Genomic DNA, 142,967 nt, shown 5'->3' with positions numbered 1-142,967 from the left:
CCGGGAGCTAGGTCCGGGGGCTGAGAAGAACTGACCATTGTCCGAACGGGTGAAACCACAAAAGGCGAGGAAAGGCAAATGACAGAAGGAAGAAGATGACAAACAATACAACGACCAGAAAGTGAGAACTCGACAAAAAACATGAGGATAACAGAGAAGGGGTAAGGACCTTACAAAGAAGCTGAGGATCGAAAGGAGAAGGCTGGAGATCGCCGGAAACGGAAAAGCGGGATCGCCGGAAGTCTGAAACGCCAGAGGAAGTTGTGGAGCACGAGAAAGCACAGACGCGGCGGAGGGGGAGAAGGCGAAGGCTTTATAGGGTTGGGCCCGAGCGGCCTCCACCGTCGGATGCAGGTCACGGGAACCGAAGCACGCATCGGCCCGTCCATTTTAGACCGCCTTAGTCTCGTCGTACACCACGCCACCGTCGTACGATGACGGCAGCAGCGCCATGTGGCATTCGGCAACTGGATTGCATTTAATGAGCGTGTGCTCGACCTTAATGACGGAGATTGGCGCAAATTCCGAGGAGATCCGAGGGAGGGTGGCGTTGACTGAGGCCGTAGCTACCCCCACACGGGCCGAGCGGAGGATGGTTTCTTGGATGCGCCGCTCGGCGCTACGGGCGTCCAGTCAGTCGGACTATGCGCCTCCTTCGACTAGACTTAAAGGGGAGACAAGTGATCCGGCAGTAAGGTCGGGGGACCCCCTCTGGAGGGGAGTCAACGCCACGTGGAGGTCAAAAGGTAAAATGGTCAACCTAAGGTCGGGACGATCGGATAGGAGTAGGGTTAACAGGCGTACCGGCCGAGCGAGTCCGAGCCGAAATCAATAACCCCCCTGACAAGAGTCTGGTTTCCGACGCTCAAGGTGAAAAGGGTAGTCGGGCCGAGCGGGTAGTCTGCTCGGCCAAGGCATAAAGCAGCATGGGCGGGAATAAGCTCGTCCGAGCACACGACTGGGAATCTTCCCGGTCGGACCAATACCTACGCCCAGTCGGGAGTAATGTGCTGGCCGAACAACTGGACGCTTGACGTGGAGAAAGGAGACCAGACGACAAAGGGAACAATGGGAGCATCATTCTCAGAAACACCTGTCACTGACAACAGGTATGTTCAACGACCAGGCCATAACGCAGAAGCCTAAGACAGAATGGTCTGCCGTCCCATCAAAGAGATGCTCGGACTGTAGCAGTATGGTGTTAGGCATGCTCTGCTGGCAAGCCCATACCGAGATAAGGTGAGGTACACGTGTACGCTTCGATGAGAGTGCACAAGCCTCCCCATAGCTCTATATATAAGAGCCCCCCAGACTTCACAAGAGGTATGCAATCTCTGATTCTCAACGCCACTTTTTTGCTTGCCTCTTGCCTGACTTGAGCGTCGGAGGGTCGTCACCGGGAAACTCCTCCCGGCCCGACTTCTTTGCAGGTAGCGGCGAAGATCCACATCACCAGCCGGAGACAGCGGAGAGCGCCACGTTCCCAGCGTCCATCCACTCATCACTCGGACAGGATCAGCTGCAAATCTGATAGCTGATGTGGAGGAGACCTACGACACCCTATGACAGTACGTGTTAAAATTAAATCCCCTAAAATGTTTGTTTGGAGCTAAAGGTGGGAAGTTCTTGGTGTTAGAGTGTATACTAAAAGTCTAGCATTTGTAAACATTTATTTTTGAAATAAAAGAATCACATTGGTCAAATGTCTACATTTATTTGTTAAGTGTAGTTGTTCAATTAATTTATATTGTAGATAACATGGTATGTGGTGTCACACACAGAAGATCGTGTTATCATTTCTTTATAAATTATAAACAGTTGCTCACGACTAAGATGGAAAAGAACAAACCGTTGGAATAGTCGTAGTGTAATTAGGTATTAGTTTATCTTGACTAATAAATTACACAAATACACTCTAAGTGTATCGAGTAGGACCATTTAAGGTAAGTTCTATTTATACTGACTTAATAAAAGAACTAAACCTTAGTTATTATGGAAGTGTGTGCTCTTAATCCTAATATAATAACAAGAACATATATTTAGTATTTATTTCTTTGACTTATCAAATGGTGAGATTTAGCTCGATAAATCAATAGGTCTGATAAGTTGGGAAATGATATTAGTTATAGTGTGTGTTGTTGATTATAGAAGAAAGTTGTGTCCTTGTAATCTAGGTTGAGAATGTCCCCGAGAGGAGCTCATAAGGATTATCATGTTAAACCCTGCCGACATGATAATGAAGTTGAGTGGTACTACTTTTGGACTAAGACATTAATTAAAGTGATTTGTCAATAACTCAATTAAATTAATGGACATTCGATATCTTAAACAAAGGAGACTAACACACTCATGATAAGAAGGAGCCCATAATGTAATTTGGGATTGGTGCGATAGTGTAATAATAACTCTCTAGTGGAATGAATTATTATTGATGAATTTGAGTTGTGTGTTCGGGGTGAACACGGGATACTCAAGCTCGTCGGAAGGCCAAAACCAATTTCTCCTCTAGTTCCCTGTCGTAGCCTCAATGAAGCCTCAAATCCATCCATATAAAGCCCATCTTGGTGTCCAAGAGGGGGGTCAACCCAAGGCTTTGTGGCCAAGCCACGGCCACTATCTTCTCAAAAGGGGTCGGCCACTAGCAAAATTAAGAGGGTCGGCCACATAATTCAAACTAGGAGGGGTGTTTTGAATTTTTAAAATCTTCTCTTTGTAGATATCTATAAGTTTTAAAAGAGAGATTTTAAAATAAAACTTTCCTTATTTGAATTAGGCCATATGGTTTAAAAGAAAGTTTAAAAGTTTTAAAACTTTCCCTTTTTAACCATCCTCATGGTTTTAGAAAAAAGGAAGGGAGTTTTAAATTTGAAACTTTCTATTTTTGTAATCATGTTAAAAAAAGAAAATTTTAGAAGAGAAGTTTTAAATTTTAAAACTTGGTTTTAATTTTTAAAACTTTCCTTTTTTAACATCCACATTAGGAAATTAAAAGAGAGCTTGTAAAATTTTATAAGAGCATTCCTTTTTTGCTTATAAAATTATTTACAAGATTATTTCCTTCCTTTAAAGGGCTGGCCACCCTTGCTTGGTGCCCAAGCAAGGGGCCGACCAATAATCCAATCAATGATTGAGTCAATCAAGGGAAACAATAGGAAAAATAAAAGGGGAAAAGGAAAAATAAGAGAAAGATTTTTAATTTTTGTAAAAATCTTTCCTTATTTGCCTTGGGCAAGTAATATAAAAGAAGGGAAGGGGAGGCCTCATGAGGCATCAATTCTTATTCTCTTGCTTGTGCTCCCTCTTGTGATCAGCCCTCTCTCCCTCTCTTTTCCCCTTGCTCTCTTATTTCTTTGTGGTGGTGGTGGCCGGATTTTAGAGAAGGAGGAAGAAGACTTTGGGTGGTATTCATCTTGGAGGATCGTCGCCCACACGACGTCCAAGAGGAGGCGAGGAATATGGCAGAAGATCTCGAGGTTATTAGCATACAAAGAAGAGGTATAACTAGTAATTATTTTCCGCATCATGCTAGTTCTTCTTTATATGAATTCCAAACAGAAAAGGCATATGATTCTAGAGTTTCAGATTTGTTTCGAAGTTGTGTTTCTTTTGTTTTGTTTTTCGGATTTGTGATTCGATTGTTTTTTTCTGTTAAACCTAATGTTATTTTAGGAAATTAAATATTGAATTTCTATTAAAGGCTTTGTTGAGGCAGTGGTGGATGATCCCATACTCAAGAAGGCTTAGTGCCTCGCTATGTTTGACCTGGGAGCCGATTTTAGAAATAAATATTTAATCAACTTTATAACATCGGTGGATTTGGATCAATAGTGTTAAATTCCGCTTGCGATCCAAATTTAAACTATTAAGAATAGATAAGTTAAATTTGAAATCAATAATGTTAAGTTCTGTTTGCGATTCTTAATTTAATTTCTAAAGAGCACAATAGGTTGTTTAGGAAAGGTTCGACACTTATACAAATTTTTTGTATAGTGGAACCGATACGATCTTCCTAGGACCGACCAACACTTGGGACACTTGGTAACTAAGTGGGAATTGAAGCCAATCCTGAGAAGGTCCAAGCACTCCGGGACATGAAGGCTCCCCAGAACTTGAAGGAGGCTCAGAAGTTGGTAGGCAGGATAACAATCCTGTCTCGGTTTATCTCCAGATCAGCAGACAAAGCAGCACCCTTCTTCAAAGTGCTCTGAAAAGCCTCCAAATTTCAGTGGGATGAAGAATGCACGCGAGCTTTTGAAGAGCTAAAAAAGTATTTGGAGACTTTTCCTTCTTTATTCAAGCCTATTACTGGAGAGCCGCTCTGGGTCTACCTGTCAGCCACCCCTGAGGTCGTGGGGGTGGTATTAGTGAAAAAGCAGGACAATTTACAACGACTGGTGTACTTTTTTAGTCATCTATTGAAGGGGGTTGAGTCTAGATACACAGCTTTGGAAAAGTTAATCTATGGATTGATGCTCATGGCTCGACGCCTAAGGCCTTATTTTCTTGCATATCCCATCACAGTTCTGACTAATAGCTCCATGGGTAAAGCCCTTACCAATGTAGAAGTTGCGGGTATGCTTATCAAGTGGGTGACAGAACTAGGAGAGTATAATATAGCTTATCAACCTCGCACGACTATTAAAGCGCAGGCCTTGGCTGATTTCCTGACCGAGATTCATCAAACTGATTCGGAAGAAACTTGGAAGGTATATGTGGATGGATCGTCCACACAGCAAGGAAGTGGTGTCGAAGTTCTTCTGATATCTCCTCAAGAAGACATCTTGCAGCTAGCCGTGCGATTAAATTTCAGAGCCACTAATAATGAGGCAGAGTATGAAGCTTTATTGGCAGGGCTGCAGGTAGCCCGACATGTGGGAGATACCCGAGTAATCATATACTCAGATTCTCAATTAGTAACCCAGCAAGTAGCAGGCAACTTTGGGATCAATAGTGATAAGCTGCAGGTATAAGGAGCGGCTTATGAGAAAATGAAAGAAGAATTCAAACAGGTCAAGGTGAGCAAGATTCCCAGAACAGATAATGGTCGAGCTGACGAGTTAGCCAAAATGGCCAGTTCTCTAACCACATGGGTTTTGGACAAGTCAATAGCGCAGACCTTCCTCATAGCTCAGATAGATCTTCAGAATAACATGGACGAGCTTATTGATTAGAGAGCACCAATGATCAATTATCTTCAACGAGGTATCCTGCCAACCGACCTTGAAGAAGCACGGCTGGTCAGGAAAAAGGCTCATGCTTACACCATGATAGAAGATCAGTTATATAAGCGAGCATTTTCCAGGCCTTTACTCAAGTGTTTAAACATGGAAGAGGCGGGACATGCCTTACAAGAAATACATCAAAGGTGTTGTGGCAATCAAGCTGGAGGTGGAACATTAGCTCGTTGGGTGCTGCTAGCTGGCTATTTCTGGCCTACCTTACAGAAGGATGCTCTGCAGCAGGTGAACACTTGCTTATCTTGCCAAAAACATCAGAATCTGACACATATGTCCACCTCAATGCTAAAGACGTTCATAGTTTCTTGTCCCTTTGATCAGTGGGGTATGGATATTATGGGACCATTCCTTATGACACTCGGTCAGAAACGATTTCTGCTTGTGGCAGTGGACTACTTTTCTAAATGGGTAGAAGCCGAAGTCCTAGCCAGAATTACAAAAGGAGTGATTATTAAGTTTTTGTGGAAAAATATTTTGTGCAGATTCGGCATACCTCATAAGCTGGTATCGGATAACGGAAGACAATTTCAAGGTCAGAAGATCCAGGCCTGGTGTCAAGGGTTCGACATTACTCAGGCCTTCACATCCGTAGCATACCCACAAAGTAATGGGCAAACAAAAGTTATCAACCGAGAAATTGTGCGGGGATTGAAAGTTAAGCTAGATCACGTTGGAGGAGATTGGGTAGACGAATTGCAAAGTATTATATGGACCCACCGTACAACACCTCGGGAGAGCACAAGCCTCACTCCCTTTCATCTAGTCTACGACAATGAAGCAATGGTGCCTATAGAGATCAGGATGCCTTCCACTAGAAGGATGTTGTACGACGAAGAGAATGTCGAACGGAGACTGGCAGAGCTGGATCTCATTAGTGAAATCCGTGAACGGACGGTGGCCAGGCTAGAAGCCTATCGACAAAGGATGAAGCAGAGTTATGATAGGAGGGTGGTTCCTCATTTATTCGGAGAAGGGGACCTGGTCTGGAAGCGAGTGAAACCTGTGGGGGACGTGGTCAAGTTGGCACCCCAATGGGATGAATCCTATAAAGTTATTAGAAAGTTGGCGTCAGGTGCTTACTACTTGCAGGACAACCGAGGTAGGAATCTAAACCGGCCCTGGAGCGCTAACTATCTGCGGTCTTACCGCACATAACCTTATCTTTTGTAAAACCCGACCCTGATAAGTGTAAGTCTGAGGGAGGTATGATAGATCAGGTCGGGAATACTTACTCGATCGGTCAGTAAGAATGTCCGCCTATTTAGGATTGTTATCTTCTTACTCTTTGAAAATCATCAAACTCATTGCGGACTCATACTCAGAGAGCGGATAACAAAAAGTGAGATAGAACATTAACAAAGTAAGATAGAACATCAAGCATGGAGTAGTTCGGTTTACACAATGCACAAATACAAATTACTGAAAAGCATAAAAGACTTCGTCAGGTATTTTGTTCAAAATACGATGATGATCTACGAAATTTTCGGGAGGAGCAGCGGTAAGATACCCTTGCTCATATAATTGCCGAAGAGCCCCTGCTGCGCCATAAGCTATGGAGATCACGAAGTTGTCTCCGACCTGGACACCAAACTCCCGAGAACGAAGGTAGGCTTCCCGACTCAGCCTGCAGCGTTTATTTTCTCTTGCCCTATATATTTCTAGAGCTGAGGTAACTCCAGCCAGGCCAGAACGGGCTTGCGACAGTTCAGTTTTCATGGTGAGCTGTAATGACCCGGCCTCTTGGCCCATTGGGTGGCCCAACTGGCGGCCCCTTGGCGGTCCCTTGGGCGGCCCACTGGCGACCCCTTATGTCGTCGACCGACGACCCTCGGCCGTGCCGTTACTTACAAGATCCTCCCACCCCTGGCCAATGGATTTTTGCCTTCCCCATGATTCGAACTCTAGACCTTCAGGCTAAGTATTAAAGTTTATGAATCCTGGTAGCCGAGTGAGCGCCATAAAAAAGCGCCTTTTTATTATAACGGCCCGACCCCACGACCCCTTGGGTGGCCCATTTGGCGGCACCTTGGCGGTCCCTTGGGCGGCCCAACTGACGGCCCAACTGGCGAATAAAAGAACATAAAAAATTGGTAAGCTGAAATAAGCAGAGTAACTGAATTCTACTAAGCACAAGTACAACTAGACTAGGAAATGAAAGTGTCTATGTCCAAAATCCAAGGTACAATGCATGAAATGATAGCGTCAAAGAGTAGGATCATCAGCTGGAGGGTCGTCAGCTGGAGGTGGTGCAAGGGGTTGCTCGGGTGCAGGTTGTCCCTGCCGACGTATCTCATCCCGGAGAGAGGCAAATCCGACAGCTATCTCGGATCGAAGGGATCGGAGGGAGCGATGGCTATCTAGAACAACCTGTTGCGTCTGAATGGACTAAACCTCGAGACGAGCGAGTCTATCCTCGATGGAAAGTGATGTCGAAGTCGAAGGCCCGGCTGAAGTGGAAGGCTCGGCGGAGGTGGAAGGTAATGGATCTCCGAAAAATTCCTCGGTTAAGAAGTCGGACCACTCCTCTCCCTCGTCTGGGACAATGTCGGGAGGTGCATCTTCGACCTCTGGATCAATCGGAGCAACGACGGGCTGTGGTCGACCCCTCCAGGCTAGAATCCTCTCATCGGTGATGTGAACACGGGCTAATCTAAGATTGTGCTGCCCAAACTCGTTATATAGGGTAAGAGGGGTCACTGTCCCTCTGGTCGTGTCTATCCTAAGGGTCGAAAAGATGTATGTCAAAACATAATAGTAGAGCATATGGACTACATGGGATACGACTGTACTAGATGCATAAATAATGTTCTAGAACATATGTAATACTATGTCTATGTCTAAACGGTGACTCAAGGCATACAAAAGGAATGAATGCCATGGTCACATCTTCGGGACATCCCGAGATGAGATCGACAAGATACAGGCTATCAGGTCTCTATACATCACATAGTCCTGAACCCTAAGAGAGATTGACTTGAACTCAGTCAAGCCAAGTGGTCTCTCCTCCCCGAAAAAGTACATATAGATGGTATCTAATCTAATATGGGAGTAGAGATTGCCAAATGGCAAATCCCTACTAGGGTAGCATAGAAAGGGACATGTAGATGCCCTAAGCTCTAAACTAGTGCGGATGAGTGAGGGGGTAAACTGGATGTCTGTCCCACCAACTCTGGTAGAATAGGTACTATCATCAATCCTCTCGAGGTTGTGATATAACTGTGCATTGTTTGCTTGGGGAAGAAGTAGAGAAAGGAGGCAATGTTTCCTAGCATCCCTTGAAGCTTGGTTGGTGGTTGAAGTTCTTGAACTCAAGGAGTTTGTTGTTGGCCGAAACTTGCTTGGAGAAGAAGGAGGCTTGGGTGGATTCTCGTCTCGGTAGATCGTCGCCCACATGACGTCCGAGATAAGAAGAGCAATACGACAGAAGATCGTTAGGTCTATAAGCTATAAAAGGTATAACTAGTTATTAGTTTCCGCATCATAACTAGTTCATCCTTTTATTTAGATCTTAAAATACCAAACACAAGAGGCTAATGAATCTAGGTAATCGAATTTATGTTTTCGATTTTGTGTTTCTTTTATTTTTCGAACTTGTAATTCGATTGTTCTTTTTGGTTAAACCTAGGGTTACTATAAGGAAATTAAATATTAAATTTCGTTGAAAGGCTTTGTCTAGGAAGTGGTGGATGCTCACATACCCAAGAAGGCCTAGTGCATCACCATGTTTAACCTGGAAGTCAATCTCTGAAATTAATATTTAATTGAATTTGTAACATGGGTGGATTTGGATCAATAATGTTAAGCATCGTTTGCGATCCAAGTCTAAACCACTAAGAACAGATAAGTTGAATTTGGAATCAATAATGTTAAGTTCTGTTTGTGATTCCAAATTTAATTTCTAAAGAACACAATAGGTTGTTAGGAATGGTTCAAGACTTGTACAAAATTTTTGTACAGGAAAACCGGTACGATATTCCCGGTAGCAACCAACAGCTCTCACGCCCAATGACCTTCCAGGTCGTGTCCCAGACTCTCGCCTCAGTGTGAGTTATAAGTGAGCATGCTCTCACGCCCAACGACCTTCCAGGTCGAATCCCAGACTCTCACCTCAGTGCGAGTTATAAGTGAGCATGCTCTCACGCCCAACGACCTTTCCAGGTCGGTGTCCCAGACTCTCGCCTCAGTGCGAGTTATAAGTGAGCATGCTTTCACGCCCAACGACCTTTGAGGTCGGATCCCAGACTCTCGCCTCAGTGCAAGTTATAAGTGAGCTTGCACTCACGACTAATGACATTCTCGATCAATACTTCCTACTCTCGCCTCAATGTGAAGCCGCAAGGTATACTTTCATGCTCAATAGATCTGCAGTCATACTTCTATCACCAATAGGAGATGCAAACAGGCGGGTTCGTATGAACCACAACTTCCCACCCCTTATGGTAAGAAAAAGGTGTGGTAAGTAAATTATCCTTTCTAAATTATCTTTTCTAGCAAATTCTCTTAGGGACATGTGCATATAGAACATGATAATAGGAGAGACAAGGAAATACAGACCCACGCCCTAATATGCAGATAATGCAGAAACAACGTTTATTTAATAAGAGTTGGGCAACATTTATCAAGGGTTCACACTATTACAAGAACAAGACTCCTGGTTCCTCTTCATTAGATGAGCCTGTGCTTGAGTCAGTTCTTCCTTGATGCGTTGGATGCTGCTTTGCAGATGGGTGATGGTTTCATCCTTGATCAGATTTTCCTCTTGTAGGAGGGTTACAGTATCCTCATGCTTCAGTTTCAGATAGGCAATAAAATGAGTCTGACTCCTCAGATCTGAATGACCCTTATGCTTGAGAGCTACCTCGGTTCGAGTTCTGGATTTAGCTGCCAGCCAGAGTTCTTCCATTTTCCGACAGAGAGAGGACTGAAGATCCCTACTCTGCATCATTTCAAGCAGAGCCTCATCTCTGTGAGTTAGTAACTGGGTCAAATGAGTGAGTTGATGGCGCAGAGAAGATACCTCATCTGATTCCATGAATACAAAAGAAGGTAGCCTGAGGAAAGTGAGGGCAGCAGTATACGCGGCCCCTCTTTAAAGGAGGGGAATGTGAAGAGCTAACTTCGGAACATGTGAAGATATTTGGGAAATAGTGTAGCATTTATGGGAAAATAGCAGGATCGAGGATAGCAGAGTAAACGCGCGGGCAATAAAGACTCACATAGGAAGGGTGATAAATTCTGAGTGGGATATCGGGAAAAGGGCCAACAGCCAAAGAGACACAAAGGCAAGGTCAGGTGAGAACGGGACTTGGGTCTAGTCAGTCGGACTGGAGCCTCCTTCGACTAAACTTGAGGGGGAGACTTGTGTTACGGTGCATGATAGTGGGGTCGGACAACGGACGTGGTCAGAAGTCAAGCCCACGGGGCGGTCAGAAGTCAAGCCCACGAGGCAGTCAAAAGTCAAGCTCACGTGGCGGTCAAAAGTCAAGCCTACGTGGTGGTCAAAAGTCCGGCCTACGTGGAAGTCAAAAGTCCGGCCTACATGAGGTTCAAAGGGCCAGGTTATAAGATGGTCCTGGTCGGACACAAGTGACATTTCGGAGTTATGCCTACATGTCAAGTTAGAACTCGGAAGGTAGGACATACATGTCAGGACTTATAGACTTGTGGCATAGGATACACGGACCAAAGCGTACAGGTCGGAATATGTAAACCAAGGATTACAGGTCAGGACTTATAGACTTGCGGCACAGGATACACGGATTATGACGTACATGTTGGGATATATGGATTAGGATGGACAGGATAGGATAGGCAGCTTAAGGTTTGCAGGTCAGGAACTCACAGGATAAGACAGGCAAAACAGGAGACACAAGTCAAGACGGACAGGACAGGAAACACGGATCAGGACGTAGAGGTTGGGATATGCAAACCAAGGATTACAGGTCAGGATAAGATACAGAACAAGGCCGTGCATACGGGACGAGACTTGAGGAATGATAAACAAAGGGCTCGAATAGCAGGGCGGTAGATGCAGGTCTGGATCTATCGGGATAGACCGAATGACAAATGCAGGGCAGGACGTACAGATCTGGATTTGCGGGACAACAAACAAGTCAGGGAATGCGCCAGGAAAAGGTAGGTCTATGCATACAGGTTAAGACTTGCAGGTATGAGGACCCAGTCGAGGGTTAACAGACCGGGGCGAGCCTACACTATACGACAAGTAAGTCAGGGAATCGTAACAAGTCGTCAGAGAATAATCACTGCATGTCAGGGAATATGCTAACGGTCTAAGGCTCATCGCCCACCGATTCCTCCTTAAACCTATAGGAAGATGCCATATGTCATTCACCGCCAGACAAATCCTGACACCCGACATTCTCTGACACCCGTCAGACTCCAGAAGTACCCATAGTCATATAAAAAGGGGGGCTTTGTCTCTACGCAGGTACGCTCACTCATGTTTTCGCACTTGTCTTTTACTTTTCATCCTTTCACTGTGCTTCTGGGAAAAAAGTATCTGACTTGAGCATCAGAGGGTCTAACCCGGAGACTTTTTCCCTGGTTCTTGGTCTTAAACGTAGAGACGACTTGTCTAAGTGTGCGCAAAACCCTCGCGTCGTCGTCCCCGTCATCACCCCCGTTATCCGCTCGTGAGAACCCTTCCGGTAGGTGCCAGATCAACCAGGTGCTTCCACGACTTTCCGTCAACACCAAGGACAACGCAGTCAGCCTCTGTCCGACTCAGCTTCCGGACGGGATCAAATAATATACAAATACTAATTAATGGACCTAAGTTTGATAGTAAGAATAGCTAATTCACTCAAAATTTGATTATACATGTGACACTTATCTTTTTTTTTTTTTTTTTGGTAAATTAACTATAAGAAAGAAAAAAAAATAAAAAGACTATAACAACAACCAAATCTTATTCCACTGGACGGGATCTGCTGTTAAGAAAAAAAATACATCCTTAAAAAAGCAACCCTAGAAGCACCTGACAATAAGAAAATCGAGATGACTTAGGGGGAGAGTGAAAAATCTTCATCAAATCTATATTTAACGTCGGGATCTGCTGTTTATAGACGGGATCTGACTTACGGGATCTGCTGTTTATAGACGCCGGCTCGTCTCTCGATATTTAACGTCGGAGCTCGACGGTCTTCCGCTCGGACGTTTATAGACGCCGGCTCGTCTCTCGATATTTAACGTCGGAGCTCGACGGTCTTCCGCTCGGACGTTTATAGACGCCGGCTCGTCTCTCGATATTTAACGTCGGAGCTCGACGGTCTTCCGCTCGGACGTTTATAGACACCGGCTCGTCTCTCGATATTTAACGTCGGAGCTCGACGGTCTTCCGCTCGGACGTTTATAGACGCCGGCTCGTCTCTCGATATTTAACGTCGGAGCTCGACGGCCTTTTTTAAGGCTAACTTCAATACAGCCGCTCGGCAAACCCATTGGCCATCCTTTGAATTAATTTTGCTTCCTGCATTACAAGGGTACGGGCGACCAAAATATATGCAAAAATAAGTTACATTAGTGCACCTTTCACCCAGCCCGATAAGGCTGGAGATGATTCGCGCTCCACGGCCGGTCCAGTTGACGCCCGTCTTCATCCTCCAAATAATAAGCGCCCGAGCGGAGCTTTTCAATAACCTTGAAGGGGCCCGCCCACGGTGCCTCTAGCTTGCCAACGTCGCCGACCGGCTTGACTTTCTTCCAGACAAGATCGCCGACCTGGAATGATCTGGGGATTACGCGGTGGTTGTAGTTTTGCTTCATCCGCTGCCGGTACGCCATCAGCCGAACGGACGCCTTGGCTCTTTCTTCTTCGACCAAATCCAGCTCTATGTTCCTCCGCTCGGCGTTGTCCATATCGTAATTTTGGATCCGAGCGGACTCGACGCCGACTTCAACAGGAATGACCGCTTCGCCGCCATACACCAAGTGGAAAGGCATGACGCCCGTCCCTTCCTTTGGAGTCGTTCGGATGGCCCATAAGACGCCCGGCACTTCATCTACCCAACTTCCTCCCAAGTGATCGAGCCGAGCGCGCAAAATGCGAAGAATTTTCCGATTGGCTACCTCGGCTTGACCGTTACTTTGGGGATAGGCCACGGACGTGAAGTGTTGCTTGATGCCATAGCTTTGACACCAATCTTCGAGCAACTTTCCTATGAATTGCCGCCCATTATCGGAGATAAGTCGACGGGGGATGCCGAACCGACAGATGATGTTCTGCCAAATAAATTTCTTGACCATCTGCTCGGTGATCTTGGCTAGCGGCTCGGCCTCCACCCACTTGGAAAAATAATCAACCGCCACTAATAGAAATTTTCGCTGTCCGGTCGCCATAGGAAACGGACCCACAATATCCATTCCCCATTGGTAGAACGGGCAAGACACAGTGGCGGCCTTCATTTCCTCTGCCGGTCGGTGGTAGAAGTTATGGTACTTCTGGCATGAAAGGCACGTCGACACGGTCCGAGCGGCGTCCGCTTGTAAAGTCGGCCAAAAGTATCCAGCTAGCAGGATCTTCTTAGCTAGTGATCGTCCGCCCGGATGCCCTCCGCACGATCCTTGATATACTTCTTGGAGGATGTAAGCCGAGTCCTCCGAGCTCACGTATTTCAACAGCGGGCGTGAGAAAGCCTTTTTGTAAAGCTGATCTCCGATGAGTGTGAACCGACCGACTCTCGTCCTTAGCAGCTGGGCTTCATTCTCATTGGATGGTGTGGCGCCCGAGCGGAGGAACTCTATGATGGGTGTCCGCCAGTCGCTTGGAAACGTGAGGCCTTCCATCCGGTCGACGTGCGCCACCAACAGTACTTTTTCAATTGGCTGCTGAATGGCGACCGGCGTTATTGAGCTCGCGAGTTTGGCTAACTCATCGGCTGCTTGATTTTCTGCTCTGGGTATCTTCTGGACAATAACTTCTCTAAAATCGGCTTTGAGCTTCTCGAAGGCTTCAGCGTAGAGCTTGAGCCGAGCACTATTGATTTCGAAGGTACCAGAGAGCTGCTGAGCAGCCAACTGCGAATCCCACATGTCGGGCTGCCTGCAAGCCGGTTATGAGGGCCTCATACTCTGCTTCATTGTTGGTAGCTTTATAATCCAGCCGGACGGATAAGTGCATCTTTTCTTCTTGAGGGGAGAGCAACAATATTCCAATCCCGCTTCCGAGCCGAGTGGACGACCCATCCACATATATTCTCCACATAGCTTCCGGCTCCGGCCTTTGCACCTCAGTCACAAAATCGGCCAAGGATTGCACTTTGATCGCCGAGCGAGGCTGGTATTGGATGTCAAATTCACTTAACTCCGTCGTCCATTTGATGAGCCGCCTGGACGCTTCTGGGTTCAATAATACACGCCCGAGCGGGCTATTGGTTTTGACAATGATGGTATGCGCCAGGAAGTATGGGCGAAGGCGAGCAAAAGCCAGCTTTTCGAGTCCAGTGTAGCGAGATTCAGCATCTTTTAAAATGTGACTAAGGAAATACACGGGCTCCTCTCCGCTCGCCCTCACTAACGCCAAGCCGATTGCTTGCTCGGTTGAAGACAAGTAAATACAAAGTGGCTCACCCGCAGCCAGCTTGGCCAATACCGGGAGAGAATTCAGATATGCCTTCAAGTGTTCGAACGCCCGATCGCATTCTTCATCCCAGTGAAACCTTGTGGCCTTGCGCAAGATTTTGAAAAAAGGGAGGCTCCGGTCGGCAGTTTTGGAGATGAATCGGGACAGGGCGGTTATCCGACCGGTCAAACGTTGCACTTCCCTTGTATTTCTTGGAGGCGGCATGTCTTGTAGAGCTTTCACCTTGCTGGGATTTGCTTCGATTCCCCGCTCGGTCACTATGTATCCCAGAAAACGCCCTCCTTTTGCTCCGAACAGGCACTTCTGGGGATTTAGCTTGACTCCATATTTGCGCAGCGTTCGAAAGGTTTCCTCCATGTCTTTGAAGAGATCGGCCGCTCGGACGGTCTTGATGAGAATGTCGTCCACATACACTTCCAGATTTCGCCCGATCTGTTCTCTGAATACTTTATTCATCAAGCGCTGATAGGTGGCTCCCGCATTCTTCAATCCGAACGGCATCACATTATAGCAATATGTGCCGTCGGCCGTCACGAAGCTGACTTTTTCTTGATCTTCACGGGCGAGCGGCACTTGATGATAGCCTTGGTAAGCATCGAACATACATATTAATTCGCATCCGGTCGTAGAGTCCACCAGCTGATCTATTCGGGGTAGGGGATAAAAGTCTTTCGGGCAAGCTTTGTTGAGATCCCGAAAATTGACGCACACTCTCCACTTGTTGCTGGGCTTGGAAACTAGCACCACATTCGCCAGCCAGCTCGGGAATTGAACCTCGTGTATATGGCCGGCTTCCAAGAGTTTCTCCACCTTTGCTCGGATGATGGCATTCTGCTCGGTGCTGAAATCTCTTTTTTTCTGCTTGACTAGCCGAGCGTCCGGTCGGACGTGGAGCTCATGCTGCGCAATACTTGGTGAAATTCCGGGCAGCTCATGTGTCGACCAGACGAAGACATCATGGTTTCTTCTGAGGCATTGGATCAGCTCCTCTTTCTGCTTCACCTCCAGATCGGACGCGATGAATGTTGTAGCCTCCAATCGGGTGGGGTGTATCTGTACTTCCTCCTTTTCTTCGTAAACTAAAGAGGGAGGCTTTTCAGTTATAGTATTCACCTCGATCCGTGGCGATTTCCGAGCGGAACTTGCTTCTGCTCGGACCATTTCAATGTAGCATCGCCGCGCTGCCAGTTGGTCTCCCCGTACCTCTCCTACTTTGTCTTCGACGGGGAACTTGATCTTCTGGTGGAAGGTTGAGACGGCTGCCCGGAACTCGCTGAGCGTCGGTCGTCCCAAAATGACGTTGTAGGATGAGGGAGAGTCCACCACCACGAAGTTCGCTGTCCTCGTCCTCCTGAGCGGCTCTTCTCCCAGTGAGATGGCTAGCCGGATTTGCCCGACCGGCAGGACTTCGTTGCCCGTGAACCCGTAGAGTGGGGTTGTCATGGGCAGTAGCTCGGCTCGGTCAATTTGTAGTTGATCGAACGCCTTCTTAAATATGATGTTGACCGAGCTTCCTGTGTCAATAAATACGCGGTAAATAGTGTAGTTGGCTATTACCGCTTTGATGAGCAGAGCGTCGTCGTGGGGTACTTCAACTCCTTCCAAGTCCCCGGGCCCGAAACTGATTTCGGGTCCCTCCGATCGTTCTCGGCTACAGCCGACTACATGGATCTGGAGCTGCCGGACGCTCGCCTTTCTGGCTCGGTTGGAGTCTCCTCCGGTCGGCCCACCAGCTATGATGTTGATCTCGCCTCGGGAAATATTGTTTCTATTTTCTTCTTCCCGAGCGGACGGTCGGGACCGTTCTCTTGACGTTCGGCGATTGTCCTACCTTGGAGAACGATGTTGATCGGGATTTTGTTGCTGTCGCCTATCAGCTCTCGTCCGATCGGCTTCATTAGTTCTCTGTCGCCTGTCGACTGAGGGAGACCGTTGGCCGCCATTCCGGGGCACGGGATGAGCCACGAAGGGAAGACTTCGACAATCCCTTGTGTTGTGCGTGTCCGTCCGGTGGAAGGAGCAGAACATCGGGGTCCATTTCTTCTTTGGCTTGGGTCGGGCGGCCGCTACCTCTTGCACGTGGGACCTCACATGAGGGGAGCGGATTGCTTCGGCCCTCGGTCCTCTTGGCGGTTGATGAGCGGTGGGAGGCTTCCGCTCGGTAGGTGGAGCCCGATCAGTCGGAGCTTCCTTTCTTCGAGCCGCTTGGGCCTCCTCCACGTTGATGTACTCGTTGGCTCAGTGTAGTATATGGTCATAGTCTCGAGGCGGCTTCCGAATGAGCGAGCGGAAGAAGTCCCCGTCCACGAGGCCTTGTGTAAATGCGTTCATCATTGTCTCTGAGGTGGCCGTTGGAATATCCATGGCTACCTGATTAAACCGCTGGATATAAGCTCTGAGCGGCTCTCTCGGCTCCTGTTTGATGGCAAACAGACTAACACTGGTTTTCTGATAGCGCCGACTGCTTGCGAAGTGGTGGAGGAAGGCCGTCCGGAAATCCTTGAAGCTTGTGATGGATCCGTCCGGTAGCCTCCGAAACCACCGTTGAGCCGATCCCGCGAGAGTGGTAAGAAAAACTCGGCATTTCACTCCATCTGTATATTGATGGAGCGTAGCTGTGTTATCAAACTTACCCAGATGATCGTCTGGGTCGGTTGTCCCATTATACTCGCCGATCGTCGGAGGCACGTAGTGCTTCGGCAGAGGATCTCGTAGAATAGCCTCTGAAAATTGGCGATTAATCCTCTCGGGCGATGCGTCCGCTCGGGGGGCTTTCCCTTTTCTGTCATCTCGTCTAGGCATTTCGTCCAAAGAGGATCCACGATCTCTATGAGCTGCTGTGGCTTCAGGGGTGCGGAATAGGGCTCGATGAAATGCAACGGTGCTTCCATTCGACCACTAGACGCTGACGTTGCTTGCTGCTCCGGCCGCTCGGCTGTGGCTTTCTGTTTTTGCTCCACAAGCTTGGCGGCCCTTATCTCGATCAGAGCGTCGAGTTCCTCCGTCGAAAGCGTCACCGTGTGTTGTCGTCCAGCCTCGTCCATTGTTTCCGTTCGGATGCAGGAGCGTTCCCACAGACGGCGCCAAATTGATCCTGTCCGAATGCTGAATCAACGGACGCTGGGCACGGGGCGCTCTTCGACTGCTGACGTGGATCTTCGACTGGTGGCACGAAGCTCCGGCGAACCTGCACAGAAGTCGGGCCGGGAAGGGGTTCCCGGCGGCGACTCTCCGACACTCAAGTCAGGTAAGCAGGTGGTGGAAAAAGTAGCTCCAAAGGTCTTGAACGCGTACCTCCGGCGAAGTATGAGGCTCTTTATATAGAGCGGTGAAAGAGCTCCTGCACATCCACCGAGGCGCCTACGTGTCTGCAGCCCATACCTCGGTATGTGTTTGTCAGAAAACTTACCTGACGCCATACTGCTACAGTCCAAGCACGTCTTCGATGGGACAATAGAACACCTAGCTGTCAGACTTAGAGTATGACCTAGCCATAGGACTTAACAGCTGTCAGAAGATGTCCTTGCCCTTCCCTACCCCACAGGCCGGTACGTCCGTCCGGACGGGGAGTGATGTCCGGACGGCCCTCATTTTATGCGCCAGCCGGACAGAATTCCCCTCTCGCCGGCCTGCCGTATGCATCGATCTGTTGGGGATATTTTCGGTAGGGTACTATGCAAGGCCTGTTAGCAGTATGTCACCTTCTGTTAGGGCTTCCGCTCGGCTCCCTGCTACTGTTCCATTGAGCGTCGGAACTACGACTTCAGTGGGGGCACCTATTGCCTTGGCTATTCACCGGTCGGTCTCAGGGGCCGGTCGGGAGGTTGGCCCCTCCCTCTCCGGTCGGCCACTTGGCCTTTTGACTCCAGCGTGGCATTGACCCCTCAGAATGGGGGTCCCCTGTTCTAACCGCCGGATCACCAGGCAAGAGGTGGTTTCGAATATTTTGTCTCTTTTATAGATGACTATTCGAGATATGGGTACATTTACTTAATGTGCCGCAAGTCTAAATGCTTTGATAAGTTCAAAGAGTACAAGGCTGATGTGGAGAAACGTCATGGTAAAAGTATCAAAACACTACGGTCTGATCGTGGTGGTGAATACCTCTTTGGAGAGTTTAGGAATTACTTATCAAAGGCTGGGATTCAATCTCAATTGTCTGCACCTGGTACACCCCAACAGAATGGTGTGACAGGACGAAGGAATATGACTCTTATGGAAATGGTTAGATCAATGATGAGTTATTCATAATTACCAAATTCATTTTGGGGATATGCTCTGGAAATAACAGTGTACATTCTGAATATAGTACCTTCTAAATCAGTACCCTTTACTCCCATGGAATTGTGGAATGGGCATAAGCCTAGTCTTAGTCATATTCGAATATGAGGTAGTCCAGCACATGTGCTGAAGGGAGATACTGACAAGTTGGAATCACGTACAGAAGTTTGTTTGTTTGTAGGACATCCTAAGGGAACGAAAGGTGGTTTATTTTATAATCCTAAAAATTAGAAGATCATTGTTAGCACTAATGCTCGATTTTTAGAGGAAGATTATGTAATAAACCATAAGCCCATGAATGAGATTGTTCTAGAAGAAATACGAGAGGACACGCTTACTTTAGTATCAACAGTGCAAGATGAAATATCACAAGAAACTGCAATACGTATCACAAATGATACACAACAACAGACAGTGCCTCGTCGTAGTGGGAGGGTTGTTAGGCAATCTGAAAAATTCATGTTTTTGGGAGAGTCGTCGGACTTGGTCCCAGGTAAACATGAACCTGATCCCATAACATATGACGAAGCACTCCAAGATATAGATGCAGCATCTTGGCAAAGAGCGATGAATTCTGAAATAGAATCTATGTATTCTAATAAGGTCTGGGAGCTTGTAGAACCATCAAATGGTGTAAAAGCCGTTGGATGTAAGTGGATCTACAAAAGAAAAAGAGGGACAGATGGGAAGGTGGAAACCTTCAAAGCAAGGCTTGTTGTGAAAGGGTACACTTAGAAAGAGGAAATCGATTATGAGGAAACTTTTTCGCCGGTAGCCATGCTTAAGTCTATCCGGATACTCTTATCCATTGCCGCTCATATGGATTATGAGGTTTGGCAAATGGATGTCAAGACAGCTTTCCTTAACGGAAGTCTTGAAGAAAACATTCATATGAAGCAACAGAGGGGTTCATTGAAAAAGACAAAGAGCATCTAGTGTGCAAGCTAAATCGGTCTATTTATGGACTGAAGCAAGCTTCAAGATCTTGGAACATCCGATTTAATGAAGTAATCCAGTCGTATAGATTTATTCAGTGTCCGGATGAGTCTTGTGTATACAAGAAGTGTGATGGAAACGTGGTGGTATTTCTTGTACTATACGTAGATGACATTTTGTTAGTTGGAAACAATTAGGGGTGTAAATAAGCCAAGCCGTTCGTGAGCTATTCGAAGCTCAATTCGATAAAAACTCGTTTGAGCTCGTTTAATGAGGCTCGTTAAGATAAACAAACCAAGCTCAAGCTTCACAATATTCGGCTCGTTAGCTCGTGAACATGTTTATTAAGCTTAAAAATCAACTTTTGAATAAAAAAAATATAGTTTTGATATTGAATTTATAGATTTTACACTCTACTTATGAAAAATATAGGCAAATATATTAAATTTATTTATTGGAATAAAATTATAAATTGTAACAAGAATATTATAATTTTTTTAAAAAATATATAATTTAGTTTTTAATGGATATTTAAATTTATAATTTATATTTATTAAGCTCGTTTAGGTTTAATAAAAGCTCGAATAAGCTAGTGAGCCATGAATATATTCGTTAAATAAAATTCAAGCTCGGCTCGATTATAAACGAGTCAAACTCAAACATCCAAGAGTTTAGATCGGCTCGGCTCGATTACATCCCTAGAAACAATATCAAAGTGTTGTCGGAAGTAAGAGTATGGTTGTCCAAGCAATTCAAAATGAAGGACTTAGGAGAATGCACACATATTATTGGGATCAAAGTAATAAGGGATCACAAGAAAAGGATGTTGTGCTTATCCCAAGCTTCATATATCGATACAATCCTTGCTCGTTTTAGCATGCAAGACTCCAAGAAAGGTTTTCTACCTTTTAGGTATGGAGTAGCTTTATCTAAAGAGATGTCTCCGAAGACATCAAAGGAGATAGAGGACATGAAGACAATTCCTTATGCTTCGGCTGTCAGAAGCCTAATGTACGTTATGCTGTGCATGAGACCTGATATCTGTTTTGTCGTGGGCATGGTTAGCAGATATCAAAGTAATCCAGGACAGGAACATTGGACTGTCGTAAAGCATATATTAAAGTACCTGAGAAAGACTAGAGATTATATGATAGTTTATCAAGCAGATGGTTTGCTCCCTGTGGGTTACACGGATTCTGACTTCCAATCAGATAGGGGCAATAGTAAGTCTACATCAGGCTATGTGTTTACTTTAGGAGGTGGAGTCATTGCATAGAGGAGTGTTAAGCTGAAATGTGTTTCAAACTCAACCATGGAAGCTGAGTATGTGGCAGCCTCTGAGGTAGCCAAAGAAGTTGTATGGCTTAGGAACTTTCTAATGGACTTAGATGTGATTCCTGGTTTGCCCAAAATCATCACAATTTATTGTGATAATAGCGGTGCAGTTGTAAACTCGAAGGAACCACGAGCCCATAAGGCAAATAAACATATAGAGCGCAAGTACCACCTGATACGAGACATCGTCAAGTGAGGAGAAGTTGTCGTCGCCAAGATAGCATCAGCAGATAACCTGGCAGATCCTTTCACTAAGGCCCTTCCGGCGAAAGCTTTTAATCGGCATATGGAGGGGATGAGAATCAGATGTATGACAACAGATATGTCAGCTTAGACTTTTAGTATAAGTGGGAGATTATTGGAGTGTATACTTAAAAGTTTAGCTTTTGTACACATTTATTTTGAAATAAAGAATCACATTGATTAAATGTTTACATTTATTTGTTACTGATAACCCACTTAATTAATATCTAGCTCCAAGAGTAGTATCACTCAACTTCATCGTTATGTCGGACTAAGTCCACCTGGAGGGTTTACATGACAATCCTTATGAGCTCCTCTTGGAGACATCATCAACCTAGATTACTAGGACACAGTTTCATTCTATAATCAACAACACACTATATAAATAATATCATTTCCCAACTTATCCGGTCTATTAATTTATCGAACTAAATCACACCCTTTGATAAATTAAAGAAATGAATATTGGGTATATGTGCTTGTTATTATATCATGATTAAGAGCACATACTTCCATAATAACACTGGGAGACTAACACACTCATGATAAGAAGGAGCTCATATAGTAATATGGGATTGGTGCGGTAGTTCAATAATAACTCTTTGGTGGAATGAGATATTATTGATGAACTTGAGTTGGGTGTTCGGGGCAAACACGGGAAGCTCAAGTTCATCGAAAGACCAAAACCAATTCCTCCTCTCGGTCCCTGTTGTAGCCTCTTATTTATAAAGTCTTATACCCATCCATACTCACCTTAAGGTGGCCGACCAAGCCTATCTTGGAGCCCAAGCTAGGGCCGACCAAACCAAGGTGAGTTGGTGGTCGGCCCTAACTTGAACCCAAGCTTAGGTGGTCGGCCAAAACAAAATAAATTAAAAGGATTTTATTTTTAAAATCTTTTCTTATGTGGATGTCATGGTTTTAAAAAAGAGTTTAAAATTTAAATTTTTTCCTTTTATAGTTTTCTACAAAAGATTAAGAGAAAGACTTGATATCTTTCCTTATTTGTAGTTAAAAGAAAGATTTTAATTTTTGATAAAACTTTTCTTTTATGTAACCATTCTCATGATTTTAAAAGAGAGTTTTAAAATTAAATCTTTATTTTATAGTTTCTACAAAAGATTAAGAGAAAAGATTTGATATCTTTCCTTATTTGTAGATTGAAAGAAAGATTTTAATTTTGAGAAAACTTTCCTTTTTGTAATCATCCACATGTTTTAATAGAGAGATTTTAATTTATAAAAGTTTCCATTTATAACCAACCATAAATGGATTTTTTAAAAGAGAAATTTTTATTTTTAAAATTTTTGAAAATAAATTAGGAAGTTTTAATTTTGTGTTTAAAACTTTCTTTTTTTTGGAGGAATTGAGGTGGCTGGCCACATTGATAGAGAAAAGGAAATTTTTTTTAATCAATTAAATTTTCCTTTCTATGACAAAGAAAATAAGAAAGGTTTTATCAAAACTTTCCTTATTTGTCAAGACCAAGGAATATAAAAGAGAGGGTAGAGATGTCTCACCTCATAACAATATACATCTAGTATTCCTCTCTTCTCTTCCTTGTGGTGGCCAGCCCTCCCTCTCTTCTTCCTCTTCCCCTTTTCTTCTTCCTTGGTCGGCGGCATCAACTCTCTAGGAGACCCTTGGTGGCCGGATTTTTTTTGGGGAAGAAGTAGAGAAAGGAGGCATTGTTTGGAGAAGAAGGAGGCTTGGGTGGATTCTCGTCTCGGTAGATCATCGCCCACACGACGTCCGAGATAAGAAGAGGAATACAACGGAAGATCGTGAGGTCTATAAGCTATAAAAGGTATAACTAATTATTAGTTTCCGCATCATAACTATTTCATCCTTTTATTTAGATCTTGAAATACCAAACATAAGAGGCTAATGAATCTAGGTAATCGAATTTATGTTTTCGATTTTGTGTTTCTTTTGTTTTTCGAACTTGTGATTCGATTGTTCTTTTTTGTTAAACCTAGGATTACTATAAGGAAATTAAATATTAAATTTCGTTGAAACGCTTTGTCTAGGAAGTGGTGGATGCTCCCATACCCAAGAAGGCTTAGTGTCTCACCATGTTTAACCTGGAAGTCAATCTCTGAAATTAATATTTAATTGAATTTGTAATATGGGTGGATTTGGATCAATAATGTTAAGCATCGTTTGCGATCCAAGTCTAAACCACTAAGAACAGATAAGTTGAATTTGGAATCAATAATGTTAAGTTCTGTTTGCGATTCCAAATTTCATTTCTAAATAACACAATAGGCTGTTAGGAATGGTTCAGGACTTGTACAAAATTTTTGTACAGGGGAACCGGTACGATATTCCCAGTAGCAACCAACAGCTCTCACGCCCAACAACCTTCCAGGTCGGGTCCCAGACTCTCGCCTCAGTACAAGTTATAAGTGAGTATGCTCTCACGCCCAACGACCTTCCAGGTCGAGTCCCAGACTCTCGCCTCAGTGAGAGTTATAAGTGAGCATGCTCTCACGCCCAACAACCTTTCCAGGTCAGTGTCACAGACTCTTGCCCTTGTGCGAGTTATAAGTAAGCATGCTCTCACGCCCAACGACTTTCCAGGTCGGGTCCCAGACTCTCGCCCCAGTGCGAGTTATAAGTGAGCATGCTCTCACACCCAACGACCTTTCCAGGTCGGTGTCCCAGACTCTCACCTCAGTGCGAGTTATAAGTGAGCATGCTCTCATGCCCAACGACCTTCCAGGTCGGATCCCAGACCCTCGCCCCAGTGCGAGTTATAAGTGAGCATGCTCTCATGCCCAACGACCTTTCCAGGTCGGTGTCCCAGACTCTCGTCTCAGTGCGAGTTATAAGTGAGCATGCTTTCACGTCCAACGACCTTTCAGGTCGGATCCCAGATTCTCGCCTCAGTGCGAGTTATAAGTGAGCTTGCTCTCACGATTAATGACTTTCTCGGTCAATACTTCCTACTCTCGCCTCAATGTGAAGCCGCAAGGTATACTTTCATGCTCAATAGATCTGCAGCTATACTTCTATCGCCAATAGGAGATGCAAACAGGCGGGTCCGTATGAATCACGACTTCCCACCCCTTATGGTAAAAAAAAGGTGTGGTAAGTAAATTGTCCTTTCTAAATTATCTTTTCTAGCAAATTCTCTTGGGGACATGTGCATATGGAACATGATAATACGAGAGACAAGGAAATACAGACCCACACCCTAATAGGCAGATAATGCAGAAAACAAGGTTTATTTGATAAGAGTTGGACAACATTTGTCAAGGGTTCACACTATTACAAGAACAAGACGCCTGGTTCCTCTTCATTAGATGAGCCTGCGCTTGAGCCAGTTCTTCCTTGATGCGTTGGATGCTGCTTTGCAGATGGGCGATGGTTTCATCCTTGATCCAGTTTTCCTCTTGCAGGAGGGTTACAGTATCCTCATACTTCAGTTTCAGATAGGCAATAAAATGAGTCTGACTCCTCAGGTCTGAATGAGCCTTATGCTTGAGAGCTACCTCGGCTCGAGTTCTAGATTTAGCCGCTAGCCAGAGTTCTTCCATTTCCCGACGGAGAGAGGATTGAAGATCCCTACTTTGCGTCATTTCAAGCAGAGCCTTATCTCTGTGAGTTAGCAACTAGGTCAAATGAGTGAGTTGATGGCGCAGAGAAGATACCTCATCTGATTCCATGAATACAGAAGAAGGTAGCTTGAGGAAAGTGAGGGCAGCAGTATACGCGACCCCTCTTTTAAAGGAGGGGAATGTGAAGAGCTAACTTTGGAACATGTGAAGATATTTGGAAAATAGTATAGCATTTATGGGAAAATTACAGGATCGAGGATAGCGGAGTAAACGCGCTGGCAATAAAGACTCACTTAGGAAGGGTGATAAATTTTGAGTGGGATATCGGGAAAAGGGCCAACAGCCAAAGAGACACAAAGGCAAGGTCAGGTGAGAACGGGACTTGGGTCTAGTCAGTCGGACTAGAGCCTCCTTCGACTAGACTTGAGGGAGAGGCTTGTGATATGGTGCATGATAGTGGGGTTGGACAACGGACGTGGTTGGAAGTCAAACCCACGGGGCGGTTAGAAGTCAAGCCCACGAGGCAATCAAAAGTCAAGCTCACGTGGCAGTCAGAAGTCAAGCCTACGTGGTGGTCAAAAGTCCGGCCTACGTGGAGGTCAAAAGTCCGGCCTACATGGGGTTCAAAGGGTCAGGTTACAGGATGGTCCTGGTCAGGCACAAGTGGCATTCCGGAGTTATGCCTACATGTCAAGTAGGAACTCGGAAGATAGGACATACAAGTCAGGACTTATAGACTTGCGACACAGGATACACGGACCAAAGCGTACAGGTCGGAATATGTAAACCAAGGATTATAGGTCAGGACTTTTAGACTTGCGGCACATGATACACGGATCAGGACGTACAGGTCGGGATATACAGATCAGGACGGACAGGATAGGATAGGCAGCTTAAGGTTTGCAGGAGGCAGGAACTCACAGGATAAGACAGGCAAAACAGGAGACACAGGTCAAGACGGACATGACAGGAAACATGGATCAGAACATACAGGTCGGGATATGCAAACCAAGGATTACAGGTCAGGATAAGATACAGAACAAGGTCGTGCATATGGGACGAGACTTGAGGAACGATAAGCGAATGCCTCGAATAGCAAGGTGGTAGGCGCAGGTCTGGATCTACCGGGATAGACCGAATGACAAATGCAGGGCGGGACGTACAAATCTGGATTTGCGGGACAACAAACAAACCAGGGAATGCGCCAGGAAAAGGCAGGTATGTGCATACAGGTTAAGACTTGCAGGTATGAGGACCCAGTCGAGGGTTAACAGACCATGGTGAGCCTACACTATACGACAAGCAAGCCAGGGAATCGTAACAACCCGTTAGAGAATAATCACTGCATGTCAAGGAATATGCTAACGGTCTAGGGCTCATTGTCCACCGATTCCTCCTTAAACCTATAGGAAGATGTCATGTGTCATTCACTGCCAGACAAATCCTGACACCCGACATTTCCTGATGCCCGTCAGACTCCAGAAGTATCCACAGCCATATAAAAAGAGGGGTTTTGTCTCTACGCAGGTACGCTCACTCATCTTTTTACACCTGTCTTTTACTTTTCGTCCTTTCACTGTGCTTCTGGGGAAAAGTACCTGACTTGAGCGTCGGAGGACTTGACCCGGGGTCCTTTTCCTGGTTCTTAGTCTCTAACGTAGAGACGACTTGTCTGAGTGTGCGCAGAGCCCTCGCGTCGTTGTCCCCGTCATCACTCCCTGTCATCCGCTCGTGAGAACCCTTCCGGTAGGTGCCAGATCAACCAGGCACTTCCACGACTTTCCATCAACATCAAGGACAGCGCAACCAGCTTCTGTCTGACTCAGCTTCTAGACGGAATCAAATAATATACAAATACTAATTAATGGACCTAAGTTTGATGGTAAGAATAACTAATTCACTCAAAATTTGATTATACACGTGACACTTATCTTTTTTTTTTTTTTGGGTAAATTAACTATAAGAAAGAAAAAAAATAAAGACTATAACAACAACCAAATCTTATTCCATTGGTTGGGATCTACTGTAAAGAAAAAAATATACATCCTTAGAAAAACAACCCTAGAAGCACCTGACAATAAGAAAATCGAGATGACTTAGGGGGAGAGTGAAAAATCCTCATCTGATCTATATTTGATACTCCAATCTGGGCCATAAAGTCCGCACAAAAATTCTCTTCCCTTAAAGTATGTTCTAACATAATTGTCCAGTATTTGTGTCAAATATCATACACAATAACAGCAAACTTATTCATGAGAGGCATCTCCTCTTTAATCAAAGATATAACATTGCTTGAATCTAAATAGCAAACGATGTGTGCAAATCCCAGGGACCAAGATAACGAGAGACCATGTAAAATATCTACTACGAAGGACATTAGAAAAATCGATGCAACCAACAAACCCTTAATCCAAGCACCATGAGAATTGTGAATAACACCTTCAAAACCTACTATACTCGGGTTGCCAAAGTAACTACCATCCACGTTAAGAACCATGTACTCAATGTCAAGAGAATGCCAATGTACCCATTGCTCTCGCATAATGTCAGTTCTACTATTCAATTAATAAGCTTGAAGAGTGGTAGCAAAGCTAACAGTTGATAAAAGAGTGTATACATGGATATATTTTCCTTACTAATACAAATAATGTTTTTGACCCTCCAAGCTCACCACACACCAACCATGAAAATAAATGTACTAGGATCATGCCAATTATCTCTCAGCCAATCAACCAATCATCCTCCGTATTGGCCTTGAGATGGGTTGACGGAGGCGTTGGGGACAAACATATTCGCATTTTACCACAATGCTAAAATTATCACGGTAAAGACCAGGAGCAATCTATAGATTTTTTGATATTGAGCAGTCTCCTCTGATGCAGAAATTTGAACGTTGGGACAACATCATGGCAAGCTAGCCGAAAAGAAATTTCACTCGGACGCTTTTAGCTAGCTTCCATATGATCAGCTCCACACCCCTTGGTTTATAAAGGGCATAACATTAGAATATTTTAAAAGTCAAGCATAACCTGCTTTAGTTTAACATATAAGAATCATTAATTAATATTTTCCTCCCACGATAATACATTAGAACTCGACTTTTAAAATGAACCCACGTGTTATGAGTAACCCCGTTTATTTCTTTGAGTCGTAGTGTCGTGTAAAATGATATCCATATATTTGTATAATAGTATAATATTATCCATTTTAGATCTAGACCCTCATGATTTTATTCTCGAGCTCTTTTCAAAATATCTCATACCAATAAAGATATCATGTATTATTTTAACCTCATGATTTTTATCAAATATTTCTAATGTGAGGTTTGATTGAACCTCAACAATTCTCCCCTCACGAAGGACTTATGGTTTGGGCCTCTCCGCGAGTATTTGGTTACATTGACCTGCTCTGGATCTCCCCACAAGTATCCGCACCCGGTCACCTTGACCTACAGTTGACCTCCCCGTGAGCATTCGCTCACCTTGACCTGCTTCAGGCCTTCCTGCGAGCATCCGGTCATCCTGACCTATTCGCCTCCCATCGAACATCTGGTCACCCCCTGACCTGCTTCAGGGCCTTTCCCACAAGTATTCGGTCATCCTGACCTGTTCCGGGTCTCCCCGCGAGTATCCGGTCATCCTGCCCTGCTTCGGGGCCTTTCCCATAAGCATCCGATCATCTTGACCTGTTTCGGGCTTCCTCATAAGTAGCAGAATCCGGTCAATCTTGACCTGCTTCGGGCCTATCGGCGAACATCCGGTCACCCTGACCTACTTCGAGTCTCGCCACGAACATTCAGTCACTCTGACTTGTTCCGGGCCTCCTAGCAAACATCCGATCACCCTGACCTATTTCGGGCCCACCCTCAACTTCGTTCACGACCGTCCTCACATGACATCTGGTCTGGACCATAACTCTATACCAATTGTTGTGCAAAAGGATATCCACATATCTCCACAATAGTATGATATTGCTCATTTTGACCTTAGACCCTTATGATTTTGCTCTTGAACTCTCTCTAAATAATCTCATGCTAATGAAGATATCATGTATCCTTTTAATCCAATAATTTTTTCTAAATCTTTTTAATATATAACTTTAAGGGTGCGTTTGGTTCAAGTCATCATGTATAACCTTGGTTATATGATTACCTAGTAATCATATAACCAAGGTTATAGGGAATAAAACATAACCAAATGTTATTTGGTTCAACTTAGGTAATGCAACAAAAACTTGTTTGTTTGAAGGTTTTAATGAATACCTTAGTTTAATATTTTACCGTATTACCCTCAGTTACAAAACCAACTATACATAATAATAATAATAATATTATTATTATTATTATTTATTATTATTATTATTATTATTATTATTATTTATTTATTTATTTTTTAATATTTTTTTACTTTTCTTTTTCCTGTATATATTTTTTAACTTTTTTATATGTTTTTTATTTTTTAATGTTTTTATATTTTTATATTATTTATATTTATATTTTTTTATTTTTTTACATTTTTTAATTTTTATTTATTTATTTTATTTTTATTTTTAAAATTTTTAAATTGTTTTAAATTTTTTAAAAAAATTTAAATTTTTAAATTTTTATAAAATTTTTTAAAATTTTTTTAACATTTTTAAAATTTTTATTTTTTATTTTTAAAATTTTTATTTTTTTAAATTATTTATTTTTTAAAAAAATAAATTTTTAAATTTTTTAAAACATTTTTTTATTTTTTTTACATTTTTTAATATTTTTTTACATTTTTTCTCTTTTTTTCATGTTTTTTTCTTATCGGAGGATATTTTTGGTAAAAAAAAATCGTTAACCCCGGAATCAACAAAAACCTTAGTTTTCTGAGGTTTTCCGATTCCGGACTGCATGCCCCTTTTGCTGACGTGTCAGGCATGGAACATTACTTAGGAATCATCGAATACCTAAACCAAATAAGGTTTTTATTGATAACCTTGGATGAATAACCAAGGTTATCAAGAATAACCCCGAACCAAACACACCCTAATTGAACTTGTAGGAGTCATCATTTTATCCAAATCTCAGTCATAATTAGACTCAATGTTCATAACCTTGAGATTAACATCCTGGATATCAACATATGACACCAAATCATATGATGGTTCAAGCGATATCTACATATAGTACTAGAAGAGAATCATCTACGTACGAGGGTAGATCATTTAATCCACTAAAAAAGAAATAGATGGGGGATGAATTATTTATAATTATAATTGGATTGTGGTTATGATCCGTTCATAATTAATTACGAACTTTTTCTAGATTTATCATCCCTAGTTTATAATTTAAGTCAAGGTAGATGGTCAAATGTTACTTGAAGATCGTCCATAATGGGCAAGTGGCTAGCAGCCTGACTCGAGCAAGAGCCGTCTCTAATGACTTTTGCTTGCTCATCTTGATTCAAACTATAATATAAAAATAATCATGATTAACCATAATTATGATAGAATCACGACTATTATCTAACTATAATTATAAATCATCTATCCCTTAACCTATGTTTCTTTATGGATAAAGCATCTAACCTCTTATTTCAATACACCTATTATATTCCTCTCTATGAACAAATTTGACTTTTAAAAAAGGATACATTCGTTACCATAGCGCCCCATAGCCTTGATCACGGAAACCATTATAGACGTATTTACTAATTAATATTAATATGTGTAATTTCTGCCTTATATAATTGGTATATTTTTTTTATACATTTGAATTTAAAGTTGCATTATACTAAATAGTTTGTTTTTTTAATTTGGGCCGATCTGTATAAGATCGGCTCCATCAAATGAGGTCTATCTCCAGACACCACCCGTTGACGTCACCTTCAACCCTCTTTTCCTGCGCCTCTCCCTGTAGCCGAGCAGAGGCGAAGGAATACCTAATGTCGACCTTCTTCCCTCCTGCTCCGATGCCTACGATGCCGGAGACAGCGCCGCCGCCGCTGCCTTCAAACTTAGTGCCTGAATCCGAGGAGTCATCTTCCGGCGCTGAAGCAGCGGCGACGCTCCTGGTTCGACATCTGCCGGAAGGAATGCCTCACGACCTACTATCTCGTCTGTTCTCTCACTATGGTGCCTCCAGTGTCCGGCCCTGCGCCGGCGGAAGGTCTGCTACGTGTCGCTCTGTTTGTTTCTTGTCTTTGATCTGCTTACTCCATTGCTTTGATGCCCATGGCGTGCGTGTTGTTCTTGACGCTTGTCAACTATCTATGATGGTCTGAAATAGTGTCGTCTCAGTACAGGAGGGTCTTTTTGTTTATTCTAGGGAACAACAGTGAACTATGCACAAGAAAGTTTCTCCTTGTGGATTTTGCACTTGTTCTGCTAACCTCTTGATAAATTTTGTTTGAAAAGGTCTTCGATTGTGGATTGTTTAGTTTGTTGAACATCGGGAGCATAGTTGCAGGCCAAGTAGTTTAGGTCGCGGGCTTAGTGAATAAGTATATTCGGAGCAACTCATGACATAGGGTTAGCGTCCATGATATTATCTATTTGCTCCGAAGATAGCAATACTGATCAAGTAGGGAGCTTAATGGTCTAGCTAATATATATTACAGTAGATGTCAGCAGAGGGGTCCCATTTTGTCTCATTATATATATCTTGCATGCAGTGGGACTTGGTTAATAATATCTACCTCATAATATTTTTAACACTGAACAAGGATTTCTGGAGTGAAAATGAGAGTATATGTTCCTGAAATACATTACTTTTCTGAATGAGTAATAACAAAAAAATAGATAAGGGAATAAATTAGTCAATTTATATATTGTTGGGATTCAATCAAAGTCTCACATTGGAAAGATTTGGTAAAGATCATGAGTTTAAAAGGATGTAGGATATCTTCATTGGAGCCTTTTGGGGAGAGTCCAAGAGCAAAGCCATGAGAGTCTAGGCCCAAAGTGGACAATATCATTCCATTGTGGAGATATGCGGACATCCTTTGGGCACACAAAATGGTATCAGAGCCATGGTCCAAACTAGATGTTTGCGGGGAGGTCTGGAGCAGGTCAGGATGATCGAATACTTACGGGGAGGCAAGTAGGTCAGCGTGACCGGATGCTCACAGGGAGGCCCGGAGTAGGTCAAGAGTGATCGGAAACGGATACTCGCGGGGAGGCCCGGAGCACGTCAGGATGATTGGATGCCTGCGGGGAGGCCTGGAGCACGTCAAGTGACCAGTACTTGCGGGAGGTGAGTAGATCAGAGTAACCGGATGCTCGCAGGGAGGCTCGAAGCAGGTCAAGGTGACAAAATGCTCGTGGGAAGGCCCGGAGTAGGTTAAGGTGACCGAGTGCGGATGCTTGCGAGGAGGCCCAGAGCAAGTCCGGGTGACTGAATGTTCGCGGGGAGGCTCGAAGTAGGTCAGTGACCGGATGTTCGCGGGGAACCCGAAGTAGGTCAAGGTGACCGGATGCTTGCAGGGAGGCCCGAAGCAGGTCAAGATTGACCGGATCCAGCTGCTTGCGGGGAGGCCCGGAACAGGTCAGGGTGACTAAATGCTCACGGGGGCCAGACCATGAGAGTAATGGTGGTCCCCCGTTTGAGGGGAGAATTGTTGGGGAGAGCCCAAGAGCAAAGCCATGAGGGCCTAAGCTCAAATGGACAATATCATGTCATTGTGGAGATATGTGGACATCCTTTGGGCACAACATATATATATATATATATATATATATATATATATATATATTACATTAATGCTAGTAGGCATGTTTTCCTTCTAAAACTGAACTATTTTCATCAGTTAGGCTAGTTTGGATGAGCTGATGACTAAAGTTAAAGAATACAAGTCCTATTAACTGTGCTAAAACTCTTCTTTTGTTTGTTATGATATTCGATTCTCTTTGCTTTAGCACTATTTACTTTCTAGTCAATGAACACTTTCTCTTTACTCTAGGCTAAGGAATTGTGCCTTTGTGGATTTCAAGGATGAAGTTCTAGCCACTCAAGCACAAACTCAGTTGAACAGGTAGATGATTTAACTAATTTTTAACTGATGATACTAGTTCATGTCAAAATGAGACCTTTTACAATTTGTGCCCTGCTTTCCACGGTAGTTTATGCGATCAAACTCAAGATTGTCATGGTCTCTTATTATTATGTTTTTTGGAGGATGATTTAGGTTGAGATTTCTGGGAAAAGTCTTAAAAGTAGAGAGAGCCGGCAAGCCCAATTTGAAGTCTGCGGATCAGAAAAGTGATTCTCAATCAAAGAAGGATTCCACTGCAAATTCATCACATCTCAAGGAATCTTTTACAAACCAAAAGAACTTGACGACTGGTGAACCAATTGCTCCAAGGCTGGGTGTGGACTATCCTTTTCCACCACATCTCGAGTATGTTGTCCATGACAATGATTTCTCAATTATTCTCTTATTTATTAGTCGATCAATGTGTTTTTACCTTTTTTTATTAGGAATTCTAAGACTTGATGAAGAATGTGGGAGCTTAAATTATAAGCTTGGGAGGGTAAAATTATAAGTACTTACCTAATTAGACATATATAGAGAACTAGTCTGGACCATGTCCATGTTCATTGACAGCTTGCACATCCTATTCTTATCAGTTATGTAATAATATTAAAGATGTATTCTGGCTATGCATTATATTTGCTGACTGAAATATAGGTTGAATTTTCCTTGAACAGTCACTTTGTTTTCCCATGAGTTTTCTTTTCTGGGCTTATGCTAAGAGGCCCAAGATAGTTTCAGGCTTCCAGCAACAGTGAATAAATCCAGTCCTGCTACTTTCTTGATAAGAGTATATTCGGATTACAATTTATTTTTTTATCATTATTGCAAATGATAGATATATTTGAATCCAGTAACTTACCTTATGCTTCCACGTAATTACTAAAGCCATCAGTCAGAAAGCGAGTTCTCCTTTCTTTAAACATCGTGGAAATTGTCACGGGGGTAAATTTTCACCTTTGAAAATTCCTGCGTGGCAGTCAAGTTCCGCACTTGATTCAGCCTCCGAGTTGCACTACCAATGTGCTAGAGAATGCACAAGCCACGCACAAAGAAGACAAGCCAACGTACAGGAAAGCTCCCAACCTTTTGTATTCACAAACAAAGGATTACAAGTGACTCTCTTGGCAGAATGCTCATACAAACTCTCTTGTGCCTTGCCTTTGCCACGCCCTTGCCTATTTATAATGCATAGGCAGGGTTGGTTTGGCAGTTTACAAGCAGTTGCATGGCAGTTGGCTCAACTGCCATGCCACATGTCCCAAACCGCCAGCCACCTCGTCGCTGCCTTGGCGCCATGTCAAAGCCAGCCTGCACCCTTGTGTTGTCCATGGTTCTGCTTCATGGGCTTGGGCCGAAATAGCCCCTTTTGTTGCATCTTTCCGTATGCTGCATTGCATGCACCTGCTGCATGCCATGGCTCACGAATTCTGCGAGCCATGCTTGGCCAAATGCTCCGATTCCGCGCGTCCGCTTCTTCGCATCCGTTTGCCACCGCCAAGTCGACCTCCCGCTCGACTTGTGCTTGGACAGTGCTCGACAAACCACCCCCACCAGAAGAAGTCGACGCCCTCGTTGATTGCTTCTGTAAGTATGCTTGGATTTGCTTTTCAAATTGCCACAAAGTAACATCTCTTTCCCATGTAGCCTCTGACTTGGGTTTTCCTTTCCACAGAACCAAGAATTCTGTCCTTCTATTCTTTTTGCTCATGCCAAATGTTCTGTGGTTCAGGATCTCCGCAACATCATCACTGAATTGCTTCCGTACAACAGGCGGAGCTCTCTTGGCACAACTTCTTGAGGGATCCATGTCATCTGCATGATATTTCTTCAAGAAACTTGCGTGGAATGTGGGATGTACCTTGAGCCTTTCAGGCAAGTTCAGCCAGTAAGCCACATTTCCAACTTTCTCGACAATTTTGAAGGGTCCGTCATACTTAGCAATCAGCCCCCGGTGAGCATTCTTGCTGCTAATTCTCTTCCAGATTTGAGGAGTGAGTTTCAGAAGTACCTCGTCCCCAACAGAGAATTCTAACGGTCTTCGTTTCTTGTCAGCATACTTCTTCATCCTTTTGACCGCTTTTCTTAAACTGTCTTGGCTTCCTCAAGCAACTCCTGCTTTTCTCTTGCATATCTGTAGGCTGCAGGACACTTTCCTCCAGTTTTCTGCTTGGCTATTTCCATAGGAGTTATTGGTTGCTTGCCCAGAACTATTTCAAATGGACTCTTTTCCGTTGCTGAGGACTTGTGCAGATTGTAGCAGAATTGCGCACTGTACAGCAACCCCAACCAGTTCTTCTGACTTGCTGTCACATAGTGCCGCAAGTATTCTTCAAGCACATGGTTTATTCTTTTAGTTTGCCCGTCCGTCTGCGGACGATTTGCTGTTGAAAATTTTAGGTCGGTCCCCATCATATTGAACAAGGCCGTCCAAAATCTCCTAGTGAATCGAGTGTCCCTGTCACTCACAATGTCATTAGGCAAGCCAAAGAACTTTACCACATGACGGTAGAATAATTCCGCAGCAACATCCGAGGGGCAAGCCGAAGGAGCCGCAATGAAAATAGCATATTTTGAGAATCTGTCCACCACCACCATGATGGAAGACATACCATCCACCTTCGGAAAGCCACTAATGAAGTCCATCGAGACAGAAACCCAAGGTTTCTCCGGAATGGGCAGCGGCTGAAGTAGTCCTGCCTCCTTTTTTCTTTCTGTCTTGTCTTGTTGACACACAAGACAAGTTTTGACGTATGCTTCTACGTCGTTCTCCATCTTTGGCCATATGTAAGAACGGGCCAATAAAGCCAGCATCCGCTCGACACCCGGATGTCCAGCCCATAGTGGATCATGAGTCTCTTTCAGCAACTATTTCCGCAGACCACCCGCTGCAGGCACAAAGACTCTTCCCCCCTTGTAGATGAGGAGATCATCCTCGATCCAATACCGCCGTATGATCCCGTCTCTTACTTACTGCACCAACTTCCCATAAGTTGTGTCACTTGCAGCAACAGCCTTTATTCTGTCCAACATATCAGATTCTACTCTTCAGATAGAGTAGAAAGTAGCAAAAACTTCCTTCCGACTCAATGCATCAGCCACTTGATTGTGCCTTCCAGGTTTGTGCTCCCATGCAAAGTCGTATTCAGCCAAGAATTCTTGCCAATGGGCCTGCTTAGGAGACAACTTCTTTTGTGTTTCAAAGAAAGTGTTAGCAACGTTGTCAGTTCGAACAAGAAATTTTGTTCCCAGCAAATATACCCGCCAAACCTGTAGGCAATGCACTACTGCCACCATCTCTTTTTCATGGGCAGAGTACTTCTGTTCTGCCGCATTGAGTTTTCTACTCTCAAAGGCATCGGGATGGCCTTCCTGCACCAACACGCCGCCAATGGCTCTATCAGAAGCATCCGTATGAACTTCGAAGGGCAATTCAAAGTCCGGTAATCACAATACAGGCTCAGATGCTATAGCTGTCTTCAATTTTTCAAATGCTTCCTTGCATGCATCTGACCATTTCCACCGCATGCTCTTCTTTAGGAGGTCTGTCAATGTGGCAGCCTTCTTTGAATATCCAGCGATAAACTTGCGGTAGTAGTTCGCCAAGCCCAAGAATGACCGTAGTTCTGGAATAGTTGAAGGAGTATGCCACTCAACAATGGCAAGCACCTTCTTTGGATCCATCCACACCTGGCACTTGCTGATCATATGTCCCAAGAACATGACTTCTTGGCTTGCAAATTCGCACTTCTCTTTCTTCACAAAGAGTTGATGCTTCCTTAGCCGCTCGAGCACCATCCCCAAGTGCTCCTCCAAGGACTTGCTGTAGATAACAATATCGTCCAAGTAAATTACAACAAAATTATCCGAGAAGTCGTACAACACCTCGTTCATTAAGTTGCAGAAAGTGGCAGGGGCATTGGTCAAGCCAAAAGGCATGACCAGAAACTCGTATGAGCCATAACGAGTTACACATGTTGTCTTTGCCTCGTCTCCTTCCGCAATTCTGACTTGCCAATATCCCGATCGCAAGTCAAGTTTCGAAAACCATGATGCCTTGCTCAGCCTGTCCAACAAATCTTGCACCAGTGGAACAAGGTACTTGTTTTTCACTGTTACTTTGTTCAGGGCCCTGTAGTCCACGCACATCCTCAAGTCACCATCCTTTTTCTTTTGGAACAGCACCGGTGCACCAAAAGGAGCCTTTGATGGTCGAACATGTCCTGCTTCCAGTAATTCGTTCAATTGCTTGTGTAATTCCGCAAGTTCCAAGGGAGACATGCGGTATGGCGAGCTTGCAGGAGGGACAGCACCAAGGACGAGTTCGATTTTGTGGTCGATATTCCTCCTTGGTGGTAAGCATCTCGGCAACTCCGAAGGCATCACATCTTCAAATTTTACCAAAATGTCTTGAACACCAACTGATAGTTCGACATTCTGGTCTGGTTTCGCATCGATCAAGGCCGCCAAGTAAGTTGTTTCGCCTCGCCTCAAGCCTTTCTCCAAGGATATGGCTGATATGATGTTGGTCTTCCCCTTGTTCTGGCCCTTTCCGTAAGGATGCACAGCCGATACGAAGCACGGGTTGGACTCTTGCATTACCATCACTCCATCCAAGTGAGGCATAGGCACCGTCTTCGTCTTTCGTAAGAAATCCATGCCAAGTATGATTTGGAAATCTTCAAGTGGAATCACCATCATGTTTGCTTTCCCCACCTGAGTGCCAATAGTTAAAGGTACGTTGTAAGCCATACCCACAACTGCTTGCGCCTTGGCATTCACCGACTTGATGTATTTCGGGCATTTGCTTATTGACAGCCTATATTCTTGCACCAGTTTGGCAGATACAAAGGTATGAGTAGCCCTGTATCCACCATAGCATATGCACTTTTCCCGTTCAGCATCACAGAAACGTGCAGGAGTTGAGAATGAGCCCGCACCATATCCTCTAACATATTGGTTAGTAATTCAAGGGGCTCATAAGCAACAATTGTGTTGAGCAATTTTAAAGGATTGACAAGTGTAGCAACTTCCTGTTCGTAGTCATCCCCTTTGTCACCCAACAAGAGAGCGTTTAACTTCTCGCGTTTCGAATAGTCCTTGGCAAAATGGGGCTCGTTGCATAGGAAACAACCCTGATTCTTCAAGTTATCTTTCCCTCGGACCGTCGAATGTTCTGCTTTTCCTTTGCCATGGTTGTTCCCCGAATCCTTCTTTTTAGCATCCTTCTTGCCTTCCTTCTTCCAATCTCCTTTCTTGTCCTTGCGGACAAAATTGGACTTGGAAGATGAAGACATGTTCAGATTTTCCTTGCTCATGCGAAGGTCCACCAAGGCATCAGCAACAACAATTGCACTAGGCAAATCCCTCACGTTTTGCCTACGAAGTTCAACCTGCGCCCAAGGCTGTAAACCATACAAGAAATTATACAGTTTGTCCTCCTCGGACATATTCTGAATGTCCAACATCAAAGAACTGAATTCTTTGACATAGTCTCGCACAGAACCGCTCTGTTTGAGACGTTTTAAGCCATCACGCGCAATCTAAGAAGTATTGCCAAGAAGGAATTGGTCCTTCATTTCCTTCTTCAACCGATCCCACGTATCAATCTTCTGTCGGCCCACATTGGCATCATCTACCATGTGAGTCCGCCACCAGAGTTTTGCATCGCCAATAAGGTACATGCTAGAGATTGTTACCTTCTCGGTTTCAGGCACTTTGGCAGCAACAAAGTACTGCTCCATGTCCCACAGAAAGTTCTCAAGTTCCTTGGCACTCCGCGTGCCTCCGAAAGATTTTGGTTCAGGAACTCTCACCAATGGACGTTGAGGCACCGCTTCAGAATTAGAAGCCATTGCTCTTCGCAGAACAATGATTTCGTAGCGAAGATCCTCGTTGTTCTTCCGCATTTGCGCCATCTCTTCCATAAGAGATTCTTGGATATGCAACAAACTTGCCTCCAAGTTGAGGACCCTTGCAACCAGATCGCAAACATCCTCTCCATTCGGCACCGCACCAAGCACGACTTCCACAGAAGAAAGCCTTTCCCTTAGTTCGTGGCTACCACCAGCCATGAATCTGCGCTCTGATACCAGTTGCCACGGGGGTAAATTTTCACCTTTGAAAATTCCTGCGCGGCAGTCAAGTTCCGCACTTGATTCAGCCTCCGAGTTGCACTACCAATGTGCTAGAGAATGCACAAGCCACGCAAAAAGAAGATAAGCCAACGTACAAAAAAACTCCCAACCTTTTGTATTCACAAACAAAGGATTACAAGTGACTCTCTTGGCAGAATGCTCATACAAACTCTCTTGTGCCTTGCCTTTGCCACACCCTTGCCTATTTATAATGCATAGGCAGGGTTGGTTTGGCAGTTTACAAGCAGTTGCATGGCAGTTGGCTCAACTGCCATGCCACATGTCCCAAACCGCCAGCCACCTCGTCGCTGCCTTGGCGCCATGTCAAAGCAAGCCTGCACCCTTGTGCTGTCCATGGTTCTGCTTCATGGGCTTGGGCCGAAATAGCCCCTTTTGCTGCATCTTTTCGTATGCTGCATTGCATGCACCCGCTGCATGCCATGGCTCACAAATTCTACGAGCCATGCTTGGCCAAATTCTCTGATTCCGCGCGTCCGCTTCTTCGCATCTGTTTGCCACCGCCAAGTCGACCTCCTGCTCGACTTGTGCTCAGACAGTGCCCGCGCACTGCCCCATGTCCACCCGCTGCTTGGCATGTCTTGCGCACATGCCCACTTTGCTGGATCTAAGGAGCAACGAGCCAATCCTTGCGCTCAGCCATGCCGTCGAGTCTAAGGGGCTAACAGAAATACATAACTACCGCCCATTGATTACCTGTTGATTTGAGGCATGGTTGTCTGTGACGATATTTCTTCTTAAAAAGTATTTCTATATTATAGAATCACCTCTCTGCCATTGATGGATACTAGTTTAGTAATTTAAAATAAAATTAACAAGAATCTGGAAGCTAGACTAATTCTTCTGCAAGTCAATTTTCTTTTAATAGATTATATGTTCTCATCAAACTATACTACTGAACTGTAAACTTCTTTTATAGGTATGCATATCCTCCTCCTGATGGAAATATATTGACCAACATTGTGAATGCACTAATTGCTGTCCCTCGATTTTATACACAGGTTGAATTGGTTTCAGCACTGTTATTTTCCACGTCATCTGTTCTATCAAAGTTAACATAGAATGGTAGACTCTTGGAATTTCTGTAATGTGTAACAACATAATGTCTTTCCAGGTTTTGCATTTAATGAACAAAATGAATATTCCAGCACCATTTCGCATGGCATTGCCAACTCCACCATTACCACCCCCAATACCTGCTGCTCCACCTCCATCACCTCCTCGGCCTCCTACTACAACAGCAATGAAGTCAAATTTGAATGATTTATCCAGTGAAGAGTCTGAGATGGAATCATCAGAAGTACTTATTTACTTATAGTTCTTCCTTGATTGTAGTATTAAAATTCAACTTGTTCAAAGACTAGCTTTTTTATCCTAACTAGAAATTAACCTTTGCAGGAAGATGCTGAGAGTGGTCATCGTCAAAAGCGTAGGAGGCAAGAAGCAATTGTTGGTCCTGCAGTTGATAGAGGTGTAGCACATGAAGATGTTGGATTGAAACCTGTTTCCTTGGTTCCAAAAGAAATTCCAGTTATTAGAAAGAAAAATCCTGTATTGCAGGTTCTCATTTTCTTCACAAGCTTAATATTCTTATATGTGTTTGCACTTTGCTGGACATGATGCACCTTATTTTGATATTAGATTAAAGTTGCTCCTAAACCAGTTCTCAAGGAAACTATGGAAAAAGATATGTGTGTAAAAGAACCAGCTTTAGATAATGAGCATTTTGAGCATTCACTTATCGCTACACCACAAGAAATTGAAAGTGGAAAATTGCCTCCCGAGGAAATCCTGTCTCTTCCCATGTTCAAGGTATCATTCCTCTTTGTTTTTTGTATATAGGCTTCTTGCATCAAATTTACTAACTTTTGAAAAGGAAAAGAAAAATGAATGCATGTAAGTCTATTTTGAATCTTGATGATACTGCATTTATCTGTTTACTTCATCCTTGTCCACAGTTTATTGCATATTTCCCTTGGACACAAAGAATCTGTTTTGTATTTGATTTCTTGGCCTTTTTTACTTTATGCTTACTATGTCTCTTAAAAACAGTATTTTGAATCTTTATGCTTAATATGTGAATTCTTTTTGGATTACTATGTTCTTCCTCTTTTTCTTTATTCCATTTCTTTAAAACTGAAGTTCACATTGGCAAATCATTTAATGGTAGTTTGGATCAGTGTATCTTATCATTATGTCCAGGCCACTATATATGCATACTTGGTTTGATGGAATAAAAACACTTCAACCTTGCAGAATTATTCTCCTGGAGACCCTGCAAGTGTCTTGTACATTAAAAACTTGGCAAAAGATGTGGTTGTTGATGACTTCTACTTCATATTTGGTAAGTTCTCTAGAAATCAAAATGAGTTAAATATTGGGAGAGATTTCTCTTTTCTTTTGAAGTCTGATAACTGTAACTCTGTAAGTACACATACAGATTTAACTAGCTGCTCACTTTTCATTGTGAATCCTTGTTTACTGTGCTTGTATGGGCAATCATATCTCAGGGTCACTTTTTGGAAGCATTGAAGCTGCTAGAGTTGGACTCACTATTAAGTTGATGCAGGTGAGATATGTTGATTATCATGCATACTTCTTTTGATGAGAAAGTAAATTTGGATATTTTCTTTGCTGATTTCAACTGCTGTATGACTACTTTATTTTATTTTATTTTACTGTGTTTTGTGTATTTCTTATTCATGTAGATCTTGTTGATTCATTGACTGATGATAGTAGTGTTCTAACGAAACCAACCACATAATGTGGTAAGAATGTGCATAGAATGGACCCTTTCCTATCACATTTGTGCTTTTTGAGAAAGGCAGTCAAGCCAATCACTTAATATCAAAGTAGGTCTTATGACCTTGGATATAGTTCCATATAGGCATCCTAAATAGTTGGGACTAACATGCCCTCCTAATGATAGTATTCCCTTCAAATTGTGGTAATTGCCAATGTCAATATTGACACGTTAGAGTGTTAAGAATATAAATGTAACAATGATTCCTTTCCTAACAGCTCAAACTAAATGATGGTTGGTGTTCGCAACAAACAAGGTGATACTTCATCTTGTGGTCTAAAAAATGATGGCCCTGTTTGAATTTAGTGTCCAGTACGTATTATTCTTGTTTTTTAGTTAATTTGATCCAACTACTTGCCACATATGCCAACTTGTATGCCATCCAATTTCCCAAATATCATTTATGTTTCTGTGTGAGATGTTAATGGGTTCTAAAAATCTATTTAGAATTAGTAAATCAAGGTATAGTTTTAGGTGCTAATTGTTGGAGCAGAAACTCCCTTGTTGTTAAGCCTGGCACTATATCCTCATTAAGGGGCCTTTTAATATATTGATAGCCTTCATTAATCTCATCTCACTTGTATGGCTGCATAATTTGCTTGAGCTGTTAATTGTTTGTTATCTCAAACTTCAAGGAGCTGAATACGTGGTTACGTTTACATTCGTACTTGTATGAATGCTGAAATAAAACTATACCATCAAATCTATCAATTTGGATTTATCGTTTGGCATAGTTGAGGTATCAAAACATTTTGTTGTTTTTCTCAGTGCTGCTTCAGTGTCAGTGGCGTATTCATATTTACTGACAACCTTTCTTAATCTCATGCCACTTGTTTGTCCATATAACCAGGTTGAGCATATAATCATTTGACATCTTACATGAACATACTTCGATGTTTTAGCATATGCACCTAACATAATTGCTGCAATAAAATTGTATTCGATTTGGTATCTGTTGTGTCTTTACATTAATACATCGTTATAACGTCAATCTTTTTTTGTTCCTCATGTTAATTGTACATCAGGAAGGCCGCATGAGGGGTCAAGCATTCGTGACATTTCCATCTGTAGATCTTGCTCAGCATGCACTGGTGTGTGTTGAACAATAGCCTGACGTATCTGCCTCTTCTCATAGTGTTCCTCCTGGATTTACATCTTCTGTAGATACTCCCTGGGGTTTCTTCTTTTATGTAAGATTTTGATCGTTAATTTATTTTACCTTTGTGCAGAATCTAGTCAATGGATACGTCTTCAAAGGAAAGCCAATCATTATTCAATTTGGCCGTAACTCCGGTGCCGCTAAAGCAAACTGAGTCATGTTTTGTTATTGTAAGTGCAAGTGTATATATTGGATCGTCTCTTACTCACAACTCATTTTTAAATTATTTGGATCCTTCTTTCAGAGGATAGAGTTACATTTTACATGGTTGGACGTTTCACTAAAGTCAAGTACTCTGGAAGACCGAAATGAAAATCTCTACTGCGTCGCAGTCGCAATGTATAGTTGGACGACAGTTTGAGGTTGGCTATATGATAATGCCCTTAGCTGGTTTATGTGAATATCAATTTTTTTTTTATCTCTATTTCATTCCTTAAGCTTCCCACTAGCAGGTATTTTAACAACAAACAGAGTTGTCTCAACTAGCAGGCATCTTAATCTGTGGAAGCCACTGAAGTAACAACTAGACTGCAGTGCAGTCTAAACAACTGATACTACTCAAACCACTTGCAGTCTGAAGAATGCAGTGTTCAGCACCGACATCAGGATGGAAAACATCACTAGCTATTCAATTATACATGAACCTTCCATTCTTGCATCAACTTCGTGTGGGACAATGTATCTTTTACTCAAAACCTTATAGAGGATTGTATTTGCTATTTAGAAAGGCCTTTTCATTTTCTACTATACAATATCATCTAACTTTAGCGCTGAGATGATTTACTGAAACATGGTTTTAATTTCAATAAATTTATGGTTACACGTAGGATAAACAATCGCACTAAATATATTTTATAAGTATTTTTTTAATTTAAAAATGATGAATAATTATTATTAAACCGATTTTTAAAAATAAAATATTTTTAAAAGTTTGTTTTAAATGGCAGCGACAGGAAACATATTTTCCTTCTTTACCTTGGCGAATTAATCTGCCTTATTAAGGGCTCTCAGGAAGGAGGAGGAGCGACATGATGGCGCAATTTCAGCAGTCAATCACCGCTGGGACGGCGGTTGCGACGACGCAGTCTCAGGATCTGATGGAATCGAATGGCGAAGTTTCTTCGCAGGCTCCTCCGAAGCAGGTGGCTCTGGCCATGGAGCGGCTGGCTTCCGCCGCCCGAATCATAGCCGACATTCGGCTTGGTGCCGACCGCTTGCTGGAGGCGCTGTTATTATCGGCCGACGATCCTCAGCAGTCGATTGACAGGGTCGCCCAGCTTCTCCGCAAGGAGGACACCTCGATGCGCCAGCACTTCAACGATCTCCGCGGACTCGGTGCTCTCTCCTCCCCATTCTCTTTCGTCGATCTTTTTTTTTCCAGTTTATTATCCATATAGAACTTCGTGGTTTATCTCTCCCTGATCTACTGAGATCACTATACGATAAATGCCGCGATTCTGCCAAGTACAATTCAAATTGCTTCATTTTGCTTCCTTAGGGTTTGAATCATTATCTTGATTTTTGGTTGCATTCAAACCGTTTGATTTTTTTTCTCTTAGGATTTGAATCTTATTATTGATCTTTATCTGGTCACTTTTGTTGTTGTTGTTGTATTCAAACTGTTTCTGTCATAGGCTTAGAATCTTGTTCTTGGTTTTTTTTTTCTAGTCCTTTTTTTTATTTCAATGTTACGTCTGATTTCTTTTGTTTCTTGGTTATGATGTTGCTTTGTGGTTTCGGTAGGTTGACCTGTCAAGGATCGTTGTTGGTCCAAAATATAAGCAGCTATCATCTCACATTGTTGTTGATTTAATTGTTGAATCCCTAGCCCATAGGTTTGGAACAAAATACATAATTCAGTGTGAACCTGCTCAGAGTACTATAACCATCCAGCATATTGTCTAGGAAATTGGCATTCAAAAGAAAATTCAAGCTTTTTCCAGGTATATGAGTTATTAACAGTAGTAGTATATCACTCTTCCGTGAGTGAATGTCATGAGAATAAAACTATCACGCTTAAAACTCTAGGTTTGGCTTATAAATGAAGTATTTTGCCAGTTTAATTTTGGTTTGCCGTACCACTTGTCCTACAGTTACCATTTTGAAAATAAACAGAAGTCTTCTGAGAAAGAGAAAAGAAAACTATAAGATCTTTGTTGTCAGTATCATCATCAACCTCTGTTAGTCCCAATTATTTGAGGTCAGTTACATAGATCTTATTCTTATATTGAATGTTGTGCAAGACTACACACTGATAATAATCAGATCTCTTAACTACAATTTATTTGTCTCCTCACACTCAATTAGACTCTTCGCTTCAACCTGTTTAGCTATAGTAAGTAGAAAGTTTATTATATTTTTTAACATTGCTGAACAAGTATTTCCATTATTTCAAACATTTTTCAGTATAAATTAATTTGTATTCTCTTCCTTTCTTAGGAAACCAACTGGAAGCTTCTGGGGTATTGAATGGGTCTACCAAGCTACGAGGTAATTCTTGGGGATTGCACATGCCCCTTGTTTGCCCGGATGGTGCAGTTGTTGCATATGCATGGAAACGACAACTTGCAGGACAGGCTGGTGCATCTGCTGTTGATAGGACTAGGTAGGATTTAATTGCAATGTTAGTTTACAATGAAGTATTTTCTCAGTGATTCTAGTACTTATTTTCTTTTCATAAATTTTGGTTTTAACTTTTATTTTGTCTCTTCATCTTTGTCAAGTTCAAGCTTCTGGTTTCATGTAGGTTACTATTTTTTACCATTAACAATTCGGATTTTTACTTTAAAAATATAAGAGTTAGTCATTTTCTCTACTTCTGTTGTTCCTTGGATATAATATGATTGTCAACATACTAGTCTTGTTACATTAAAATTGTCCTAAATCTTGTCTTGCTATTGGCTCTCAATGCAACGTACTACTCTGGTGCCTGCTATTTCAAGATACTTCATTGGTTGTAGGATGTCTTACCAATACACAATATTTCTAGTGCAGCAAACTATGGATAAAATATATGAATGAGTTTCAGTATCTTGATATTCTGGCAGGGTATTGTTCCCCGTTTTGTTAAAAGATTTGACCTGGTAAATGCATTTGAATTGGCTTGTATCTGGGCCATAGTTGATATAATATAAAAGATCATGAATTTAAATGATTGGACATTGTCTGGTCATTTAGATTCTGATAGCTTATTGTGAAACTTCTGATGAAAAGATCAATAGTTGAATAATTAATTGCCCTACCATGTATTGTACCAACAATTACTTCAACGCTCAGAAATTTTAGCAGATGTTGGAAATGGTATGGCCTAGCCCTACCTACTTTGTTGAAGCTATGAAAAAGTTTCATTATTTGTATTGCATTCCTAAGCACTTGCACTTCCAACTTCCATTCTGCCTATAGCTATCACTGCAATTAAGATTGAGAGGAGGATTAACAAAGAGAAATAAGGGAGGGGGAAATAAACAAATAAAGAAGCAATAGATGGATAGAGGTGAAAAGAAAGAAAAAAAAATTGTGAGAAGAAAATAATGACAGAACAAGTAGAGAGTCGCCTCAAACAGTACACTTTAGTTCATATTGGTGAATAATTGGACTGACATGCACCCAATTGCCAACGTTATATATCCTGTTTCAATGTCAGTTTTGGTGGTTGGTTGGCACAACATCATTTTGGTGTTAATCAATGTATTGAGTGTTAAGCACAGGAAGTGTTTGTCAGTATTGATTTGGTGGAAGGGGGAAGGAAGAGGAAGATGAAAGTGAGAATGAAGAAGGGGAGGAGGAAGAGAAAGATGAAGATGAGAATGAAAAAGGAGAGGAGGAAGATAAAGATTAAGAGGCGAACAAAAGAGGGAAGAGGAAGAGGAAAGAGAAAAGAAACAAGAGGTAATTTGTTACCTTACAATAGCTAGACTTTCCTATTTACTAGACAATAGCTTCCATTTGGTCGTCCTTGTTTCAACACTAGTTTAACCATATCCGACCTGCTGTCTTGTTTCAACACTAGTTTCAACGTTTCAGAATATTTTACTACCTATTTCACTTGATATGAATATGAAACTAGAGTTTAAGCTATGCACGGATCATTCGTATGCTTTCTCAAACCAATCTCTTAAATGAATATCTTCCTATGGAAACTTTCCATACCATTTACCTTGTCCTTTGTTACCCAGTTTTCATCATAGTTTCTCAATGCTGTGGCTGCTCCAGATGCCGATTTTCAAGTGTGATAATTCAGATAATTCTTATGGCTACTATGAGGAATACAGGTTGATTTTCCTTGGTGATCCACATGGTTTATCTTCTCACCCTTAGAGGAATACAGGTTAGACAATAGGGGTAGCTTAGAGTCCCAAAACTTCCTTCTTATTCATGTGATGGAACAAGAAACTACTGTTGCATCCAGACTGTTTTATCCATGATAATTGGAATTTGCCCTTAATGTAAGGGTTCTTAGAATTTTTTTGGAGTAAAAAGTCCATTGATATTGTCCTTACTTTAAAAGTTAAAATGGGAATGTAGTAGAAATCTTATGATTCATTAATTATTTCCAGATTAGCTCTCAAGGCATTCACTGATCAGAAAAAGCGATTTTTCCCTCACCTAGAAGATGAAGTATCAGGAGATGGAGAGCCTGAAAATGCCAAAAAATGGTTAGACTCCCAAGGTTCTGTCAGGACTCGAAAAGCTGACCATAAGGAGAAGATGTCATTATTTGACGTTCTCAAAGATTTGGAGTGTGAGTTCCCAAATATAAGAATCTTCACTTATCAGCGTCTAGATTGGTCAAAAAGAGCTTCTTCATTGTCCTCTATTGTAAGTGAAAATTCAGACTCATTTAAGAATCAGAGTTTGAATCACTCAAGCTACACAAGCGCTGGGGTATCTAATGTTGCCGCAGTAGATCAAGCAGCTGTGATTGAGTTGCTGGTTCCTTTTATCTTCAGAGCTGTGGTGTCATTGCATCCGGCAGGCTCCATAACCCCTGATGCCCTGGCATTTTTTTCTACTGATGAGGTACAATTAACGGGCTGTTTAATATTATCAATTAAGTTTACTTTTTTGCTCCTTTCTTCTCTCAGACCCCCCTCAAGAGGCCTTTCTGCTCTTTTTTTCTCATCAATCTAATTTCCCTTAAACTTGAGTTTCCTTAGTTGGAAATCATTTGGTAGCTGTAGTTAATTTTTACTTTTCTCCAGACTTAATATTTGTTCAGGTTAATCAAGTTGAATATTATATTGCTGACCATCTTTATTTAGGCTTGGTTTAGAAAATCATTTCCCAAAGTGTTTCGGCCTTCAAAAGCATTTTGAGAGTTGATTAAGATGTGAAGTGAACTCATGTTCAAAGTGTTTTTATTCAAAGCACTGCATTTCTAAATTGCTTTCCAATGTTTCTTTTCCTAAGCAATTTTTGGATAGTAAAAAAAAAAATTAAATACTATAAATATAATTTTAAAATATAGTGAAAGACAATATTTTTAATATTTAAAAGTTAATGTTTAAATATTATTTAAATAATACAAAATAATCAAGTTTAAATTAGAATAAAATTAATATGTTAATAATACATTAAATGATATTAAAATAAAATTAGAAAAAAATTTAAAATATAATTTAATAAATAAAATAAAATGTTATTATTTAATAATTAATATTATAAGAATAACTTGTCAAAATAATAATTCAAATAAGTAATATCATTATGATTAGTTTAATCTTTAAAATATATTATGATAATAAAGTATTACAAATATCAAAATCATTACCCTATTGAATAAACAAAAAGTTAATATTATACGGAAATTTAAAATATTATATTAATGATTGAATATTTTTAATAAATAATTGGCTAAAAACATTTTAACATATAGGTGAACACTAAGCTGGACAAAAAAATTAGTATTTTATAAACTATAATTAATATAATGGAAAGATCAATTCAATCAAAGAAATTTTTTTTTTAAAATGGTGATATTATATAAATATTATTTTATATTTTAAATTAATATAAATAAATAAAAATGATGTGTATATAATTTATTTTAAGTTTTAATTGATCATGTTTATTTTAATCATTTTGTTATGCTGTCATTTTTATTTTAAAGCAAAAACTGTTTTCTAAAATATATTTTTACCAATCTAGATTGTAAGATTGTTTTTTCAAGCGATTTTGAGATTTAGGTCAACAAACACTTAACTACTATGCCAAATCCAGCCTTATTCACTTTGTGAGCCCGCTCACTACTTTTTAATTGATTAAATTTTTGATTCAATGATTGCCATAATTTACGTAGTGCTTGTGGATCAATATTTATTAGGAGGCCTGTTTCTAATCAATTCAACCATATCAAACATGCATGCAATTGACATTTCCAGTAATCATCTCTTCTCTTTCATTTTTTCTACTGTAATAATTGTGATTAAACTTTTCTAGGGTGGCAACTACATGCATTCAAGGGGTGTATCAGTACATCATGTGTTTAGACATGTCACAGTAAGTTTTCCATAGATTGATTTTTTTCCTTGTGCTTAATTAACCTTTAAAATCCAGTTGGCAGAGTGAAATATGTTAACTCCTTCAGTTTTGTGAAGTGTTAACAAATACATCATGCATTCAACTTTGTTCCTATGCAGGAGAATGCTGATAGAGCATTGCAGTACTTTCTCAGTGTGGAAAGTAATCATTCACTCACTGTACTTCTGGTATGTCTAACCCTCTTAGTAGGTGTCTAGGTATAGATTTCGTAGTATGAGAATAGTGCCACATTTAGACCTTGTTTGTTTTAAAAAATTTCTTTTTGGAAAATAAAAATAAAAATAAATATTTTATAAGTTATTTTCTTAACACATTTATATTTATTAGAGGTGAATGATGTGATAAATATATTTTTAATTTTTAAAGACTTTATTTTATTTTCTGAAAACTGCAAATTGAAAATAGACAAGGCCTTAATTTTTTATAAGATTCTCTAAATCTGCCTCTTTTGTATCCGGACTCCCATCAAGGATGTGTTTTCCTCCTTAAACTATGCTCCCGGTTGTAACATCACATGCATTATAACCTTGATTTTAAGATTCAATGAAAATGGTATACGACAAGGTTCGTGTAATACACAGAATGGTGTGGGTGCCTATGCTGTTTCAATTAGTCCTTGCTAAAAAAATCCTAAAACTAAGCTAGTTTAGGTTGTTATTAAGAAAATCGATTTAACCAATTCAAAAAGATTGTATAATTGATATGTCCCACCTAATCAACGAGAAAAATGCAAAAGGTACACATTATCTAAACTGTCCAATAAGCAAAATGTTCTCCTGATGCAACATTCCAAAGTTTGTTATGTAGATTTTTTATCTATCAAGATTACTAATCCTATTTGAAAGCGGTGAAGGCGGTGAGCTAGGGGCGTGGCTCTGCGGTTGACCAAATGAAGATTTCATGTTGTCCTGCATTAGTGCCGGGCCAGGGAAGGGGTCCTCGGCGTTGGCCCTTCGACGTTGAAGTCAGGGATCAGTTTGTGAGGAAGAAATAATGAAGACGAACAACAGCAAATGAGTGTGTAAAATTATAGACCATCACATACCTTCACTAGTGAATGGAAACCTCCTTTTATAGGGTCTTGTATTTACGCATGCATCTCAAAACATTTGCACACTTCCCAAGTGTTTCTAAGAAAGGACATGTCATAAAGTGTTTCTGATACCTTTCCTTAAATGAGCGTGCAAATCTTTGTGATTTTACATGCTAGAAGCTTCTAAAGTACGATTTGCCTGCAATATATTTTCTATCCTTTATGGCACAAACTTCCAAAATAGTAAGATATAGCGAGAACATGGGACCAGCATTAGGTCGACCAGTCGTCACTCAGGGAGATCGGCGACTCGACCCTATGGGTCATTGTCGATGACCCAGTCTTCACTCGGCCCCTTCCTTGACTGTAAAGGAATAGAGTGTCCGATCAGCTTACATCCCCGATCGGTTGAAGCCGTCGGTCGGGTTACTCAATGATCCGCAATGAAGCTGGCCTGCCTGACCCGAGTTGAGATGCAAAGTCCAGTTGGACATTCACATCCAATCGGCTACTTGGCCAGCTCGGGCACACCGCTTCAATTACTCCTTAACTTTGGCCTCCACGTCAGCCGGTCTTCCCTATTTTGACCCATTTTTTGGGGATCCACCTTTTTTGCCGCATCAATTACTGTATAAATTGTTAATCTCTTTTATCATTTTGTTGATTATTTTTTGATTCATCATATATATGATATGTTTTTTTTCAATTGCTTTGGTTTTAATAGTTGGTGAACCATATTAGTTCTCCTTCTACATTTTTGAAAATAATCTTTTTAGAAAAAAATATTCTCTTCTCATTTTATTTATTCTTAGATTTTCATTAATTCAAAAATAACTTAAATTAATCATTTTCTTCTCAATGCAAAGCTAATTGAATATTAAGGTTATATCAATCTCAAATGCATTGGGTAGTTTCACTAGGTTGATTTGTTGTTATACTTAATGGGTAAAGGCTCCCATTAAGGCTTCTTTCATATTTAGCATTATATTTCTTGCAGCGTTGGATCTGCAGCCATCAAACATTATTTTCAAAAACATGCAGGTAATATAATGATTTTTTTTATACTATCCAATATCATATTAGTAGTTTCAGAAATTAACTGATATCTTTTTATGCACAGTAAATGTGGTCGTCTTTTAAGGATGGACAAGTCACTAGCTTTGCTTTTGCCTCCTGTTCATCGTGCCTTTTGGGAAATGTCTGCAGCCAATTCTAGCCAAATGAAATTGGCTCCAGATTCTGTTTCTGCTTATCATATTGGGTGTTCTGCTGATGAATTCTGATGAAATTAACACCTATTGTTGTCAGCTTAAAACGTCCTAAAATAGTGCTACTGGTAAGCATTTTGGAGACTTTCCTTTTACATCTGTACATGTTTTTGATTTTGGATCTTTTGCAGTTGTAGAAACTCAAGCACGATAACAGATTTGTATAAAGTTTTCCATTTATTTTGTACTGTTTGTTTATAGGTGTTGTATTGACAGATTACTTAATTGTAGTAAGCATGAGCATGCAATGAGAATTTCTTAGGTCTATGTAAGATAGATCATAATCAAGATCATAGTTGAAGTAGCACAGAGACAAAAATCTCACATTGACTGAGAACAACACTTATGAAGAGAGGAACATTATTAAATTAATGGTTGGGGGATTATGGTCCCTTTTAGAGATTCTAACAAAAAAAAATCCAATAAATTTAAATATTATAGGGAAAATAATTTTTTACTTAACTGGACTCAATCAAACTTGGAACAAATCTAGTGTGGATCCCTGTATCGACATCAATATATCCCCTGTAGATTCCTGTATTCTTCACTTCATTGACATCAATAAGATCCTTTGCAAACACAGATGAAGAGAAGAGGAGCAGGCTTATGGCTATTTACTGTCTTTAACTCTTTCTCTCACAAACTAGTCTTAGGATTGAGCTTCTCCCAGGATGGCATATTCTTTTGTTCTCCCTACCTATCTCTTCCTAATTTTCTGTATCGATTTGCTCAGAATGATTATTCGTCACTAGTAGACCATGTTAAATTTCCAGGAGTTGGTTGTTGTAGGCAATCAAACTTTATTCTTCTAACTACTGTCCAGCTACCTACTTATTTTTCAATCATTTATGTTAACACAACACTTCAACCAACTGTATTCATTGATAATTCCTTTTATTATTTTCTTTTGGCAACAGATGAAATCTGGCTAAATCTATCGACATCTTCGAGGAGACAATATCAAGTCATCCATAGGCTTCTTGAAGGCACATAATTAAGCTGAACCAACCAATAGGAAGAGGGAAGTCAGATTTAACTAGTGTTTTTCCTCTCTCCAAACAATTTTTTGAGTATTTAGTTTGCTGGGGTGAGATCAAAGTTGTCATTTCCTTTTTGTGTGGCAACTCTGAGTAGTTGTTGCCCAATCTAGTTTCCATGACAGAGGAGACTTAACATGTGACCTAGACGTTCTGTAAATCCCTCTCTCTCTTCATTGATCTATGAACATTGAATGGCAATCGTATCTTCGCAGAATTGTATAATATTTTTGTAAAAAACGTCTTTATGGTCTAAAAGGTTTATATATAGAGTTCAGATCCTTTGTCCTAAACTCTCGTATCTCCTCATCGATCGGATGGTTATGACATCCTTGAGGCGTGTGTGATATCTTCGTGATGTGCATGACATCCTTGAGATATGATCTAACTCATCTGATTAGTCACAACGGATACGAACTCTATATATAATGGATGTTTATTGAATTTTTTTAAGAAGATTATGTATTTTTTAAAATTGAAAATAACTGTTTTTAAATTAAAATTAGCCATGTCAGATATTTTTAATGTACCAAAAATATTAATTTGGACTAAAAAATATGCTAAGGGTCTTATTGAGAATTTTAAGAAGAATATGCTGTTTTTAATTTTAAAAGATAAATTTTGTGTTAAAATTACGCATTAATCTGCAACAACTATAGAATTCATTTTGACAGATAAAAATAGTTTATTTTTTTAATATAACATAAAATATATAAGGATGCTTTTTCTAGATCCAAGAAAAATATGTTGATACAAAATAAAATAATAACAGATGCGGCTTGAGTGCGAGTAGAAGGACGTTGAAAAAATGATGCTTATGTTGACTAGGTGTTGACTGAAGGTGATGTAGATCTCCAACGACTTAAGTCTGTAATCATAGAGTCGTTGGTGCCGAGCCGAAGAGGAGTTATCTGGCGATGGCCCTTCGACGCTCAAGTCAGCTACCAGCGACAAATAAATGAAGTAAAGAAGAAAGGAGCAACAACGTGACTGTAGCTACAGTGATAAAAAATATACCTCCGATGAAGTTTTGGGGCTTCTAATATAGAGTTCTCGGGAGGCGTGCGCACGCTTCCCAAAGCATACCTGGAAAGACCGTGTCAGAAAAGTGTGCTTAACACCATACCTTAACAGCCCGGGCATATCCCTGACATGACAGTGGAAGCTTCCATCGTACGATCCTCTATCTGACCACGTCGCCGACCATGCCGCCTGTCGATGACACTGATCCCTAGGAAGATATTGTCAACTGCTCCTTTGTCTGTTATTGGGATGAGCGGGAGGGTCGCTCGGCCAGTCTGCCATCTGGGTGATGCAACAACCGGGTCGAACGTCCCGAGCGAGAGAGCCGCTCGGCTAGTCTGTCGTCCGGATGATACAACAGCCAGGCCGAGCGTCCGCTCGACCAATGTCCTGCTGGTTGGCTCCCCCCATCGGACGAGGGAGCCCTGTCTACCAGGTCGAGGCTGCATCCACTGTTTGGCCAAGCGAGATGGACGCTCGGCCTTCGTGCCTCCCTGGTTGAGCCTCATGAGCGTCGGAAGCTCGGTGTCTGACCGAGCTGTCGAATTGTCGGATCTTCTACTCTTCCTGCTGACCACGGAGGTAATTCGCCCAATCGGACGACCGCCTAACATTGATCACTTTGACCTCCTGTCGGGCCCTACCTTACCACCAGATCACGTGCCTCCCTATCAAGTCTAGTCGAAGGAGGTTGCAAGTCCAACTGACTGGACAAGTGATCTGGTGACCCATTAGTCGATCAGCCAATGGGCTGGTTGGATCCCGATCGGCCCGTGTAGGACTAATCTTTCTCGGTCGATCAGCACTTTTGAGCCTTCGTACTTGGATTTTTTTCCTCATCGCCCCCGGAGGGGCGCGAGCCGGACGGTCAATGCTGACGCCGCCCAAATCTCCTTGGAATACGCACAAATCACTCCCATTAAGACCGAGCACGCACCCACACCCATTAAATGCTGCCCTGTGGGAGGACGCCACATGTCGTCGGCACAGCCACTGCACGTCCAAGGTAACAGCTGTTGATGTGACGTTTGGCGGTTCGAATTCAACGGTCGGATGTACGCTCCAAGTCTCGTGCCCTAGATCGGACGGCTCTGGTCCGCCGCACCCCTCTTTATAAAGCCTCAGCGTCGCCATTTCTTCCTCTGCGTTTTCTTCGTGCTCTCTGACGATTTTGCCCCCGGCGGTTCCTCTGTGTCCAGTGCTCCGGCAATCCTCGTCTCTTTGCTGCGGCGATTCCTTGCTCCCTATGTGGTCCTCTCCTTATCGTAAGCTTTCCCTCTTCATTGTTGCTTCCCCGCTGCTTCTTTTCTGCCACCGTATTTTCCAGCTTTCTATGTTTTCCGGCCATCTTTCCCTTCGAACCTTCTGCTTTTTCATTTCCCGGCCATGGCGAGTTCCTCGCAGCCGTCCGACCCCGCTCCCAGTCTCTGGTATACTACCATGGAGACCCGGCTCGACGCGGGCGACGCCACGAGTTTGATAAACACTTTTGACCTCTCTTCCGACCATGAAATAGTTCTAGCCTCTCCGTCCAATCGACCCAATCACCCATCGGTCGACACAGTCTGTTTCATCCGAGACCAATTTGTGGCCGGTCTTCGGTTTCCCATCCACCCTTTCATAACCGAGGTCTACAATTACTTTTGTGTCCCCCTTGCCCAGCTCGCCCCGAATTCCTTCCGTCTGCTGTGCGGTGTGACAGTGTTGTTCCGAGTGCACAGCATTCCACTGACCCCTCAGGTCTTCCACTACTTTTATTACCCCAAACAGTCCGAGCTGGGCACTTGTTCCAATCTCGCATCAGTCTGGTCTTCTTTGATAAAATGTCCTCCTCCAACAAACACGGGAAGGAGTATTTCTTCTTTCTGAGACTCCCCGAGTGGCCAAGCTTCCGGACCATATGGCAGGTCGGGCTTCCTTTTCTACCTTATTTGAAGAGGTACAAGACCTGGCCGGACTACCTTCATGCTGCTAATATGTCGGCCAGCCTGAAGTTCGACATTCATAAGTTGCTGCCAGAGGGTGTGATGTACATGTTTGGGCTAAGTCCGATCCGAACGAAGCTCCCCAGCAGCCTAGGTATAAAATTCCTCAACCTTCTTCCTTTGAGTCTAACTGATTCTGTTCTTCTTTTGCAGCCGACATCATGATGTGTGCCCTAACGGCCGGCATAATAAAAGCTAAGCAAGCTGAGATTGAAGCAGCGGCTGCCAAGGAGATGGAGCGGCTTGGCTTGACCCCTGTCGACTCACAAGAGGGCACGGTTGGAGAGACCACAACTGTGGGTGACGGGACCGTCGAGCGGACTCCCAGCACAGGAGGGGCGACTGGCCCAGGATCGATCCGAGAAGCTCCACCCGTCATCCCTGTTGAGGGTTCGGGGGTCCTCGGGCGATGAAGTACCACTCTCCCGCAAGAGGCGCCGAACGGACGCACCTTCCCGTTCCGCCACCTCGGCCGTCCAAGCTTCTGCAAGGGGAGGCACCCCGTCTCCAGCCGCTCCCGTAACATTGGAGGCCACTGTTGGTGCGGTTAGCACTAACGGTTTAACTCAGGTTTTGATGAATGAAAAATTAGGTTAAGTTAGGTTTGTCGTTATCTAACACTCTGACTGAGTGTGCAGGCGAAGTCCAGACAGGTCGACGGACTGACCGGATGTCTAGCACGAAGTCCAAGCGGGTCGACGGGCTGACCGGACGCTTGGCACGAAGTCCAAATGGGTCGACGGGCTGACTGAACATTTGGCACGAAGTCCAAGCGGGTCGACGGGCTAACCGGACGCTTGGCACGAAGTCCAACTAGGTCGACGGGCTAACCGGATAGCTGGCGAGAAGTTCAGACGGGTCGAAGGGCTGACCGGATGTCTGGCGGGTAAGTGAAGGTAAGTCACTGGAGGGGAGTGACTGTGAGGACGCGTTCCCGGGAAGGGAACATTAGGCGTCGATCCGGCTTAGATCCATTTCGGATATCTAAGTCGAGATCGTGACTAGATTCCGGTCTCGGAAAGACGGAATCTAAGTCATACTCTTTATGTTGAACTTATAAACTGTGCTAACACTTTATTTTGCAGGATATACATTATCTATTTGTCTTGGACTAACCTTGTCTTGCAGGAGAAGATGTTCTCTGGAGAAAGGTGGTCGGGGCGCCCGGAGGGGATCCGAGCGCCCGGAGGCAAACTTTATCCAAGACGCGGCGTCGACACGTGGAGCTCGCTGGTTGGGATTGCTACGTCACACTAGGGCGCCCAAAAGGGATCTGGGGCGCCCCGAGCATCATATAAAAGAAGGGTTAAAGGCAGATCTCAATACAACAACTCTGAATTGAAAACCTGCTCTCCTGTGCTCTTACAACGCTGCGAAAGATATCTGACAAAGCTCTGTCCGTTTCTTCTTATTTTCTATTGTCGGTATTTCTTATTCTAGCTTTCATGTACTTAAACTTTGTAATTGAATATTCGAATTGCTAGTGATTGCCCAACGAAAGTACTCAACGAGTACGGGCCTTGGAGTAGGAGTCGACACAGGCTCCGAACCAAATAAAAAGGTTCTATGTTAGCATTGTTTTACTTTTTCGCTACGTTTACTCTCGACGAATTTTTGTAATCGATATTCCCCCCCCCCCCCCCCTCTATCGAACGATCATGATCCAACAACCACTTCCTCCGAGCGGACTCTATCTTTGACTGAGCTATCGGAGCCGCTCGTAGTTCAGTCGATCACTTCTTTGCCGCTAGCTAGGCGGAAGGTGACATGGTCCGCTATCCTGCCAGTCCCTCCTGCTCAAGCTTCCGGCCCGTCGACCTCCGCTCAATCGGCGGCGAGCAGGAGACAATCCATCATTGCCACGCTTCGCTTTCCGACGGAGGACCTTCTGGCACCGGGCGACCAGCCCAGCTCTCCTCAACATCAAGTCTACATTCGCGGTCGCCTCGCCCGCGTCTGGGAGGAAGCAAGGGCATGAGCGGCTGTGAAACCCCCCTTGCCGATAGTCACCTGGAGATGTCCACCAGGGTTAGTATTCTCAACTATCAACTCATGATTTACCTCCGATCGGCACTAATGCTTGCTTGTAGTTCTGGGTGGAGAACATCGTCATGTGCCAGTGGTTGGCTCAGGTGGAAGACGAGCTGAAGAGGCTCAAGATTTCTGGAGCTTCCTCCTCCCAGGGGCCACCGACCGCATGCCTGCAAGCCGACCTGAAAAAGGCCCAACAACTTCTTGCGGAGGAGCAGTAGAAATCGACCGAGCAGGCCAGCAGGCTGGGCCAGATCGAGGCACAATTGAAGACCTACGATCATAAACTCGAGCTAGCTTCCAAAAGGAAACAACGAGCCATCGCCGATCTGGAGCAGAAAAACCAGGATGCTCGGCAGTTGGCCGAGAAGCTGAAGAAGGTCGAGGACTCCCTGGTTGCCGAGTGGGAAAGCCGCTCAGCTAAGGAGGGGGAGCTTCAGGATCAAGTGAAGCGCCTTGAAGAGGATCTGGGGGCCTCCCGGACGGCGTTGACAGCCTACCAGGAGGTCGAACCGGGCCACTTCGCGGTCCTGAGGCAGCAGTACCTCCGCTCAGACCAATTTCTGGAGAAGGCGACCAATCGGATTGTCCGCTCATTCGAGCTGGCCATCGACGCTACACTCATCCAGCTGAAGACGAACGACCATATTTCTGAAGCTCTGTCCGACAAGGATGTCGACCGTGTCCAACTCCTCGAGTCCATTCCCGACGAAACCTTTGATTATATTGAGTGAGCGAGGGACTTGTAGAGAGTATTTTTTGCAAGCTTTGAATGTACTCCTACCGTTCGGCAGTGTTTAACTTATTATCACTGAAATCTTTTTGTGCCCTTTCTTCATATGCTATCTTACTGCTGGTATTCGGCTATGTAGTTCCGATCGGTTATTACGACTGTACTTTCAGTATTGAAAGATTCGCTAGGATCATACCTCCGAGGTTTATAGTCGCCGCTCGACTTTGGGGTTTAATGTCACCGCTCGACGATTTGGTGAAGACCGGGGTTTAAGGTCGACGCTCGACCGTCGATAGAGACATGAGTTTAACGTCTCCGCTCGACGATTTGGTGGAGACCGGGGTTTAAGGTCGCCGCTCGACCGTCGATGGAGACATGAGTTTAACGTCGCCGCTCAATGATTTGGTGGAGACCGGGGTTTAAGGTCGTCGTTCGACCGTCGATGGAGACATGAGTTTAACGTCGCCGCTCGATGAGAATTTTGATAACCTTATTCTTTTTTCATTCCAATTCTGCGCTTAAAGGAAACAAGCAAAAAGGATAGTATACATCAATTACATTGGCACACCTTTCATCCAACTCGGTACAGCTAGAGATGGTTCGCGCTCCAAGGACGTTCTAGTTTCCGCCTGTCTTCATCCTCTAGGTAGTAGGCTCCGGAGTGGAGCTTCTCCACGACTTTGAATGGTCTAACCCACGGAGCTTCTAGTTTAGTGACGTCACCGACCGGCTTCACCTTCTTCCACACGAGGTCGTCGACCTGGAACGACCTCGGGATCACTCGTCGATTGTAGTTCTGTCTCATCCTTTGCCTATAAGTCATCAACTGAACGACTGCTTTATCGCGAGTCTCATCCATGAAGTCCAGCTCCAGAAGCCTCCGCTCGGCGTTATCTTCGCTATAGTATTGTACCCGATTGGATTCGACTCCGACTTCAACCGGGTCGACCGCTTCACCGCCGTATACAAGGTGGAACGGGGTTACACCCATGCCTTCCTTAGTGGTCGTGCGGATTGCCCATAACACGCCAGGGAACTCGTCCACCCAGCTCCCTCCGATATGGTCGAGCCGAACTCGCAAAATCCGTAAGATCTCCCGATTGGCGACTTCAACCTGTCCGTTGCTTTGCGGGTATGCCACGGAGGTGAAGGTCTGTTGGATGTCATACTCCTCGCACCACTCCTTGAGTTTCCGTCCAACGAACTGTCTTCCATTATCTGAGACGAGTCGACGCGGAATGCCGAACCGACAGATGATATGCTTCCAGATGAACTTTTGGACCATCTGCTCGGTTATTTTCGCCAGCGGCTCGGCTTCAATCCACTTGGAGAAGTAGTCTACCGCGACAAGTAAACATTTTCACTGCCCGGTCGCCATGGGGAAGGGTCCCACAAAATCCATGCCCCATTGGTCGAACGAGCACGACACAATGGAAGCCTTCATCTCTTCGGTCAGCCGGTAGGAGACATGGTGGTACTTCTGGCAGGACAAGCAGTTAGCTACTGTTCGAGCACCATCCTCCTGTAGAGTCGGCCAGAAGTACCCTGCCAACAGAATATTCCTTGCTAGCGTCCGACCGCCCGGATGCCCCTACAGGAGCCTTGGTGTACCTCCCGTAGTATATAGTCGGTGTCCTCTGATCCGACGCATTTAAGCAATGGCCTGGAGAAGATCTTCTTATAGAGCTGGTCCCCGACGAGGGTGAAACGACCGACTCTTCTTCTCAATAAACGGGCTTCCTCCCGATCGGACGGTGTAGCTCCAGATTTCAGAAACTCTGTTATGGTCATTCTCCAATCATCAGGGAAAGTGAGCCTTCATCCGATCGACGTGCGCCACCAAGAATACTTGCTCAATCGGCTGAGTAATGACGATCGGCGAGAGTGAGCTCGCCAATTTGGCCAGCTCGTCCGCCGCTTGGTTCTCTGCTTTGGGGATCTTCTGGATGATTACCTCCTGAAAGTTTGCCTTCAGCTTTTCGAAGGCTTCGGCGTACAACTTGAGTCGCGTATTACTGATCTCGAATGCTCCCACCAGCTGTTGTGCGGCTAATTGAGAATCAGAATGGATAAGCACCCTGCCAGCGCCGACGTGCCGAGCGACTTGTAGGTCAGCCGGCGATAAGAGCCTCGTACTCGGCTTCATTGTTAGTTGCCCGGTACTCTAGTCAAACGGACAACTGCACCCGCTCTTCTTATGGGGAGATAAGCAGTATGCCAATCCCACTACCCTGCCGGGTGGATGACCCATCCACATATATTTTCCAGACCGAGTCGGGTTCAAGGTTTTGTACCTCCGTGACAAAGTCGGCCAAGGACTGCGCTTTGATGCTCGTTCTAGGCTGATATTGGATATCAAACTCGTTAAGCTCCGTTATCCATTTGATCAGCCGACCGGATGCCTCTAGGTTAAGCAGGACTCTTCCCAGAGGGTTGTTGGTCATTATCACGATAGTGTGAGCGAGAAAATAAGAACGAAGCCTTCGAGCGGCGAGTACCAACGTAAATGCGAGCTTCTCAAGACCGGTGTAGCGAGATTCAACATCCTTTAATATATGACTCAAGAAGTATACTGGCTATTCCTCGCCGTTCTGCCGAACCAACGCCGAGCCGACAGCGTGCTCGGTCGAGGACAAATAGATCCGGAGCGGTTCATTGGCAGTAGGCTTAGCTAATACAGGTAGTGAGTTCAGATATGCTTTAAGTTCCTCAAAGGTCTGGTCACACTCCTTGTCCCATTGAAACTTGGTGGCTCGACGCAGAATCTTGAAGAAAGGACGACTCCGGTTGGACGACTTGGAGATGAATCGTGATAATGCTGTTATCCGACCGGTGAGGCGCTGAGCTTCCCTCAAGTTTCTTGGTGGTGGCATATCTTGGAGTGCTTTTACCTTACTGGGGTTTGCCTCAATGCCCCGCTCGGTGACGATATACCCCAGGAAGCGCCCACTTTTAGCGCTAAACAGACACTTATGAGGATTTAACTTTATTTCGTATGTCCGGAGGGTTTGGCAGGTCTCCTTGATATATGCACAGAGATCGGCAGCTCGGAGGGATTTAATTAATATGTCGTCGACATATACCTCCATGTTGCGGCCGATCTGCCGCTGTAAGACTCTATTCATCAGTTTCTGGTAGGTGGCTCATGCATTCTTCAAGCCAAACGACATTACGTTGTAGTAGTAGGTACCATCGGCGGTGATGAAGCTGACTTTCTCTTGGTCTTCGCGGGGCGAGCGACACTTGATGATACCCCTGATATGCGTCCAGCATGCATATCAGCTCGCACCCGGCCGTGGAGTCTACCATCTGATCGATCCTGGGCAAGAGATAGAAGTCCTTCGAGCACGGCTTGTTAAGATCCCGGAAGTCGATGCAGACCCTCCATTTATTGTCCGGCTTGAAGACCCGGTTAACTGGATCAATAGGTAACAGGTTTATTGACCCGGTTACAAGTCTAAGTCAGGTCTAAAATTTGAATTACATTTACTTGGTAATTAATATACCTCGATATATCCATCCAAAACATCAACCATGTGGAAGCATAGAAAGTGCACACTATCCTCTATCGGGCATATGCCCAAAGCAGATTGCTCAGCTAGTAACGGATCTAGAAATTATTAATGGACTAGGAGCTGCCAGCTGTCACTAACAAGCTGACTCAGGATGATTTTATCGCGGCGTCAAGTAATGTATGACGTCAACGCCACACCTTTGCCACTTCATACGACCCCATGCCCCTGAAGCCACAAGCAGGCGTGCCTCCCTGCAATCCCACATTTCTGGCAATTTTCAGGCGGACGTGGCGGTCCAGGTGGACATCGAGATTCGACAGCATAAAAGGATGCACTATCTGAAAATCAGCAATAGACTTCGGATATTATCCGAAGTAATAGGTAGTTAATTACCGAAGTAGACGCACGTGAAGTAAAAGGGTAAATTTTTTACTTCACCACACGTTACCGAAGTCTATCACCGGTTCAAAACCGGTTCAAAATTGAACCGTTTTCAAAGTAAAAAAGCTTTATTACTTCATCAAGACCAGTAAAAATACCGAAGTAATTGATGATATATTACTTCAAAGGTTACGTTGTTTGACGAAGTAAAATATGTATACGACTTCACATTTTTTGAATTTTGGCGCAGTAAATATTTTATTTTACTTCCATATAATTTGACTTAGTCGAAGTATTTATTATTGTATTACTTCATCGTAGTATAGAAGCAATAGAGCATATTTTACTACAACAAATAAATTCAAATGTAGCGAAGTAATTTATACGAACTACTTTTCAAATTTGACCAGTAGTGAAGTAAATAGTTTCTTTAACTACGCCACTATTTAAATTTATTGTAGTCTTTTGTGTTGTATTACTCTATCATTTATTTATATCGTCGAAGTAATTGACAATATTTTACTACAATACAATTTTAATTGACCAAAAGAGTATATGATAATATGTTACTCCAACACAATATTTTTCATAATGAAAATTGAATAAATATATCATAAATATGTATCAAATATAATTCAAAAGTGTATTCATAAAAGACATGTTTAACCATGACCCAAAAATTTTGTATCCATATATCTCTAAATAAATCCAAAATTTATATCACAGCCTACACTTAAGCACCTATATAGAAGTAGACGACTTCGCTCCATTCACTTCTGGCTTCATCATACTGAGATTGATTGTAATACTGTTTGTTTTTTGATGTTGCAAACTGAAACATAAACAGAAATTTGAGAGTCAATGTAAAATGATTCAATATTTCATAAAGAAGATATTTTATAAAGAAGAAATTCACCTTCATCTCCAATTGGGGATATTCATCCAAGACTATCTCTTTCATGTACCGCATTACACAATATCCACATTCAACACCACCTTTTTATTTTAGATTACTCTAATCAAATTGAAAATGTTATCAATAAGTCATAATCCAAATAATAAGAATTATTAATTGATGTCTAAATACATAGTCACAATACATACCGTCAGTAAGTAATATTAATGACTTAACAAAATTGATATTTATTAAGTAATCCAAGACTTCCTCATTTTCAGCAATTAATATTTTCTCCCTCTACAATTCCAAAATTGATCAGTTAAATAATATTAAGTAATTTCTTGAAAATGACAAATAAAATGTTCCCAAGTTTACCAATTCAGCCTCCAAACTGATGTAACCCTTGCGAGACAGTCGATGATGATATTTATAATACATTATCCGTTCTTTTTGCTTTTCATGAATAATCTACATCATTATATTCTTGAATTAAGTATGGAAATAATCTGTAAAGCGAAAAATTAACACCATTATGTGAATCGATATAAAAAAAACACTAAAATGTTGAAATAGTCTTGAAAGCAAAAGATTAATTATGGAAATAATCTTGAAGCACTTCATGTTAATCATATTTGATAAACCACTTCTATTAATTCTGAAAAATAAATTTTGAAGCTTAGGCATTGATTCCATAGCAGGATGTAAGAGAAAAAAAAGGAAATACTGAAAAATGTAATCTAAAATCTCAAACATAGATTAACACTAGAAATTAAGACTTAATTACAGGAAATAATAGGAAGAAACAGCTAAGGTCAACTGAAATCACTGACTTCTAGTGTCGTAGAAATTAAAACACTACAATACTCGTAAATCAACTTACGTTATCTTCGTTCTCATTCCTATAATCATACATTGTGATTCCTGAAAACATATTTAGTCTCGATAGAAGTAAAGTAGGTGAAAAAACCTACAATATCATATCACTATGACTCTTTAATACTTACATCACATGACAATGTTATTCTAATATTAAAATACTACCTTTCTTATATGCAAAAGGATTTTTCTTCCTGCATTAGTGCATTACAATCCAACAATATTTCCTCTTTTAGCAAGAATAGAATGATTGTAAACCATCCTAATCATGATTAAACATCATGTCATGAAAGAAAGCCATGTTGAATCATTTCACTAATACTTTCACAGTTGTATGAGCTTAAGTTCAAGGCTGCGTATCATCTGCATTGAAGTATACAACCAGACTTTAAAAAAAAAAAAACCTTACTAGTGTCAATTATAAGGTCAAGTTTGATTATTGATTAATCTAGATCTTTATGAGCCTAGTTCATAAAAACGGTACTTCATCTAGTTAAGAACATTAAAACATACTGTATAGTTCAATACCTAAATCAACTGTGTAAAATGTTGGACATGGAAAATTTAGAAAACATTTCTCTGTAAATATACCTGGTTGAGGGCGTTGTCAGGGGTCAATATTCGGATTCTGTAAACAATCTCTAATGAATTGTTCCACACTCTCCTCATATTATTTGGACCTTCTATCCAAGTATATCCAGGATTTATTCATTTCAATCTAGCAAAATCCCAAAACAAATAGGTCAAAATTTGAAGATATTAAAGTAAATAAATAAAAGTTACATGCAACTCAAAATGTAAAATGCATGGAAATTCAATTTGTCTATCAAGAAAATTAGAAATGTTGTATTTTATCTTGATTGGTAATAATGATATGACAAGATTATGCAAGAGAAAAATATATGAGATAGATGGGGTACTTGGTCTAGCTAGTGGTAGATTCCAAAAATAGTAAGATTAATCAATTGATTTTCTGATAAATTTAAAGAGGTGTCGAGGTTAAGTTAATCTGCAATTCAAATAAGTGACGAAGAATATGTCTTCCTCTTGTTATGTTGGCTAGGACTCAAGTTGCATCAGCGAATAATTTAGTACATTAGCTGAACTAGCATGGAAACATGAATCCTGTTATATGAATCAATACCGCAAAAGGAATACCATCTCCATATTAAGCAGAAAACCGAATCAAAACTCCAACTCAAACCCAAAATTCCTGCAGCTTAGAATGAACATCTTAGCTTCAATAATTACACCCAAATCTATCCATAATTTTAAAGTTATCTTGAAGAACCAAACTCAACATAGAAATCAAATCTCAACTTAGCGTCTAGAGTTTCAAGCTTATCAAAGAAAATAAGAACTCATCAAAATTCAATCCAGCAGTACCATCATGACTTCAAGGAGAAAATCGAATCGACAACTCCAAATCTGGTTTGAATTTCCAGCAACACATGGGAATCAACTCAGCTTTAGAAATCAAACTCAAATTTGCTAAGGAAAATCCAGCAACTTCATAAGACATGGAGTAGCAACAACATCTAGGCTTGAAATAGAACTAGCTACAACAAATCGAGCAGACCTTCTAAATCAATCCAACAATTTCATATGACATGGAAGAGCAAAACAACTGTGATCAAGGCATACACAACCACCCAATCTAACCACAACTCGGAATCCCTCATGGAGCAGAAGAATAACATCATCGAAATCAACCTATGAAACCAAATCTGTCAATGAATCCGAAAAGCACCTTGATGAAGAAACACTTCTTTGAAACTCACAGGAAGAGACCGGACTACAAGGAATTACATCCACACCAGATTCATGGCAATTCAACTACAGAACAATACCAATTGAAATCCGCACCATCAAAACAGTCCAACATTCTGAAGCTATCCGTAAAAACATCCTTGATCAAATCCGAGAACACCAACAATCTGACCAAAATCTTCAGAGGAGAAAGGAAAGAGCAACACATCATCAAATCTATCTGAAACCACCTAGTACTCGGTCCAGAGCTCAAATTGTCCAAAGAACCATACCAAAAGCAACTACAATCATAACGCCCAAAACCATAGAGGAAATCCGGAATGATTCATAGAGAAAAATAGGAACCACATAGAAAGAATCGATTCACAACTCATACAGGCATCGTCGACAATCATAATGACCTCTCCTAGCTGCCTACTCCTACCTCATGGAAGCTATGCCCACATAAAGGAGTACTTGCCTTTCCCTTGTCGCTTCCGTCCTCATTCTACCGATGGAGGCTCTTGCCCAGGTGTTTTGTGCCGCCGATAAGCTAGTTGGAGTCCTCCACGTCCGACCGCGACACCCCCAGAGAGTTTGCCGGCGTGAACTGGCGCCAAATCAGGTCCCCAAGGCCGGTGATGCCCTCGTTCGCGTGCGACGGAGATAGAGAGAAGAGGGAAGGGGAAGTCGGTGAGGGTTTTGGTTGGGCGGCGGAGAAGAGAGGGGAAAAGGAGTTGGCGGTGGCGAATCCTTAGGTTAATAGCATCTATTAACTATTACTTAATTGATACTGAAAACAAACCCCCCTCAAGTTAATAGGGTTTTACCAAATGAATAGTTTAAAAACAATAAATTTATTAATTTATTAATAAATAGAAAAATGTTTTAATAGGTTTAGACTTATTACTTCAGTATGTAAACATATAAATTTTATTTTAAGACTTATTACTTTATCAAATATATAATATGAAGTAAAATATCAATAAAAATTAGTAGTGAGCTCACTATTTTTAATCTATGAAGTCTAAAATAAAATTGACTTCATTAAATTTATTATTGAAGTTTATTATCATATATTACTTCGTATTTATAAATTGCCGAAGTAACCTATGACGAAGTCTATACTCGATTTTCACATAGTACTGATGGGCGATGAAGATAAGCTAAGCTTTTACTCGTGCTCTTCCACTTTCTTTCTTCTCAGCCCAATGCCGACTTAATCGTCGAAGGAATCAGGCCGGCCACTTGTGTCCGTTGATGTATATTGACGCGCAAGTCGTCCGGATTCAAACTCAATCAGTTTAAATCCGCAGAGAGGATTATGCATGCGGTCGAGCAACATCAATCGGCATCACTAATTTAACTAATTAATCACCAACCTGATAACAAACTTGTTTCAAACATTTCTAAAAAAACACACTTTGTTTTAGTCAAACACGAACAAAAGATATATTTAGCACAAACTACGAATTGATTAAGCTAAGAGTTCATTAGCATGTTCATGAACTCCCTGAAACTGATCGCGCCGTCACCGTCCTCATCGTAAACCGCGATCATCCTCTCGCACTCCTCCACCCTCGCCCCCTCTTCCAACCCCAACCTCTCCATCACCCCCATCAGCTCCTCCGCGCCGACCTTCCCGTCGCCATTCCCGTCGAACACCGCGAAGGCCTCCTCCAGCTCCTCCACACTCGCCTCCTTCTCCTGCAGCACCCGGCAGGCCTCCTCCATCAGGCCGAGGCCGTCCTCCTCTCCCGAGTTCCACGAGAGAAGCCTCCTCATGACCACCTCCACGTCATGGTCGGTCGTCGTCGTCGTCGTCGCGACAGTCTTCCGACACTTCCTGCTTCCGGAACTGCACGAGACCACCGGCCGCTTAGCTGCTCCGCCCAGCTGTGCGTGGCCACGAACCTCCTGAGTCATCAGGAAAAAGCTGGAGACTTCGAAACGGCAATGCAATGCATCAAAGAGATGGCTGATGAGGTGAAGAAGGTGCTCCATTATTGAAGTGTGAGTGGTTGCAGTGGTCGATCTGATCAGCAATTTATAGACAAAGTAGTTGAGAGAAGGTAGACAGAACTTTCTCTACTTTATGCTTGCACGTCACAAGTAGTCTTGCAGATATTTTTTTTTTTCTCTTTCACTTTCCTTAGAAAAACGTACCGGAAGAAGGAGACAGGAACGAGTTGACTCGTTGACTCATTGACTCGGTGACTTTCTAAAGGACTACACAAGTAAATGGAGTTTGTTCAGTAAGTAACGAGGCACTTGCTGCTCATGCATTATTGATTGGGAAGCTGTCGAATCATTTTCTTTGCGTGGAGTAGACGGTTGGTGCCAAGAACTTTTGTAATTTATGGACCCGGATTATCTTCAGCTCGCTTTGTGCTTCAAATGAATTAAACGATTAAAATAATTATTCAAATTTGATTTGAGCTTGATTCAGTGGAATCGATCTATTGAGTGAACTAGAGCTAATTTAACCTGATCGTGTTCAAAAGAAAATTGCAGTGGAAAATTTTCTGAGGAAGCATTTTCGTGGGCCTCGTGAGATTTCGTTGGTAATTGTTTTAGGCCCATTTCGAAGCCCATTAAATGTTTATTCTGGCCTATTTAAATAATTTAATTTTAAAAATAAAAATAGGCATCGAAAGAAAATGAATATTAAGGAATTTTGCTTTGGGTGAATTGTCCTAAACTCTCTGCATGCAAACTCAACTTTCTCCTCAAATTCTACGTTAGAAAAAATTTATTTTCATTCACAATGTAAATTTTTCTTTATTTTAATTCCCTAATGCACATTGATTTACCTAATTACCTTTATTTTTTTAGATAAAAAAGTCCAAAATAAAATATAATTTCTCCTAAATTCAACACATTTTAATTAGAATCTAGTATATTTTCAATCAAATTGAGGATGACTCTTTTTTTACCTTACCAATCGATTGATATACTTGATCCTAATTAAATGATATTAAATTTAGGAAAAATTATACCATTATTTATAGATAATAGAATTTCTCATTATTTTTTATAGGTAAAAAAATTAAAATGAGATATAATTCCTCCTAAATCAGTATCATTTAACTAGAATCGAGTATATCAATCTATTAATTAGGTGGAAAAAAGTCATATTCAATTTGATAGCAAATATACTAAATTCTAATTTAAATATACTATATTTTGGGGGAATTATATTTCATTATAGATTTTTTTATCAAAAAAATAATAAGGGCAATTAGGTAAAACTATGTGTATTAGGGAGTTAAAGTTAAAAAAAAACTTTATACATGCAAAGGGAGAATAAATTTTTTCTAGTACAAGTTGAGTTTGCTATTAGAGGATAATTTATCGTTTTGCGTTTCTTATTTTAAAGAGTTCGAGCACATTTTTTTCACGACAGAAAAATAATAATTGATCAATTAAAAATATAGCTATGCAGCTGACTGATTAAACGTGGAATTATTCCCATCAACCCGGAATCCACGATTTAGTAGGTAGCTACGTGGCATGAACAACGTATTAGATAAATTATATAGTAAATTATTTTTCATATTTTATAAATATCCAATTATTCTATGCAAAATCCGATTTTATCTATTTTTTTAATAAATATCCAATTTTTACAAGAATAATTACCGATTTTCTTTTTCGTTAAATTTATAATTTATACTCCCAAAAAAACAAAATCAATCTCGAGCATTTTGATTTTTGTTGGGAACATTGATTATATTTGAAGGTGCGGACAAGGAAATTTCTAATGGTCAACTGCGTGTTTTCTAGACCATTTCAATTTGATTGCAATTAATAAATGACACCTAATTTTAGAAAATTCTTGCTCTACAAATTACTCAATTTTAACTGAAATAATTAAAAAATGCCACCTTTTTATTATATTTATAAAACTATTTTAGTCTTCGGACTGCTAAAACAAGCTGTTTAGTTTATTATCATAATGGGGCACTGTAATCCCTAAGATTATGATATTACGGTAAAATATTTAGGGTTATTTATTATACATGTTTCTTGATTTATCCTAGTGGTCAATGATAAATTTTTGTGAGACTAGATTGATCACTCCAGAAATAACTAATAAAATTAATTAGAATTATCAATTTTTTTATAATAGGACATTGTAACCCCAAGATTCGATGTGATAATAAAAAAAAAAAGATAAGCAATTAAAATTTATTTTCATACTTGAGATTGAATTACACATGAAACTAATTGACACATTATGAATTATCATACTTTTCTTTTGTTTTTTTTTTTATAATCAGACATCCAACCATCAATTAATTTTAAAGATGATCAATTTATTTCCACACAAATTTATATCAACTATTAGGATAAATTAGAAAATACTTATGAAGACCCTTCCAAATATGTAATATTCTTATATTCACTTTTCATTAGGGCCTTTAAGACCCTAGGCCTAAAAAAAAAAAAATTCTTTGACCTTTTTAAAAAAATTCCTTTACTTGTTTTTTCATTTAAAGATCGATAAATTAAAATATTAATTTTAAAAATATATTTTTAAAAAATTATTAATTAAATTTTTATATTTAATTTTTGATAACAATTAAGTATAAATTTTTATGATATTAAATAGAGTATTATTATTAGATATAATAATATATCAATAATAAGTTTATAATTCACCTAGCTAAAAATAAGTATATTCAAATTGTTTAAAAATGAAGAAAGATAAAATTAAACATGTATAATATCTTAAGTAAAAGATTGAGAGAACAATTCTTAAAAATAAAATAAAATTGACGAAATAAAAATAATGAAATAGGATAACAATAAAAATAATCATGCCCCAGGCTCAATTCGATCTATCGATGAAGTATAAAAAATAAATAATATATATATATATATATAATGACAAACTCAATATCATTCTTGGAAAATAAAGAGTGTAATGGTAGAATGGAGACTAATGGAAAATAGAAAAATTTATGACTATAAATATATCTGAATAAAAGTTAAATTTAATATCTATCAAGGAAGTGAAATTGTAGCGGTATCTAATTAACTTGCTATTGCTTAAAAAATAATAAAATCTTCCATTCAATCAGAAACAATATAGATGAATGCATCAATATTTGAATTTAATCAAGCAAGAAGCATAGTAACACTAACTGGATTAGCGTGTTAGTGTTAAGTGCAGTTTTTTTTTTTCAATCTCAATGAGTAAAATAAGCAGAGAGAGAGAGTTAGAAAAAAGAAAAAGGGGAACTAAAAAAACTAGAGTAGGATAGAATTGAGAGATATTGAATAGGACTATATTAGATTTTATAAAATAACACCCATAATTAAAATTAAATTTAATTTGTTAAAAAAGATTTTTATGATTTTATTCATTAGAATCATAATGAGATATTTTCAAAATCATAAATTTTGATCACAGATTGAGATCATGTAAATATTTAATCACGTGGGCTCTATTCATTTCCATTCTTTAAAAAAAAAAATACATACAAATATATTTAATATATTAAAAATAATGATTAAAATTTTTAGATAATAAGATTGTGTAATTTTTTATAAAGATCCTATTTTTTTATATATTTTAAAAAATATATTTAATATATTAAAAACAGTGAGTCAGGATAAAAACTAAGGGTCCTAACACGTAGACTAATGACTTATATCTAAAACCGGTCTTATTTTTCACTGGGGAAAAAAAGTCTCCCACCAACTTAAACTCGAACTTTATATTCCTTAGATATCCATTAAAAGGTTTCAGCAATGTGCCACTGCCCTAGATTTTTCTTTTTTATTTATTAGATACGTGAAATGAGGATGACTGTGGATTAATTAGTAAGATTCAGATATCTTGATGATAAAAAATGAATATATTCATCCTCAACATCTTCGTTAATTCATCCAAAGACCAATTTAAATATCTTATATATTTAAAAAAAGGGTACGCCGTGGAGATAATTTTGTTGTTGTATTCAACGAGGAAACCGTGTTGATTTGGGCCAAATGATTGATGGAACTGGAAAAGATTTAGACTTCTAATTATAAAATTTTAATGAATTGACCACCCAAAGCCACCGCGTCCTCCTCCATTTGACTTGGCTTTGACTTTGAATCTGCGAGGAAATTGCCTCATTCAAACAAATTATATTGAAAAGTCAAAATCTTTATTGTAAATCCATTTGTGTAAGTTAATCGGAAAGCATAATGCGTTCCGATGACATTTAATGAAACCGAGTAATATTAATTCTCTCCGGACGATGTAGTAATTAGCGTATGAAATATTATTATTATGAAATTTAGGGTTCAAATATTGATAAAGTCAAGTTAAATGTATTTCTTATATGCTAGTCAAAAAGTTAGTAGTTGTTTATGATTTATCTCCTCCGTTTTAACTTTAGGATAAATTGACGGAGGTACCAGGGATAAGCGTATTCATTTTTTACTATCATGAAACAAAGTAATATTTTGTCAAATTGACTAAGGGGGCATTTTGTTCTCTCCTATGAATCAGAATGAGAATGAGTATCATAGTATTATGAAATGAGAATGAGTATGAGCTTGGGTATCATTCTTAAAAATGATGTTTGGTTAGTTAAATATTTTCAATCAGAATGAATTTAAATTTCTTTTTTTACCCTTATAGGAAAATAAGAGAAAAAATGAGATAAGAGAGAAAGTTGAATGTGAGAGAAACATATGATGAGAGAAAATGATAAGAGAGAAAGTGTACTGTTAAAAAATAAAAAGAGAGGAAGTATGTTGAGAGAAAATGAGGAGAGAGTGCATGATAGGAGAGATTGAGAAGAGAAAAAGTATGATGAGAGAGAAAGTGTGTTGAGAGAGAAAAAGTGATGGGGAAAATGAAGAGAGAGAAAGTACTATGAGAGAAAATGAAAGAGTGAGGAGAGAAAAAGTATGATGAGAGAGAAACAGTGATGGGGAAAATGAAGAGAGAGAAAGTATGATGAGAGAAAATGAGAGACTGAGGAGAGAGAGAGTGATGGAAAAAAATGAAGAGAGAGAAAGTATTATAAGAGAAAATGAAAAAGTGAGGAGAGAGAAAGTGGGTTGAGAGAGAAAGAGTGATAGGAAAAATGAAGAGAGAGAATGGGTGATGAGAGAAAATGAGAGACTGGGGAGAGAGAAAGTATGATGAGAGAGAAAGTGTGATTAGAGAAAATAAAGAGAGAGTGTGATGAGAGAGAATGAAGAGAGAAAAACTGTGATGAGAAAAAATAAGGAGAGAGAGTATGATAAGAGAGATTGAGGAGAGAGAAAGTACGATGAGAGAGAAAATATGATGAAAAAATAAGGAGAAAGTGTGTAATGGGAGAGAAAGTGTGATGGAAGAGAATGAAGAGAGAGAAAATGAGGAGAGAGTGTATGATGGAAGAGAATATAGATAGAAAATGGTAGAGAATGTGTGATGAGAGAAAATGAGGAGAGAGAAAGTGTGATGATAAAATGAGGAGAGAGAAAATATTATGAGAGAGATCAAGGAGATAGAGTGTGAAATTTTAAAAAAATTAAACAAGTATACTAAGGGTATTTTTGTCTAAAACTTAATTCACATTTCTATTCCATCAAAACCCAAGGGAGGGGGTGAGTTTCATCCATACCAAAGTTTTTGGATTTTATTCCAAAATCTTGATTTCATTCCCATCAATCAAACACAAGGTTTGAGAATGAATCCATTCTCTCATTCCTAAATTCATAAACCAATCGACACCTAAATTTATACAGTGCCTCATTTGTCTTAGAGTTATCTTTACTACAACAAAGAGCTATAGCAACTTTAATATTTCATAAGTCTATCGATAACTAGCCCATGTGGGTACAATCAAATTGGTATTCAGTTTCAATTAGGTAGGATTAGATTCTCGATAGATATAAATACTATTTTGAATTATCTCACGTTCCTATTTAAAAAGTGGAAAATTTAGATGGTTAGAATATGACCTGTTAAAAAAATAAATGCATGTCATTTTAAAAATGTAATTAATCATTGACATACGGAGGGATAGTTTTTTAAATTAAATATGAAAATGTATAGGAAAGGATATAATGGCTCGTAAAGTATGATATTATTTCGATACCTTACTAATGATTCTAAAAATTAGAAAAAAAAGAGTCTATTTTAGCGGTCAGATTCTAACTATTTTAGACTGTACTCTAAAATAACCGTTCAATTATAACTGAATAAAACTCTATAATTTATTATTTTTTAGTATGTGGAGCTGCCATTTAAGTGATCATTTTTTACTTAGACATCTTTAATGATTAAATCTCTAAACGAGCTCAATGTGATATCAAAAATGAAAAATCTACTATCCTTTCTATGTTGAAAAATTTTTCCTATTTTTTTTTTAGGTCATACATTACAAATCACAATGCAACACTACTTTATTATTAATTACAAACTCCATCTGAAAGAGAAAAAATGTATTTGAATTTTCAATATTGCTCCTGAATTACAAATTTCTTTTTATTGAGGTTTTTTTATTTTATAAACTTCTTACAAAGCTTGCATTAGAGATGTCCTAATAATTAAGAAAATTAAAATAACTAATATTTTAGAATATATGTAGAAGTGCTTTGGATTAATTCGGGGGTGAACTTTAATGCCATGTTTATTTGGGAGAGTGAAAAACAAAATTAAGAAAAAGTTTCTAATAAATTTTCGTCGTATACTTTATTAAAATTTTAAAAAAGAAGAGAAACACAATCTATCAGTATATGATTTTAGAACTAAAATCGATCATCTCAAAGTCAGGCGAAAAATAACGAATAAAAAAAATGATACATGTACCTTTTTTTCATTTACAAAATTACACCATGTATAAAAAAAAATATACGTGCCCTTTTTAACTCACTAAATTATATCATATACCCAAAAAAAAAATATCACATATATTCTTTTTCAATTAAAAAATTACATCACATATATCTGTATTCCTTAATCAAGATAAATAATTATGTAAAAAAAGATTTTTTTTCTTATCATTCTCTTTTTATACCCCTACCCCTAGATTTATCTTATCTATTCATCATCCACTTTTTTCATAAAAAGAAAAATACAAAAATGGCACCATGAGCATACTCATCTTTCCTTAAAATCATTTAGGGGACATATGTGCATGTCCTGAAAGATAAATAAAGTAATTGAGGGGGTTGAGAGTTGGAACGTGTCAAACTTTTGAATCGTCCCAAACAATCCGTCCCCACTCTCTCTCTTGGCATCGTGCCAACAAATCTTCCAACTTTTTAATGCCCTGCATCATTTATTCCTTGCACTTGCTCACGCCTTTCATTGGTGGCCCTGCGATGATAAAAAGCAGAACGGGGTTTTCATTTTTTTTTAATAAGGCATGAACTTTAGATCTATTGACCTAATAACTCTACTAATCCCAAAAGATAACATTGACCTAATCTATTTTTTTTTTCAAAAAAATATATGCAAAATTCTAAAAAAATAATAATGCATATGCCCCAGCTAAGAACAATAAAAGAATCATATTTAAATTCTACCTAAAATTAATAGTTTAAAGATTGATTTTTAAATATATATAAATTACACTTCAAAAAAATATTTACCTATAAAATTATTCGAGCAAAGTGCAAGACCCAATACCTAAGCTATAAAAAATTAATAATTTATATTAAGAATATGTAGGTTTTTATTGGACAAAAATTAAAAATTATGTTTTTTTTATTGAAATGGTCAAAAGAATACCCTTTATATTTATTAACAAATTAAATAAAAATATTTTAAAAGTGAAAATAGACCGAGAAATAAAGCCATAAATAAATCAAGTTGAGCTAAACTTTAGAAAACTCATTTACTCTTAACTATAAATGCTTTAGTTTAAAATTAATTTCAAATTCACCAACTAGATCACATCTCCCTTTAATCATTTCCCTTCCTTAGTGTCCTCAACTGTCACAGAATCCTTCCAGAAACTGCACGCCACGCCCTATCCACTTGTTCTTTTTTACTACCCGTAAACCCTAAAATTAGAAAAATTATTCGCTACTAATATTAATTACCCTCTAGAAACCGTTAATTAATTATCTCTCTTAATTACTTCCCCCTGCAACTTGTTATTTTCATTGTCCTATAAGTACTTTTCGATTTATTTTGATGATCAATAGAAAATTTTCTATTATTATTTTTTTAATTTTTTACTTTCACCTCACCAAAACTTTGCCTTCTCCGCCCTTATAATAATGAATGAAACGATCATTAACGAACCGTAATTTAATCATTTAGCACCACATTTAATCTTTTTGTCTTTTTAACGAAATAATAAAAGATTTAAAACTTTTATAGAAAAAAGAAACTCCGTTTTTATTTTTCTTCAGCCATCGGCATTGACTTTGTAGCTCCTTCGCCGAAGACGAAGTCTGCTTCTTCTTGTTCCTCCTCGATCGATCCGACTGTTAAATACTTTTGGCGATTCCGATCTCGCCCTAAAAGGTTGAATCGAGAAGGAAGAGGAGCGAGAATGGTCGGCGATGGCTTAACCATTTCACGGGAGGAGGAGGAGGAGGAAGAGGAACGGTCTCTAGCTCCTCTCCCTTCCTCCGGCCGCCACCACCGGCGAAAATCCTCGGCCTCCGCGGCTTCTCGCGACGGATTCCCAAACCCTGCTCACGTCCGGCACCTCTCCCGCACCGAGACGGAGCGCCTCGCCTCCTCGCAGCGCGAGCTTGCGGACTCCAACTCCCGCATCGTCTTCATCGGCGACCCCGGGGGGTCCGACCCCCGATTCGAGATCCCGAGGAACTCCATCCGCACCGCCAAGTACTCCCCCATTACCTTCCTCCCACGCAACCTCTTCGAGCAGTTCCGCCGCCTGTCCTACATCTACTTCCTCGCCATTGTCATCCTCAACCAGCTCCCCCAGCTCGCTGTCTTCGGCCGCGGAGCCTCCGCTCTCCCCCTCGCTTTCGTTCTACTCGTCACCGCCGTCAAGGACGCCTACGAGGACTGGCGCCGCCACCGATCTGACCGCATCGAGAACAACCGCGCTGCCTCGGTGCTCGACCCTCAATCCGGCCGATTCCTCTCCAAGAGATGGAAGGAGGCCCGCGTCGGCGAAGTCCTCAAGGTACTCGCCAACGAGAGCATCCCCTGTGACATGGTCCTCCTCGCAACCAGCGATCCCACCGGAGTTGCCTACATCCAGACCATCAACCTCGACGGCGAGTCCAACCTCAAAACGCGCTACGCCAAGCAGGAGACCATGGCCCGCCCTCCCGGCGAAGACCACCCGGTCGACTCCGCAGGCGTCATCCGCTGCGAGCAGCCCAACCGTAACATCTACGGGTTTCTCGGGAATATGGAAGTCGACGGCAAGCGGGTATCGCTTGGTCCGGCTAACATTATCCTCCGCGGATGCGAGCTCAAGAACACGGCGTGGGTGATCGGGGTCGCGGTGTACACCGGAAGCGAGACCAAGGTCATGCTCAATAGCTCAGGGGCGCCTTCGAAGCGTAGCAGACTGGAGACCCGAATGAACAGGGAGACTCTGCTGCTCTCTGCCATCTTGATTGCTCTGTGCTCGGTGGTGGCAATCTGCAACGGGATTTGGTTGGGAAACCATTCTGATGATTTGGAGTTGGCGCAATTCTTTAGGAAGAGGGATTATTCTGATGGGGATGACAAGAAGTACAACTACTCTGGGATTGGCACGCAGGTCTTCTTTGCGTTCCTGATGTCGGTGATTGTATTCCAGATCATGATTCCAATTTCGCTCTACATATCAATGGAATTGGTCAGGCTTGGGCAGGCCTATTTCATGGTCCGCGATGCCAATTTGTACGATGAGAGCTCAAACTCTAGATTTCAGTGTAGGGCTCTGAACATCAATGAGGACCTTGGGCAGATCAAGTATGTGTTCTCAGACAAGACGGGAACTTTGACTGAGAACAAGATGGAGTTTCAATGCGCTAGCATTCGAGGGGTAGATTACAGTGGAGGGAGAGTGTCTTCTCGTGATAATGGTGAAGCACATTATATCTTAGGTAGGATATCTATTTTCATAACTTGTGAATTTGTGATTTCGTACTACCGCGTGATTGATATAATATAATTCTCTTTGTCTTTTTTTTTGTAGCCGCTGGCAAACATATTTTGAAGCCAAAGATGTCAGTTAAGACAGATCCTGAATTAGTTAGATTACTGAAAAACAAAGGAGATACTGAGCAAGGAAAGCGAGCTCGAGAGTTCTTCCTCGCTTTGGCATGCTGCAATACTATTGTCCCATTGGTTGTGGATACATCAGACCCTAAACAGAAGTTGATAGATTATCAAGGTGAATCTCCTGATGAACAGGCACTTGCTTATGCGGCTGCTTCATATGGGTTTGTGCTTATCGAGCGCACTTCTGGCCACATAATTATTGATATCCTTGGAAATAGACAAAGGTACTCTTCTACCATTTTTGTGTGAATGAATTGCTAATCTTTGCAAACTTGGATGAATACACATCTACAGCATTAGCTGAGAATAACACTATCCCTTGTTCACTTAGCATGGTGAAATTTAAAAATATTAGTATATGCCTTAAGTTGTAACTATGCTGAACTTTTTTTTTACCTCTGTTGTTCTGGTTCTTGTTGCCCTAAAAAGATGCAATCTTGCCTACTGCATTGGCTGATAAAACAGCAAGACATGTAGTGGGATCATATCTGTTGCCTACTACAACGGCTGATAAAACAGCAATCCTGATTCTTGCCTACTTAAAAGAACTGATGATAGAATTATTACTTCAAATTAGTTAATATCTTCAAGGGCATTTAATGTTACATGCTGCAGTTGTAATGGGGTTCTACCATTTCAAGTATCTTTTTTGGCTCAGCTAGTTTTCTTCTTATGGAAGTATGGAACTACTATTGTATCAACATACTAGTTATCTTCTAATCATTTAATTTGTTTATGTTTGTTTGCTTGTCTGGAATTACTACAAATAAAATTCATTATAGTGATAAATACTGAAGAGGAGTCTTGGCGCAACGGTAAAGTTGTTGCTTTGTGACCAAAAGGTCACAGGTTCGAATCCTGTAAACAGTCTCTTGCAAAAAGTAGGGTAAAACTGCGTACAATGGATCCTTCCCCGGGACCCCGCATAGCGGGAGCTTCGTGCACCGGGCTGCCCTTTTATAGTGATAAATACTGACTTTAGCTAATGTTCCAGGGACAGAAAATATCATAATACACAATTAAGTAAAAGAAACCAGGAGCAGTTTTCCATAGTACACCAAACCTCTAAAGAGAAATCTAGTTGTATTTTAACTTAGGAGTCTCACGACCTTCCATTTTGCGCCACTAAATTCCTATTGGCAGAGATTAAAAAAATGCTAAAATCTAATGTCAGTGACATGATTTTTAATCCTTTTTGCTCACTGGAACATGGATTTAAGTCTTCTGAGTATCAATCTATGCATCACAAAACTTGAAAGCAGGTTTGAAAACTTCTTATCAAACTGATCTTAAAGTATGGAAGGTGAAGAGTTTGACTTGCAAGACTAAACCATTTCTTGCATTAGTTGTATGCTGATGACATTTTCAAATACTCGTTATCTTTCTAAAAATACTTTAATTGCTGATAATTTGAATGCAGATACGATGTTCTGGGCCTTCACGAGTTTGATAGTGATAGGAAGAGGATGTCAGTTATAGTATGCGGCCCTGATAAGACAATAAATCTGTTTGTGAAAGGTGCAGACAATTCTATGTTTGGTATTATCCAGAATAAGGTGGATTTGAGCATGATTGATGCAACTAAGGCAAACCTTCATGCATATTCATCTTTGGGGCTGAGGACACTTGTCGTGGGCATGCGTGAATTAAGTAGGAAAGAGTTTGAAGAGTGGCAGTCTGCCTATGAGAATGCAAATACATCATTGATGGGTAGAGGAAAATTACTACGAGCTGTTGCTTCTAATGTTGAAAGAGAGCTCCACATTTTAGGAGCTTCTGGAATTGAGGATAAGCTGCAAGAGGGTGTACCAGAAGCCATAGAATCTATGAGACAAGCAGGCATCAAAGTCTGGGTCTTGACCGGGGATAAGCAAGAAACTGCCATTTCTATTGGATTTTCTTGCAAACTTCTAACAGAGGCAATGACTCAGATTGTGATAAACTGCAATTCTGAAGAATCTTGTAGAAACAAGCTACAAGATGCAGTTGCCATGTACAGAAAATTTGCAGTAATATCACCTGACCCTTTTGAAAATGCATTAACAGGCACAGGATCTACTAAAGTTTCAATGGCTTTGATCATTGATGGTATTAGCCTTGTCTACATTTTGAAGACAAAATTAGAAGAAGAGGTAAAACAACAGATTCTCTTGACTAATCAAAGTTCTTTCCAAAGCTTTTGTGTGATTCATGTTGTTTATTCTCACTGGTGCAGCTGTTTAAGGTGGCCACAGCATGTGATGTGGTGTTGTGCTGCCGTGTGGCTCCATTGCAGAAGGCTGGAATTGTTTCTCTCATAAAGAGTCGGACAGAAGACATGACCCTTGCAATAGGAGATGGTAAAGTTTCTCATAGATATCTGTTTCTTCTTGTCTATAATTTGGATAACAAGATTAAGAAAATTTAATATCGACTCATTGGCAAACTTACAATTGTATGATATCAGGTGCAAATGATGTCTCTATGATCCAAACGGCTGATGTTGGCATTGGAATAAGTGGCCAAGAGGGAAGACAAGCTGTTATGGCATCAGATTTTGCCATGGGACAGTTTAGATTTTTAGTGCCTCTTTTGTTGGTCCATGGACATTGGAATTACCAGAGAATGGCCTACATGATCTTGTACAACTTCTACAGAAATGCTGTATTTGTCTTCATCTTATTCTGGTAAATATTTCTCCGCACTTCCACTCATTGGATATAGAGTTTTTCTCATTGAAATTTTACCTTTTGACTTGATATTTTAGCAAAATGATGCAACTAGCAAGTTCGATCATATCCATATAAAAGAAATTCAAAGAGTATCCTTCAAAGAGTTTTCAAACTTTGATAGATTTCTTACCCGTGAACCATGTTGTTCCACCCCTGCCAAGCAACAAATGTCAAATGTGGACAATATACATAACTTTGTTCAGTAAAATAATTTCCAAAGGTGGAAAAGTCAATGATCTCAAAATAATAATAATAATAATAATATAGGACAAAATGAAAAATTGCTAGTTGAAAAAAAAACAAAATATCAGTTCAATGACCTAATAGTCATTTTATTTCTAGGTGTGGAATGAAACAACATCATGTTTTTTATACTAGCTTTCATTGTGCTGTCTCCTCACCATAATATATTGTTCTACATCATTTCATATACTATACCTAACAGATGGCTTCTGGACACAGGTATGTGCTATACACTGCTTATACCTTGACAACTGCAATAACAGAGTGGAGCACCGTCTTATATTCCATAGTTTACACCGCTCTTCCCACAATAGTCGTCGGAGTGCTCGACAAAGATCTTAGCAGGAAGACATTGATGAAATATCCCCAACTCTATAGGTCAGGTCAGAGGGATGAAAGATACAATCTGAAGTTATTTACCCTCACTATGATGGATGCAGTTTGGCAAAGTGTTGCCACATTCTACATCCCATATCTTGCATACAGGCAAAGTACCGTTGATGGATCCAGCCTCGGAGACTTGTGGATCCTTGCTGTAGTTATTCTCGTAAACATTCACTTGGCCACTGATGTGTTTCGATGGTACTGGATCACTCATGTAGCTGTATGGGGCTGCATTGTTGCAACACTTATATGTGTCATCATAATCGACTGCATTTGGACGCTACCTGGTTACTGGTATGCCTTTGCATTTTGATACAATTACACAAACTTCTAGTGCACTATAAGAAAATTAATAGAAGGCGGTAGTTTCTTTTCGGAATGCAGAATGCTCAACTTTGGCTTAATTTCCATGGCAGGGCCATCTTCAAGATAATGGGGACAGGATTATTTTGGTTGTGCTTACTCGGCGTAATAGTAGCAGGGATGCTTCCCCATTTTTCAGTAAAGGCATTGAAAGAGTACTTAATGCCGAGCGACATTCAAATTGCTAGAGAGATGGACAAGTTTCGGAGAATGAATGCAGCGACTATGGAAATTCAAATGAACAGATTCTCAACGCTTCAGTTATGACGCGCTCAACAATTTTTCTTCTCGTTTAGTTTTCTTTTGTTTATTATGTATATTAGTCTATTCTTTCAGCTAACAGTCAGGCTTTCTCGCCGACGATTTGCTCATTTAGCCAAAGTTACTTCTTTTTTTTTTTTCACAAAGAGTTTAAATTAAATGGCATTGCAGAATACGTGTAGTGTATGTATACACCCTAAGAGGGGGGGTTTTCCCTTTCTTGTGAGTTCTTATGGTAAGTGTAAAAATAGAGCATTTTTTACTCATTGTGTACTTTTTCATCATATGACTACCTGTGTATCTATTGTTCTTTGCAAAGATTAAGTAGAACTGAAAATATTGTTCACCACTGTTGGTATCCTGCAAAACTCTACAATTTAACTGGTTGAAATAATAGCATTTCTGTTGCCGTCCTCACACAACCTCAACATTCAACACGACTTGTGATTTTTGTTCGATGAATAATTAGATAAATATTTTTGTTATCAAGAAATCGTACAATGCAACATGTAATAGCGAACTACATGTAAATGTATCAAAATTGTTGATAGAAGAGTTGAAGGAACAAGCATCGGACAGCAAAAATTAAGAATAACAATAAGCTCTTATCGTACAAACAGTGGTGAATACTTCAGCAATTGCAAGCTTGCTAATTGAAATTACAGAACATGTCGCCTACGATGGCTAACTAGAATAAAACAATCACGTAACGTTTATGTGATCTTCCATTTTTGCTCAAATGCACTGCAAATCCTGTTCAAACAGCACGCCGCGCTCAAGGGGTATTCTGATACTGAAAAACACACAGCAACAATAGTCTTTAGCAACCAGAGCCACTGGTGCAATGGAGGTTAATGACCTAGAAACATGTTAAGTTACAATTCAAAATTAATTGTTCACAAGGAACAAAGGGCTAAACTTAGTACAGCATGGGGCAACCAACTGGAACAATCGTTTATTATTACCCTTGATGCAACGAGTTGACATATTAAAATAATAGTGCATCAATATTTTAGACTGACAAGAAAATTGAAATAAATCATATAATGTTGCAAACAATATAGTAGATTGACCAGAGGCTTACTGGATACAAAATCATCAATGTATTCCTTACTGATTGCTCCATGAGCCATTGCGCCAACCTGAAAAGTTATATTGTCAGTCATTCGATGATAAAAGGCTCAACCATAGAATTAAGAAAATCTCGTGTATTTATAAATACCACAAAAACAAGCGGAGCATCATCACTAGCAGTAGCAACATAATTGGATAAGTTAACCAACTTGTCTGAACTATAAGAGAGACCTGCAAAATCGAAAAATTAGCAATCAAGAAGCAGTTTACATAAGGAATTTAAAAGGAAAAAAATAGGAAAAATTTATCACCTATTTTCTTGGAATTGACAGGCAAGTGACGAGTCACTGGGTTTTTTATAACGTTAAGGAGTTTCTCACGCTTCCCAACAGCTGTTATGCTTAACTTTTGTAACAATTGTGCTGCAGCAGTCACACGATGCAAGTACTTCCACAATTATACTAGTGGAATCAAATATACAAATATTGGAAGCAACACAAAGGAAGATCTATGTACTTACACATAAGACCACAAAAGCGCTTGAAGGTCCTCGGTATACGAACATGTGGTTTAATTTCAAAAAGAACTCCTTTCTCTGTTTTCACATAAATAGCTTGCAACCTACCGGCCTTGGCTAAGGGACTATCAAATATTGCAAGAAGGGCCTGAATAAGAGTATGCCCGCATGTCAATTTTCAAGTACAACCAGAAACTCTTCAAGGAGAACTTTTAATGTAAATAGGCATTTCATGACTGCTAGATGGCTAGAGTTTTTGATTTAGGATTGTATGAGTTCACAAATTCTGAAAGATTTCATGAACCACAAGACGCCAATATAATTTGACATAGTTGTAAGCACATTCATATGGGAAACAAAGACAAACGATGATATAAGAGTCAATAAGACAATAATATTCATGGCAAAATATGAAGGAGAAATCGAAACAGGAAAAGAAATGCAGAAACATCTAACAATCAAATCAACTAACCTGGTGAATGATGTCTGGTCTATAATCAGCAGGGTTGCGATTCTGTTTCTTCAAATAATTTGTATGGTCATCTGAGTTCAGAATTTGAAAATTCTGTATACAAGCAAAAGTTTCTTAAGCAAACGGAGTAAGAGATACAATGGCTGCTTAATAGAAGACATCTGTGATGCAATTCTTTTATTTCATAACTTTGTATAAAAAAATCATACCAACTTTTTGTGGAAGGGGAAAAGAGGTAAACCAATCTAATTAGTGTGTAAGAAAATTGTTTGTCATAAATTAAAATATGCTAATCCACCCCTGGTTGTTTCAGTGAAAAACAGAGAGTAAATTCCCACGCCACATGAAGCTGAAGATAGAAAGAGAACCTAAATGATGAAATGACGTGGAACTTATAATTATACATGGGTGGCATGAGGCCACACCTAAAAAGAATCAGCATATTCAATGATTCCTAGTTTTCATAATTAATTTTATTTATATCTGCATTACTTTATTCATATCCTTCATCATCTTTTGGAAGCTTCCTTATTTTTTTTCTTTCATAATGACACGTTCTCAATATAATTTTCTTCTTGTTATCAGTTAAAGCATTAGTATTTGGATTGAAATTCAAAGATGATAAATCTAGAATAAATTTAACAAACAAATTGCTTTTGCTCATCAATTTTGCTCTCTCTTGCACACACAGTGAACTTTGAGCCCACGTTCCCTGGTAAACCAGTACATGCTAAAGTAGATTCCTTCTGGTTATCTTTCATAATCACTTGTTGCCTTGTTAGATAACATTAATGTGGATTTTATTATTTTCCTTGGGATCTAGTATTTGCTAAGTCTCAACTACTTACAGGGAGAGTAATTCTTTCCTGTAATAAGCCGGATGGAGTACCTACCAAACTAATCTCATTTAAGAGCACATATCTCTGTGTAGCACAAACCCAGAGTGATCAATGAACATCCATGCAATATAATCTGCAGCCTAAGTGTGAACATGTAATTCTATAGAGTCCTAGCATACATGTAATCAGTTTGTGTAAAGACATGTGATCTACCATACAAACTCTTGCAAAAAAATTGTGCAAAGACATGCCTAAGTGGGAGAGAAGACAGCATGTGAGCCTGGGTGATCACGGCCTCTTGTAATCAGTTTGTGTAAACATATGTGTAGGTGGAAGACGATCAGTTCCTCTTTCACAATAACAAACTCATTAATCTGCTCGAATCCAACAAGAATAAGCTATAATATACAAATTTTCAGCGAAAAAAATTTGCAAACGCCTATTCGTTATTCAGCATGTACATGACAATCCGTCTCAAATCTCTACACGCTGATGACGTAGCGGTGTCGATACGAAGTACGAAAAAAAAAAATTAACGGGGGTACCTTTCCGACTTTTCCGACCTCCAGACAAGCCTTTTCGAGAACGAATATGACCCCCGGCCGCTTGGCTCTGTCGACAGGCCCGGTGATAGGGAGGACAGGAGTCTTGTCCAAAGCCTCCTCCGCCCGCCTCTCGTCCTCCTCTACCTCGACTCCAGTCTCCCTTTCTCCCTCGTCGGAGACGTCTTCTACCATCTCCTCCTCGGTCGGCGATGGTTCTTCGACTCTCCTTCTCTTGAGTTTCCTCCCCTTCACTGCGTAGGGCCGAACCATCTCTGCTCGGCGGCGGCTGGGTGCAGTCTGGAAGAAAAGAAACCGACGACGGGTTCGAAATCCAGTAGGGAGATTGTCTAACTAGGGCGAACGATGTTATTTATTTATTTATTTTAATCTTTTTTAAAAAAAGAAATAAAAATGGTAAAATTCGTTAAATCGCACCCTTATAGTTTTGAAATTTCAAATACACCTCCAACTTTTTAAATTCACACATAACTTTCTAAAAAAAATAAATTGTAAAAAATCAATTAAATTATTTTATTTGACAAAGCGTTTCACCAAATATCGAAACGATCAAAGAATTAGAAAACAAATTAATGATGTTAAATAATTTATCATCGCGTCCAAGAGTCGAGGCTATGAATGTTGAGGGTGTAGTATTTTTGTTGACTATTGGTGAATTTTGAGTCAGAGAGACTTGCAATCATAACAGCGTCAGTGGCAAGTCAGGGAGGGGTTCCCCGATGATGACTTTCCGACGCTCAAGTCAATCTCCGGCGATGTATAAGCGAGGAAGCAGAGTAACAATAGCTACAATAAAGTATTCATTCCTCCATTGAAGCTTGGGATCCTTTATATAGGGCTCCGAAGGCTCGCGTGCATGCTCCTCGAGGTGCGCATGCTTCTCAAAGCTTACCTTGAAAAGACATGTCAAGAAAGCGTCACTGACACCATACCTCAATGACCCGAATATATCTCTGACATGACAATAGAAGTTTTCGTCGTACAATTCTCTACTGTCCATGCCGCCAACCATACCGTCTGTTGGTGGCACGAGTTCCCACGAGGATATCGGCTGATCCTCCTTTTGTCTCTTAGTGGACTAAGCGGGAAGTCGCTCGCCCAACCCTTAGCCGTTCGGGTGGTCTAGTTCTTTGGGCGAGCGGAGTGGTCGCTTGACCAACATCCACTGCCAGAGCTCTATTGTCGTGCTATGATCCTTTTTTACCGGTTCTGAAATTTGATGTAAGTCCGATTGAGCTGATCGCTCAACGTATGTCTTGTTTTGAGCGTCAGAAGCTTGGTGTCTGACCGAGCTATGGTGATATCTGATCGGTACTTTTTTGTCCCTGTCGGACGAGTGAGTTGTCTGACCGACCAACGACACATGGACATCAATCGCTTAGACTTTGACTTTCACTGTGGTCATGACCATTTGAGGGGTAGACCTTTACATCAGATCAATTTACTTATATCATTTTATAAGCAAATAATGTTTTTATTAAAAAGAAAATTAAATCAAGCTTTTTAAAATAATTTCTATTTTAAATTTAATCATTTCTCAATTATATTACTTGGATTAGTATGTAAACACCAATGTTTATTTTAAATTTACTAGTCTCTAAAATATATGTGGATTTAAAAATTTAGACATATTATCACTTAATTGGCTTTAAAAATATATTAATCAAAATAAACAAAAAAAAAAAAGAAAAGGAATTTGATCACCACAAACAGCTCAACAATTCCTGAAGTTAAAGTTTATTTTTTTTTAAAAAATTAATATATAATTCATTTATATTAATATATGTTATAAAAATTATTAATTAATTATTTGAATTTGATAAAAATAAGTCCACAAACGCACTTAGGTCACTTGCATGATTTCTTCTCCGCCCTTTTCATCGGCTGCGCCCATTAGGTTTCGATCGTTTGATCTTTGCACGGAAATCTAGCTTTCTCACGCTACCTTCTCCTGCCCTCTTTGAATTGAGGGCTTGGTGGAGTCAGCTGTAGTCGATAGGAGCGAAGGAGGATGTCCGAGGAACCCAAGGCAAGTTCATGATTTTGTAGGTGTATTATGCTCTGTGCTCTGCCGTCCAGTTTTAGTGACTGGGAAGCGTTTTGTCTTCTCGGCTTTTTCCCTGGGTTTCTTACTGCGATTCTCATTTTCGGAAGAAAGGTGATGATGGCACAACTACCGACATATACAACGTTGAAGCTGCCGAGATCCTTGCGAACGAGGCTCAGGTGAGAGTCAATTCGCATCAAAGTTGTATTTTTGTTAATAATGATGACAGAAGACTCTCAGTGAAATCAAGATATCGTGATTTTGTACTAGTATTATCAATTCAGACGGAGTTGCAACATGCTTGATGAGGGTTTGAATGTTTCTCAACTGTTCTTTTTGGTTTTTGTAGCTTCTCTCTATCGCTGAGGCAACTCCAATCTACGAGCAACTTCTTTCTACGTTTCCTACAGCTGTAAGTGTTTGTCTTGAATTATTCTGTTTATTTTAATTTCATTTCACAAGAAATTGTTGGAATTGGCAATGGCTAGTTGAAATTGACATGGTATTGCCAAAGTAATTGCATAAAAGTACACGACAAAGATCCTGTTATTAAAAAGTAATAATGGGTCTATATGGGATGTAATAACTTTCATGTAGGTAAAACTAAGTTGGTTGCAAATGAGCTGAAGGAAATCTATCTTTATCTTAGGTTTGGCTTGACAAAGTTTTATCTAGCTCAAATTTGATTTAACAGCAAAATTCTTGTTTGAACTCAGCACGGTTCGATAACACTGAACTTTATTGTACTTGTTTAAGTATTTATAAAGCTTAACCCAGGATCATGACAACAAATCCTAGCTAAGCAGCTTTCCAATTCTTAAACTTGGCCTGAGTTGGTATTTAACTAAAGTGCTACTTTCAATAAGCTTATATATGAATTAACATAATCCAAGTTGGAAACTGATTGAAGCTTGAACCCATCATAATTGAGATCAAATTCAACTTAAGACCCACAACTTGTCAATTTGTCAAATTGATAACAGTATTTTAACATTGATTTTGAAGTCTCATGGAGCAGAAAAATAATCCATATTAGAGAATCAGTCCATTAACTTTCAAAGGCTGATTGTCCTGAAATGTTGAAACTCAATTTAATCTTTTCATTAATCCATAACACTCCATTTCGAACTAAAATAAAGTGTCAGCTTCATTATTCATTCCCTAGAACCATTCCCAGTGGACATCATGTGAGGCCTAATGATGGCTTCCTCATCACACAAGTAACAATTTTCAATGGTGCCACTGTGCCTAGGAGTAGGTTGATTTCATACAATTTGTAGCATCCCACTAGATGAGAGAATTGATATCACGCAAATATATCTTCCCAAACATTTTGCTATGCCTAGGATTAGATTTGCTTTGATTTCAGAGCTCAGTTCATTTTGATGAGAGAATTGTTAAAATTAATTACCTGCCAATTCTTAAGTCTAGATGATAGTGGTTCACTTATTGGAACTCATAATACTTTTCACTGGTTCACAACTCCTTAGGTGGAGAGTTGTGGAAGAGCTACTATTGGGCCTCACGTGTTTCTAATTAAGCATGATTTTATGCTACGAGCGTAACTTTCGGTTTTGACAAGGACATCAAGTCTTACTGGAAGGGACTGTGACATTCTAGTTTAGTCCAACATGAAGGGTTAAGGACTGAGGCAAGGACTTTAGTTTAGCATATAACTACTAAACTTAGATGAGTGTGTTGCTATTAATTCTTGTTTAAGCATTTTAACTAGTGGTCGGATCTGACAAGATAACAAGATAGTTCCCTCATCAGAGTGTAATTTTAAAATAAAGGATATTTATCAAATCACAAGGACAAAAGTGATACTGATGCAATGAAAAAGAAAGTGAATTAACCATCCGGTTAAAGTTCTCAAGTTGAATGAGCTGCAAAGGGACCTTATTTTTCCACATGAAGCTGTAAGTGGATTATACACAAGTATAGATCTTATGGTGGAATACCACTTGTATTAACAGATGCCCTTTTAACTTCTCCAAAACACTGCTGTTGAAGATTGTTTATAGTTTGTTCTTTTTTAGCAGAACACACTGGTCGTTGGAATTACCACCTCATATTTCCCCTTTTTACTTGGATTAAATTTGATTACTCCTCTTGAATATGCAGGCCAAATACTGGAAGCAATATGTGGAGGCATACATAACCACTCACAACGATGAGGTTACAAAACAGATATTCAGTCGGTGTTTGTTGAACTGCCTTCAAATTTCACTATGGTAATGATTATTCTATTCTAAGTATATGCTTTTTACTATTGAAAAAAACTATTCAATGTATGATTATTGTTTCCAATTTTTCTTGAGAAATGAAACACGGTGTCATGTTCATTGCTAATGATTTTCCCACAATGACTGATGAAAGTCAATAATGAAGGATGAGTCTGCTATAGCCATGTATTGCCATCCTGTTTCTCTCTTTTACAGTATTTCTTTTGCTTTTTAAATTTACTTAACGAGTCTCTGTGAGTTACTAATAGAACTTGCTACCTTATAACAAGCACAAAATCCTTTGATGTCCTGTTTGTTTATGATAAAATATCATTTCTTTTATTGAATTAGATTATTTTCTGTTATTTTGTAATAATATTTGTTATGTAATATTAGCGATAATATATAGTCTTAATGATTCTATCTATTTATATAAGTTCTTACAATATGTTTGCAATTTAAGTGTATTACAGACTCTTGAGCACCTTGCAAAGTTTCAAATGATAAACTCTAAGTAGTTTTAGTCTCTATCTAGGTGATCAAAAGATTAACACACCATCTATCTAAAACAAACCTTTAAAAGTTTGAAGCTCTCTACACCATAAACTCTTAATCCAAGCTTTGACCACTTCAATCATCAAGTTCATAATAAGTTCCATACACTTGACGTAAAAGATCAAATATAAATATCTAACTTGAATTGCATTGCCAAAACATGAAAACGCTATATTTGGATGAATCATTGCTCCAACACTTATTTAACACCGACTGGTAGGGGATGGAAGAGGAGGAAGAAGCCTTAGTAGGAGAAATATACATCATACATGTTCCTATTCACCATTGTTCGCGCTTGGGTTCATTGTTTCCCTCGAGATTTTTGCTTGCTTGTTAAACATTTGCATGTTTAAGATCACTCAACGCAGACTTAATTTCATTTAACCATGTTTAATTCTGTCAAAGTTTGCATGCTATAAACATGGCAATCGTATTTGGTAGGGGTCACATTGTAAATGTTATTTTCTTCCCTTTTTCACATATCTGGTCTCTAAATCTAGCTTTGTAAAGACTATTCTTCTGGATTTTTATTGACATTATGTTTCTGTTTCTTTTCAACACATAGGCGCTGCTACATCAATTTTATCAGGAAAGTAAATGAAAAGAAGGGAACTGAGGGTCTTGAGGAGACCAGGAAAGCATTTGATTTCATGCTGAATTATGTTGGTACATTCAAGTACTTTGTTTGGAGTTCATTTTAAGTTCTAATTCTGTAAAGTTTTGCATTTCAATTCATATGATTTTTGCATTTCATGCTAAAGGGGTGCCTTGGCGCAACGGTAAAGTTGTTGCCATGTGACCAAAAGGTCACAGGTTTGAATCCTAAAAACAGCCTCTTTCAAAAAGCAGGGTAAAATTGCGTACAATGGATCCTTCCCCATGATCCCGCATGGCGGGAGCTTCGTGCACCGGGCTGTCCTTTTTTATAATACATAAACCCTTATTGTCTTGTTGCACTTGCATGCTTTGTAAGTTCCATAAATTTCAACATGCACCACAAGAAGAGTAAATGATGCAGCAAGATGACCAGCAAAATCTCATACGGAGACAAAATTCATGGAGATAACTTTTGTTAAATCGATTGATTATCTACAAGGGATTTATCTATCTTATTTACCCTTGTGAATATAACAAACCTTTATGATTAATTATAACATATTTTAAAACTTAAAGCATTGAATTAAAAAAAAAACTTTTGGAACGATATTCTTTCCATTCTCTTACTCCGTTGAACATGTAAACCTCTGCCAATTCTACCAAAAGAAAAATCTGGCATGGTTAGAAAAACAACGAAGACAGACTTCAGCAGCCTCCACATCTACTCTACCACCATCCATGAGTTCTGTCGAAGAAGCAAATCTCATCAACATGATTGAACTCTAATGACACGGAAGCAATGACGTCATCAAACAAAAGATCTAAGCACTGATGACTGAAGCCACTAATGACGTCATCCCTGACCTCTACCAGCACTTACTCGCATGCTTATCTGCCACGACATCTTCCAGCCCTTTCTTCTTCTCTCTATAAATACCTCCTCGCCAGTAGCCATAAGGATCATCCACAAGAGCAAGCCTCTCAACTCTCTTAGCTCCCAGCCTTCCTCTCTCTCCTTCTCGCTTTCTCTGAACGTCCTCTTGTACTATACTTGTAAGTGTCTGTACTTTATCAGTCTGTACTTTATCCTCATCTCAACCTTTTGGAAATTGAACTTGCTATGTTAAGGGAAGGCTTTCCTGAACCTTCGGACTAGCCCAGTTCCTCTTTATATACTCAACCTAGTCCAACGCCATATCCTTCGGACCTTTGTCCTGATAAAGGTAAGGGTATTCTTATCCCACATGAATCAGAAAATTCTCCATCAACAGAGTTTGTCTTCATTCAAACCCCTAGTATTTGTAATATAGGCACAACCATAGATATTCGTGTCCAATGTACTCTTAATATTCATAGTCATGAACTGATTCTACATGCTTTCTTAGATAGTGGTTACGCAATTTGATGATCGCCAATTAAGCTGTCATAAATTCGTTAAGAATGTTCATCTTAAATTTTACACCAATTGTGGTGTGTTCAGTGCTCCCCTCACTTTATCTCAACTTTGGGTCAGGCCTATGCCTCACAAATCGATCCCTTTCATTCTTGGTCTTAATTTTTTGGTCTGCCCTGAACGCGCCCTTCTCTTGACTAAAGACTATGTTATTTTTCTCTCCACTCCTATTATCTCTCCTGTACTCTCTGGCTATCCTTCAGAGGTTTGCACTGGGCCGCGTGCTAGTGCCCCTCCTGTTGAAGCCGTCAATCCAACCTCCACTTGTCCATGCCCTATTTCAAATAAAGCCTAGAGTCAATATTTCCTTACAGGAAAACTAGAAATACTTGGTTTGTAATAGCCCTGACAATTTAGATGATTGTCTCAATGATATACTACCCGACTAAGAAACTTATTATCAAGACTATATTAACCCTTCTTATTTATGTACTTTATTTAATACCCAAGAAACTTTAGATGCTGTCCTTTTTAGACTTGAAAAATTAGAAATTATTGGTTAAAATCTAACAAATAAAGTTTATTATAAACTAAACATTATCAATCCCGACTTAACCATTAAAGCCCAGGATCTTAGATACACAAACTAGGAAATCGAAGAATGTAAAATGCATATTATTCAACTCCTGATCTTAAAGGCCATACAAAGATCAGACTCTAGACACAGGAGTCCTGCCTTTATAGTAAATAAAGGAGCAGAACATAAAAGAGGACAATCTAGAATGATTTTTAATTACAAACGTCTTAATGATAATTGTCTTCATGACTATAAAATTCTTGATAAGGAGCAATTACTTAATAAAATTCAGAAATCTAAATGGTATTCGAAATTTGACATGAAATTTGGTTTTTGGCAAGTCAAGATGCATCCGGAGTCTATTTCCTGGACTACTTTCTCTTGTCTAGAAGGATATTTTGAATGGTTAGTTATGCCATTTCGACTTAAAGTAGCACCTCAAGTTTTCCAACGAAAAATGAATGACATTTTCCGACTTGTTACTTCCTTTACTTGTCTTTATATTGATGATATTCTTTTTTTTTTTCCAGACAAAAGAAGAACACTTTGCTCACTTACATATGATTTTAATCTATTTGAAAAACATGGGTTAATTGTATCAAAGAAAAAAATGAAACTTGCCGTACCATACATTGAATTCCTAGGAAGTCGTATTGGTCAAGGTAAAATAACTCTGCAACCGCACATCACTAGTAAACTATTAGGATTTCCGGACAAATTGGAGGATATTAAATCTTTGAGATCTTTTTTAGGACTTCTAAATTATGCATGCCCATATATAAAGGATATTGGAAAAATTAGCCGTCATCTATATAATAAAACATCTCAAATAGGGCAAAGATACTTCAATCAACAAGACATAGACTTGGTTAGACAAATCAAACTTATGGTACAACATCTACCTCAGTTAACACTTCCCTTAGATTCAGACTATTTAGTCATAGAAACTGATGGCTGTCAATCTGGATGGGGAGGAGCCCTATTCAGTAAAAGATCTAAATATGACCCAAAAAGCTCTGAAAACCCTTGTTGCTATGCTTCCGGCAAATATAAAGAAAAAGGACGATTAACCTCCTTAGACTTTGAACTTCTCGCAGTCATCTATTGTTTAGAAGCTTTTATGCTATTCATATGAAGTAAATATGAAATTACAATCAGAACAGATTGTGAGGCCATAATAAAATATAGCCAGCTTCCAAAGGAAGCTAGAAAAGGCCTTGGTTCTAAACCTTGGTTAAAATTTACTTATGCCATCCTCAATAAAGGTTTACGTATACAGTGGGAACATATTAAAGGAATGAATAATTCTTTAGCTGATACTTTGTCTTGATTACTTATTTAACTTCTTTCCTCTTTCGGAATGGACCGGATAAAGAAGGTACATACGTATGATTATTCCAAGACTATGAAATTTGGTATTCATGAATTACTGCTATACACAAGAAAGGAAGATACCTTCCAATTTGCATTACGACTGCAATTAGATGCTATACAACAATATTTGATTGATAATATATGGAATATTCCCACTTCACCAGGCATAGCCAGCTACAAAATAGTAGTGATTAATGCTCTATCAAATTATTTCCTAACCACAGTACAGAAACTATTGGGAAAGAAATTTTCTTGTTATGCCATTCTCGCAGGAACTTATGCAGGTCTTTATGCCCATTGGGATGAAGTTAAACCTCTTCTTTCAGAAGAAGACAAAGTACCTTATAAGGGTTTTTACTCTTTGGATGAAGCCTATGACTTACTTAGAGAAAAATTGGGGCTAAACTTTATAATGAGCCCTGCACTTCAGAATTACAGTCAAATGACAACCACTTCTGAGATACCTACTCGAAGAGATACGGATGTACTATCTGTACCTACAAGGCCAATGACTTACCAATCCATGGAAATACTTCAGGCTAACACTGACCGACACAATAGTCTGGTCTCTATCAAGACATTACCAACATACTTACGTACTTACATCACTACTTTGGGAGAAGTCTCTAGTTACAAATTGTTCTTAAACTTGAAGAAGCACTTAACTGGTTTCATCAGAACCCCACTCCCGACATGTCAAGAACTTATGCTGAAGAGTATACTTATAAACTTCTTTGCACTAAAAGTTTTCCTCAGTGTTCTGAGAATACAGACTTGGGTTGCAGATGTCAACTCTTATACTCTTTCAGAAAAGCAAACATACATTATGAAAAATTTCAACATAAAAATTAAAGAGGCAGACTTATTACTCCTCTTACTTTAATGAACTACGGTTTATTTCAACAACTTTGGGTACAAGACTTAGACTCTACGTGGACAAAAACTACTGCATATACTAGAAGAAAAAGAAACACTTGTTTTATGTACTTTTGATAGTTCTCCACCAGAATGGACAACTACTTATGCTGAACCAGCCAAACATCTAATTAAATTAGATGTGCAAAAACTTAATATTGATCTTCTACCATTTGAAGACTATCCTTCCAATCCAGACAAAGATCGGACATCCTCAAAACCCCTTGAAGAACAACTGAAATATTGGAGAGCTTCGCTACAAGGCAGTTCCTAGTTATGGGATCAAGATCAAGATCCTCTAGACTATAGTTTGCCGGAGAAACACTAACCGAAAAAATATATTGGCCAAAAACTTTTGGAACAGTATTCTTTCCATTCTCTTACTCCACTGAACATGTAAACCTCTGCCAGTTCTACCAAAAGGTTAGAAAAACAACGAAGACAGATTTCAGCAACCTCCACATCTACTCTACCACCATTCATGGGTTCTGTTGAAGAAGCAAATCTCATCAACAGGATGGAACTCTAATGACACTGAAGCAATGACGTCATCAAACAAAAGACGTAAGCACCGACGATTGAAGCCACTAATGACGTCATCCCTGACCTCTACCAGCACTTACTCGCATACTTATCTGCCACGACATCTTCCAACCCCTTCTTCTTCTCTCTATAAATACCTCCTCACCAGCAACCATAAGGATCATCCACAAGAGCAAGCCTCTCAACTCTCTCAGCTCCCAGCCTTCCTCTCTCTCCTTCTCGCTTTCTCTGAATGCCCTCTTGTACTATACTTGTAAGTGTCTGTACTTTATCAGTCTGTACTATCAGTTGAGTTTTATATAAATCTTATCAGTTGTTTGTATTTCTTCTTTATGACTGAATAATATCTTTGTGTTTCTAAACCATAGGCTGGTGTTCTTGTTTTCTTCAATTCAATAGTCCTCAGTCCTTATCGTCACATATTCTTTAGTATCCACGTAACTAGCTAAAAGAGAAGACAAAGTGAAATCTTTCGGTTCTGTAAAACCTGTGCTCACTTAAGTAAGGCAATCAACATAAAAGATATTGTAAGACTTGAAGAAGCCGGGATAAGAGTCGTTTGGATTTTCAAATAACTCTAGAGGCTCTTTACTAGGTGAGGCTCACTAGTGCGAACTGAAGAAATACAAAACACTAACCTATAGGTTTAGAACACACCACCTCGAACACAATCCGAAAACCACTAAAAACCTGAATAAAACCACACCCGAGAAAAATCACTTGCAACCACTTTCAACTTTCAAAACCAAACCACTTTAAAATTGGTATCAGAGCCAGGTCGAATTCTAACCCTATATTGGGTTTATGAGCACAACTTCTAAACATTTAGATTATCTAGATCTAGCTTTACAACCAAGAAACATAATAACACTTGATCATCAGAAACACACTTGTTATTTCAGAAGCAAACGATTTGAACACATCTTACATTCAGATCAAGCACATCTAAACTCTATCATTGATCTCTTTCTTAGTCAAGAACTTTCTCTAGAAGTCCATTGTCAGTCCATAATCAATAAATTAGATACTCTCAAAACTACTTTGTTCCAACAACAACTTTTATCAGAACTCTTAAGAAATCTTGATTATTTAAAAAGATCTCTTAATCTCTTAACGAGAAAACCTTCTTCTCAAAAGACTGTAGAACCAGAAACATCCTCACAACAACTTTTACTGCAATCAAAAGATTTTATTGTCAATAAAACTCAATTATACAACAAGTTAGATAACATAATCCACTTATTAGATGACCTTAAATATAAATGAATCAGCTGAAATACGAAAACTCCCACTATGAAGATGCTGCAGAATTTACTAAACAGTTCTCCACAACAAAAGAAGACGGCTATTGTAAATTAGAACTACCCGGAAAAGGTGATAAAATACAAGTTCAACAAAAGAAGACGGCTTCAGTCGTCGGTGCTTACATCTTTTGTTTGATGACGTCATTGCTTCTGTGTCATTAGAGTTCCATCATGTTGATGAGATTTGCTTCTTCGACAGAACCCATGGATGGTGGTAGAGTAGATGTGGAGGCTGCTGAAGTCTGTCTTCGTTGTTTTTCTAACCATGCCAGATTTTTCTTTTGGTAGAATTGGCCGAGGTTTACATGTTCAGTGGAGTAAGAGAATGGAAAGAATACTGTTCCAAAAGTTTTTGGCCAATATATTTTTTCGGTTAGTGTTTCTCCGGCTAAACTATAGTCTAGAGGATCTTGATCTTGATCCCATAACCAGGAACTGCCTTGTAGCGAAGCTCTCCAATGTTTCAGTTGTTCTTCAAGGGGTTTTGAGGTTGCCCAATCTTTGTCTGGATTGGAAGGATAGTCTTCAAATGGTAGAAGATCAATATTAAGTTTTTGCACATCTAATTTAATCAGATGTCTCGTTGGTTTAGTATAAGTAGTTGTCCATTCTGGTGGAGAACTATCAAAAGTACATAAAACAAGTGTTTCTTTTTCTTCTAGTATATGTTGTAGTTTTTGTCCAAGTAGAGTCTAAGTCTTGTACCCAAAGTTGTTGAAGTAAACCGTAGTTCATTAAAATAAGAGGAGTAATAAGTCTGCCTCTGTAATTTTTATGTTGAAATTTTTCACAATGTATGTTTGCTTTTCTGAAAGAGTATAAGAGTTAACATCTGCAACCCAAGTCTGTATTCTCAGAACACTGTTCTGAGGAAAACTTTTAGTGCAAGGAAGTTTATAAAACTAGGCATAATTTGACCTTGCTAGAAGCTAGAAGATCAAACTTGTCGACACCTAACATAAGTGTGAAGTGGACGCTTAGGCAAAGGCTCTTTGGGGAAATAATATTCACGTAACTATCCATGATTATTTTACATTAACCCACTATCTATGACATATAACAATTTTATGTGATTTGTTCTCACAATTTGTGGAAGTGTGAAAATACTAGTATGCTTTTATGATTTATTAAATATAGGCATGGACTGAACGCAACACACCACGTAGAGCTCCTGCCTATTATTTTCCTCATCTTGATAATTTAGGTCATACTTTGAACTCTTGTGTCATTCTAGTATAGTCAAAATGTATTGTTTTAACAAATTACCAAAACTTGGTACTATTCAGCACAGGAAATTTATCTTTTATCTATCATGTCAATGAATAGTGTATCTTATTAGCATTTGACACTTTGACATGCTACACATGTGTCAAAATGAATTGAAATAATATTTGTTATTTTTTCAGCTTATGTTCATTCAATACAATGTCAAAATTGTATCATTTTAATGGGACATGAAGGTTGACTTTTGATCTGTAATTATATTTTTCTTTTGTTTTTCTTCCTTTCCATCTCCTTTCTCCTTTCTCTTCCCCTTACAACTTTTCACTTCACTATATGTCAAAACACTAGGATCGGTTTGTTGAAACAGTATTGTTTGCATCAAAGTCCAAAACTCCAGCGTGACTCAAAATTTTGAACCTTTTTAGGGTATATCTATGGATTCAAACTTATCATAAAATCTTTGAGTTAAAAGTTATGCTATTTTATTTTCACTCTCATGTTCGGGTTTTATGAGTCAACGGGGACATTTTGACACCAAGTGGTCCCTACCATGATACATATAACTTTGTATGTTAGGGATAAAGTTAGGATTACGTTTCTATGGTCATCTAAAAGTATGTGGGCTACCTTTTACTTGGTGGATGACAATGCAAAACAAGTCAAGCTAGTGGAGTTTTTATTGGTGATCTCATATGAAGTGGTGCATTTTCAGTCGAAGGGGTTCATTTGAGTGCTGAAACCTTTCGGATTTGCTCAGTCTTCATGGCGTTATGGTAGGCCTTGTTTAATTGATAAGGACTACTCTATGGTCTTCTCTAGCTTTGCACTTTAAAGGAGGCAGTAAAATCACCATTGAGGGATCATGAGTGACACTGTAACAAATTGTCAAGGAAGGAGATTGAGGGATCACTCAGTCTGCCTAATGCAAAGCAAAAGAGGATGTGGATAGGTGGGCTTTCTAAATCCTGTTGGATGGTTCTGCGAGCTGGGGGGCGAGCATGGTTATGAGGTGCTGGCTGATTGGATTTGGCATTGACATGGGTGGGTGTAGTGTTAATTTGCTGGAGAGAGTTGGTCTTTGATGTCATTAGAAGGGAACAAGGAGAATTTTCTCCTAGTCAGTGATGCGGTGCTTACAGTCACAAATAAAGGGCTGTTATTGGATGGAATTGCTATTTGGTCCCTGCTTCAGGTTATTAAAGTGGTTTCTTGAAGTGCTTGATTTTATAAATTAGTTCTTCTAAATAATGAGTGCCCTAATAAATATAACATCTTTAGAAAACTCAAAACTATCTTATTTCTTTCATCTAGTTTCAACATGATCCAGAACCATCAATTTAACACCATCACTGCCTATCCATTGAGGCAAATTAAGTATAAAACCAATACGTGTATGTTGTATTCTCAACAAAGCATTAGATTCTTGCCACTTTCTTGATTTATTGTGGTTTATAATTTCTTACATTCCTTTTATGTTTCCAATTCACATGTTGGGCACTACCAAGAAATTTTTGATCTTCCATATACTATGTAGTTTTCTAATAATTTGATATTGAACAGGATATGATATCTCTTCTGGACCTGTATGGTTGGAATACATTGCTTTCTTGAAGTCATTACCAGTCGGTGCAGTCTATTCTATTTATTAACTTTGATTCCAAGTCTCATACTTGATCGTCGAGATGACTATTAACCTTTTGCTGACTAGGTTACAACAGCTCAGGAAGAATCTCACCGCATGGCAAATTTAAGGAAAGTATATCAAAGAGCAATTGTAACTCCAACTCATCATGTTGAACAGCTTTGGAAAGACTATGAAAATTTTGAGAACTCTGTTAATCGCACAGCTGTAAGAATTCTACGATGAATTATTTGGGTATCTCTTGTAATATAAGATTGAATGCTATATGATACTAGATACAGAAAAGTTACAGTGAACATATTCTATGGTTAGGAATTGGGATAGTTGATCACTTGATTTTATGAATGGTCACATGTGGAATTTTATTTTAGATCAGTTATCACTTTCGGGTTCCTCATTCTCTTAGCATAAAGTAGAAGGATGTTCACCTCAACAATTTTTTGCCTCCCTCCATTTTTCTAGGCAAAAGGGCTTGTATCTGAATATCAACCAAAGTTCAATAGTGCCCGAGCCGTCTACAAAGAACGAAAGAAATACCTAGATGAAATTGACTGGAATATGCTTGCTATTCCTCCCAATGGATCATACAAGGTTTGCTGTAGTTTCTCAGTTGTGAATTTATTTTCTAGACACACCAAATTCATATAATGTAATGTTAATTTTTTTTTGTTATTCATGCTTGGGAACCATGTACCAGTTAATAATTACCATTTTTTTGAGTAATTTATATTTATTTATCATGCCTCAAGCTCAGACCCACCATATGAACTTCCCTCCCTTGAAAAGGGGTCTACATTGTTAGTGTACTACACTGAACCTAAGTTCCACAAGCTGTACTTCATCACTTATAGATGCCTGCATAATCAACTTATTTATAACAGGCTAAAGTATTAATTTAGTCCACCTCAATATCTATTGGGATAGAAAAAGTATTAAACATCAAAAAATAAGGATGAACTTTGTTGACTGAAAAAAATGATAATGTAATAGAATGCTATTTATTTATGTGTTTATTGGTAAAGAAAATCAGATATTATTTGTAATTTCTATAATATAGTGGTCAGTTGGATTTTATACTTTGTAGTGACCAGTGTAACTTTCTTTTTCATGGACTTTTGTGTTGAGAAATTTCTTAATAATATATTATAGTTATACATATCTAGTTAATTTAAGTTACAGATATGCATCCCTATATCCACCCAATTTCATTTTTATGTTATGAGGTGAACCAACTGCATATCATTTGCTAAGTCCTTTTTAAACCTTGTTCTCAGACTAATTAGGAAGGGCATGGTGCTACAATATTGAGCAAACAGATTATGTAAAAGGAATACAACTCAACATGATTGTGAATTGAATGATGTGTTTAGGTTAGAGTTTTTTGTTTGAGAATAATTATGTCTGCACATCCATGTATTTGTATACACTGGTGAATTTCTGTATATGCTTTATGCTGTGGAACAAATTTCAGCAATGGTTTTTTAAATTCTTGACTTATTAAACCATAAACGTGCAGGAAGAGCAACAATGCATGGCTTGGAAAAGGCTTCTAGTCTTTGAGAGGTAAACCAATTTTTAATGTGTTATTTCTTTTATACTCGATCCCTGATATAATCCTAAACCAAAACCGTATATGAAGTTCATTTCTATTATGTAGATTGTATATTCTTTGATTTCATTATTTATAGTCATCTTAGCAAAAGGAAACAGGTAATAGAGATGGAGTACCTTTATGAGGAATAAAGTCACATGATTCTTAGATTCCCTGTGTAGTTCACCTGCCTATTTGTGGGACTGGATCCAGTTGTGTTGGTTTGGGATTCTTTTTCATTTTTGGAACTGCCTTGCTTCTTTTGTGTGATGCTGATATGCTGGTCTTGGAGTTGGACCAATTGGTTGAACTGCTGTTTGGCTGGTTGGAATGACATGCACTGGGACATGCAGTAAATTTTTATCGCACAAATCTCTCTAACACGGAGGAAGAACTCTTCAATATTCCACTGTCTATATTTGTGGATTTATGGGCTTTTTGGTTTTAGTCTATTTTTTCTTGGAGATTATTGTGTAGGTTGTTCTCTTGATCTGCAAGCTTGATAACCAAATTGAACATTGGCTTATCATTTATCAAAATTATTGTTTTAAAGAGCACAATCTGTGCCCGAAAACCACAAGTATTTTAGGTTTAGGTCTGGACTGTTGAAGTGTTCTGTCATCAGCATTGTTGTCATTTGCACACTGGTGCTTTGTTACACTACTAGTCCATGCCAAGCAAAGTAATGCCTGTTACATGAATTATGGCATCACATTGTTTAGAGCTATTAAATCCTATTGTTGTTGTGCTCACATCTAATATCCATGTCAGATACCTTAATTGAAATGAGTATATTATAAATTAAGACCTTCAACCATGTTGAGTATGCCTGCATGAAGGGAAATTAATATGAAGCAATTACTGATGTTTAATTGCTTGCCTATTCCACTTCAATATTCAACCTTTAATGCTCCTGGACTTTGAACTTTTTCATACTTAAAGAATTTATCATTGATTTTTTAAAAATTATCTCTTTGTCAAGTTGCATCCAACAGTAGCAAGTATGTTTCATTGATTGAAAGAGAAAATGTACTTGTTATGATTGAATTTGGTATGGAGCATTTCTTTGACAAACTTTTGATTGTCTGTTATCCAGAGGGAATCCCCAAAGAGTTGACAGTGCATCTGCTAACAGACGCATTACATTCTGTTTTGAGCAGGTATGCAAGACAAATGCATTTCATTATATGTTACTGAACTGATGGATTCAGAGCTGCTGTTATTTTTTAAAAATAAATACTTGCAACATGGGATCACAATTAGTATGGTATTCAGGTACCACAGATACCTGGTTATTATGTTCCTATTACAAATTCTCAGGTTGAGTACTGTTGTTTACCAAATTATTGAGTACCCATTGCCCATCACAGACCACTGCCTTTGGCGTCATAAAGCTATTGACATGTTGTTAGCCTGCTTGTCATCTTTGTTAATTTATGCTTACTCTTAACTCATGCATCATTTATGAGGATAAGTTAATTGACATTTCGTCGTGCTCTTAACCTATCAATAGCTCGTTAATCTTTATGAATTTGTTCTAATTCTTAATCAATCACATTTTTCTTTCCTGTTTGATACTTCTGAATTCTCTTCAAAATAGTTAGTATGTTTATGTAAGCAAATTAATCTTGTGATGAATAACTAATTTCTATATTGCTTACTATCACCAGTGCCTCATGTATTTGTATCATTATCCTGATATATGGTATGATTATGCCACATGGCATGCCAGTAGTGGTTCTGTGGATTCAGCAGCTAAAGTATTTCAACGGGCTTTGAAGGCTCTTCCTGGTAATCTACTATTTTTATTGTGATAGTTGCTGCTCTGGCCATATTATATGTTCGTGTCACCTATGAAAGTTTTATACCCACATTCTGATAAGAACCAAGTTCCAGATGTGGACCAAGCGCTGGATCATGGGTGAAACATGTTGGATCCAAAACATGGCTTGTATATTCCATGAGGGATAAAATAAAAAGGGGCTAGAATAGAATTAATATATAGTGGTAGTTTATGTTGTAGCGTCAGTTATATCTTTGTGGCAGTTATGTTAGGGTGTTTTAGAGTATGTGTGATTATAAGTTTGGGGGAAGTTAGAGGGGAGGGGATCTAAGAATTATTGTGAGAAGAAAGCATTGGCTTTGACGAAAGCATTGGCTTTGGTTGGTGGAGAGAATTTTCTTTACCAAATTGTTTGTGTTAACCTTAATACAATTATGTGTTTTGTGTGTTCTTCCATTCTGAATTTTGGGTTCCTAACACATTCTTTGTCACAATTTCTTGGTTTTGTTTCATTTGATCATATTCTTTTGGTAACACTGTCTTGGTTTCTTTTATTTGAAAACATTTGTTCAGTTGGCATGTTCTTAGAAGTGCTTATATTCTTTAATTAGAAATTTATATCAATCTTAGGCAATGATGCCTTATTAAGCATCCATGTGTAGTATGTATAACAGGTCTATTAATTTTGTTCCAGTTAAAAACTTTACAATGTTACACAAGGGCCATAAGAATTTTTTAGAACTTTACAAAGTTACATGTAACCTAGATATTTTTGTATACATTGTTCAAATACAAGCTTTCGATAGGCAAGTTCATAAAAAATTAAACCGTTGGCCATATTTAATTCCAAAGTTAAAGGCCTTGTTCTCATCTTTTCTTAGTGATGCGTATCTCTCAGAGCATGCAAGATACGATATATATCTTATTCTGTGGGAAGAAGGGATTAAGTCTCAGTTCACCATCAAATTTCAATCACCTAGAGTCCTTAATTTACCTAACCTTCATTGACAGTATGCTTGTTAACATTCTCAGAACTCCAAGATACTTAGCATCTCAAGTATGAACCTGAGAGGAGATACATTTCCATCCTTGAATTCTGCGGTGTTCTTTCTTTGTTGAGTAGGCACTTTCTTCCTCATTCCTAGACTAGAACAATTTGGCTTTTGATTACTGGGTCATAGTTTTGGGGAAATTCTTGGATTTTTCTTCATTAATTTTATCATCTAAATTCTAAAGTCATAATTTTGAAAGGTACCAATCATAGATTCTATTGTTTTTTTTTTTAAATTATATCACATTCCCAGTAAAGCAAGAAATGTAGTGGGTATTATTGTAGATAGTTTGTTAAAGGATGAAGTTGTAGGAGTAGTTAGAAAAGGGGATAGAATTATAGCTCTTAAGATAATAGTGGTAAAAGAAACTATGAACATAATTAGCGTATATGCACCACAAGTAGGATTAGATGAAGCTACCAAATCAAGGTTTTGGGAGGACTTAGATGAAATATTACAAAATATTTCACCAAATGAAAGGATTTTAATAGGAGGTGATCTAAATGGGCATGTCGGAGTGAAAAATGAGGAATATGAGAGAGTACATGGGAGTTATGGGTTTGGAACGAGGAATGAGGAAGGGAAAACTATATTAGATTTTGCGATAGCATATGATCTTAAATTAGCTAATACGTTTTTTAAGAAAAGAGAAGAACACTTGGTCACATTCAAAAGTTAGAATAATAAATCGCAAATTGACTTTCCTATGGTTAGGAAGAAGGATAGAAAGATTTGTAAAGATTGTAAAGTCATCCTTGTAGAAAACTTAACTACCCAACATAGGGTAGTAGTGTTGGATATACGCCTTAAACATAGTATCAATAGAAAGAAAATATATACAATTCCTAGAATTAAGTGGTGGAAGCTAAAGGATGGAAAGCAACATATATTTAAGGAGAAGATAGAAGTACAAGCATTAGGTGAAATATACGATGACTCTAATACAACATGGGATAAGATGATATCAAAATTGAAAATAGTAGCTAAGAGTGTCCTCAGTGAGTCAAAGGGGCATGCACCGCTAAAGAATCTTGGTGGTGGAATGAGAAAGTACAAGAGAAAGTGAAGGAAAAACGAATAACTTATAAGGAATTATATATTTGTAAGAATGAGGAAAACTTAAAAAAATATACAATAGCAAAGAAAGAAGCTAAGAAAGTGGTGAGTGAAGCAAAAAATGAAACTTTTGAACGGTTATATCAAAAATTGGATACAAAAGAAGGGGAAAGAGACATTTATAGAATAGCTAAAGTGAGAGAAAGAAAAACAAGAGATCTTAGCCAAATAAAATGTATTAAAGATGAATGTAATAGGGTATTAGTAAGCGATGGAGAAATAAAAGAGCGGTGGAAGAGGTATTTTTATCAACTTTTTAATGAAGGTTTAGGAGACCAACTTAACTTGGGTAATTTAATTAGGTCAAATGAGCATCGAAATTTTAATTTTTATCGTAGAATTCAAACTTCGAGTAAAACAAACTTTAAATGAGATGACAATGGAAAAGCCGTTGGACCGGATGATATTTCGATAGAGGTATGGAAGTGCTTAGGAAACAAGGTATTGAATGACTTACAAAATTATTTAACATGATATTGAAAATGAAAAAATGCCTGATCAATGGAGGATAAGTATTTAGTTCCCTTATATAAGAATAAGGAGACGACAAAATTATGCAAACAATAAGGGTATTAAACTAATGAGTCATACTATGAAACTTTGGGAAAAGTAATAGAAAAAGATTAAGGAAAGAGACCATGGTGATGAAAATCAATTTGAGTTCATGCCTGGAAGGTCGATAATAGAAGTTATACATCTTCTTAGACAATTAATTAAAAATATCGAAAAAACAAGATCTACATATGGTATTCATTGACTTAGAAAAAGCGTATGATAGAGTCCCAAGAGAAATTATATGGCGAATTTTAGAAAAGAGAGGTGTTAGCGTAACATATATTGAACTAATTAAGGATATGTATGAGGATGTAACAACCAGAGTAAAGACTTCAGGCGGAGTAACTGAAGCATTTCCAGTAAAGATAGGGTTACATCAAGGATCAGCTCTAAGTCCCTATCTTTTTACACTAATTATGGATGAACTCACTGCGCACATTCAAGACACAGTACTGTGGTGCATGTTGTTTGCAGATGATATTATTTTGGTAGATGAGACCCGTGAAGGAGTAAATGTTAAGCTAGAATCTTGGAGGGAAACACTAGAAGGGAAAAGTTTTAAGCTTAGTAGATTAAAGACAGAATATATGGAATTTAAGTTTAGCAATATTAGAAGTAATGAAACAATTGTTAAGATAGGAGAGGACGAGTTGCCTGGAACCGAGCGATTTAAATATTTAGGATCATTTTTACAAAATGATGGAGGGATTGAGAGAGATGTCTTACATAGAATACAAGCAGGATGGGTGAAATGGAGGGGAGCGTCGATTGTTTTATGTGACCGTAAAGTACCTCTTAAACTTAAAGGTAAGTTCTATAAAACCGCAGGTAGACCTGCTATGTTATATGGAGCTGAATGTTGGGCTATGACTCGAGCAGAAGATGAGAGTTGCAGAGATGAGGATGTTAAGGTGGATGTGTGGGCATACGAAGATGGACAAAATAAGAAATGAGAGCATTAGAGAGAAAGTCGGATTTGCATCTATTGAGGAAAAACTCCGAGAGACACGTTTAAGATGGTACGAACATGTACTTAGACGACCAATAAATGCTCCAGTTAGGCGATGTGAAACTATGATAAACATGCATATCAAACGAGGAAGAGGAAGACAAAAAAAGACTTGGTTAGCAATAATAAAACAAGATAAAATTTATTTAAATATAGATGATGATATAATAAGAGATAGAGCTCAATGGCGTAAAAGAATTCATACAGCCGACCCCACCTAGTGGGAAAAGACTTGGTTGTTGTTGTTGTATATCACATTCCCTAGCAACTTAAATTAAGGCAATGCTATTTAGAAGGAAGGGAATCAAAATGAAGGGTGTGGGAGAGGGAAAGGATGAGGATCACCTGTCTTGGATAGAATTATGTAAAGAAGGAAGGATTCTTGACCTTTGTTTTCGTCTAAAATTGATTTGCCCAAATATGGATGGATTGGAAGGAGAGGAAGACGAAAATTGTAAGAAGACCAATGTATTCCTTTTTCATCACAAACTGTCAATCACCATTTCATTGTACATCGAGGGACTGCTAGACCATAACTGGTTGCCTCCGAGTTATCACCTTTATCACTGTTGACCATGACCAGCTTTCGTCACATTATTGACAGCCATCCTTGATTGTCGATGGATTATCTTCAGCCACCAGATTCAACTATCAAACTAGAATCTATCCAAACTATCACTGACCATAAATTTTGACCATAGGGCCATCATGAATCATCATCAGATTATGGCCAAATCACATTGGATGTGGTCATTGAACCACTGCTAAACATCACTTGAACATGGTTGGACAACCACTATGTTGATCACTGTTGTTACCTTTCCAAATAAAGTGGAAAACCTGTTTAAGTGTAAGATGGAATTTTCATTTCCTCTTCATCCCCTTATCTGCATCCAAGTAGTCTTTTTTTTTTTTTTTCCACTATCTCCTTTCCATCCCACCCCCCTCCTTTCTTCTCTATCCTTTCCCTCCAACCTCAGTCTCTGCCTCCAAGTAAATATATTGTAAATGCCATAATCCAACAAGGATTTCCTTGATTACTCTGAAGAGATCTAACATTTTGTCTGAGACTGCATGAATAGTTTCAATGGTAAGGATTTTTTTTTGAACTAATAACAACAATAATGACAATCCATATAAAAAATCCGTGTTTGTCTCAATTATTTTGGGGTTGCTACCTGATTCTTGTAACTTTGTGAAACTCACTTCAAGACTGTAGTATTATTAATATCCTAAATTCATATATTAGTTGGGAAACTCTAGATGCTAGCTGATGCGTATTAAATTGGTTTTATTATTTCGAATATAAACAATTTTTATGCTATATATTCAATTATAACGCACATTGACAATGTAACTTAGTTTCTTTGAGGAACTTAGTATTTGGAAAAGCTTTATAAATTCCTTTATTATCTGTAGTTTATAACAAAACCTATTGGCTTGAAAATGTAAATTCTTGATTATTCTGAGGACATAACATACATCAAAGTTTGAACTTTCTTTCTAGATTCTGAGTTACTGAAATATGCATATGCGGAACTAGAAGAGTCTCGAGGTGCAATTCAGGTCCAGATATAATTTATTTTTGTGTTATTTACAATATTTATGGGTTATTGAAGATTCCTCACTCATGCAGTCTGCTAAGAAAATATATGAAAGTTTTCTTGTCAGCAATTCTGGTGCAACATCTCTAGCTCAGATTCAGGTAGTCTATCCTCATTTAACCTTGTTTTTTCTTGAAGTATAGTAACCCACTTATTGTGTCATTGGTGCTTCTTGTTTGTCAGCCTGAATGCCACCTTTTTTTTTGCAGTATATTAGATTTCTAAGGAGAAGTGAAGGCATAGAAGCAGCTCGGAAATACTTTTTGGATGCTAGAAAATCACCAAGCTGCACATATCATGTTTTTGTTGCATATGCCACAGTAGTCTTTTGTGTTGACAAGGACTCAAAGGTTACAAGAGAATGTTCAACTCTTCTGGTTATATCAGTTTATGAAGGGGTGGAACACACATGTTTTAGATCATGTTAAAACACAGAATTATTAAGACAAAACTGTGATTTTCTTTGTTCATTGATAAACATAGATCGCAAAATATGACCCAGTGTTTGATATTATGTGAGACTTAAATTAAGTTTTTAAAGGTGTTTCATGCTGGTCAGTTATTTTAGTGTCCGTATGGTGGTTGAATTATACATCTTGTAGGTCAATGAAATTTTTTTTTTTTGTTTTTGGTTTCTTTTGTTGGTACAGTAGGTACGGTATATTAATCAGATATGTAATATTTGATAAATAATTGAGATGGGCATCAAACTAGTATTTTGAACAACCTAGATTACTAATTTGGCAATCAAATTAGCACCTATGTTTTGTTTCTTAATGTTACTTCCAAGGTTTAGAGTTTCATTTTGTGTTGGAACCTCAGATCTCCATTTTGTTACTGCATAGTGCCGCAACTTGGCACACTTCAATACTTAGAAGGGTTTGGAGATCAACTTAAATAGTTTTAATCCTATAATTCCCTTCTGCTTAACTTGTTTGCCACCGAAAGCATAAACATATAGCAATTAGTTACCTCTAAATATAATAAACCTATAGTACTTAGAAAGTCAATAAAACCTATAAACCTATAGTAATTAGAAAGTCAATTGAATTAAAAATATTGAAAATAACAAATTACAAAAATATAACAGATATCTTGAATAATGATTGCACCTTCATAATATCAAAAAGAGTATTGTGCTGAGACCAATTTATAACTTTCCAAGACGATATCAAATAATACCATGATAACACTTGATATTACAATGGATTTCTCTATCATGACTTGGATTGACACAGATGAAATTGGAATAGTTAGGGATATATCTCAGCTTCTCTAGCCCTAGTATCACTCTTCCTAATGCTTCGGTTGGTGTATTTTCTCAATCCCATCCCTTTTTTTTTGTAGTGTTTTGCCTCCTCTCCGTGATCTAGAGATGGAATTGAATATGAGTTATGCGAAGAGAATCTTGTTGTTTTGGCAGGATTATTTGTTGGTGTTTCTCTTCTCTTATCTTCTCTCTTAAGTGTTTCATCTCCTCGTTGTCATTAATAGACAGAACAAAGGATGCGCCAGGAGAAGAGAGGTGTCTCAGTTAGTTTCAAGTGGCAGCGGTCAAGATTCGCCATGCCTTGATTGGTACCATCTAAACCATGTCGGTACAAATGACACAATGACATTAACCTATGCCAAAAAAGTATTAGATTAGAATGATAATGTTGGCAGTGTAGACCAAAACCAATTGATACTTGAAGCCATGTTTATTTTTATATTTTTTTTTCTTTCCAAAGGTATCCTTGGCTAAATGTCTGAGATTGTTTATTATCATTGTTTCATCATAGACTTTGATAACTCCTCAAACTTAGTGTTCAATCAGGATCTAAAACTTGCCTGAAGTTCAATTTAGTCAGTATGCTAAAAATATTATCAAGGGCATGACAAGAAAATAAAATTTGTGTCAGGTCTAGAAAATGTAAATGAATCATTTACAGGGCATCAGAAATAAAGATGTGGAAGAAGAATTAGTGAAATATATGAAACATCTGAACTTTGCCTTTCCTTTTGTGTTTTATTTTGATGTTATCAAATGTGTGCTCTGAGATATGTTTATGCTGTTTCATATCCATCCTTTTACTGTATTTTACTTTTGGACATCTGATGCACTGAAATACATATCAGAAGTGTTTTTCCATTCTCTTCTCTTGTTAGTGCAAGCAAAGAATTGATCATTGCCTTTTTTTTTTATTTTTATTAGATGAGAAAATGTACCTTCACTGCTGTGTGTCCCTGTCATTTAGCTGGAACAAATTATATATGAAATCAAACCATGCCAATTGTTTTCATTATCGCTTAGTTTCCTTTGATTTGTCCAAAAAGAAGGTAGCATATGATTGCAGTCTTTGTAAGATAAAACTACATTGTCAATATTTTTGTCTTTGTTCTTGCAGGTCGCCCACAATATATTTGAAGCTGGACTAAAGAGATTCATGAATGAGCCCGGTTACATTCTTGAGTAAGTTTTTTTTTATTTATTATGAATTCTTCTCACTTTGGATTTTTGTGCACATATCAGTAGCTGTCGTTGCCTGACTAGCATGGTTGTTAGTTGGATTTTGGATCTGTTTGTTATAATGAACATTGCAGAAACTCCTCATTCTCACAATCCTGTCACAATTAACTAATCTTGAATTGTCTGGTACATTGAGGAATTGATTCAATGTGTGCGATCTTAGTAAACACAGTATTAGGTACTAGTGTCAGAGAAATGAAAATCAGGGCCATCGAATTATCAGAAATTTTCCAGGTAGGATAACATCAAACAGTGAGCATAAATGTATATAAAGGTGAACAAGTGGACATAAATATATAAAGCTAAATGAAGTGTGACTCTATCATTAGTTGAAATGCATAGATAAATCACTGACAAAACAACAACAATACAACACATCAATATAAGAGAATCAAAGTTCAAATTCTAGTAGGGATGAATATTTTGGAGGTCGGCCTCTAAGTGTGTATAAGTTGTGCTCTAGATTTACCTAGTAGACGAACGGGGGGAAGGCCGTTACTTCTAGGATTAGTCGGGCGAAGCCTAAGCAATGTGGATTATCACACACACAGACACACACACACAAGGGTTTTAACTTTAGGGTTTAGGGGTACCACTAGTTACTCTGCCACAAACCTACTATGTGATTATCAATGTCCATGCTGGATTGTTGGTACTGTTACTGTACTACGAAAGCATCATAGAGTTATCTTTTATAGACAACAATTCATGAGCACAACTGTGGCCTTGAGTACTCACAAATTTGCAGTAGAATGGTATTTCATGTTCTCTAATATGGTAACAACTACCAATGGTGGCTTCATCATGCTACATTGCACACCTCACACTCATTGATGTGGTCAATATGAGGCGACACTATTGGTAAAGACCATGGATTGAAATCTTATTCCATGCCTGTTGGCACAGGAGAATTTTTTTTATTCTATCGGCTAATTGACACACAAAATAACCTGATGCAATGAAAACATTCTCTAGCATCGAATCGAATGCAAGGCAAGCCTTCCCTCTGTGGAATCACACTTGCTTTCCTTTTCCTACATTGAATTTAACATGAAGCAAGCTTCCGACATCAAATAAAAAATGAGGCCAACTATCAACGAAGATAAGGCAACCCTCCAGTGTTCAATTGAACGCAATGAAAGTTTCCAATGTTGAATCAAACATGAGGCGAGCTTCTGTTGTCTTTGTGCTGTCTTCCAAGATCAATTCTAGTACTATTCCGCATCATCTTCTAGCATTAACGTTGCACGTTGTCTCCTACACCATCTCCACATGTGATCGCGTCTTATTTCTAGCTTCAATTTCAGTCTTCATGCCATCTTCTAGCATCTATGTCACACGCTGTCCCCCCACCCCCTTTGTGCACATTTGACTTCTTTCCCCCTTCTCTTCCGCTGTCTCCGTTTCTCCTCTTTTGTGGCTTAGCACACCACTGGCATCTGGCACGTTCTGTACATTTCATTCTGGTGACGGACCTTGGTAAAGATACTCATGGTTCCAGGTCATGTGAGTGGCACTTCATGTTTATGTATAGATTATCCACAAGGCGGAAAGATATCAATAAAAATAGATGATCATGATATTGCTATTAATAATTTTTATAATAAAATCATATTATTATTCAATAAACCATGTCTGGTGTTCAATTGGATCCTCAATTACATCCAAATTGGATTATATTCAAGCACACAATAAATTTTAAATCAAAATTGATGAAACATTTGCCAAATTTCAACCTATTTCATCTATTTTTACTCCCAATTTGACCAACATCAATTCATGCTATCTATTTTCTGGTGCAGTCTAATTCATTTCTAGCTGTTTTCTTAGAACTCTATATTTCTGAACTTCTTTGAACTCATGAGATGTCCAATTTCTTAGGAAGGATCTAATCAGTATTTTTGGACATCAAACAAACTTCAATGATTTTTAGTAACCATGATTAAAGGTGGGCTAAATGATCTGATTATTAGCAACATAGCTTTACAAGGAATCTAATGATAGAATAATACCATTATGGCGAAACCTAAGCACCTTAGATTTGGGCTTGTATGATTTGTCACAAAGGGTTCAGCCTCCATTGACACTGATCCAACTTGAGCAATTCACATCAGTATTAACAACCATGAGCTTAGGTGTGACCTGGATTTTAGCAACATAGTTTTACTTGGGGAATAATGGCAAAGTACTATTCGTGTAGTTAAACATAAACACCTAAGACCCAAGGCTTGTTGACGTTGAAATTTAGAGACACCAAGCAACCTAGGTTAGCAATTAATACTCTGCTAGGTGTACTAGTATCTCACTGGTTTGCTGATTGTTTGAATAACGTGGATTTAAAAATGAGAAATTACCCATATAAAGCTCTTGATATTGGCAAATGCCCAATTGGCCTTCTAAGTTCCAAAATGCCCAAATCTGGTGCATTTCACTTTTTATAGACCAAAATACCTCCACTGTTTGCATGCAAAGGCACACTAGCGCTGTTAAATTATACTTCTGTTGAAATTGTATATTTTGAAAATTTATCCTTATTTGCTACCTTTATTCTTCAGTAGTTATCTTACAAGATTTAAAGTATTTGGTATTTTATTACAGATATGCAGATTTTTTGTGTCGCTTAAATGATGATAGAAATGTTCGGGCTTTGTTTGAGCGTGCTTTGAGTTCACTTCCCCCTGAAAAATCTGTGGAGGTATTGAGGTCATCTTTTTTGCAATTTGTTAATTCCATGAAAAGTTTTATGAATCATTGCATTTGCTGATAATGACTAGCTGGGGAACAAATTGTAAGAAATATGAGGATGCCACTATTTTGCACCTAGGCATTAACAGTATAATGTGGTTATGTTTTGCTATTATTGCGCATCTAGGCATTAACAGTATAATTGGTTATGTTTTCCCAACTGCATTTTTATATATTTGTTTAGTCATACTTCCAGCCTTCCGATTAATTGATTGTGATTGCACATATTTCTTTACACATGCCTGTGGGGAATGGGGCACATCAACTTGTTAAAACTAACTTTATCATATGTGAGTTAAAGTTTGAACGCTAAAATGTAGCACCACCAATACAGGTTCAGATCCATTCTGGATCTACCTCAATCACCTTTGCCTTTTCTGATAATACATGTTTCATAGAATGTCTGAGATATGTTAGCCTATGGATAATTCATACCAAATTTATTGTAACCAAGTTGACATAGAGGTTACCTTGTTAGGAGCCTTGCCACTGTTTCTTTATTAGAAGGCTCATGTATCATAATCAAAGTCTTCATGTTGTAAAATTTTAGTTGAACCCTTGATGCTATATCTATATCCATTTCCTAAAATATTCCCATTTAATGAATCAGGCATCATTATACCATTTTATGGCTTAGATCAATACTATTTATCTCTATTGATTATGCCACTGACTGTGAAAATGGATATGCATTGGCTGAATTGATGCTATATGGCCTCTATGTTACTGATCACCAACTTTCAGGATCTCGCTTCAGGACTGTAGTCTTACTCCAGTTATAATCATGATGATTTTCTAGCTAAGTTGATATGTAGTGAGCCTCCCCCATCCCCACTTTCTACTTTTGGCCTTTTGATATGTGCTTAGATGTGTTGTATGATCTACATCCTACTTAGCATTGGAAGTGTTGCAACAATGCCAAGTATTGTTCTTGATCCTCCATCCATTTCTTGGGTTCTCAAGTGGATGTTTCTCCTTTCATCTCCAATTTATCACTAGCACCATACATTGAAATGTCGACACGATACCAAAATAGTATCATTCCAATCAAAGACCGAAATATCGGCATGGCTCGAGATTTCGAACCTTGATTGATAGCACAATAGGTGAAATAAAGTTGAATAACAAATATTTCACTAAATTATTATTTAGTTGTAGAATATCATAACACTGACCAATAAGATAATTCCTAAATAAGGTCACTGTTCATGTGACTTGTCTGATATATTTCCTATCTACTGACCTTTAGTTGACTTTGTTTCATTGGTTGCCTTCTCCATCGTTCATTTAATATAGTTTGTGTTAAATTAGTTATGCCTGTGCTAGACTATATCTCTCATGGACACTGATATTCAGGTCTGGAAAGGATTTTCCAAGTTTGAGCAGACATATGGAGATTTGGTGAGCATGTTGAAGGTATGAGCTGATTCATTATTTTTATAAGGTGTTGATGTATTCAGGGCTTCAGAAATACTTTTTGTTTGGTTGTTGTAACCTGGGTTCTTTTTCCCCTGTAAACTTGATCCATCTGAGCATCTGCAGCTTTTACATAAATCAGTTTATACTAACAAAGCAATCTGGTCAACATTATATCTACTTTTTGTTTGTGTTGTATTAGATTTTGTATTTTTAAGTATAATAAGGGTTTGGACTCCATGAATACAGGTTGAACAAAGAAGGAAGGAAGCCTTATCACAAATGGTTGAAGAAGGTTCGCCAGCACTGGAGAACACTCTGTATGATGTCATTTCACGTTACAGTTTTATGGATCTATGGCCCTGCTCATCAAAAGATCTTGATCATCTATCAAGACAAGAGGTAAATGATTTTCATTGAGTTTCCTTCAATTGTAGAATCGAGGGTTGTCTGGTTCTACTCATTAAAGAAAAGATGCTAGAATCCTTGAATCTTTAGAGAGAGACAAAAGGAAACCAGAATCATGCCTGTTAAAGTCACAGACGCTCAAGGAAAAGGGGAATCTGTAGAGAAGATACAGAAAAGGACACCAGAATTGTGCCTGTTGGAGTCCTTTACTCCTAACGAACATGAGATATTATAGAAGGGTTAGGTCTAGGTGTCCAACCAATTTCACAATGAGGGTTACATGTCTAGATGCATGTTAATTGTTCCCTTTCACATTTAACATGTCATAATACAAACCTCAAGGGTTGATCACCCTTACTGCAAGTTCAAGAGCATTGGTTGAAGTAGGAGTTGAATGTGATTTTTGTGCAACAAATCTGTCCCTAATTATGATTTATTCGACATCCAACAAATTCATACTGAAATGATGCAAAAGTGATGCTTGTTTTCAGATGAAGCAAGACCATAATGTGGTAGTGGAATTAAATCTGACATTAATGGTCGTTCCTCAGGTCCGACAAATTGGTCCGAGCATGATTGTCCCCCAGGTCTGACAAATTGGTTCAAGCATCATTGGAATGAACATCATCTCTATTGGTATCGGTCTGCGGGTCTTGGGTTTTGCTTTACAGATCAATATTTTTGGTGAGATTAGGAGCTTGCCTGTCTGAAAAAAAAGACTAAACTTGATGCTTACTTCGAAGAAAACAAAAGTGATATTCATCCACGATGATTAGTATATATGACTGCTTGAAAGAACAATATCTAAGGATCCTACACCTTGGTTAGATTTTCGATGGAGTCTTATTGCTTATTTTATCCTTGAGTTAGAACAATCACTGTGAGTTTATTAATTTTTTTAATTTTATATATATGTTTGTTTGCTGTTTCCTGTGAAATTATGTCTTCTTCAATTAATGTTTTCCTCTATTTGTCCTTTTTTTTTTATAAAAAAAGAGAATGATATTTCATGGAAATTCTTATGATATTTCCAGTGGCTCATGAAAAACATCAACAAGAGAGTTGACAAGTCAAGTTTACTTAATTGTGTTAATATCACTGGTACGCATTTTTTTGCTCTAAACATTAGCACTTATAATTTGCCTTAGGAAGCTTTATATTCATAACATTTGGATGAAGTGGAAGTCATTGTCACTGTATGTCATAGGTGGAGACAAGGTTTCTGCTGGACTGACAACAAATTCGAAGTCGCTGCCACCGTCTTCAAAGGTTGTTTATCCAGATACCTCTCGAATGGTTATATATGATCCAAGACAAACTCTAGGTAAAAGTTGTTGATGTACTGTATTTTGGACAAAAACATTTCCATATAACTGAATTAGGCTTCATGGTTTCCTACACCTCGGATAGGATCAGTGGTTTCTGCTACACCTTGGGTCAGATCAGTCGAGATATTCGTTAGAATGGAGCATTGATTACAATTTAACAGTCTAATCTCACCTCATAAATAACAATTTCATTCACCATAGAACCAACATATTTCACTTGATATGATATTACTTTACAATGATTTTAATGTAATTGAGCATGATTTTAGAAATTTGAGTGACATTAAGCATTCTGGAAAAATACGGCACTCTTTGACTCTTCTATTTCAGGTTCCTTCCTCCTTGGTTCCTCCTCCCAAGTGATGCCCCTATACCATCTCATACCAACATAGTAAATCAGTTGGCACCATATCCATCTTGTCTAGTCTAGGCATTGAAACCCCTACCTGGAATGAGACTTAACCTTGCAATTCTGCATGTTTTGTATTATAACTTTGTTTAATTAATTTATTTAGAGAAGATCTATCCTGATTATTGCATTTGAGCTAAGTTAGGATTTCTAATCTGATTTGGCTGTGAATAAATCTAGTTCCTATGTTATTCCAGTCGAAGCATAATTTCTTTGTCTTTTAATAAAATCTTAGTGGTAGTACAAACACATATTAATCCTTTTAAATTGTCAATTTAGCAATATGTTTAATTTAAAGAGCAGAGGCTAGAAATCCTACTTTTCTCTAGTCAATAACTTATCAAAACCTATGTTTCATTGGGTTGTGTGTTACAGTGTTAGGATCCAAATTTGTGGACCTCTTGTTGTTTCTAGGTTTGATCTTGATCTTGAAAATTTTGAGGGCTGCTGCCCCCTTCAAGATCAAAATTTTGGCATAATTCTACACCAGCATAACATGATTATCCTAGTGATTCTGTCGTCACATGGTATGGGTTGTGCCAACTAAATTGGTGTGGGATGTCTTCATTTGCTTTGATCAGAGTGGAATCAAAGAAGCATCAAACCATCCTCGAGGCTAGGATGGGGATGCTAGGTCTATTTCTGATGGAATTAAATCAAACACTAACTCTCAATTTAGCATTTCTATTGAGTTGGAACTCCATCACTGTTAGTTTCACTAATTGTCGTATCTGCATTGATTGCATCATTTCTTTGTGAGTTATACACTCTTGCTTGAGCATATACTAAGCTTTGAAGGAATGAGGTATACAGTAATTTGGGTCCTCAAGTGTTAGTGCTTGAACCAGTTTGGTCCTAGATCTGAGCTGTCACTTTCCTTTGTTGAGTTGTGTTAACACATGGTACAGGCGCTGCACATGTCTGCGTTCAACTGGCACCATTTACAGAAAGGAAGATGTGGTATAAGAGGAGTGAATTTCTTGTTTTAGAAGGTCACCATCCTTTTTATTTTCTTCCCTCTCCTGTTAATTTCATCATCAGGTAGCCACTGCTGACCTAAAGAAAGGCTCTGCAGTGGTGTCACATTCTGCTACATCTTGGCATGGGAAATGAAAGGTACCATATTGCACGGCATGGGTGAGATGACATGAAAACTTTAAATTATGATTAGAAAAGAATGCTATTACTCTCGTGCAAGTGTGTATGTATATAATGTCCCAATATAATAATTAATGACTAAACGATGTGTGACTTAATTATTATTATAACATTCTCAAGCTGGAACATAGTTATATGTCACGTACATCTTGTTGCACAAAATAGAATAGAGATATTTAATGAAGAAATCGTTCGAGCCAAGCTTGAAGAAGGGACAACATTAATGCAGCTGTTAAGAGACTTAAGTTGTGTGACACACTAGATTAAAGCTGATGGCTTGATTTGTCTCTTAAGAAGAGTAAAATGTTCTTCCTTATCTCCTCTTAAACTCGGATACCTGAGGAACTTGAAGTTTGTAAGGGCATTCAATTGACTACAGATGAGACTACTTCTGGAACCTTTCTGATATTCAGATATCCCTTGGACCAATATAGAAGCTGATTGCACTTGGCATGCAATAAACAATTAATTTCCTGGTTTTGTTTATTATGAACTTCAGAATTGCCTATCCTAAATTCATAACTGCACATTAAATTTACTTGATTTACAAGATAGAAACCTGGGAATTCTTGGATGGCTGTCATTTTTTTTTTAAAAAAAAAAACTTTCCTGACTCTTTCAATTGTTACAGGATCTGAGGTTCCTGCATCTTCCAATTCAACACATACCTCTGGTTTACCTCCTGTTGGTAATAGTACAACTGCAGTCAGTGACATTCTTAAACTAATCTCACCAGTGCTGGCCACTTTTATCACAAATTTGCCTGTTGTTGAAGGTACCTTAGTCTTTTGTTTGTCATTTAACTAGAATATCGTGTCATTCTCAACTTTTGTTTGTTACATGTTTCCTTCTTGGTTGATGTGTGCTTGCTTGTCCATGTTTGTCATGTAACAGTGCTTAATTGCAATAGGTATATAAAAATTTCTTTTAGACGCAAGTTCTGGATCAAAATTGAAAAATAGTCAATGCAGAAAATTTAATTTATCTTGATGTCCAATTGAAACATGTGTGTGTGTGCGCGCGCGCGCGCGTGCGTGCGTGCAAATGTTTCTCGACAATTCAACCTCCTCTCTTTTTTTTTTCAGACTTGAGATGCTGTCAACATACTTTCTTCTTTCGTTGCACATGATCTTGAAATATATACGATTTATATGTCAATCTTTTTTGGGGGTACCCATGCTCACAATCTTTCTGCTTTTGTTGCACATGTACTTGTAAAACGGGATTGTTGTCATACAATATCTGATTGGTGGCCCAAAACACTTTGGAACAATTTGAGAAAATAATTGTATTTGGGTACTATATTATTATTTTTAGAAAAGGATGCATTCCTAAAAAAACTCCCACCTCATACCAGAGATACTATGAAAATTTAAATTTGTAAAAGAAAGAAAAAAAAAGAAATAATAAACTGCAGATGAAAGACATTGGAGATTCAACACCTACATTTATCAGAGAAAAGGAAAAAAAAAGATGAAAAATATATAAGCAAAGAGAGAAAGAAAGTTCTGACATATTAGGAGATGTAAGAGAGAGAACTAACTTCTAGCAGTCTAGCTAATGGTTTGCCATTCTTTCTTAACCTCCACTATTGCCATCCATCCCTAGCTCATCAACCAAATCTGGAGTTCTAAAATCTGAATTATCGCCTAATTCTCATCACTTGCCTTTATCCTATAAACCTCATAGGCCTGTTTAGATTGTTTTTTGTTTGATGCCATTTATTGAATTTCCAAGCTAATTGTTTGTCATAAACTTCTATGACAATCAAACTAGGGCTGAAATAGCATATCCAACACTCCGCAATCAAATTAGTATATAAGCCAAAAGGCTAAAGCCCTACTAACATGGCCTACTACTATATCAACATCATTAATGCCTAACAAAACTATCATGTATTTTGTTGAAGAGGGTAAAATTTTCAGTATCAATTAGTAAACATAACAACTTAAAAAAAAGCATGTAAAAATATATTCTTGAATAATCAACACATTCTCTGGGATTGCAACTAAATTATACATGATATATCATTGATTAAGGAAATTATCAAGAAACCAAAAACAGAATAAATCAACTCAATAAGATATAAACATCCGGTTATAAGTCTGCGTCACTAGTTTAATTATCAGATAATTTATTAAACCTATACATCACAACCCATGACACAAACCTAAGATTTTTCTGGACAGCCCTCTATGGATCCACATGCGCCAGTCACTATTCCAAAAGCTAGTAGTCACCTGTGATTTACCTCCGTGTTGGCCCTGGCACAGGTTGGCGGGGGCCTTTTGCCAACTCAATTGAAGCACAGAGCTTTTCCAAAATTTGATTCTTTTGATCTCCTCCCAGCTCTGCTGTTTCTTCCTTGTGTATTCATGCATCAATAAAATCATCCTTTATTTTTCTTGCCATTGTGTGAGAGACGGGATAAAGATCTTTCAAGAACAAATAACTCTGGTGGAAAATTCCGGAAGATCTTTGTGTCAATTCAATTAAAAGCATCTCAGTTTCTTCTGGCTTCCAACATCTGTTCTGTTCAGGTATTTCATGGATTTGAATTTGTCATGACCAGCTATGTCTTCAATGCAAACAATTATTTTTATAGAATATTCCTCATCAAGGAATGCCTCATAGTTTTCTGTTTTGGAATCTAATTGTAAAGAATCTAGTTGTAATGTGTCTTCTGTTGGTTTAGCTGCTACCAGATCATCTGTAGCCATCTGTGATACTATAAACAACCAAACATCAATTGAACCTGTTATAACTCTTGCATCACCTGATCAAAAACCAACATCAACCAAATAAACCTGCAAGACTAAACTGAACCGCAATCAATTTTGCATATAGAAACATCTCACTTTTTAGCAATTCACTTTAAAATAATCATTTTACTGAACCTCATTGTTTGTGAATTTGTTCATCGTAGCTCTCATTGAGTCAATCTGCAATCAATCATTTCTTCATACTTGCTGGTGTGTGTCGCAGTCTGGTCATCAACAAAGAAATGCAATATCTGCTTAAGTTTGCAAATTAGCAACTTACAGATCAATATTTATAAGTTTAATTTCACAAGTGTCGGATATCCTTCTCACCTTGGACTCATGTCATAGCATCCGTTCTCGAGTTCCCTTATATTTTGATTTTATTCTGCTATCCTACAAAATTTTATTTCTTAGGACAATGGAAACTTTGTTTAGGGATAGTGATTTGTGTCCTTTTGTTGGTTATAGAAGTGCTGCCTGTTTCATCCCAGCTTAAAACTGCATTAGTCAGGGTAATACTCTAAATAAACTTCCATATTTCCTAATTATAACTATTTTATATGGGACTTCAACTATTGGCAGGCCCACTTCCAGATATAGACGTTGTCTTATCTATTTTACTACAGAGTCCTACACCAACAACACGGATTGGAAAACCAGCAGTTTCTCTTCAGCAAATGCAGGCAGGTCCAGGTCCTAGCACAAGTGATCTTTCAGGCTCCACCAAGACACGGATGAACAATGGGCCATCCCACAAGCTTCCCAGAGATGAACAGTCAGGCAAACGAAAATATCTTGATAGTACGTCTTTTTGACCTTCCCCTAGATATTTTTTCCTTTTGTTTCATAGTTTAATATAGGGTGGTGCTTTTCCTATGAGGAGGAAACAAGGTAAATTTTTTCATGGGTATTTTTTCTTAGTTTATTTTGTCAAAAATAGAGTAAAGGAAATGACAGGGTTTTTTTCCCAGATATCCTCTACATGCACTGGAAAAAAATTATCAATGTAAATCTATTTTCATTATTGTTTTTTATATTTAAATAAATAAAATTTTAAAAATTATGTGAGGGATTTCCCAGAGTTCTTTAAGGCCGAAGCACTCTGGGATTCAAATTATGTTTTTTTAAGATATGTCGTGGCATACTTTGTTCCCTTCCATTGCACGTCTTTCCAAAGCTATTTTTCTGGTGCAGGAAGTGCACTGAGAAAGTAGTTCAGATCCTCTATCCCCATTTCTCTCTGTCCCTGTGTCCCATTACCGATCGGACGGATCAGATTAAATCTCAAGACATCATGATATTTTTAAAATATGTGCAGTATCCTCGTGATGTGCAAAATATCCTTGAGATTTAATTTGATCCGTCTGATCGGCAATAGGACACGGGGACAGAGAGAAATGGGGACAGAGGATCTAAACTGCTGAGAAAGCTGCTTGTACAGTTTCAAAACTAGCTTCTTGTTGATTTAAAGGCATATCTTTGCTGTAATTGTAACTAAATCAATAGAGTGGGGTGGCATGTAAAAAAAAGGCATATTGGTTATTTTAGTCATCCATCCAACACATTCATCCTCAATGCTTCAACTTGGACTAAGCTTTATGTTGGTGTTGAAAAATCTTGTTTGGCGAACAAATCCTGTGTATTTTAAGTTTTTTTTACCACTCTTTTATAATACCTATTGACATGCTATTTCTCTAGGGCAAGAAGATGATGAGAGCACAACTGAACAGAGCCGTCCACTTCCAAAGGATGTGTTTAGACTGCGGCAAATGCATAGAAGTCGAGGTCTGAGCACTTCGCAGACAGGATCGGCAGCTTCTGGTGGTAGCGTGTTCTCCGGCGAGCCATCTGTTAGCATTAGTAATGATTGATCATTTTCAGTCCCTTGCTAAACATTGTCATACTTACACTCCACTGGATAACTTAAAGGCAGTATAAGATGATGTATGACTCGCATTGATGTTGTATATCTGTCTATTTATCTTTCTAATGTACGGGTGGCCGGGTGATTCTAAAGGTCACTTTGGATGGAAAACCAAAGATGGTTGTTGTAAATCAACATATTTAAATATAATTTTGTTTTTACTCTCACCTAGAAATTGTAAAATTTCTTTTTTTTTTTTAAAAAAATCCTATTTGACTTTTCGACCCGACTAATCCTAGAGGGGTTGGGTTCTACGAGAAATTTGAATCCTCCTTGCATGAGTTTTTGTGGTATGATCTTGCACTGCTTCGGCATGGTTGGCTAATCAAATTCCATAAATTTGAGATTGGCTAGTGCAGTGTTTCTAAAATTGGTTGGTACACTGCTTTATGAAAATATAGTTATGATGGATTTTGCATCAACAGTTCTTGGAATTTTAAATTTCCATAAACGTAACTCATTTTTTTTTTTTGCAGAATTGATTTATAAGATTTAATTTTCAACTGAGGTAGATTTTATAAGAACACAAAACAGGGAAAGATTTTAACATCACAAAATACTTCAAAACATGTTCTTTGGAGCTATTGTTTGTTTCCAAAACTCTTTCCATTTAATACGTTGTACTTGTTTGTATTGAATGCGCATGGAATTGTTCTAATCTCTTGATCAATTTATTTCAATAGTCGTCTAAGAACATATCCTTGATTTTGACATATTAAAAGATAACAATATATCGTACCAACAAGCAAGCAATGAATAAATAAGGAATAGCTTTTATAACGACAAATCACTAGAAATATTAGGTTCAAATTTTGGCGCACTCAATTTCTATCCAAATTCGACAATCATAACAGTAGATAACCTAAATGCAAAATAAAACAATTGGTTATCGCACACAATGTGCACCAAGATGTACAGATAAACTACAGTTAGTCAGTCTGGCAAAACCAAAGACCAGACTTAAATGACAAAAGGGCAAAAAGCTCACCCTCTCTAAATGCCACTGCAACAATTCCATCGATTGTGTATGACATCGTTCAGGGTGACTGCATCCATCTCTGGAAGAAGCTAAGAGGTGAAGATGGGCTCATGACCGTGCACTCTCAACCGGTAGATGCATGTATGACTCGTGTTCCCATGGTTGGAGGTGAAGTCAAATCGAACCATGTTAATCACGCCCGAGTTGGTTGCCTCGATGTTGAAGGTTTGTGCATTGCTCTTCTCTAGGTCATAGGAGAACTCAGTTAAGGTGACAACGTGCCTGGCGTTACTAGATAGTCCAACATCGGACGATTCAAGCCAAGTAGATATTCGACAATCTTTTGGGGCACTTGACCTGTCGTAGGCCACACTCTGCATATCATACATTTAAGGAGATATGTCAATGTCTCAGTGAAAAAAATCGCTGCACACATCAATGAGTTTAAATGAACAAAAGAATTGTATGATGAATAATGGAATTTACAATCTTCAGAGGCCAAGAAAAATCCTAGTATTTTCTAATTTATTTGAGAAGAATAAAAGGTGAACGTTTGAATAATTTACCAAATAAAAGCAGAAAATTTCTCCCTAATAATTATAGGAAAACATGAGAGCTAAATGCTCAACAATAATTTATTATAAAGGTGAACATTTGAACTGACTAACTGAAAAAAAACACCCTTAACAAGGTACGAGAATAGTCAATATGAAAACATGCAGTCCAATCATTTTCCTGTCAAGATCAAAAGTCAAACTCAAGAGAAAAAAATTGGTACCACATTAGAAAAAAGATCAAGAAGTCGGCTAAGTATTTGTGGTTACTAGTAATCTTGACATAACTATCAAAGCTAATTGCACGTTTTATGAGCATACTCTCCGACCTAATGTCTCATTTGAATTCAAATACAGGTAAGACATTTTTCAAAAAGAGGAAAATGAGAATATCAAGAAACCTTCTTTCTTTTAATTAGAAAGCTCATTATAAATGTCAACTGAAATTTATCAGCAATTTATCCATCTGCTTGCCCTGTTATGCATCCCTTGCATCAAGAAAATTTCTTTCCTTCCCCATCCATTACCTGATTTCCCCACCTCTCCCCCACCTGTTCTTCCCTTCTTATTTCCTCACCTTATAAGAAATTCCTAAACAGGCCCTAGTCAAATACCCTAGTAACAATTTTGTTGGAGAAAGAGAGTTGTTGACAAAAAGAAATTGTTTCAGACATTGTAGCTTTTTCAATTTAACAGAAAAGGCTTGATATTATATTTCTGATCAGCAAGAGCAAATACAGGACTTGGATATTGCATAAAAAAAGGAAAATTAAAATAAAATCATGATACATATATTATCTTAAGTTATTTCAATTTATTAAGTTGGGCAAACAGATGACAGAAGATTTTCATATAATTCAATCTAGCATATGCTTTCGCTCAATTTAGCCAAAAAAAAAAAAAAAGGTGTGAAGCATGCAAGATAACACATACAATGAGATTAAAGGTACTTGAGCAATTATTCACCTGCTTGGTCCAGGTGAAATGAGGCAAAGACCAAGCTCAGCTACCTTTGCGTAGGCACTGCTTATTCAAAGAATGCCAAATTGCATGGGTTGAGGTGTGGACTGAGTAGGCCCTAAATTTGCCAACCATTTTGCCTAGTTCTCAAAAATTACCCTTTTCCATAGCAAAAGGAGTCTAAGAAAATGCACCCACATTTGTTCTCTCTAGAATCTCAAGTGTGTATGAGAGCCAATTGTACAAGGAAATTGTTGAAAAATGTTTAATTTGTGAAAATTGAACAGTGTCAGCATTGATAAATGAATGCAGATGTGTCTTAATTTCATAAAGTTCTAAAATATGTAGTATAGCATATCAATCGTTTACACCTACATCAATCTTATCAATGTGATCTTATCATGTCAATCTTAATAATAGCACAAAATTAAAACCTAGTGGCATACAAAACTTGGAGAGAGATATAGGAGCATCATGTTGACTAGTTGTGGGAATAGAAAAGCCACCATGAGCATAAAGACAAAAGATTGAAGCAGGAGCAAATAAAAGAAACAGAGAAAACACCTTTGCAACATGCTCCAAAGTGACTGCCTCAGGAATTATCTCTGTTCTTAGCTTAATCTCAACAAATCCACTGCTTCCTAGCAAAGAAAAACACTGTCCAGGTTCTCCAAAGCTTGGAGCCAACATCTTATGTGAATTAGCATGATCTCCATTATGCCCCATAACACTAGAACGCCAATTGGTACCTTTACTGTAGGGTGTTGAGTGCCTAACCACCTTAGCCCCACCAGACGCCAAAGCATAATCAACTCTTCCGAGCCCATCAGCTGCATGCTTTTCTATCTCTTTCTGAACAATGTCCCTTGCGATAACCCTAATTTGATCCAAATCAAGGATTTTACTTCCATCATCTACATTCTCACTGTTCTTTAAATCATTGATGAGTTTCTCGAATTCTTCTCTTGAAATGAGACCCATTTCTTTCAACTCACCCAAAGACTTGTCCAAAGAATCAGTTTTAGATTCCAACTTTTTGAGTTCCTGACCAAGGAATGCTCCTTTGATTTCAATTTGCTTAACAAGTTCTTTGGTCACCATTCCAATCTCACTCCCAATTTTCTTGTCGACTACATCTAACTGGACTTGTAACATCTTGGCAGTCTTCTTTAAAGATGTCTCCACTTCTGAAATTTTTCTTTCAAACTCCAAAGCAACAAAAGGAGAGTTAGCATTATCGCTAGTGTTGTAAGCCCATCTCCAAATAGTCTGTCCCAACCACAAAAGTGAAGCAAGAAGCAAACAATTCTTGGTAAGAACACTCAGAACAGTCTGCCACTTGGCCTTTTCAGGCTTCTGTACAACTCTTCTATGTCGTGGAGAAATTGTGGCTGAAGCAATCATCCCTTTCTTCAACTTGGAATAGTCTTTCGTTCTCTCAATCACAGATTCTCCTTTTATTGTATGGCTCAAATCCTTCCCACTCAAAGCTCTATTTACTCCTTCAGTAAGACCATCAGTGGTTAATCTCTTCTCCACAACTGCCATTGTTCTCCTCCGTGTATTTGGTTTGCTATTTGTGTCTAAACTCAGAGAGGTACTGTCGTTAGAAACTGGCGATGCTGCAGCCGCTCCGGCAGTGGAAGCAGACATGGCTTCTTTCTGGTACTCGTTCAATCACTCAAAAAAGAAACAAACAAACAGAATCTCAGAAGCACAACCCAAAAATTCAATACAAGAGAATCCATCGACAAACCCCCATTGGGCTTGTAATCCCCGGGAAGTTAGCAAGAAAGATGAGAAGATGATATACAAAAGCTAAGAATCTCACACAAGCACCGATAACCAATGACGCAAAATTCAGGGGTAAAGATATAGTTCAGCCTGAAATCGATAAAAACCCACATCAAAACGCGATCTTTAACAGAAATCAAATATACTAGCAAATCAAACAAAAGTTGTCACGAAAGCACAAGTTCCAAAATCTAATCTTCCGCAACCCGAAAACCTAACGAAAGAAATATGCTTTTCCGCAGATCTAGCGGAGCAAAATCGAGGAAAGAGCGGCAAGAACATGATCAGTAACAGGGATTACCTAGGGTATCGGAGATTACCGAGACGCCCGCTCAGGCAATCGGCGGCCGCCGTCTTCCGCAGCGACTAGGCGGTTCGTGGATCCAGCGGCGGAGCGACAAAAGTCAGAGAGCAACGTCGATTTTAAAAAAAAAAATCGCATATTTATTCCGATACCCTACAATTACCCGTTTCGTGGTTCGATACGGCGATGTGTCCCACATAATGGGTTCGCTACCGTCGAAGAAAAAAATAACTGCTTTATCGCTGGGCACAGGAATTGACCCTGATTAACCCGTCTTTTGGTTGGACGACCAGTGGACCCAATGCGAGTTATTTCTTGGACAGGAATAGTTCGCCCACGAAACAATTTTACAGAAAATGTTTATCGCATTAAAAAGAAAAATAAGTGAGAAAATTGATATTGTTTAGTTAATTATCTAAAATATGGTAAAAGGCGATTAGCATCCAGCTAATTCGTTCTTAGGATAATATGAATGAGATAAATCATAAATCATAAATAATTATTAATTATTAATATAAATATTAAAATACGAGGAAAGACATACTCAAACACTTTAAATTTCGATCTAAAATTTCATATAATAATCATCACACCGTCCGAGTGAACTAGTTAAATCTCTAAAGGCAGTTTGATCCATGCAACATCTAGATTCTCCGTTGACTTGTTTAGGATCCAATGCAATATTCAAAGGCACGAGCAGCCAAAATAATCAAACCAAACTCGCAGATGATTCATAACAATTATTACTGATTCAATAAAAGCAAAATGTTCTTAATGCGACAGTAGAATATTAATTTCAAAGTTTAAAAAATACGCTGCTGACAAAATCTTCATAATAAATTTCCATTTGAACTTGTTAGCATAATCAAAATTTTATAATCTCAAAATGTAACGTCAAGAGCTATGATTCATCAATCGATTGCTACGCGGACAGTCGACTGTTAAATTTTATGTGCTCCTGGTCCGGTGGTGAGATGGGGCTCGTCCGACAGGGGGTCTAAGTGGTCAACGTCTTAGGCATAAGTCCGATCGGGGGAGCTACCTTCCCGATCAACATGAAGAGTAGTCGGTCCGATACTTCGACAGTTCGGTCAGATACCGAGCTTCCGATGCTCATAAAGCTCAAGCAGGGAGGTAAGAAGGCCGAGCGACCGTCCCACTCGGCTAAATAGTGGACGCAGCGTCGACCCGATAGACAGGGCTCCCTCGCCCGATAGGGGGGAGCCGGATAGCAGAGCATTGGCCGAGTGGACGCTCGGCCTGACTATTGTATCACCCGGACTGTAGACTGGCCGAGCGGCTCTCCCAATCTGCCCAATAAAAGATAAAAGGGGTAGTTGGCGATATCTTCCTAGGGACCAGTGTCATCAACAGGCGGCATGGTCGACGACATGGTCAGACAAAGAATCGTACGGTGGAAGCTTCCACTGTCACGTCGGAGATATGGTCGGGATGTTAAGGTATGACGTCAGCCACGCTTTTCTGACACGTTCTCTCCAAGTATGTTTTGAGAAGCGTGTGCGCCTTGGGAAGTGTGCACACGCCTCTTGGAAGCCTTATATAAGGACCCCCAAGCTCCGGCAGAGGTAGGTTCACCACTGTAGCTACAGTTACGCTGCTGCTCCTTTCTTCTCTACTTCATTCTTCATTCGCTTGCCGTCGGTGACTGACTTGAGCGTCGGAGGGCCATCGTCAGGGAACCCCTCCTTGACTCGACACTAACGACTTGTGGTTGCAGGCTTAGCTCTTTGGAGGTCCACGTCATCTTCAGTCGACATCCAGTCAACGTGAGTGCCACCTTTCCAGCGTCCGTCAACTCACTGTCGAACAGGATCAAATTTGGCGTTGTCTGTGGGAACACACCTGAATCTGAGCTGAGAAGATGGAAGAAGCTGGACGTCTCCACACCGTGACGCTCATGCAAGAGGAGCTCGACGCGCTCATACAAGTACGGGCGACGAAAATAGTCGAGTAGCAGCAACAAAAGGCGCTAGCCGATTGGCTGGCACAACAAGCAACATTGTCCTTGGGAGGCCGAGCGGTGCAAGAAGACCGACCGGAGCAACTCTCCATATAGGGGTAGAATAAGCTGCCGACCGGCACTCCTGGAGAAGCTCCTCCCGCACCCATTCCGTTACATCGGGCATTGTTTCAAACACCCTCTGAAATAGTGCAAGCAAATCAAGAGCAAGGATCCTCATCAGATGAAGCTCCCGTGAGAGACGCGCGAAAGGGAAAAGCACCCCGAGCTGGTCTTTCTCCCGAGCGGATCAATCAGCAATTCTCTGAGGCAATCCTGCAAGATCCACTGCCAAGGCATTACGCTCCCTTGGCGATCAGAAAATATAACGGGTCGACTGACCAGGACGTCCATCTCGGTAAGTTTGATAACGCTGCTACTCTTCATCAATACATAGATGAAGTCAAGTGCAGAGTTTTCCTCGCTATGCTCTCTGGCTCGACCCAACGGTGGTTCAGAAGATTGTCGGACGGGTCTATCCGAAGCTTCAAAGACTTCTGAACAGCTTTCCTTCACCACTTTGCGAGCAGCAGACGTTATCAGAAGACGAGCGTCATCCTGTTCTCCATGAAGCAAGGCCCAGGGAGTCCCTCCGAGCTTACATCTAGTGCTTCAATTATGTGGCGATGGATATTCCTTCGGTCTCGTCTGAGACCATGATGAACGCGTTCACACAAGGACTCGTGGACTAGGACTTCTTCCGATCACTCGTCAGGAAGCCGCCCCGCGACTACGACCACATTCTGAAGAAGGCCAACGAGTACATCAATGTAGAGGAAGTTCAAGCAGTAAGAAGGAAGGAGGCACCGTCTGAGCCGTCCTCGGCGACCGAATGAAGGCCGTCGATCAACCAGCAACATCCGAGAGGGCCCCGAGCCGAAGGAGTACGCCCACACCAGGAAGCAAGGTCACACGCCGTCTAGCATGTTGCCGCCTAGCGACCGAGACCCAAGGGGAAGGTATGGACCCCTTTGTTCTGCTCATTTCATCAGTCTGCAACTCACAACACCCGCGACTGTTGCGGATTCAACCTAGTCGCCCAACTGGCGCCTAGGGGTTATCATCGCCGGTCCCCCTCTCCTGACCAGCGACACGAGCATCATCGTTTCGATCGACAAGAGGACACAAGAAGATCCCCGCAGCAACCTCGTTGAAGAAGCGCTGATCCGACCAGAGCCACATGCAACGGAAGCAGGCCGTCCGCTCGGGAGGAAGAAAACAGAAGTAACACTACACGGGGCGAAATCAACATCATCGCTGGTGGACCGACCAGCGGAGACTCAAACCGAGCCGGACAGTCCTATGCTTGACGGTTGGAGATCCATGCTGTAGGTTGCAGCAGGGAAAAGGCGAGCGGACCGGAGATCAGCTTCAGCCCCAGGAATCTTGAAGGAGTTGAAGTGCTGCATGACGACGCCCTCATTATCCGAGCGGTAATCGCCAACTATACCATTCACCGTGTATTTGTTGACACTGGCAGCTCGGTCAACATCATCTTCAAAAAGGCGTTTGAACAACTCCAAATCGATCGCGGAGAGCTGCTGCCGATGACAACCCCACTGTACGGGTTCACTGACAATGAGGTCCAACCGATAGGCCAAATCAAGTTGGTCATATCACTTGGAGAGGAGCCCCTCAAAAGGACGAGGACCACGAACTTCATCGTGGTAGACGCCCCCTCCGCCTAAAATGTCATTCTAGGCCGACCGACCCTCAATGAATTCTGATCGGTCGTCTCGACCTTCTGCCAGAAAATCAAGTTTCCGGTGGAGGATTGGGTCGGAGAAGTAAGAGGAGATCAGTTGGCCGCTCGGCGCTGCTACGTCGAAATGGTCAAAACGGAAGCAAAGTCCGCTCGGAAGATGCCCCGGCTGGAGGTAAGTGCCATAATCGAGAAGCCTCCTACTTTAATTTATGAAGAAAAGGAAGAAGTACAGATACACCCGGGCCGAGCAGAGGCGACGACCTTCATAGAGTCTGACCTGGAGGCCGAGCAGAAGGCCGGGCTGATCAGATGCCTTTAGCAGAATCATGATGTCTTTGCATGGTCAATGCATGAGTTTCCCGACATTTCCCCGAGCGTCGCACAACATGAGCTCCACGTCCAACCAGATGCTCGGCCGGTGTAGCAGAGGATGAGAGACTTTAGCGCTGAACAGAATCTGATTATCCGGGCGGAGATTGAGAAGCTACTGGAGGTCAGCCACATACGCGAGGTTTAGTTTCCGAGCCAATGTGGTGCTAGTCTCCAAGCCGGGCAATAAATGGAGGGTCTGCATCGACTTTCGGGATCTTAACAAGGCGTGCCCAAAGGACGTCTATCCCTTTCCTAGGATAGATTAGATGGTAGACTCCATGGCCGGGTGTGAGCTGATATGCATGCTGGATGCATATCAGGGGTATCATCACGTGCCGCTTGCCCGTGAAGACCAAGAGAAAGTCAGCTTCATCACTGCCAACGGTACTTATTGCTACAATGTAATGTCGTTCGACCTAAAGAATGCAGGAGACACCTACCAGAGGCTAATGAATAAAGTGTTCAAGCGGCAGATCGGTCGTAACATGGAGGTATATGTCGACGACATATTAATTAAATCCCTCCGAGCCACCGATCTCTGTGCAGATATCCAGGAGACATGTCAGAACCTCCGAGCATATAGAATCAAGTTAAATCCTCAAAAGTGTCTGTTTGGCGCGAGAAGTGGGCATTTCTTGGGATATATCGTCACCGAACAGGGCATTGAGCCAAACCCCAACAAGGTGAAGACACTCCAAGATATGCTACCACCAAGAAACTTGAAGGAAGCTCAGCACCTCACCGGTCGGATAACAGCATTATCATGGTTCATCTCCAAGTCGTCCGACCGGAGCCTTCCTTTCTTCAAGATTCTGCGCCGAGCCACCAAGTTTCAGTGGGACGAGGAGTGTGACCAGGCCTTCGAGGAACTTAAAACATATCTGAACTCACTACCTGTACTAGCTAAGCCTACTACCGGTGAACCGCTCCGGATCTATTTGTCTTCGACCAAGCACGCTGTTGGCTCGACACTGATTTGACAGAACGGTGAAGAACAACCAGTGTACTTCTTGAGTCATATATTAAAGGATGCTGAATCTCGCTATGCCGGTCTTGAAAAGCTCGCATTTGCATTGGTACTCGCCGCTCGGAGGCTTCATCCTTATTTCCTCGATCACACTATCATTGTGATGACCAACAACCCTCTAGGAAGAGTCCTGCTTAATCCAGAGGCATCCGACCGGTTGATCAAATAGACAACAGAGCTCAGCGAGTTCGACATCCAATATCAGCCCCGAACGGCCATCAAGGCATAGTCCTTGGCCTATTTTGTCACGGAGGTACAAAACCCTGAACCCGACTCGATCTGGAAAGTATATGTGGATGGGTCGTCCACCCGGTAGGGTAGTGGGATTGACATACTGCTTATCTCCCCATAAGAAGAGCGGGTGCAGCTGTCCATTCGACTAGAGTATCGGGCAACTAATAACGAAGCTGAGTACGAGGCGCTTATAGCTGGCCTACAAGCCGCTCGGCATGTCGACGCTAGCAAGGTTCTTATCCACTCCGATTCTCAATTAACCGCTCAGCAGATGATTGGAGCATTCGAGATCAGTAATACGCGGCTCAGGTTGTACGTCGAAGCCTTCGAAAAGTTGAAGGCAAACTTTCAGGAGGTAATCATCCAGAAGATCCCCCGAGCAGAGAACCAAGCGGCGGATGAGCTAGCCAAATTGGCGAGCTCACTCTCGCCGATCGTCATTACTCAGCCGATTGAATAAGTATCCTTGGTGGCGCACATCGATTGGATGGAGGGGCTCACTTTCCCTAGCGATTGGAGAACACCCATAGTAGAGTTTCTACGATCAGGAGCTACGCCGTCCGATCGGGACGAAGCTCGCTTATTGAGAGGAAGAGTCGGTCGTTCCACCCTAGTCGGGGACCAGCTCTACAAGAAGGCCTTCTCCAGGCCATTGCTTAAATGCATCAGATTGGAGGATGCCGACTATATACTTCGAGAAGTACACCAAGGCTCCTGTGGAGAACATCCGGGCGATCGGTCGCTAGCAAGGAAGATTCTGTTGGCCGGGTACTTCTGGCCAACTCTACAGGAGGATGCCGCTCGGACAGTAGCTAACTGCCTGTCCTGCCAGGAGTACCATCACCTCTCCCACCGGCCGACTGAAGAGATGAAGGCTTCTACTATGTCGTGCCTGTTCGACCAATGGGGCATGGATGTTGTAGGATCCTTCCCCATGGCGACCGGACACTGAAAGTTTTTGCTCGTCGCAGTAGACTACTTCTCCAAGTGGGTTGAAGCCGAGCCGCTGGCGAGAATAACCGAGCAGATGGTCCAAAAATTTATCTGCCAGTATATCATCTATCGGTTCGGCATTCCGCGTCGACTCATCTCAGACAATGGTAGACAGTTCGCCGAACGGAAACTCAAAGAGTGGTGCGAGGAGTATGACATCCAGTAGGCCTTCACCTCCGTAACATACCCTCAGAGCAACGGATAGACTGAAGTCGCCAATCGGGAAATCTTACGGATTTTACGAGTTTGGCTCGACCACATTAGAGGGAACTGGGTGGACGAGCTCCCCGGCGTGTTATGGGCAATCCGCACGACCCCTAAGGAAGGCACGGGGGTAACCCCATTCCACCTGGTGTACGACGGTGAAGCGGTCGTCCCAGTCGAGGTCGGAGTCGAATCCAATCGAATACAACACTACAACGAAGACAACGCCGAGTGGAGGCTTCTGGAGCTGGACTTTATGGATGAGACGCGCGACAAAGTAGCCGTTTGGCTGATGGCTTATAGGCAGAGGATGAGGCAAAACTACAATCGACAAGTGATCTCAAGGTCGTTCCAGGTTGGCGACCTCGTATGGAAGAAGGTGAAGCTGGTCGGCGACATCACTAAACTAGAAGCTTCGTGGCCCGGACCATTCAAAGTCGTGGAGAAGCTCCGCTCTGGCGCTACTACCTAGAGGATGAAGACGGGCGACAACTAGAATGTCCTTGAAGTGCGAACCATCTCCAACCGTACCGAGCTGGATGAAAGGTGCGCCAATGTAATTGAGATGTACTCTCAATTTTGCTTATTTCCTTTGAGTGCAGGATTGGAATGAAAAACGAAAGGTTACCAAAACTCTTGTCGAGCGACGACGTTAAACCCAGGTCTCCACCGACGGTCGAACGATGACCTTAAACCCCGGTCTTCACCAAATCATCGAGCGGCAACGTTAAACCCAGGTCTCCACTGACGGTCGAGCGGCAATCTTAAACCCCGATCTTCGCCAAATCGTCGAGCGGCGATGTTAAACCTAGGTCTCCATCAACGGTCGAGAGGCGACCTTAAACCCCGGTCTTTACCAAATCGTTGAGCAGCGACGTTAAACCTAGGTCTCCACCGACGGTCGAGCGGTGACCTTAAACTCCGGCCTTAGAAGACCGTCGAGCGGCGACGTTAAAACCCAGAGTTGAGCGGCGACTATAAACTCTCGAGTCGAGCGGCGACCTTAAACCCAGGAGATATGATCCTAACGAATTTATCAATAATGAAAGAACGACCATAGTAGCCGTTCGGGACTATATAGCCATATACTAGCAAAAAGACAGCATATGAAGAAAAATCACAAAAGGACTTTATTGATAGCAAGTCAAATACTGCCGAATGGCAGGAATACATTCAAGGCTTACAAAAAATATTCCCTCTACAAACCCCTCGCTCACTCGATATAGTCAAAGGCTTTGTCAGGAATGGAGTCGAGGAGCTGGACGCGGTTAACATCATTATCGGACAGGGCTTCGGGGATGTGGCCATTCACCTTCAGCTGGCTGAGTGCCACGTTAATGGCCAGCTCAAACGATCGGACAATCCGATTGGTCACCTTTTCCAAAAATTAGTCCGAGCAGAGGTATTGTTGCCTCAGGACTGCGAAGCAGCCCGGTTCAGCCTCCTGGTAGGCTGTCAGTGCAGCACGGGAGGCCTCCAGATCCTCTTCAAGGCGCTTCACTTGATCCCGAAGCTCCACCTCCTTAGCCGAACGGCTCTCCCGCTCGGCAACCAGGGAGTTCTCCGCATTCTTCAACTTCTCGGCTAACTGCCAAGCTTCCTTGTTCTTCTGTTCCAGGTCGGCGATGACCCGTTGTTTCCTTATGGAAGTCAGATCGAGTTTCCGGTTGTAAGTCTTCAATTGAGCCTCGATCTGCCCCAGCCTACTAGCCTGGTCGGCCGACTTCTGCTGCTCCGCCGCCAGAAGTTGTTGGGCCTTTTCTAGGTTAGCCTGCAAATGAACGATCCTGGGAGGATAAGGCTTTTCTGGAAATCTTGAGCTTCTTCAGCTCGTCCTCCACTTGAGCCAACCGCTGGCACATGGGGATATTCCCCACCCAGTACTGCAAGAAAACATTAGTGCTGATCGAAGGTAAATTATGAATTGCTAGTTGAGGATACTAACCCCGGTGGATATTTCCAGATGACTATTGGCAAGCGCGCCATGGGATTTCATCATCGCTCGTGCCCTTGTTTCCTCCCAGATGCGAGCGAGCCGACCACGAATATAGACCTGATGCTGGGGAGAGCTGGGCTGGTCGCCCGACGCAAGAAGGTCCTCCGTTGACAGGTGAAGCATGGCGGTGATAGATCGTCGCCCACTCGGCGCCGATTGAGAAGAGGTTGTCGGGTCGGAAGCTTGGGCATCGGGGACTGGAAGAATAGCAGACCGTGTTATCTTCCACCTAGTCGGAGGCAAGGAAGTGATCGTCCAAATGGCGAGTGGCTCTGGTAGCTCAGCCAAAGACGGAGTCCGATCAGAAGAAGTAGCCTCCACCGTTACGGGAGCGGATGAAGACGGGGTGCCTCCCCTCGCGGAAGCTTGTACGGTCGAAGTGGTGGAGTGAGAGGGCACGCCCGTTCGATGTCTCTTTCGAGTAAGCGGTACCTTATCGTCCGAGGACCCCGGGCCCTCAGTATGGACGACGGGTGGCACTTCTTGGACCGGGCGTGGGTCAGCCACCCCTCCTACGCTGGGCGTCCGTTCGGCTGTCCCCTCGCCCAACAATTCCCTCCTGTGAGCCAACGAGGGTCAAGCCGAGCCAATACAGCTGCTTCGATCTCAGCTTGCCTGGTCTTCATTATGTCGACTACCCAAGCCTGCATCATGATGTTGGCTGTAAAAGAAGATAAGAATCAGTTAGACTCAAGGGAAGAAGGTTGAGGAATTTTATACCTAGGCTGCTTGGGAGCTTCGTTCGGATCGGACTCAGCCTGAACATGTACATTACACCATCTGACAACAACTTATGGATGTTGAACTTCAGGCCGGCCAGCATGTTAGCAGCGTGGAGGTAGTCCGACCGGGTCTTATATTTCTTCAAGTTCGGTTGAGGGGGAAGCCCAACCTGCCATTTGGTCCGGAAGCTTGGCTGCTCGGGGAGCCTCAGAAACAAAAAGTACTCCTTCCAGTGTTTGTTGGAAGTAGACATTTTGTCAAAAAAGACCAGATCGATACGAGATTGGAAAAGGTAAGTGCCCAATTCGGACTGTTTGGGATAATAGAAGTAGTGGAATGTTGGAATGTATACTAAAAGTCTAGCTTTTTGTATAAATATTTATTTAGAAATAAGAATCATATTGGTCAAATATCTACATTTATAAGTTAAGTGTAGTTGTTCAATTAATTTATATTATAGATAACATGATGTGTGGTGTCACACACAGAAGATCATGTTATCAGTTCCTTATATATTATAAACAATAACTCACGACTAAGATGGAAAGGAACAAACCATTGGAATAGTCATAGTATAATTATGTATTAGTTTATCTTGACTAATAAATTACACTAGTACACTTAGAGTGTATTGAATAGGACCATTTAAGGTAAGTTCTTTTTATACTGACTTAATAAAAGAACAAGACCTTAGTTATTATGAAGTGTGTGCTCTTAATCCTAATATAATAGCAAACACATATATTTAGTATTTATTTCTTTGACTTATCAAAGGGTGAGATTTAGCTCGATAAATCAATAGGCCTGATAAGTTGGGAAATGATATTACTTATAGTGTGTGTTGTTGATTATAGAAGGAAACTGTGTCCTAGTAATTTATGTTGATAATGTCCCCAAGAGGAGCTCATAAGGATTGTCATGTTAAACCCTGCAGGTGGACTTAGTCCGACATGACGATAAGGTTGAGTGACACTACTCTTGGACTAAGAAATTAATTAAAGTGAGTTATCAGTAACTCATTTAATTAGTGGACATTTGACATCTTAAACACAGGGAGATTAACACACTCATAATAAGGAGCCCAAAATATAATTGGGATTGGTGCGGTAGTTCAATAATAATTCTTTAGTGGTATGAATTATTATTGATGAAATTTGGGTGTTCGGGGCAAACACGGGAAACTTAATTTCATCGGGAGACCAAAACCAATTCTTCCTCTCGGTCCCTATCGTAGCCTCTTATTTATAAAGTATTATACCCACCTATACCTACCTTTATACCCATCCTAAGGTGGTCGGCTAAGCCTTGCTTGGAGCCCAAGCAAGGGGTCGGCCAAGTTAATCCTTGGATGAACCAAGTGGTGACCGACCCTAGCTTGAGTCCAAGCTTAGGTGGCCAACCACAATAAAATTAAAAGGATTTTATTTTATTTTTAAAATTTTTCTTATGTGGATTCCATGGCTTTAAAAGAGAGTTTAAAATTTAAATATTTCTTTTTATAGCTTTCTACAAAAGATTAAGAAAAGATTTGATATCTTTCCTTATTAGTAGATTAAAAGGAAGATTTTATTTTTGATAAAACTTTCCTTTTTTGTAACCATGTTCATGATTTAAAAAGAGAGTTTAAAATTAAATATTTCCTTTTATAAGTTTCTACAAAAGATTAAGAAAAGATTTGATATTTTTTCTTATTTGTAGATTGTAAAGAGATTTTAATTTTAAAGATAACTTTCCTTTTTGGAAATCATCCACATGTTTTAATAGAGAAATTTTAATTTATATATTTCCTTTTATAACCAACTATGAAAGGATAAATTATTAGAGAAAATTTTATTTTAAAATTTCTGGAAATAAATTAGGAAGTTTTAATTCTTATTAAAACTTTCTTGTTTGGGATTAGAAGGTGGCTGAATATATTGTTTTAAGAAAAGGAAATAAGTTTTAATTAATTAAAATTTTCATTTCATGGCAAAGTAATAAAGAAGTTTTTAATTTAAATTTTCCTTATTTGCCAAGACCAAGGATTATAAAAGAGGGGGTAAGGGTGCCTTCATGGCTAATAACTCTATTTTATTTTTCCTCCCTCTCTTCCTTGGTGATGTGGCCGACCCTTCTAGTTTTCCCTTCTCCTTTTTCTTTCTTCTCCTTGGCCGAAACTCTTCATCCTTTGGAGCTTGGAAGGTGACCGGATATTGCTAGGAGAAGAAGGAGAGAAAGAAGACTTTGTTTCTTGCATCCCTTGGAGCTGGGTGGTGGTGGCCGAAACTCTACATCCTTGGAGGAGTCTTGGTGGCCGAAACTTGGTGAGGAAGAAGAAGAGCTTGGGTGGTTCTCATCTCGGTAGATCGTTGCCCACACAACGTCCGAGATAAGAAGAGGAATACAGTAGAAGATCAAGAGGTCGTTACATACAAAGAAAGGTATAACTAGTAATTATTTTCCGCATCATGCTAGTTTTCTGTGTATGAATTCCAAACACAAGAGGCATATGATTTTAGAGTTTCGAATTTGTGATTCGAGTTTGTGTTTTTGTTTATTTTTCGAATTTGTGATTCGATTGTTCTTTTTGGTTAAACCTAATGTTATTTTAGGAAATTAAATATTGAATTTCGTTAAGAGGCTTTGTCGAGGCAGTGGTGGATGCTCCCATACCCAAGAAGGTCATGTGCCTCGCCATGTTTGACCTGGGAGCCAATTTTCAAAATTAATATTTAATATAATTTATAACATAGGTGGATTTGGATCAATAGTGTTAAGTTCCGCTTGCGATCCAAGTCTAAACCATTAAGAACAGATAAGTTAAATTTGGAATCAATAATGTTAAGTTCCGTTTGCGATTCCTAATTTAATTTCTAAAGAACACAATAGGTTGATTAGGAAAGGTTTGACGCTTGTACAAAATTTTTGTATAGTGGAACCAGTACGATCTTCCTAGGACCAACTAACATGGAAGACCTGAGGGGTCAGTGGAATGTTGTGCACTCGGAACAACACTACCACGCCGCACAGCAGGCGAAAGGAGTTAGGGACAAGCTGGGCGAGCGGGACATGGAAGTAGTTGCAGACCTCGCCATCACCGTCGGGAGCTGGGTCAGAAGGCTGAGAAGAACTCGCCATCACCGTGAAACTGAGAAGTAGAGAGTTCGACGGACAAAGGGGGAGAAAAACGCAACATAGACGCTGGAACAGTGGCAGAAAGGGAGCAGTGGAAAAGCAGCAATGGAGACAGAGAAGGAAAGCTTACGAAAGGGAGAGGACCACCGCAGGGAACACTGGATCGCTGCAGCAAAGAGCCGAGGTTCGCTGGAGCAAGCAAACACACAATCACCGAAGCACACAACAGACGCAAGACGATGGAACAGAAGCCGACACCACGACTTTATAAAGAATGGCTTGGCCGACCGGAGCCGTCCGATCTAGGGCACGGGAATCAGAGCACACATCCAGCTGCTGAATTCAAACAGCTAAACGTCACATCAGTAGCTGTCATCACGGACGTGCGGCGAATGCGGTGGTGACACGTGGCACCCTCCCACAAGGCAATATTTAATGGGCATGGGCATGTGCTCATCCTTAATGGGAGTGATTTGCACATATTCTGAGGAGATCCGGGTGGCGTCAGCACTGATCGCCCGACGTGCACCCCTCTGGGAACAACGAGGAAAAAATATCTAAGTATGAAGGCTCAAAGCGCCGACCGACAGAGAAAGATCAGTCCTACACAGGCAGATCGGGATCCAACCAACCCATTGGCCGATCGGCCAATCGGTCACCAGACTAGTCCAGTCAGTCGGATTTGCAGCCTTCTTCGACTGGACTTGAGGGAGAGGCACGTAATCCGGTGGTGAGGTGGGGCTCGTCCGACAGGGGGTCAAAGTGGTTAACGTCTTAGGCATAAGTCGGATCTGGTGAGCTACCTTACCGGCCAGCATTAAGAGTAGCCGGTCCGACACTTCGACAGCTCGGTCAGATACCGAGCTTCCGACGCTCATAAAGCTCAAGGAGAGATGTGCGAAGGACGAGCGACCGCCCCGCTCGGCTAAACAGTGGATGCAGCGTCGACCCGGCAGACAGGGCTCCCTCGCCTAATAGGGGGGAGCCGGATAGCAGAGCATTGGCCGAGTGGACGCTCGGCCTGACCATTGTATCACCCGGATGGTAGACTGGCCGAGCGGCTCTCCCGGTTGATCCAATAAAAGACAAAAGGGGTAGTTGGCGATATCTTCCTAGGGACCAGTGTCATCAATAGGCTGCATGGTCGGCGACATGGTCAGACAGAGAATCGTATGGTGGAAGCTTCCACTGCCACGTCGGGGATATGCTCGGGCTATTAAGGTATGGCGTCAGACACTCTTTTTTGATACGTCCTCTCCAGATATGCTTTAAGAAGCGTGCACACCTTGGGAAGCGTGCACGCTCCTCTTGGGAGCCTTATATAAGGACCCCCAGGCTTCAGCGGAGGTAGGTTCACCACTGTAACTACAGTCACACTCCTGCTCCTTTCTTCTCTGCTTCATTCTTCATTCGCTTGCCGCCGATGACTGACTTTAGCGTCGGAGGGCCATCGTCGAGGAACCCCTCCCTAGCTCGACACTAACAACTTATGGTTGCAGACTTAGCTCGTTGGAGGTCCACGTCATCTTCAGTCGACATCTAGTCAACGTGAGCGCCACCTTCCCAGCATCCGTCAACTCACTCTCGGATAGGATTAGCTCCCATTATGTGATAGTCTAATGATCTAGTGATAAGATAATTCAAGATTATAACAATTTTAGAAACTTATACCTTTCTATTTAATTTGTGAAATTCATATTTCAAGAACTTGATTTGAAATGTTTATGAGAAGCCTAAGGTAATTCGTGAATTTTGACCAAACTTTATTATAATCCTATAATGTCTAGAATGTTAAATTTTTGATATGGTCTAAACTAGAGAGTGCTAAGAAACTTTTAATGGTGTTCGTAAGTATGATAGTTCTAGGCTCTTTAATTAGTTTATGTCAAATTGTCTTAATATTGTTAAAATTTCTAAACCCCACAACTCTTAATCTAAGCTTATAATTCAAATCTAAGGGCATAATTATATTCAGAAGGTTATTAGGAGTCTGACCATCAATAAATTTATGATCAAAAGTCATTGACGACGCTATAGTGTTCAGAATTCCAATATTGACATGTTCTAAACTAGAGAAGTTCTAGGAATCTTTTGGTGATGTTGATGAGTAAGTATAACAAGTCTAAACCTTTTAATGATGAGTAAGTATAACAGGTCTAAACCTTTTAATGAGATTGTCTCAAGGTTGTAAAAATTTTTAAACTTGCATTTC

General features: G+C 39.9%; 9 protein-coding genes and 1 long non-coding RNA gene across 21 annotated transcripts; 6 read left to right on the top strand and 4 right to left on the bottom strand.

Annotated features, from left to right (window-relative positions):
• Positions 1 to 4,091: 4,091 nt before the first annotated feature.
• LOC121969122 lies at positions 4,092 to 6,392 on the top strand. The gene is made up of 4 exons (XM_042519044.1): positions 4,092 to 4,130; positions 4,227 to 4,964; positions 5,172 to 5,462; positions 5,814 to 6,392. Exons 1-4 carry the CDS (start codon positions 4,092 to 4,094, stop codon positions 6,390 to 6,392), a joined length of 1,647 nt encoding a protein of 548 aa, XP_042374978.1.
• A 24,621-nt stretch (positions 6,393 to 31,013) lies between these two features.
• LOC121969339 (U11/U12 small nuclear ribonucleoprotein 65 kDa protein-like) lies at positions 31,014 to 44,060 on the top strand. Of its 5 annotated transcripts, none has more exons than XM_042519381.1 (13): positions 31,014 to 31,332; positions 33,125 to 33,196; positions 33,350 to 33,562; positions 40,271 to 40,352; positions 40,466 to 40,651; positions 40,750 to 40,911; positions 40,993 to 41,163; positions 41,608 to 41,695; positions 41,862 to 41,920; positions 43,180 to 43,245; positions 43,384 to 43,483; positions 43,558 to 43,675; positions 43,766 to 44,060. In XM_042519381.1, exons 1-11 carry the CDS (start codon positions 31,109 to 31,111, stop codon positions 43,465 to 43,467), a joined length of 1,407 nt encoding a protein of 468 aa, XP_042375315.1. In that variant the 5' UTR covers positions 31,014 to 31,108; the 3' UTR covers positions 43,468 to 43,483; positions 43,558 to 43,675; positions 43,766 to 44,060. The 5 variants fall into 5 exon arrangements, with proteins under 5 accessions (XP_042375315.1, XP_042375316.1, XP_042375317.1 ...); XM_042519382.1 differs by having other exon boundaries at positions 43,763 to 44,060; XM_042519383.1 differs by having other exon boundaries at positions 43,180 to 43,269.
• A 203-nt stretch (positions 44,061 to 44,263) lies between these two features.
• Positions 44,264 to 53,422, top strand: LOC121969342 (mediator of RNA polymerase II transcription subunit 27-like). Of its 3 annotated transcripts, XR_006108547.1 has the most exons (8): positions 44,264 to 44,648; positions 45,753 to 45,918; positions 47,870 to 48,332; positions 49,752 to 49,811; positions 49,952 to 50,020; positions 51,884 to 51,927; positions 52,007 to 52,222; positions 53,072 to 53,422. XR_006108547.1 is itself a non-coding variant. In XM_042519386.1 (7 exons), exons 1-7 carry the CDS (start codon positions 44,342 to 44,344, stop codon positions 52,167 to 52,169), a joined length of 1,272 nt encoding a protein of 423 aa, XP_042375320.1. In that variant the 5' UTR covers positions 44,264 to 44,341; the 3' UTR covers positions 52,170 to 52,435. The 3 variants fall into 3 exon arrangements, 2 of the variants coding, with proteins under 2 accessions (XP_042375320.1, XP_042375322.1); XM_042519386.1 differs by lacking the exon at positions 53,072 to 53,422 and having other exon boundaries at positions 52,007 to 52,435; XM_042519388.1 differs by lacking the exons at positions 52,007 to 52,222; positions 53,072 to 53,422 and having other exon boundaries at positions 50,707 to 51,913.
• Positions 53,423 to 63,560: 10,138 nt separating this feature from the next.
• On the bottom strand, positions 63,561 to 63,990 carry LOC121973077. Its single transcript, XR_006109371.1, has 3 exons — positions 63,964 to 63,990; positions 63,776 to 63,874; positions 63,561 to 63,691 (listed from the first exon to the last, which is right to left on the bottom strand). It is a non-coding gene; the product is annotated as an uncharacterized LOC121973077 (long non-coding RNA).
• A 3,874-nt stretch (positions 63,991 to 67,864) lies between these two features.
• Positions 67,865 to 68,386, bottom strand: LOC121969121 (calmodulin-like). Its single transcript, XM_042519043.1, has one exon. It carries the CDS (start codon positions 68,384 to 68,386, stop codon positions 67,865 to 67,867), a length of 522 nt encoding a protein of 173 aa, XP_042374977.1.
• An 8,353-nt stretch (positions 68,387 to 76,739) lies between these two features.
• On the top strand, positions 76,740 to 82,830 carry LOC121969337 (phospholipid-transporting ATPase 1-like). Its single transcript, XM_042519378.1, has 7 exons — positions 76,740 to 78,406; positions 78,499 to 78,808; positions 80,005 to 80,716; positions 80,800 to 80,923; positions 81,031 to 81,250; positions 81,758 to 82,216; positions 82,339 to 82,830. The coding sequence occupies exons 1-7, from the start codon at positions 76,885 to 76,887 to the stop codon at positions 82,550 to 82,552; spliced, it is 3,561 nt and encodes a 1,186-aa protein (XP_042375312.1). The 5' UTR covers positions 76,740 to 76,884; the 3' UTR covers positions 82,553 to 82,830.
• A 272-nt stretch (positions 82,831 to 83,102) lies between these two features.
• On the bottom strand, positions 83,103 to 86,345 carry LOC121969338 (ribosomal RNA small subunit methyltransferase nep-1-like). Of its 2 annotated transcripts, none has more exons than XM_042519379.1 (7): positions 85,994 to 86,345; positions 84,610 to 84,702; positions 84,141 to 84,285; positions 83,932 to 84,042; positions 83,769 to 83,851; positions 83,631 to 83,688; positions 83,103 to 83,339 (listed from the first exon to the last, which is right to left on the bottom strand). In XM_042519379.1, exons 1-7 carry the CDS (start codon positions 86,261 to 86,263, stop codon positions 83,260 to 83,262), a joined length of 840 nt encoding a protein of 279 aa, XP_042375313.1. In that variant the 5' UTR covers positions 86,264 to 86,345; the 3' UTR covers positions 83,103 to 83,259. The 2 variants fall into 2 exon arrangements, with proteins under 2 accessions (XP_042375313.1, XP_042375314.1); XM_042519380.1 differs by having other exon boundaries at positions 83,290 to 83,405.
• A 1,509-nt stretch (positions 86,346 to 87,854) lies between these two features.
• Positions 87,855 to 123,943, top strand: LOC121969336 (cleavage stimulation factor subunit 77-like). Of its 3 annotated transcripts, none has more exons than XM_042519376.1 (23): positions 87,855 to 88,040; positions 88,166 to 88,237; positions 88,408 to 88,470; positions 90,183 to 90,292; positions 91,404 to 91,504; positions 100,326 to 100,387; positions 100,474 to 100,614; positions 100,870 to 100,998; positions 101,924 to 101,970; positions 103,095 to 103,158; positions 103,669 to 103,789; positions 109,021 to 109,079; positions 109,150 to 109,218; positions 109,327 to 109,467; positions 111,505 to 111,569; positions 114,225 to 114,321; positions 115,728 to 115,787; positions 116,037 to 116,189; positions 117,230 to 117,296; positions 117,403 to 117,519; positions 119,722 to 119,865; positions 122,321 to 122,364; positions 122,435 to 122,654. In XM_042519376.1, exons 1-23 carry the CDS (start codon positions 88,023 to 88,025, stop codon positions 122,450 to 122,452), a joined length of 1,962 nt encoding a protein of 653 aa, XP_042375310.1. In that variant the 5' UTR covers positions 87,855 to 88,022; the 3' UTR covers positions 122,453 to 122,654. The 3 variants fall into 3 exon arrangements, with proteins under 3 accessions (XP_042375310.1, XP_042375309.1, XP_042375311.1); XM_042519375.1 differs by lacking the exon at positions 122,321 to 122,364 and adding an exon at positions 123,551 to 123,943 and having other exon boundaries at positions 87,858 to 88,040; positions 122,435 to 122,653; XM_042519377.1 differs by lacking the exons at positions 87,855 to 88,040; positions 88,166 to 88,237; positions 88,408 to 88,470; positions 90,183 to 90,292; positions 122,321 to 122,364 and adding an exon at positions 123,551 to 123,943 and having other exon boundaries at positions 91,432 to 91,500; positions 122,435 to 122,653.
• Positions 123,944 to 124,529: 586 nt separating this feature from the next.
• Positions 124,530 to 128,519, bottom strand: LOC121969335 (SUN domain-containing protein 1-like). 3 transcript variants are annotated; one of them, XM_042519372.1, is made up of 4 exons: positions 128,365 to 128,456; positions 128,101 to 128,153; positions 126,834 to 127,949; positions 124,530 to 125,129 (listed from the first exon to the last, which is right to left on the bottom strand). In XM_042519372.1, exons 3-4 carry the CDS (start codon positions 127,920 to 127,922, stop codon positions 124,845 to 124,847), a joined length of 1,374 nt encoding a protein of 457 aa, XP_042375306.1. In that variant the 5' UTR covers positions 127,923 to 127,949; positions 128,101 to 128,153; positions 128,365 to 128,456; the 3' UTR covers positions 124,530 to 124,844. The 3 variants fall into 3 exon arrangements, with proteins under 3 accessions (XP_042375306.1, XP_042375305.1, XP_042375307.1); XM_042519371.1 differs by lacking the exon at positions 128,101 to 128,153 and having other exon boundaries at positions 128,365 to 128,519; XM_042519373.1 differs by lacking the exon at positions 128,101 to 128,153 and having other exon boundaries at positions 126,834 to 127,931; positions 128,365 to 128,496.
• Positions 128,520 to 134,752: 6,233 nt separating this feature from the next.
• Positions 134,753 to 135,394, top strand: LOC121969120. Its single transcript, XM_042519042.1, has 2 exons — positions 134,753 to 134,880; positions 134,983 to 135,394. The coding sequence occupies exons 1-2, from the start codon at positions 134,753 to 134,755 to the stop codon at positions 135,392 to 135,394; spliced, it is 540 nt and encodes a 179-aa protein (XP_042374976.1).
• The last annotated feature ends 7,573 nt before the right edge of the window (positions 135,395 to 142,967 follow it).

Source organism: Zingiber officinale, chromosome 4A (genome assembly GCF_018446385.1).
Source record: "Zingiber officinale cultivar Zhangliang chromosome 4A, Zo_v1.1, whole genome shotgun sequence".
Lineage (NCBI taxonomy): Eukaryota > Viridiplantae > Streptophyta > Magnoliopsida > Zingiberales > Zingiberaceae > Zingiber > Zingiber officinale.
The sequence above is the reverse complement of the archived record's forward strand: the minus strand, read 5'-3'. Positions and strand labels throughout refer to the sequence as shown.

Coding starts and splice junctions, on each gene's coding strand:
- LOC121969336 (XM_042519375.1), top strand. Junction 90,293..91,403: donor TGCCTTCAAATTTCACTATG/GTAATGATTATT, acceptor TTCAACACATAG/GCGCTGCTACATCAATTTTA. Junction 111,570..114,224: donor GAGCCCGGTTACATTCTTGA/GTAAGTTTTTTT, acceptor ATTTTATTACAG/ATATGCAGATTTTTTGTGTC.
- LOC121969120 (XM_042519042.1), top strand. CDS start 134,753: ATGGTCCAAAAATTTATCTGCCAGTATATCATCTATCGGTTCGGCATT. Junction 134,881..134,982: donor TGCGAGGAGTATGACATCCA/GTAGGCCTTCAC, acceptor CGACCACATTAG/AGGGAACTGGGTGGACGAGC.
- LOC121969122 (XM_042519044.1), top strand. CDS start 4,092: ATGAAGGCTCCCCAGAACTTGAAGGAGGCTCAGAAGTTG. Junction 4,131..4,226: donor TGAAGGAGGCTCAGAAGTTG/GTAGGCAGGATA, acceptor TCCAAATTTCAG/TGGGATGAAGAATGCACGCG. Junction 5,463..5,813: donor AGAAGGATGCTCTGCAGCAG/GTGAACACTTGC, acceptor GACATTACTCAG/GCCTTCACATCCGTAGCATA.
- LOC121969337 (XM_042519378.1), top strand. CDS start 76,885: ATGGTCGGCGATGGCTTAACCATTTCACGGGAGGAGGAGGAGGAGGAA. Junction 78,407..78,498: donor TGAAGCACATTATATCTTAG/GTAGGATATCTA, acceptor TTTTTTTTGTAG/CCGCTGGCAAACATATTTTG. Junction 80,924..81,030: donor GACCCTTGCAATAGGAGATG/GTAAAGTTTCTC, acceptor GTATGATATCAG/GTGCAAATGATGTCTCTATG.
- LOC121969339 (XM_042519381.1), top strand. CDS start 31,109: ATGTCGACCTTCTTCCCTCCTGCTCCGATGCCTACGATGCCGGAGACA. Junction 40,652..40,749: donor CTGAGATGGAATCATCAGAA/GTACTTATTTAC, acceptor TAACCTTTGCAG/GAAGATGCTGAGAGTGGTCA. Junction 41,921..43,179: donor TCACTATTAAGTTGATGCAG/GTGAGATATGTT, acceptor ATTGTACATCAG/GAAGGCCGCATGAGGGGTCA.
- LOC121969338 (XM_042519379.1), bottom strand. CDS start 86,263: ATGGTTCGGCCCTACGCAGTGAAGGGGAGGAAACTCAAGAGAAGGAGA. Junction 84,286..84,609: donor GACCAGACATCATTCACCAG/GTTAGTTGATTT, acceptor ACTCTTATTCAG/GCCCTTCTTGCAATATTTGA. Junction 83,852..83,931: donor TGTCAATTCCAAGAAAATAG/GTGATAAATTTT, acceptor TCGATTTTGCAG/GTCTCTCTTATAGTTCAGAC.
- LOC121969342 (XM_042519386.1), top strand. CDS start 44,342: ATGATGGCGCAATTTCAGCAGTCAATCACCGCTGGGACGGCGGTTGCG. Junction 48,333..49,751: donor CATTTTTTTCTACTGATGAG/GTACAATTAACG, acceptor AAACTTTTCTAG/GGTGGCAACTACATGCATTC. Junction 51,928..52,006: donor TTATTTTCAAAAACATGCAG/GTAATATAATGA, acceptor TTTTATGCACAG/TAAATGTGGTCGTCTTTTAA.
- LOC121969335 (XM_042519371.1), bottom strand. CDS start 127,922: ATGTCTGCTTCCACTGCCGGAGCGGCTGCAGCATCGCCAGTTTCTAAC. Junction 125,130..126,833: donor CTTTGGAGCATGTTGCAAAG/GTGTTTTCTCTG, acceptor TATGATATGCAG/AGTGTGGCCTACGACAGGTC.
- LOC121969121 (XM_042519043.1), bottom strand. CDS start 68,386: ATGGAGCACCTTCTTCACCTCATCAGCCATCTCTTTGATGCATTGCAT.